Source organism: Hyaloscypha bicolor (genome assembly GCF_002865645.1).
Source record: "Hyaloscypha bicolor E unplaced genomic scaffold K444scaffold_190, whole genome shotgun sequence".
NCBI lineage: Eukaryota > Fungi > Ascomycota > Leotiomycetes > Helotiales > Hyaloscyphaceae > Hyaloscypha > Hyaloscypha bicolor.
Window position 1 is genome coordinate 397,745 of NW_020194692.1, and position 127,506 is coordinate 525,250.

The window sequence follows — 127,506 nt, forward strand, 5'->3', positions numbered from 1 at the left end:
TATAACTTATAAAGTATTAGAGCTATAGTAAGCTTTTCTTAAAGAATTCATATAGCTTGCTTTTATTTATTATCCCAGTTCTATATTATATTTTTCCTTATTAAGTAATAAATAGGTTTAGTAATAATTATAAAGCCTTTAATTCAAATATAGTAATAAATAATAATTCTAATAAATGCCTTACTTTTAGTTATACTATTATAATACTCTTATCTTAAGATCTTAGTAATTCCTAAGCTTAAAGGGCTTCTTTTAAATATTCTATAAATAAAGCTAATAATAGCTATACTATTATAATAGAACTATAATTTTTCTCTAATACTAGCTCCGGTTTATTTAATTCTCTCTAGGGTTATATCCAGGTTTTAAAGGTATTTAAATATAAAATACCGAATTCCGAATAAAATAAGCTACTTATTATACTCTATATAAGATCTCTTAACTCTAATATTATTAATAAATAATATAGTAATTTTGGGAAACAGATTCTCTAGAATAGTTATAATAATTTATATAAACTATATAACGGAATTAGTAGCTCCCTAAGGTAATATAATTATTCTTAATAGTCCTAAAAATATTATAAATATAGTTAAATCTCTACTATAAATATCTAATATAAGTTAATTATATCCAGAAAAGAAATTAATTAGAGAAATATAAATATATCTAGTAAATTCCTCTAAGATCTTATTAGTAAACGGGAATAAGTTAATATCTTATAGGATTACTAAATTCATCTTTATAGTAATATTAATTAGTCTATAAGTCCTAGTAATTTTCTTTATAACCAAGAACTATGGATTTCGGTAAGATCTATTATATTTCTTAAGAATTTTATAATTTAGATATTCTAATAGTATTTTTACTATTACTAGTACTAGAGCTTTAGAATATAGGAAATTCTTCTTTTACTAGGCTTTATATTTAATAGTCTTAATTAGAATAGATAGGCTAATATCCTTATAAACTTTTCCTATTTCTTTCTAATTAAATATAATTATATCTTTTTAATTAATTATTAATTCTTGAAATATAGCTAGTTTTTTTTCCTAGAGCTAGTTACTAATATTTAATTATTTAAGATATTCCGAAATAAGTTATAAATCTCTTAAAATAGCTAATATTTTTAGTAAAAAATAGTTCTTATATTTCCTAATATATTTCTATAAGTATTTTCTAGCTTTAGATCTCTTAAACTAGTCCGGATATTTATTAGGGCCTTTTCTAGTTCTATTATTAGTATTTACTAGTTAAATTTTCTTATTCTTTATTTTATATATTCTTATAACTAGGAATAGACTATAGTTATTATTCTTTTTTTTAAAAGCTATAGCTATTTTCTCTAGTACTTTTTTTATCTAATCTCCGGAATTTATAACCTTTCTACTTAGCTTTTTCCTAGTTAGGTATAAAGAGTATCTTTTCGTCCGGTATTTTAATATACTTTTCTTAAGCTCCTATATATTCCAGAATTCTTTCTAGTCTTAAGTTTAATATTCCTTAGCTTCGGGAATATATTTCTTTATTATTAGAAGATACTATTCTATTTTTTCTTTAGAAATATTTTTACTTAATACTCTTTTTACTTCTTTTTCTATTAATTCCGGAACTACTTTTAATAATACTCTAATTAGAGCCTTTTCTGCTTTAGTTTCTCTAAAAATATTATTAATTTCCTAAACTTCTAAACCCAAAATAAAAAAATTTATAAGAAATTCCGGTATTTTCCCGTTTTCCCTAATATTATTACTAGTTATAATACTAGGCTCTATTTTTTCTCTTTACCTTTAGTTTCCTGCTCCGTATTATTTAATTCCTTAACTCTAGGAACTTAGTACTCTTAAACTATTACTTTCTTCTATTTCCCGGTATTTTTTAAAAATAGAATAATTATAATAGTATAGATATTCTAATAGTCTTTAGGATTAGTAAACCTTCTATCCTATAAACTATTACTTTTATATATAATTTTTATTTTTATTTTTACTAAGAATAATTAATTAAATAGGATCTTTAGAGTTCTTTTAATTAGGAAAAATATATTTTTATATTCTACTTTATCTATAACCTTAGCTCTAAGCTTTACTATTTCTATAAATCCAAATTCTGCCCTAGTAATAGTAGATATTTAATAATCTATAGTATTATATATTATTCTATTAATATTTCTAGAGATCTTTTTAGGAAGAATATTAATTTTAGCTCTAGTATTAATTATTTCTTTATATTTAATATTTCCTTAAGGTCCTTAAAATATAAACCGGAGGTATAGAGCTCATATAATATATTTATAAGCTAGTAATATCCGAATATTAATACTATTACTTTTAAATCGAATAATTCTATTAGTATTAGATACCTAAGCTAGTATTTCTAATTCCTTAAATATTCTATTTATTATATAAACCGTAGCTACTAGTTCTGTAAATCTCCTAGTATATCTAACTATATTTAATATAATAGTATTTCCTATTTATAAAATAGTAAAATAGGAAGTATTATCCTTAATCTATTAGTTCTAAAGTATAATAGTTAGATCTAGCATTTTTAAGGTATTAATAAGTATTCTTATTTCCTTCTAAGTTTTCGGAAATAGGATAGTTATTTTCTTTAGTAATTTTATTAGAATATTATTAACTTTAGGAATTCTATACTTATTATAATTAAGAGTATATTAAGTCCCTAATTCGTTTTATTTATCTCCGGAAATATTAATATTTATATCCTTAGCTAGGCTATCTCTTTATTTATTATTTCTTAGAATAGTATTCTTCTGGCCTCTTATATAGGATAGCTTCTCTTCTACTCTAGCTTGTTTTTAGAAAACCTCTTTAGCTATTTCTACCTCTTTTTTCTTTCTCCTTAATAAGGAACCTATTATAGTATTAATAGAAATACTATTTATAGCCAAATCTTAGTACTATCTATTAATTCCAGAACCTGAAATATTAGTAATTCTAATATAATTTCTTTTAAGGCAAAGCGGCTATTTAGATTCTCTAGATATAACTTATTTACTCTTATATATAAATCCCGGTTAGCTAGTTCCTTTTTCTCTTTCTTACCTAGTAAACTAGATATTTCCTATTAATCTCTAGATATTTTTGGGTTAAATATTTAAGTTATAATTAAATTCTTCTCTTTAGATTTAGGAAATAATTTAGTTAAATTACCGGTATTTACTAGTAAGAAAAAAGGAAATACTTTCTTATTTAGGCTTAAATAGCCTTTTATACTATCTTCTATTAAATTAGTAAATATATCTATAATTTATAAGTTCTTTTATTAGTAAGTAATAGAACTAAGAAATATAAATATATTCTGGATTAATATTATTATTCTTATTCCTACTATAGTACTTATAGCAAATTTATTCTTTTAGTTCTGGGTTTATACTATAAGCTATATTAACTTAAGTAGTATTTTCTAACTATACTTAAGACTAACTTCCTCTAGAATATAGTTATCTAGACTCTTTATCTAATCTAGTTCGACTATTATAGCTACTATAGTATTTTCTATAATCTTTACTATAACTTCTAGTATATTTTTTCCGAAGACTCGAATTATATTTACTAGGCTATTAATATTATTATACTTACTATAGTTAGCTAGGCTATATAAGCAGGCTATAGATATCCTCCCGAATTATAATAGTAGTTATATTAAGTTATCTCTATAGGTTCTCTTGAGTTATAATAGTAATAAATAGTTTTTCCAGATTCCTTACTAGCTAGTTAATATTATTTCCTTTAGGTTTACTACTTTTAGTAAGTTTTATATAATTAGTTATAGGTTAGGTTCTCCTCTTACCTATATCCGTAATAGCTTTAGGAAATATAATAGGAGAAACTAGTAAGAAATATTTGTTTTCTGGTTTGGGAACTATATTATAGACTACTATATTTAAGTATTCTTATCTAAGTCTAGATATATCTGGGTTATTAGTAATATTAAAATAATATTTCTTCTTTTTATATTAATAGAATATTATTGCCTTCTTATATATCTTATTATATTTATAGATAGAAATATCTATAGGCTCGAAGTTTATATCTTTAAGAATATAATCTCTTATTAGAATAGATAATTCTCTTATAAATTCTCGGTACTAAGTAATTTTATCTATTTCTTTCTTCTTTAGTAATTTCTTTAATATTTTATTAAATATATTAATATAAGACTTAGATAAAATTCCTCTATTCTAGGCTTATATAATAATTTAATTAAGAAAGTTATAACTAATTTTAAGTATTTCCTAGTTATATTCTCGGAATTTCTTTAATAAGGCCTTAAAGAACTTGGTTTTCTAGTAATTTCCTAGATTATTAGTATAGTACTCTAGTATAGCCTTAATCTAATTCTTATAAATAAGAGAGATATAATAGATAATTCTCTCTCTTTTAGTATTATTAGGAATATAATAGTTCTTATATATATCTATATATTATTTCAAGAATATAGAGATATTACTTCCTTGAAACTATAGTATTTTAGGAGCTCTTATAAGTAGTAGATTTAAATCTGGTACTAGTATATACTTATTCTTAGCTATATTAATCTTAATAATTTCTTCTATAATTAATTATAGAGTTTCTATACCTGAAACTTCTACTAATAAGGTTTCTAAAGAACTAACTTCCTATTTAAATATATCTTTTGGTTTAGAAACTAGAATTAGGAAGAAACCGGTTAATAATAATAGATATAATTAAGATTCGAGTTTTGGTATTAATAGTAATAAAGTAGTAGCTTTTCTAGTCTTATTCCTATTACTTATATTTTCTTTCCTATTTCTTTGGCTTAATACCTATAGTATTTTCCTTTAATTTCGCCGAACTAGGTATATTTATTAATATTATTAAAAGTAATAATAAATATAATAAATATAATTTTGCTAATTTTTCTGATTTTTCTGAATTCTCTTTTCTTTCTTTCTTTAGTATCTATTTCTTTCTCTAGAAGCTTCTCTAGTTTATTTATATAATTTCTTATTTCTGATTTCTTTTTAATTCTTATTTCCGATTCTAGTTTACTATTTTACTTAAATTTGAAAGTATTTCCTCTTTTAGGTATCTTTTTCGGACTTAGAAATAAGCTTTATTACTAAGATTAAAGCTATTTTAATTCCGGCTTTTATTATAACTAAAAATAATATATAAATTAATAATATAACTTTATTTCCGAATACTAAAGTCTAATTCTAACTAAGGTCTAACTTATACTATCTTAGTATAATATTTCTTATTCTATTTCCTTTACTTCTTTTTCTTTTATAATTAGCCTCTATTTTTATTACCCCTATATACTATACTAGTAACTATATCTTATAGTTAACCCGTATCCAAGTTACTAGATATATTAGAAATTAATATAAGATACTAAGATTAATACTTATATATCCTTAATATTTTAGCCTTAGGCTTAAGATATTATAATAGTTCTTTTCTTTTCTAACTTGCTAAGCTAATAATTCGCCTTATAGATATCTCTTAGAACTTTATAAAAATATTACCTTAACTATAAAGTTTCTATTCTCCCTATATTACTTATTATAAAATATATAAGAGGGAAACTATAATAAGACAAAAACCTATATAAAGTATATCAGAATATAAAACGTAACTTAATAGTAAAATAATAAATTAAAAGTATAAATAGTAAAATATAAATAATATATAGTATATAAAAACTTAATTAATTAAATACTTATAAAGGATTATTTTCTAAATCTATAGAAAAACCAGCTTTCTTATATGATTTCCGTAAGTTATATATAAAAGGCTATAGCCTTTATTATATGACCTAAACCTTAAAACCGCCAAAATAATACGATTTTTAATGAGTATAGCCTGTTATACTATACTATACTATTCTAGAATCTCAAATAGGCCCTCTATTTAGTTCCCTAGCTTCTGGCTCGAATAATCGGATTTCTAGTACTTTATAGTAATCTATACTTTATTTCCTACTTTAAAATTAATTAGATAGTAGTATTTATTAGCTTATATTATATATTATTCCTATACTTATTTTATATAGCCTTAGGTAAGTTATTATAATTCATATAATTAATTTACTAATACTTTAGCTTTACTCCTATTTAGCTTCTCTTTAGGTAAGTTAGCTTTAATAAGAGAGTTCTAGTCTAGAGAAATATAAGGCTTATAGCCCTTTTTAGTTATAAATAGGAACTAGCTAATAGTTTTATACTAAAAAAAGGCTTATTAATAATTAATTATAGTAACCTATTTATTTTAGTTATTCTAGTAATAGTTAATATATAGGTATAATCTCTAATTAAAGTACTAATTAATAATCTCTATTTATTTATTTATTTAGAGGTAATTAGGTATAGAAAGCTTGAGCTTTATACTAATTCTTATATAGAATTCGCTCTAAAAATCAAATATAAATTAGAGTTCCTAATCTAATATAATTATTTCTGGAATACTTATTTAGTATATTATATAAAGTAAAAACAGAAGTACTAGTTACTTAGCTATAATTATATCTTATATAGAAATTATAATTAGGTACTTAAATAAGTAATTCATAAATATAATAACTATATTATAGCCCGATTTGCTTTCTAAATAGCTCTTAAAGTCTATAGTAATATATTATTAGAAATAATTAGAAACTAGAAAGAGATAAAATAAACTAGGCTTCTTATCTCTAGGTATATGTAATCTCCTATAAATATAGTAATTACTATAGTATTAATTAATATTCTTACCTATAAATAGCTAGTAATATTACTTCTTTAATAGCTAATAGAGCTTTATATATCCAGGATATCCAGAAAGAAGTTTATTATATACTTTATAGATTAGGGCAATTTATAAAAGTAGTTCGGGAATTATTTCGTTCTCTATAATATAGAATCTTTTATAATATAAAAGAAGGCCGTTTTATAATATCTAGATATTACTTTTGGCTTAGGCTATTATATATAGCTTCTCTAGATCTAGTAATATATAATTATTCTATAGGATCTTATCTATAAGTTATAAACTACTATACTCGGCGGGAGCCTCTAATAGTACTTCTATAGGGGCTACTATAATAAAGTTTACTAGTAAAGCTTCTAAGAAAATATCTTTTTCTAGGGAAATTATATCTTTAATAGGAATATTTTCCTCCGGAAAATCTTTAGTATATATTTGATTTTCAGGACCAAATTCCGGATTAAGTAAGCCGATTTTATAAAGTATTACTATAAGCTATAAGTTATAAATAATCTCCGGATTAATCTTATTTTTAGGAAGAAGTACTTAAGTTTATAGCTTTTCCTTAATCTGGCCCTAAGTATTTACTTTATCTTATTTTTATAATAAAGTATTTACTTACTTATTTAATTTTCTAGAATAATATATAAGCTTAAAATAATAATAGGATAAGAGCTTAGTTTATTTAGCTTATTAAGAAGAAAGCTTCTTAATAGTTATAAAGTACTTTAAAATACGATAATTAAAATAGACTTTAAAGAGAATATCCTAAAGGCCCTCTAGCTTAGCTTTCTATTTCTCTAGTATTTAAACTATAATAAGTATTTCTTTATTATATATATTATAATTAAGCTTTACTGGGAATATGGTTTTAGAAAAATAAGCTATAGGATACTAAAGGCCTGTTTCTAGGTCTTATTAAAAGAGTAGGCTAGTAATTACTTCTTTAGATATATTTATTTCTACTATTATAGGCAAATCTGGATTATAGTATTATAAAACTAGAATAGAAATTATAGCTTTCTTTAGGCAAGTAAAAGCCTTTTAATATTACTTGAATTACTTAAAAGAAATATTCTTTTTTATAAGTAAGATAAAAGATCTAGTAATTCGTTTATATTTTTTAATAAAGTATTTATAAAAGTTATAGAAGCCGAAAAAGAACTATATACCCTTAACTATTTTTTAGGAATTACTAGTTATATATTACTTTGACTTTATTAGGATTTACTTTAATACCAGATATAGAAATAATAAAGCCTAAGTATTTTATATATATAACTTTAAATTCTAATTTCTTAATATTTATTTAGAGGCCGGTAAGATATAAGTAGTTTAGTACTTTTTATATATACTATTTATACTTTACTAAATTCTCTAAATAAATAAGAATATTATTAGGATATATTATATAAAAGTTATTTAAATATTTAAAGAATATATTATTTATATAATATTAATATATAACCGGGCTATTTATAAGGCCTTTCTAAAGAATATTATATTTATATACTTTATAGTAAATACGAAATATTATTAGCTCCTAAGAGTTTGGGTCTATAGCTATATAATAAAAAGCTTAGTAAATATCTAATTTAGTATAAATCTTGGCCTTAGATAATTAATTTAAAGTCTTATTAATAAGAGAAAAAAGATATTAATTCTTCCGGGTAATATTATTTAGGTAATAGAAATTAATATAGAAATATAAACCTCTATTTATTTTCTTTATAAAAAGAACTAGTAAAGTAAAAGAAGCCTAACTAGCTTTAATAAAGCCCTTAGCCAGATTATTTTCTAAGAAATACTTGATTTCTAGAAGCTCTTAAGTAAACTATTACTAGAAAAATTAATATCTAATATTCTCGGTTCTTTTTAGGCCTTTAATCTAAATCTTATAATTATATAATTTATAGAAAGAAAAGATATTAGATTTCTTTTTAAAGAAAACAAAGATATATTTCTTGAGTTTCAGGAATAATATTCTTTATAGCTACTAAAACTCTATTTCTCTCGGTTATTAATTCTCTAGGCCAGGAATAGCTTCTTTTTTCCGAGCTTTAAGCTCTTTATTAATCTTATAAATAGAGATTTAACTAATAATATTATCTTTTTTCTTAGCTATATAATTAAATATTATAGAAATAAGAATAACTAAGTCTAATATTTATTTTTTATTAAGGACCTCTTCCTGCTTCTTTAGCTTTTACTTAAGTATTATATCTTAATTAGGTTATAAAAGCTTCTTTTCTATAGTTTTATATAATTTCTTCTAATTAGTCTAAAAGAAAAAAGATTACTTTAGAATAAAAGATTTTTAGAAATAGCTTATAATAGAATCTTATTAATTAGTATTCTTTTAATATTTCTTATTAAGTTATTTCTCTAGCTATTACTATAAAATACTAATAATATAACCGAATTATATAGATTTAGGCTTATTCTTTAGCTATATAAGCCTATATCTTCTATAATTAACTAGAATATTAATATATACTATTTATTTCCTATTGAGAATAATATTATAATCTCTAAGGTTTAGGATAATTATAGATATATTAATACTTTATTTATTAATTAGAAATAAGACTTCTATATATTTCTTAGTAAACTTAGCTAGTTTTCTATTAAAACCATATATAATATAGAATAAGAAAAGGAATTATAGTTCTATTCCTAAGAATTATTTTATAAGCTAAATAAGCTTTATATTAATAAAAGCATAATTATTAGCTCTAGTATTAATAAAAGAAAAAGACTTAATTCCTAATCTATTTATACTAATAATATAGGATATTATAAAAATATTTCTTTTTATTAAATAAATTAAGTTAATTTTTACTAAATTTATATTATAAGCCTCTAAAATAGAAACTTTTTTTAGAAATACTTATTTCCCGGTTTTATACTAGAATTAGAGCTTAAATTCTCTAAATACTTTACTAGAATAATATATTCTAGTAAAATAGGAACTAAGTCTAGCTTAATTCTAGAAAGAGCTATTTTGGTTTCCTTATTATATAGAACTGGATAGTATCTAATATAGTAGCCAAACCTATTATAGTTATAGTACTTAATAGTTAAGAGATTCTCGGTTTTTATAAGATATTACTTATATTTATAAGGGAATATATATTTAATAAAAGTAGTTAATATAGGCTCTTTAGGCTCTTTTTTAGAAATATATTTTTTAGGAATATATAAAGATATAATACTAGAAATAAACTTGGCTAGGATAGCTCTTACCTTTTTATATTTCTTAGTCTTCTTATATATAGCCTTAATTTACTAATTATTAGTAATATAGTACTAAGTAAAGCAAGTAGTATTAATAGAAGAATTATTATAGTATATATATACTAATTCCTAAAGCTTTAGTAAGAGCTTCTTATTTAGTTTATATTTAATATCTTAAAGACTAATACTGCCTTTTATAGATAGTTATAAGAAGAGAATATAGAATTCCTAAAATACTTAACTAGAATATATTTAAAGCTTACTAAAATTATAATAAGTATTTTATATCTTATTAGGGTTAGAGTATAGCTTCTTTAGATAGAAATAGAGCTCTAAGAGCTAATAGTACTAATTCGGACTATCTTTATTTATATAAGAATTAGTTAGGGTAAGAGTATTACTAGTAAGTTTACTAGAAATATAGATAATTTTGAGATTTTCTAAGAAATATAAATTAGTATTTTCTTATAGCTTATTCTTAATCTAAACTAGCCAGTTATTAAAGATAATATAATTTCTAGTAAAGAGAATTAGATCTGGGAACTTAGTAATTCTAGTATTTTTAAAGAAAGTATAAGATATAGGGAATCCTAAATAGGAATAAGTAAGAAATAATTCGGAATTCTTTTAAGAGAGGTTCGGAGTAGCTAGAGCGGGCAAAGTAGAAATAATTAGAGCTACTATAAGCTAATCTACTATAGCTATATAGTACTTAATATTATCCTCGAGCTTAGTATTATAGAGCTTAGTATTCTCGAGAATAGCTTTATTATAGCTATAGGTATTCTTATATAAAATAGCTTTTTGGATATTTTCCTAGTAATTCTTTATAATAATATTAATATCTAAGAATAAGGTATTGGGTTCCTTGGCCTATTTATATAACTCTCTAGTAGTAATATAGTCTTTAGTTTCTAGAAGCTTTATAATAAAAGCAGAGAATTCTATTTCTATAAACTTATTTATAAATTCTCTAGGAATATTAATAAGGTATTTAGTTCGGGAAGGGCTACTAACGGGATGACCTGAACTAGTAGGAGCTTTACTAGAAGCCTTAGTAGAAGTTAATATAATTCCTGGTTATATAATATCTTAGGAAATTGACTTATTATACTTTTTCTCTATTATATTCTCTCTAGTAGTCTTATTACTAGTATATATATAGGGCCTATAAGGTTATAGGATAGGGCTTAAGAGTAATAGTTAGGTTACTGGCCTGTAGGTACCTATTACTCTAGAACTTGATTAAAGAGTAGCCTTTATTCGAGGTTCTTTAATTTTCGGGTTTTCGGAAGGATTTCTAATATACTACTAGTATATATTTATAAAGATATAAATACCTGATTCTTCTAAGAATTCTAAAGCTTTTCGCTTTTATTATTCTGGAGTCAATTACTTGTATTTCTGAGGTTCCATTATCTTAGTAGTACTTATATTACTAATAGTTCTGAATTAGTTTATTTGAAATCCTCTATAGGATTAAAGGAAGTGAGTTTTAAATACTATTACAGGTATAATATTTAGGGCTTGGAAAGTAAGATAGAAAGTCCCTTATAAAGATAATTTAAAGCTAAGGAAGAGAAAACTAGAATACAGGAAGCTGCAAGGAAGTATATATACCCTATAGTATACTAGTTCCGAAGAGGCTAGCTTTCTAAATATCTCTAGTATATTCCAAGCATATTTCCCTAGTAAGGCGGCCATATTACATATACCTAGGAGGCATCTGGTATCTGGTAAGGCATCTCAGATACCGGGTATCTGGGAATTATAAGCTTCTATAAGAATAATTTTAATCTTAGTTTCTAAAGTATTTGCAAGTTAAATAAACTTCTTATTAGTAAACTACTTTCTGGTATTTATTATAATTTAATTAGAAGAGCCTAAATAAGTATTAATCTAATATTACTTTAGGGTATTTTAAGTATATAATATACTAATATTTTAAAGCTATTAGCTAGCTTAATATTAAGTGCCTTTATTAATAATATAAAGTATAAGCTTATTAGAAATATAAAAAATATTAATAATAATAAAGTAATTAAAGCTAAGATTATTTCTTAAATCAAACTTGAATTATTCCGGTAATTATTCGAATTTCTAGTATTACTTATAGTATTTTATAAGATACTTAAGGGCTTTTATATTAATATTATAGCCTATTTATTCTAGTATATTTCGGAGCTTACTAATAAATAAATAACTAAAATAGTAATATAAATACTATAATTTAATTTCTATAAAAAAGCAGGAATTATAAATAAAGAATTCGGAAATAAAGCTTTATAAAATAATATTCTAAAGTAAGAAAAAGTATTTAAAATATTATATTATAGGTATAAAGCATTTAGTAAAAGTAATAAAATAATTAGTAAGATTATTAAAATAAATTTCTAGCTTATTTATATTAGCTAAGCTAAATAGAAATAAAGTCTTTATAGGTATAATATAGAATTATACTTATCTAATTAGTATTCTTATTATTATAGATCTAATAAAGAATATAGATCTAATACTAAACTAGATATTAACTTGACTTTTAGTAGTTTTATTAAGTTTAATACTATTATTAGTTTACTATAAAGCTTGAAATTAGTTAGAACTAGTAGTTAAGAATCTAGAGGTTCTAGTATTAATTATAATTCTATAAAAGTAGTAAGTATTATATTTTAATATATTATTAATTATAAATATCTAAGTATTTTCTATTTATTTAGTAAGTTTTAAGATATAGTTTTTGCCTATTATCTAGTATATAAGAAAAAGAGAAATAAGGTTATTTATAAGGATATTAGTTATAAGAATAGTAGAAGTAGAAACTATAGAAATAGTTAAGAAGCTCTTAATAAAAATAAAATAGGAATTAAAGTAATATTTTTTTTCTTTATTTATTTCTACTAGTAAGACTTTAAAAATATTACTTACTAGTTTGTTTTTATTATTTTTATTATTCTTTTTTTTTTAAATTTAATAATATATTATATATAAATATTACTAAAGCATTTATTAAAGTTATAGGTATTTCGAGATCTAAATTAGTAAATATTTCTATTCTTAAATTAAGCCTTCTTAGTTTCTTATTTCTTAAATATATACTTTTATAAGTAGTATTTAGGTTTCTTATATATAAAATACGATTTCGGAATATAATTATTATAATTATAAGACTTAAAATAGTTATTATAAGTTCTAAAGTTATAGCTAGATCTATATTAATAATTTCCGAATAAATAATAGTTTAGAGAGTTTTGAAAATAGTATTATTAATTAGTAAAGAGAATCTGGATATTAATTTATTATTATTTTTTATAAGTAGTAATAGATAATTAGAGCTTATTAATAAGCTAGCCGAGATTATTAGAAGAATCCGAAATTATATATTAGTATACTAGTAAGCCTTAATAGAAAATAAAAATTTTATTATATAGGAATTTAGTATTTTATAAGATAAAAATAAGGCTATACTATAATTTATACAAATTATTAATTAGTATTTAGATAAGCTTAAATATTGTTTTTTTATAATTCTTTACTATTATAATTACTAAGATAATAGTATTTTATTTATCTAAATTTTAATAATAGAAACCGGAGCCTTTAAAGAAGCTATAAATATTTATATAAGCCTTTTTATATATAGCTCGAGAGCTAGTTATTATAGAAGTAGTCTTATACTAGTTTCTTTAATATAGTAGAAAAAGCTCTTACTAGTACCTTTTCTAAAAGCTTTATATATTAGTAGATATTAAGGAAAATAATAAGTTTATAATTAAAACTATTATTAGTTCTATTATATTTCTATATTTTAAAATATATTTTTACTATTTTTCTAATAAGCTTTCTAATAGAAATAATAGGTATTAATTAATAGTAGTTCGGGTTTAGTAATAATACTAGTAATAGTAAAAATAAAAGTAATAAATAGCCTTAATTTAGAAAAGGTAAATAAATAGTTTAATTTCTTAATTAAAATTATCTAGTTCTTTTATATCTAGTTTTATTTAGAATAAAATAAACTAATATAATAGGTTTCTAAAGAAAATCTATTCTAATTAAACTATTATTAATAATATTAGTTTTATTTTTTATATTTTTTATTTTCTTTTAAATAAGATTAATAAAGAATTATATAATAGTAAGGTTTCTATAGTTCTATTTAATATAGATACTATTATACTAAAGTTAGGCTTAAAGATTCTATATAAGTATATAGTTTATTAAACTATATATTATAGTATTAAAGTTTTTAAAGTTATTCTAGAATAGATCTTATAAATTATTATTACTTTTCTTATATAAGATATACTAATATATCTTAGTAATTATATATTTCTAAAATTTAGCCTTTATTATAATTATTAAATTAATACTATTTTCCTATTTCTTAATTAGCTTCTTTTCTTTATTAGTATTTATACTAAACTAAGTTTAGGTTCTCTCTAGTATATATATATAATTTATAGCAGAAAAGATTCAAAAAGAAAATAGTTTATAATAGATTTATAGAAAGAATTTAGTAATAAAGATATTTAGATACCTGGTTTAGATACTAGATATCTAGTTTAGATATTAAATACCTAGTTTAGATACTTAGTTAAGATACTAGATATCTAGTTATTAAGATATTAGATATCTGATTTAGATACTAGATATCTAGTTATTAAGATATTAGATATCTGATTTAGATACTAGATATCTAGTTATTAAGATATTAGATATCTGGTTTAGATACTAGATATTTAGTTATTAAAATACTAGATATCTAGAAATATTAAAGATATTAAAGTAAATATTTTATTCTTAAATATTTCGTCTATAATAAGAAATTTAGGAAATAAAATATTATAATTCCGGGAGAGTCTAAAGCTTAAAGAACTTAATTTAATAGTAAAATCAAAGTAATAATTAAAAAGCTTTAAAAGTATATATAAAATATATATTTTAGAAAAAGAGTCTTATAAATATAAGTATTATATAAATAGAAAAGATAATTTCCAAAAAAGTAATCTTAGGACTAAAAGAAGTTAGTTTTAAAGAATAATAGAAATTAAATAAATAGATAATTAAATAGCTAATTACTTATTAATTAGTAAAAGCTAGTATCTTTTTTATAGGCTACTAAATGCTTTTATAAAGTTAATAAGTAGTTCCTTTCTTTAATATAGAATAAACTAGATTTGTTTTAAGCTACTAAATACGAGTTTAGGGCCGCTTTACTAAAATTATTACTAGCGGCCCTATATAAGCTCCGGGACTAGTAATAATTTTGCCCTAAACTCGTCCCGAGTAGGTTTGGAATATAATAAAGACTTTTAGCTAAGTATATAAATCAGGTACAGACTTTTTATAGACTCTTTACGAATAGTATAAGAAGGAAAATAGCCCGTAAGTAAGTCAAAAGCTAAATAAGACCTTATAATATTTCTGGGTATATTATATTACTTATATAATCTATATTAGGGAGTAAAAGAATATAAAGCCCTGCCTATAAGGTTACCCGTAAGGCCGCTATATAGAACTGGCTATAAGAAAAGACCGGCAACTATAAATCCATTCCTACTGCCTCAAATAACTGGCCTTATAACTTATTAATAGTTATTATAAAGGATAAAGCAAGTAGAAACTACTTACAGGAAAGTATAAAAGATAGTTACTAATCCGTAGACTGGAGTTTAATCCGTGGAATTATCCGTAACTAGCCGTTAAAGTCGCTATCTAGTAGTTGTATCCGAATCGAGAACCTCCCAAAGCTATATATTAATATCTATCACCTGTTATAAAGCCCTTCCTATAGATAGAGATTCCGTAAGAGTATTACGGGTATACTAATCTTGAGTTATAGCTTGGAAAGAGATAGACCCGGTAAATAGATACTTTATAAGACCTCTAGAGGTAATTCTGTAATTTTAGGATCCGCCTTATTTATATTAGCCAAATCTACTATAAAATATATCCGTTCCTGGCCAGGAAGTATATCCAGAATTATTTAGTTAAGCTTATAGACTATATTATTCAGGGTTAATAGAATTACCTGTCTATTAAAGGCCCGGTAATTATATAGGGCCTATAAGAGTTATTCTTGCGGGTAGACGTAATTAATTAGGTCCGTAACTAACTAGATATATGGAATAAAAGGCAGGAGTATAATCTGCCTATTTAAGAACGGGTTATATGGCAGACGACTAATCTAGTCTATAAAATCTTACTCGGACGGGTTATTACGGACCTATATATTAATCCGTAATAATAACTAATAGAGCCATAGCCAGATCTATATTTGCTATAAGCAGGCCCGTATTATATTAGCCCGCAAACCGTATAGGACTACTAGTAAGATCTGGGCAAAGTCCCTTTTAAGAATTACGGGTACCTCTCTAAAGAGAACATCGTCCGTAACCGACCGTAAATCGACTATTAGCCGGTATATTACCTTAAAGTAGTACTTGTACTATATGGGTACCTTGTTCCAGATAATTAGGTCCGTAAATTATAAGAGAGCCCCGAGCCAGCTTGTCTTAGTAATTATACTTACGGATGACTTATTAAGCTCGAGTAAGATCCGGAACTAGAAGTAAGATATATATTTATCCGGGAAAAGGAGAGCCATAATACCCGTTAATACCATATATAGGACTATCTTACCTTAGCTATAGTAATAGTAGTAGAGGGTCTTATAAAGAAACGTCTTACTAGTCCCGCCCGGGCCTTATAAGTAGAAGTGGGCAGTTTGCAAATTATCTATAATTACTACTATAATTATCTGGAAATAAAAATACTAGTCTATATTTAGCTAGGCTTATATTACGATTACTAGTAATGTCTTATAAATATAATTAATTCATAGATTAGTTATATGGTAGCTTATAGTCTAGTTAAAGGTATTCTTAGGCAGGGTAATATCCGTAAGTATCCGCTAGAGATCCGTAAGGCCAAGACCAAGTAAAAAGAGGCCGTAATTATAATAAGGATTAACCAAGGATAGTAGGAAATTAATTAATGGGTTATAGGCTAGCTTACAGGCCAAGTTATTACAGAAATACTTCTTATACTAGTTCCAGATTACTTGTATATCCGTAATTAGCTATTAGCGGATACCTATAAGAAAGAGTATCTATAAACCATAGCTAGTTATTAATAAAATAGCCTTATTAAAGTACTAGAACTACTTCTGATTATTCTCTACTAAGCCGCAGGTAATACAGGTAGTATAATATATAGGATAACGGATACCCTTAACTAAGTAAAGTTTATTAAAGAACTACGGATCATATATAACCGTTAGTAAGAGCCATAAGTAGAACTGCTTGCCCGAAACTGGGCTATAGTAATAAATATGGCTAATACTATATCCTCGCTTATAGTACTTCTATATCCGGGTCTTAATAACCTATATAAAGTACTATAGGAACTTGTAATAAAGGTACTAGCTATAATAGACATATATAATAGTATATAAACAGGTATTAGATATTATAGATCTAGTTTCCTATTTTGGGTATAGCTTGCAATCGGAATTATATAGATTATATAGGATTTCCTAATTAAGTAAAAGGCTTTATATACCTGGCTAAGTACTAGGGAATATATAGGGAGATACTCCTAGCTTTGGAAGGGGTATTAATTAGTCTCTTATTAGAATTAATTCTTGGAATTAGTTATACTTATAAGCATTACTCTATAGCTTACTTACCTTAACTACTTATATATTACCCTGCTATTATATATCTTATATTCTAATTAATCTAACCTTCGGGGAGTAGTTTATTATAAGGTAGTTAAGCCGTTAATAGATAAAACCACTAATAGCTAGAGTATTAACTAGAAGAAGTACCTCTACTATTACTAGAGTAATCCAGTCGGGTACCCAGGGAAGCGCCCAGTTAGCTACTCTAGCTACTACCTAATCAGGAAAAGGAAGTAGAACTTAGATATCCCCAGAACTAGCTAGCAGGATAATAATAATAGAAAAGCTAGCAGCGGCTTATTATTATATTACTGAGTTAGAAGCAGAGATATAATAGAGGGAGGATCTAGAGGATCTGGAAGCTCAGATTTACTATCTTAAGGATATTCGAATACCTATTATAGAACCTGTTATACTACCAGTAGTATATTTGGTTTATAGAGCTCCAAAAACCCGAGAATTACTAACCTATAAAGAAAAGAGTATTAAGGAAGCCCAGGATTTCTTCTACTAGGCGGAGCTAAAATAGTATAAAGATAGCGGGATTATCTAGGCTATAGATATAGTAAAGGTTATATATTATATTTCCTATTTTAAGGATATAGCCAGGAATATCTGGAAGTATAGGGAGCAATTAGTAAGTATTAATACTACGGATTGAGAGATCTTTATTAAGTTTATAAAGGATTTTATTTTAGATCCGGAGAACCATAGTAATAATACTCTTACCAAGTTTAAGGATATAAAATAGCGGCCAGGTTAGAGTATCTAAAGCTTTATATTCTATTTAGATAGCCTATTAGATAACTTGGGATATACGGGTTTATTATAAGAGCGGAATAACTTATTTAATAGCTTAAGGTAAGAGATTCGGGATAAGATTAATTACTAAGGGAATACTTTACGAGAAAGAGAGAAGCTTATTTCTATAGCTATAAAGATCGAGAATAACTTAAACTAGTCTGTTTAATAGAAATATAATAATAAGCTAATAGGTTAATAAAAGAAAGGAAATTAGAAAAAGAAAAGAGGGAATAATAAAAAGAAACAGAAAAGAAGTATATTCCTATTACAAGGTTTATATAACCGGGGTAGTAAAAGTATAGTAACGGGGTCTAATATAGTATCCGTATTAGGATCTATAAGACCGGATATAACTTGCTTTACCTACTAGAAAGAGGATTACTATATTACTACCTGCCTAAATTAAGGAAAACTGACTTGTTATAACTATAATAAATCTGGCTATAAGATATATAAATACCTAGAACTAAAGAAGCCGGGAAACGGATATACCCTATAGTAGTTATATTTATTTATACTATAAAAAGCAAGGCCCCTAAAACGAGAATAGTAATTAAGGTTACTATTAAGACAAGGAAAAGTAAGTAAAGAATTAGAGTATTAGTTAACTCGGGTATAAAGGCTAATTATATAAAAAAGAGATTAGCTTTGGATATAGGTATTCCGTTAATATTAAGGGCAATTCTCTTATTCTTATTAAAGGGAAAAAGGATTTATTTATATAGAGATTATATTCTTAGGATTATTATTAAGGATATACTAGGGAACTAAAGGGAAACTAATATATATTTTATATTATATGATTTTAATCTAAATTATATTAATATAATACTTGAATTCCTATAGCTTTACTAGGTTAACCTCCTAATTTCCTTTAGGGAGGCAATATAGAAATACTAGATTTAATTATAGAAGATTAAAGTTCTAAATACCAGGAAGTTTACTAAAGTAATAAAGTATAAGGTATATGTTTTTCTATTAATTACCTATTTTATAATAGACGGCCAAAAGATTACTACTATTACTATAAACGGGATAGTTATATTTCTTAGGAAGTATTAGGACCTTTTCCGAATATTCTTTATAAAGGCTATAGATATATTACTTAATTACTATATAATAGAGTATTATATAGATCTGGAACCAGAATCCTAATTACTATATAGTCCTATATATACTTTATTAGAAAGGAAGCTTAAAGTTCTTTGGGAATATCTTAATACTAGCTTAGAGAAGAAGTAGATCCGTTATTCTACTAGCCTAGCTAGTACCCTAATTATATTTATTTCAAAGAAAGAAGGCGGCCTATATCTATATATTAATTACTAGGGTCTAAATAGGATTACTATTAAGAACCAAATACTATTACTATTTATTAGTAAAATAATAGATAGGCTTTATAAAGTAAAGATATATATAAAGCTAGATTTAAAGGATATTTATTATTAGTTACGAATACGGGAGGGTAATAAGTAAAAAATAGTATTCCGAATATATTATAGATATTTTAAATACTATATTATACTCTTTAGACTATCTAATATTCCGGTAACATTCCAGGTATATATTAACTATATACTAGTAGGCCTTATAAATATTATTTATATAGTCTATCTGGATAATATTTTAATTTATTTAGAGAACCTAGAATAGTATATAATAATAGTCTAATATATATTCGAGTAATTATAGTAATACTAGCTTTTTATAAACTTAGTAAAATACGAGTTTAATATAGAGAGAATAGAGTTCCTGGAATTTATAATTAGCCTAGATAGTATAGAAATAGAGGCTAGCCGGGTTATAGCTATTAGGAAATAGCTGGTCCTAAAGAATAATATCCGAGAAGTCTAAGTATTTCTGGATTTTACTAACTTTTACCGGAGGTTTATCTATAAATATTCCAGGGTAATAAAAGAATTAACTAATTTACTAAAAACTAGCAGAAAACTACTATATTAGTTTAACTAGACGGATAAGGCAGATAAGGCTTTTAGGAAACTATAAATTATATTTATAATAGTACTAATTCTTTATTATTTTAACCTAGCTTTAAAGATTTATATAGAAACGAATACTTCAGAATTCGCAGTTATAGGTATGATTTCCTAGCTCTTTAGTAAGGGAACAGAAGCTAGGTAATACTCTATTACTTTCTATTTAAAAAAGATAACTATAATTAAGAATAAGTATAAAATATATAACTCTAAACTCTTGGCTATTATTCTAGTATTCCGTACTTAGCGGTATTACCTAGTATATATCCGGTATACTATTATTATTAAGATAGATTATAATAACTTAAAATATTTCATAACTAAGAGAAAACTAAATAGTTAATAGATAAGATAAGTAGAGAAGCTAGCTATCTTTGACTTTGTCTTAGAGTATTAGCCGGGATATAATAATCCTATTAATAGGCTATTAAGGAGGCCAGACTTTATAGTAGATATAGATAAAGATACTTTATTACCTATACTTTATAATAAGCTATAGAATATAGAATAGAGAACCCTATAAGTAGTAGTAATAGGATACTATACTATTCTTATAATGCCGTAATATAAGGCCTAGAAGAAAGGAGATAAATACTCTTTAATTAGCGAGATACTAAGGAATTCCAAAGAGGAAATCTATTTTAGTAATAAAATAGTACTAGAGATACTATTACTTAAGCCTATTACTAGTATAACTAGTTATAAATAGTATATATTACGGATTCTAGCTATATAGGTAGCTAGATCCGAAATAGTATATAAGGAAAGCAGAGAAATATTACTTAAACTACTATTATAGTACCAAAGGCTTAATTCATTAGTATAATACCGGTAGTATAAATAGTTCTTAAAAGGGACCTCTATTAGAGCTATTAAGACTTGGGAACTTAATATATCTGGGTTATTAAGATATTAGGATACTATCTATATACTAAATAAGCCGGTTCTTAAAGAAGAATTACTATAAGCTAACTATAATAATCCTATAAATGGGTATTTTGGTACTAGTAAGATACTAGAGATCTTCTAGAGAAAGTACTTCTAGTAAAGTATAAGAAAGGATATAAAAGATTATATTAGAACTTGTCCTATATATTAATAGACTAAGGTAAAGAAATATCTGCTATATAATATACTTAGTTCATTTTCCCTCTTTTCTAAGCTATAGTAAGAAATTACTATAAACTTTATTATAGGACTGTCCCCTTTTAGGTTTTATAGTAAAGTATATAATTCTATACTTATTATTATTAATAAGTATATAAAAATAATATAATATATTCTAATTACTAAGGAGGTCTTGGCTCCTGAGCTAGTAAAGCTATTTATATATTATATTATTAAAGACTTTAGTATACCTATAGATATAATCTCTAATAGAGAATCTGTCTTTATAAATAAGTTCTAGTCAAGTCTATATTTCTATTTAAAGGTTTAATAATAGCTAAGTATAGTATTCTACCTATAAACTAATAGATAAACAGAGAATCTAAATCAAACTCTAGAATAATACTTGAGGTACTATACTAGCTACTAGTAGGATAACTAAATAGTAAAGCTTGTTTTTATAGAATTTATATATAATAACTCTATATATTTAATAATAGGAATATTCCTATTCTATATCTTATATAGATTCTATTCTAGTATTAAACTATATATTAAGAATAATATTCTAGAAAGAGAAGTATTAGTAGTATAAGAAAGAGTATAAAGAATTCAAGTAAAACAGGAAATACTAGAGAAATAATAGTAAGAAGTAATAGATATATAGAAAAAGTACTATAATAAGAAATATATTAATAAGAAGTTCAAGATATATAATAAAGTTATACTTTATATAAAGAATATTTAATAGCTATAATCTAGTATAAAGCTAGTAGACAGATATCTCGGCTTCTTTAAAGTTCTGGAAGTTATAAGAATATATAAATAGATATATTATTTGGAATTACTATTATTATATTAGATCTATAATATTTTCTATATTTTTCTCTTGGAACTATAGTACTTATAAGCTAGTACTATAGTAGAACTAGAGCCGGTTAAGATTAAAAGTAAAGAGGAATTCGAGATAGAATTTATTATAGCCTATAGGAAGAATAGAAAAGAAAGAGAGTATCTTATTTATTAAAAGGGCTACTTACTAGTAAATAATATATAGGAACTACTAAATAATCTAGAAAATATAGCTCAAGAATTATAAGAATATTTGAAAAAGAGTAATATTATAATACTATTAGCCAAACGGAGATATAAAAGATAAATGCTTTTATTAGGAAACTATTAAAAAACTATATATTTATTCTTGGAAAAATCATATAAAAATTATTAAAAACTCTAATTTCTATATTCTATAAATACCCTATTCTTATAATTATTTTATATTATCCTTATTATTATCCTTATTAGAATTCTCTTGAGAAATAGGTAGTAAATTAGCCTATAAAGCTATTAGCTATTAGCAAGAAATAAGGAAGAAATAAGCTTACTTAATACTAAAGAATATTAACTATATTATTAAGAGTATTTTATATTTATACTAAGCTAGTAAAAATTACTTAATCTATTCCTTGGATTATTAGAGGAATTCATTAGCCTCAAATAATAGCTTTAATATAAGAAGTATATATAATTTAGTATAGAAAAAAGATAGTAATAGCCTTTTCTCTTTTGGGTAAAGGATAGGGAAGATACTTATATATATTAATAGCTTAAAAAAGGCGGTTTAACTATACTATATATACTTAAGGAACCTTGGATAATATTAGAATAAGGAATAAAAGAAGAAATTTATAACTTATAGGATTATATTTCTTATTCTTGGAATAGTAGTAATTATATACCGAGTAATTATTACTTTTAATATAAGTAAGGTCAGGAAACTTAGTAATATTCTTGGAATATTAAAGATAGTAAGGGCAAATTAAGGATATGGAAGTATTAGCCGAATAAGTAATAATAGGCTAATAAGTACTAAGAGAAGTATTTATTTTAATAAATAAAGAAGTAAAAGAGGAAATTAGAAGAGGACTTAAATAAAGCTTAAATAAGGCTTAAAGGAGCTTAAAGGAGCTTAAAGAAGGCTTAAAGAAGGAAGGCAAAGGATAAGGAGGAGCTGGGTATAATATTATAATTAAAGAAAAGGAAGATTAGTTAGTAGGAAAAGGGAGGCCTTTTTATAATACCCTTTTCCCGAATAGTAATTATAAATTCGGAACCGGTTCTATACCAGGAATATCTAGAAAATTCTAAAGAAGGGATTTACAAATAAACTAGAAGATCGGATTAACTTTTCTAAGCTTTTGGGCCTATAAAGTAATAATTTATTTATAAATAGAGACTAAGTTAGGATTTATAAACTAATTAGAAGATCGGATAAGCTTTATATCTAATAATATATACTATATTCGTACTACCTTTATAAGGGGGAATTACTAAAGGCAATTTGCAAACTAGTTAGGAAGGATTAGTAAATTATATCCTTAATTCTATTACCTGGTATAATAATAGGGTAATTATAGGAAGTTTTTGGGGAAAGCTAATAGCTAGGAAAGTTTTAGGGAAATATTTATAAAGCTATTTATAGTTTTCCCAGGCCTTTTGGGAATAAGGGCCCAGAGGGGGGGTTAATATAATAGGTATATATAATAGTATATAAATAGGTATTAGATATTATAGATCTAGTTTTCTATTTTAGATATAGCTTATAATCGGAATTATATAAATCACATAGGATTTCCTAATTAAGTAAAGGGCTTTATATACCTGACTAAGTACTAGGGAATATATAGGGAGATGCTCCTAGCTTTGGAAGGAGTATTAATTAGTCTCTTATTAGAATTAATTCTTGAAATCAGTTATACTTACAAGTATTACTTTATAGCTTATTTACCTTAACTACTTGTATATTACCCTACTATTACGTGCCTTATATTAGCGTCTATTCTTATATATTATATTATACTTAAAGAAGGCTATTAAGGTCGAGCGGGCATTTGTAGCCCGGTCCGTAATCTGCTCGGGTAAGAGGTTAGCCGTAAAGTAGACCGTATACTGCCCAGGAAAGTAGATTACGAGGTATTAAACCGGGAGGAACTTCTGGTATATTAGGTATTCGAACAGGTACTAGAAAGCCTCTATAGGGCCCATATACCAAGCCTAAAGGTACTAGGTAATCTTATTATCTATTCCCGAAATAGTAATAATTATATAGTCCGTTCCCTTATAAATATACTTATAGATATATTTAATTACTTATACGGATATATAAACCTCGATATTAATATACGAGCGGAACTTCTAGAGGAGATACGGGTTATATAGAATAACCTAGCGGTTATTACGGATGACTTCCTGGTCTGGAAAGCCTGGTTTACGGACCGTAAATATACGGCCGTTATTCTAGTACTAGTATTCGGGATACCTATTCTTATAGATAATTATTATAGCTGCAAATGCCTTGGGGAACCTCTTCTAATATACGAGTAGGGCTATAGGTATCTTACGGACTATATACAGGGCTTTTGGATTATTATTAAGGCTATATGGCCTATAAGATATCTGGCTAGTAACTATGGCCATAAGTTTGCCTATAGGATCCCATAATAGGTCTAGGAGCTCGGTACAAATAACCTTATTAACTAAATCAGGGGTTAAGAAGATAATATCCCTTTTAAGAAATAAGAACAGGTATATATACGGAAGGCCATGTTTCTAGTACTTGATTATATAGATATAGCCTATATACCGTCCAAAAAGGTAATTCTTGAGGTCTATAAGAAGCTCTCTTATCTTTAGAATAAAGATCCGGTAGAGGAGATCCGGACGATTAATTACTTACTACCTATTTAAGAGGTAATCTGTAATCTTAAGCTAGTACGGGTTAGCTATAAAGGTAATAAAGAAGCTTGGCTTACTAAAGTACTATATAATAGCTATTGAGTCTTGAAAGAGCTACTATATAAAGTAATTACTACCTGTAAAGCTTAATAGAAAGATAAAGTAATAGCTAATATTATTTATACGGATATCCTTATAGATTAGAGCATCCGCAAGTCCCGTATAAACGTCCGTACGGATATTCTACTAGTATAAGCAGAGCTAGTCAAGCGAGGTAGTCTTATAAGTAATATATATATTAATAACATATTACTAAAAGAGGCGGCTAGTATAAAAGAGTAGAGAGAAGGCTAGACGGATATAGAGATAGTACTAGTAAAAGACCCGCTACTCGAGCCATATCCGCTAACGGGTCTTATTACGGTCCTATAACTGCAAACTATAGTACTAGTCCGGGTTATTATACGGGAAGAGCAAGATATAGTAGAGCGGTATATATACTATATATATAGTATTAATTATATATATTTACAGATACTTGTGGCCTGCCTTACGGACTATAAGTACCAGATTATAGTGGCTTATATCCGTATACTTGTCTAGAATAAGGGCTATAACCTCATTACTTATTAGGAGGTTCTTATAATAATAATTAGTACCCGACTCGAGAATTAAGTATATTTACGGGTTAAGTAAGATCCGGAAATCGGTTTACTAGCTCGCAAGATACTTACGGGCTATTTTATAGACTATAATAAACGGATTATAATCCGTAAACATATCCGTAAGCTATAAAAGAACCATATGGTCTAAGTAAGGAAAGTTAGTAGCCCGTATATTAGTTATAAAGAGCGGATTATAAAAGAAGAGCTATATAAAGGAGGGTTCGGTATATAAAGCGGGCTATAGCAGGCCTTGGAAGTAAAAGAGCTTACTATAGATCTAAAAATACTAGATCTTACGGGAGAAGTCAATTTATATATCTTTCTTATACTTAACTAATATAAAGGCAAAAGTATAATTATATACCCGGATATTTGTCCGGAAGGCCCGGTAGAGCGAATTATTACCCATAAAGAGGTAAGAGAGGTATAAAGGAGGCTTGCGGATTAGAGGAAGTACTATATTGCCCTTTTTATAATAGGCCTCAAAGTGATCGTCCATATAGCTAAAATAGAAGGCTCCGCAAGTTATATAGTAACCCGTAAGCGGACCAGTCATATATACGGGGGCTAGCCGGAAGCAGGAGAGAAAGGCAGGAGGCTATATAATAGGTAGGTCGGCAGGAGGGTTCTCCAAGATATTAACTAGGGCCGCAACGGACGGTTAACGGATCCGTCGCTGGCGCTATAGGGCTGGCTCGTCCGCAGAAACGTCTGTAATCGACCGTCGTTATTGCCGAGAGATAGGAAGGGTATTTGGATCGAGTTCTTATAAGGCAGGGCATTGCTGGATACGATTAGTAGCTGACCGGGCCTATTAACTAGTTAGTTAAGCCAGAAAAAGGGGGGAAATACAGACTCAATAGCGATTATAGCTCTTATATACCTTAGCCCGTTCTGTAATAAAGTCAGAAGCAGGCCGATTTTGCCTACAGGCAGTATAAAAGCGAGGAGGATCCATAATATATAAGTAAAAGGGAGAGTAGTAAAGGTGGGAGTAATAAAGAGAAGAGGAAAGTAAGGCCAGGTTTTTTTTTTAGCGCTTTCTACGGAATTGCTAGCTTAAGATTTTCCCCCAAGCTTTAAAAAATCGCAATAAAAGCCCCTCGTATTCCAGAACTACTAAAATATAGAGAAAGATACTTGAGCTTCTCCTCTCTTATCCTAAGCTTAGTACTAAGGATTTGAACGTAATCGTATTCCGATACGTGATTCCCTAGAAGGGGGCGATTCTGGCGTTCCGCACGTGACTAGTATTTTCTAAGGGGCCCCGAGAGCCAACCGCTTAGGGTAGTCCGACCGTAGGACAATATAGAAGAGGATTTATAAACTAATTAGAAAACAGGAAGAGCTTTATATCTAATAATATATATTATACCTGTATTACCTTTATAAGAAGAAATCGCTAGAGGCAATTTACGAGTTAACTAGATAGGGTTAGTAAACTATATTCTTAATTCCATTACCTAATATAATAATAAGATAATTATAGGAAATCTTTAGAGAGAACTAGTAGTCGGAAAAGTTTCAGGGAATTATTTATAAAGCTATTTATAGTTTTCTCAGGCCTTTTGGGAATAAGGGCCCAGAGAAGGAATTAATATAATAGATATATATAATAATATATAGGCAGGTATTAGATATTATAGATCTAGTTTCCTATTTTATATAAAGCTTATAATTAGAATTATATAGGTAATTAGAATTATACGGATTATATGAGATTATATTTCCTAGTTAAGTAAAGTACTTTATAGGCTTAGCTAAGTACTAGGGAATATATAGGGAGATACTCCTAGCTTTAGAAAGAGGTATTAATTAGTCTTTTATTAGAATTAATTCTTGGAATTAGTTATACTTGCAAGTATTACTCTATAGCTTACTTACCTTAACTACTTATATATTACTTTACTATTATATGCCTTATATAATTATTAATAACTCTATTATAACAGGCAAGTCTATATATCTAGAAGTAGTTTATATTACTAATAATACTATATTTAGATCTGGTAATAATATCTACTATAACCCAAATAAATAGCAGGACCGCTCTTATAAACCCAAGTATAAGAAGAATAAGGATAGAAAGAAAGCAAACTCTATAAAAGGCTCTAGCTAGTCTAGTATTAAATATAGTAGTACTTAATAGGGAATTAGAAAGGGAAAAGAGGCTATAGGAGCCGAGTTATTAAGAAAATATATCTAAAAGTTAATTACTATAGCTATAGGCAATTTAATTCCGTTCTATAAGTTTGCCTACTATAACCTCTAGTTTCCTAAGCCCTGTATCTAGTATTATTTCTCCTTCGAACCTCCTACCTGCCAGGTCAAGATTAAAGATCCCGGCAAAGCGTATAAGGCCGTTATTAGGTCCGTCGGTAATAAATTTGAAGTATTACTCAGTGATTTATTACGTAAGAAAATAAAAATCAATTTATTACACGTTATCCCTTCGTCCGGTGAGACATGTCCACACGCTAGCAAGGGGGTGTGCCGCACTGAACAGGGGGGGCTCGCCTGGCACAGGGAGCATAATAATTATATACCTTTGCATATAAATTTATTAGTAAGCTACATCGCATGGATGAAATCGCATCCAGTAATACCCCTCTAGTACGCACTCATAGCCAGTAATAGACCATTCTTCCAGCCCACCACCAGAGCCTAATGGGCTAAAAACCACCTAATCACTTGCAAATATACTTCACAAACTTGGACCAATCACAGACGTTTCCTACAAGCCTTTCCAACCCGAATCTAGACAGCCAGCAAGAGCAATTCTACCTCCTGATTTTCCACGAAAACCACGCCCGTTCGATTACTTTAGCCTATTCTTTACTCCCAAGCTTTTCCAGACAATTACTACAAATACTAATCGATATACGAGTATACAAAGGCTATATATAAAGGAGAAGAGGGTACGAGAATGGACAGATTTACTTCTAGAGGAATTATACGTATTTCTCGGTACTATTATATATATGGGAGTATACGATAAGCCTCAAATTGAGATATACTAGAATTCAGACTTTAATAAAGGTCCTCTATACTCAATTACAAGCCATATATCGCTCTGCCGCTTTAAATAAATCAAGCGGTATTGCTATATTTCGTATCCTATAAATAATAAGCAAAATGGGTATTACTTACCAAATAATAAGCTTTGGTGGTATAAGCTTGAACCTCTTGCTTCGTCTATACAAGCTTCTTGTCAAGTATATTACTCGCCTTTATCTAAAGTGAGTATTAACGAACTTATAGTACGGTGCTTTGGCAGGTGCGTTTCCTCCATTTTTATTACCCCGCTACCCCGCTAATTATTATTCTAGATCCTTATATATATACAAAATGCCCAAAAAGCCGATTAAACAAGGGTATAAAATCTACAGGCTTGCGGATTATGGATATATATATAATTAGACTTGGAGCTTGCGAGAGAAGGGGCTACAAAAAATAACTCTCCATCCAACCCTTACAAATACCGGTTCTCTGGTACGAAATCTGACACTTTCCCTTCTACGCTACTACCTTATAATATACCTCGATAATTACTTTACCTCTATACCCTTATTTTCAGAGCTACGAGCCTGTAAATTTGGTACAGTAGATACTACTCGCCCGTACAAGCTATTTCCACCAGAATTATCAGTAATCAAAAATCGGTTCGCTATAAAGCTAGAATGGAATACCTTGCTTGCAGCAGTGGTTTAGGATATACTTTGCTTAGCTTGGCAAGATAATAGTATTATCTTAGCTTTAAGTAATATCCATACCGTAAATAAAGCGAAGGACTGGCGAGTAAAGGAAAGAAAACGTCCTGTAAAGACGTCCACAAATAGGCAAATCGTACGGGAGGTTTTTGGCGAAATGCCAATAAAGGAGCTTCAGATTCCTAGCTTTATTAATGATTATAATCAATATATGGGAGGGGTGGATCTCGCAAACCAATTCAGGGAAGTATATGAGAGTCACAAGCCTACCTTTAGGAATTGGTGGCCCTTGTTTTACTGGCTAATCGAGGTAGCCTGTATAAATGGTTACAGGCTTTACCGATTAAGTACAGTAGAGGAACGTCCCCTTACGCACTTGCAATTCAGAATCGAGCTTTATTATAAGCTATTAGGGTATTCTGAGAAGGCAAAGCTAGAGAGCTTGCGAGTAGGGTTAGGGGGAAGGAGGGTATTTAATCCCGATGCCCCGCACTTGTATTACTGGGATAAGCGCCCTAGAGGCACTTGTACATGGTGTTTATATAAACAAAGATGCCAAAAGGTCCTTGGGAAAGCTATAGAAGGGAGGGCAAAGCGCTCTATTAGGGGTTGTGTGTTTTGTAAGGTAAACTTGTATAAGGTGGGGGAGTGCTGGACGCGATTTCATTCCACTAATATAGCTTACTAATAAATTTATATACAAAGGTACATAATTATTATGCTCCCTGTGCCAGGCGAGCCCCCCCTGTTCAGTGCGGCACACCCCCTTGCTAGCGTGTGGACATGTCTCACCGGACGAAGGGATAAAGAGGTCGCATTCCGGGTAGCTGGTACGTAACTTTTGTGGCTTGGACATAGCTTTAATATAAGGCTAAGATTATGACTTTCATTTTTTTATTACCTATTACAAAATTTGCAGGGACTCACCGACGCTTTGCTCTTTTAATCAGTATATTAAATGATTTAGTTTGATTTGATTATAGCCTCTGAATCAAATCAAATCAAGTCAAAATCTACTTAATCAAATCATAATTAACTATAATCAACTATAGTTAATTATAGTTAATTATTTAGTCACGTGAGCGTACACGTGCGCTCGGAGGTTTAAAGGCGAGATAAGGCTAAAATTAGGCTTAGGCTAGTCCGTATTCGGTATCGCTTAAGGCGCTCCTTACTAAATCGGGTATCGCACTGCTTGGTAAGCGAAGCGGCGCGAGCCGAAGGCGCTAAAACCTCCTCGATTTTCTAGTAATTCTTCGCTACCTTATAAATCTTATTATTATAAATAAATTAGCTAAAAATAGGCTCTCTTACAAATGGACGCTTTAAAATTAGAGGGTTATATCTAATTAGACGCTTATTAAATAATCTTCTATATTCTAGAGAATTTACATATAAATAAGTGATTTTCCTCAGGTTACTTTCTTCTTCCTTTACTTTATATATAAATATCTCAATAATTATAGCTCTAATTAAGAAGCTTTCGACTATAAACTTACTTGTTTTTACTCGATATATTCGAAAATATCTCAATATTCTTTAATTAACCTTAATATCCCTCAAATAGGGAGAAATAAAAAAGAATAAATAAGGATAAAAAAGATAAAGAAGAGGTTTCTAAGAAAGATATCCAGTTTTTTATACCCGATTTAGACTAGCTTTATACTCTTATATATATCCTATAAGTTTTGTTTATACCTTATTAATATAGCCGTTAGTTATTTAATAATCTTTTAAGTTACTTGAGAAATTTAAGTTTTCTTAGTATCACGTGATGATTTTAGCTAATTATAATTAATTATAATCATAATCAAATCAAATCAAGTCAAAATTTGCTGAATCAAATCATAATCAACTATAATTAACTCTAGTTAATTATAATTAATTAGCCTTGATTTTTTATTTTTTTTGATACACTGCTTCCAATCAAACAGCGACTGTCTTGCGAAAAGAAGGAGTCAAATCTAGAGGAAATGGCGGAAAAGGTATCTGGAATTTGAACAGTCTTTGACATCTTGATTACAGTAGGAGGCGAAAATAGTGTCTCACGGGACACTCTGTGTTTTTAATTTGGACCCATTTTTACCCAGCACTACTACCGTTACGGCCTAGCTGATCTTCAAACCCTGTATCCCTTGCTCTGTTTGCAATTCAGGGTAGCACCTTTTTTGCACAACGAAATAGATAACGTGAAAGGTCTTATTAAGGAAGAGTAGCACTAAAGTTGGGCAGTTACTAACTACGTCCCACTGATATCCCGATTCCAAGCAGTCAAGAATTTCTCCTTTAGGTCTGTTGCTGGAGCGTTGACGCCGTCTAAGGCACCTGTAAGAGCGGCCCCAACAGCTACACCTGCTCCAGCTAAGCCGGTGGCCAGAATCCCGCCTACTGCAGCTCCTCCCATTGCCGCACTTTGACACCAGGCGAAAAGACTACCGGCTTCTACTAGACCTATGCTTGATTGCCACGCAGCGGCAGCAGATCCAGCAGCTGGTCCTGCCGCTCCGAATCCCACCGCACCGAGAATAGGCAGTGCAATAATAGAGGCCAGAGAGGCAATGCCACCGGCGACTTGGAGACCAAAGAGGACGGGATGCTTTATAATGTAGCCCATGACCTTTGAACGTAGAGACTCTAGATAGAGAACTTAGCAAAATGAAGAAACTCATATATGCTGGCATAGAGAAGCATTGAGGACTAATATTTCTGGCGAGGATAAGAAGTAGATGGACAGTCAAACGTAAAAATTACTTATAACAGAAATCTAAAAAGACAACGTACCGTCCATACTGCGAGCAGCCAGTAAATCCTTGGCAAATCCAGGACACCAACATGCTAGGATCCTCACCGCTCTCGGTAATTCCCAAACATCTTCTGGAAACTCTCCTTTGGCAAGACAAGATTGAATATGCTCCCCCCCTTCTACACTACTAAACATCTCTTTGCCCGAAAGCACCTGGTATAAGAGACCACCTAGAGCAAACAGTTCTGCACGTCGAACTTTTTCTTCACTAGAGTCGAGTCGTTCAATTATCGCATTGGGGATCCTATAGCGTGCTGAATATACTCTGGTAGATAGTGAAGCTGGCGATGTATTGTCCGCGCAATTCTCTCCTGAGCCGTCGAGTCTGAGGATAAGATCCCAATCGCGAACTCCACCGTCTGAATTTTGTTGATCGAGGAATTGTTCTGAAATGAATCTTAACCATTGGAGACGAGTTTCGATAGGGACGTCGGAACTATTGGGAAGTAGAAGTAGAGGCGATGCGGATTGCTCTACGCGGACACGACAAATAGCTTCTTGAAATGACATATCTCTGTGTATTTGCTGATAAGGAAGTACGAGACAGTCGAGTTCACGGCCCAACAATAGCCTCGTGACATCACGTTACGACGCTACTGGGCGGCGCTACTTCGGTATAAAATCCTCGCTGTTGCTGCCAACCACATCCTTCTCCGTGACAACTCAAATGCAAGGTCCGTTAGTAAGAATTGGTCTTGCGTTGGCGCGCCTCACACCGGAGCCACACCCTGTAGCAAGCGGCAACACCCAGAGCCAGAGGCAGAGGAAGCGTAAGCAGGTTGACGCGTAGTGCCAAGGGCAAGGACGTGGTTCGGCAGAATTCAGAGTTGGCGACGGTGATGGCGGTGGCAGCACCATGCATCTAATCATCCAACAACCTTCGAATGGCAGTCGCACAAAAAACGCCCGGTTTAGCGATATGCGACGAAGCAGGGCGGCCACGACTAAAGTAAGTTGAGTCACTACACCAACTTTGGTGCGCTTTGTTTTGTGGCGCTTTCCCCGTAAAATAGTCAAGGGATTACAAGTGAGCTGCAAGAAAGTTTTTTTGTTGCACGTCGCAAAATTTGTAGGAGGCCTCCTCCTTACTGATACTATCTATGTTCTTCCAATCAATATCCTTTACCAACATATTTCAAAGTTTTGTTGCGATAGCAAGAGGGCGATTGTGTAGCCTATTGGATGGGGAAGTGCCGTCGTTGCTGTGAGCATCAGACCACTTTTCTCTGGTCTCAGTGCGACATGCAACAAAGTTCTTCAAGAATGGGGATAATGTTACGGTGGGGACTTGTCTGGGAGAAGCGTCTAAATTGCTGTTTTCTAGAAAGAGAAGTCTGCATTTTGACTGCGGTCAATGTATGGTAAATGCTTCTAACATCTGACGTTCTAAAAAAGCTATAATCCGCATCTTGATTTGGGCATCCCAAAATTACCCCTGACATGACAGCTATTTTTGGAAGTTGGTGGGTTGGGTCGCTTTCTTTATTTCGCTGGGAAGTCCCCCACAAGAGACGCGAGTCCACCGTCCACTGTCGCGAGGCATCACCTTCCTTTCTCTTCAACAACCTCCAGAATGCAGGAAGACGGCTTCGACACCCCTCCTTGGACCGCTCTTGATATGAACAGCCATCTGGTCTGGTCATTTGGCCGCAGTCACCTTCGTTTGGAACAGTGGCAACATCACCGAAAGCGTGGAGGTAGGGGATTGGCAGGAACAAGCCCCACCGTTCGTGATGTGCAACCTATCAAGACCAGCTGCCTTGAGGCAACAGTATGGAACTAAATGTGGCTTATGAGTTCGCGAGAAAGCGTGGGAATGCAGTATAAGTGGACGCCAGCCGGTCCATGTTGGCAGTTCTTCGCCCCGCTTCGGAAACGACTGCGGGGTAAATCTAAGCTGTGGCCAACCAACCTATGTAGTAAACTTCACTTTGGCGCCTGGCAGGCCTCTGGGCGGAAAGTCCTTGGAATTGGTTGACGTTCCCTGCACATACCGCTCGCCTTATACTTCTAGGTTTGATGCGGATGGGGCCACCGGTCCAGAACCGGAGGCAGCGCCTGGATTAAATTACAAAATAGCTCAAAAGACCGCTGAAATCGAGCCAAAATCCAATCAACTGAGGGGCCAAAAATGAAGTAACAAACCTCAAACCAGGGTGCCAGAATTGGAGCAAAATCCAAAATCAGAGTCAGATTTGTGACATCAGCGTGGGCGAGGGTGACGACGATAGGGCTATATTTAGCAGCGGAGCCCATTTTGAGCCCCCTCTGGTGGTTGAAATGGTGGTCAGCGCCAATTTTAGCCACACCCAAACCCACCCAAAGCTGGCTTCTAATGGCTAGATGGGAGCCACCAACGAATCCCGGTACGGAGGCCAAAAATGGATCCTGGGTTTGAGCAGAAACTTTAGTTGCTAGTGACATTTTATACGCCTAGGGAGCGTACTTCTGAGTACTTAAGTAGACCTCGTTCTGATGATTCTAGAACATTCTATATAATTTCAATCACATGATGAGGACATTACGTCTGAATCACATGATCCCCCAAATTTCCGAACATGAATGTGCACTGGGTATGTGGAGGTCTACTGTATGACCTATCGTGAGGGGTAGATCATGTGATAATTTATGGATAGGCACCACCTTGCTCGATGCCATTAAGCGCTGCTCGTCCAGGCTTGACCATCGGCTCGGGCAGCTTCCCAGTTCGAGATTCCGCAGAAATGGCTGATTGCATGAGATGTGGCTGACAGGAGTGGCTGGGCACTTCTGTAGTCGGACTGGCGCCACCGAAGGGCCGCCTCGTCGAGCAACGTGTCAGGACACTTATCTGCTCGTGAGAGCCGTATGGGCATCAATGGAAGAAAATTTAATTTTGAGCTCCGTTACTAGTTATCCCGACAACACCCAAAAAGGCAGAGAAGAATAAAATACAAACCGCACAAAGACCAGGTACCCACAAAGATCAGGTGAGATGAGAGTACCAGCTCAAAACTTTACACTCCATTCTCTGGCTGGTTATATTTCATGCATAAAGGACCTGGAGCTCGTTCTCGAAAAACTCGGGGATGATGTCAGCTCCTTACAAAACAGAGACGCTGCCGGCAGAACCCCGCTTTTGTTATCATGCATGTCTGGAAACTATCCAGCGATGAAGTTGTTTTTGGGACGTGGTGCTGATACAAGCGTGCAGAGTGATATTGGGCAGGGAGTTTTGCACTTCCTCCACGTCTTCGACCCTAGCGAGCAATACGATATTGCAGCGGAGGCAATGCGGGGTGGAGCGGATCCAAATGCCCTCATATCCGCAGGAGAAGACCTTAGTCTGCTACCGCGAACTCCCGCAACTACGGTCCTGTATGTGGCTAATGGTGCTCCTTTGCACCACGCAATTCTGCATAATGATCTTGCAGCAGTAAAGATTCTGTTATCGCATGGTGCCAACTGCCCGATCGAAAATTCCGAATTTGTATCGGCGTTAGGACTTTCAGCTAGTCTGCACTGTTCCGAAATTCTGGATCACCTCTTGGAAACAAATGATGTCGATGTCGCCAAATGGTACGACCATTACGGCAATAATCTTGTCCACGCTGCTCTGGACGACAAATGGGATGAGCTACGCATGTTTGTTCACATCTCGGACTACTTTACTCAAGCTGAGAAAACCCTGTCGGTGCTTCGCCAGAAGGGGGCGGATTGGGAGAAGCTCAGTCAAGCCTGGCAGATTCCAGCTCCGCATTTCGCCACCCTTAAGTCCTCAGTCAACATTCTTTCTCTACTACTCAAATCAGGACTGAAATACCAAATAGACATGCCATCATCGATATCATTGCCGTTACACACAGCTATCAAACGTGGAGACGAGCATAAGTTTATTCTTTTGCTTGAGAATGGAGCAAATGTACACCTCCAGGCTGAGTGAACTGGAGATTCTTGTCTCCACCTATGCATCAAAACTGCATTTGAGGACGCTTTCTTCGTTGAAACCCTCGTGAAGTACAACGCAGAAATGGATGCAGTCAATCATGCCGGCGAGACCCCGTTTTGTCTGGCTGTTGCGCAAAAGCAGTTTAAGACTGCAACTTTACTATTAAAGCTGGGTGCCGATGTGAATCATGTCGATTATGAGGTACGTAGAACTCGTTCTCCTTAAATTTGGGCTCATTAAGTGACTTACTATAAATCAGAACACCACAATTCTGGGAACTCTTTTGACGCGTTATGATAACGTTTTGCCTTGTCTCAAATACCTTCTTGAGCCCGGCCACCACTTAGATCCCGCGAATTTCATTGTGGAGAGCCGTGGACATAGCACCGCGCTTCACCTTGCCGCAGGAGCCAGGTACACCAAGCGTTTACCCAATGAGTTGGCAGAAATAATGAGCTATCTTCTCACTAAGTTTCCGTTCGAAGAACATCTAGAAGCTAAAGAGATCACATCCGGCTTCACGCCCTTGTTTTGCGCTGTCTTGGGAAACAATTTTGACGCAGTAAGAGCACTTCTTGCTACAGGAGCAAGCCTGGATACGCAGGCAAACGCTGGAGTATCGCTTCGGGGTGCCAAGTTCATTTGGCTTTATGGTCTGTCGCTGGGACTTTTCAAGGACGAAACTCATTCCACGGAGGACGAAGCATTCATTCAGAAATGGAAGAGGATGAGTAGGATACTTTTGCAGGCTTCAGAAGAGCCGGTAGTGCTTCCAAAGAAGAGGCAAAAGTCAGCGAAGGACGACCCTCTTTTTCGTTTTGATGCATTCATGCAGATTTCAACTTCTGCAGGACTGCATTCTCCTGAATCCGTTGGAGGGATGGATATTTATAAGTTGCCAGAAGAGGGGCTGTTGAAAGATGAGGAGAAACTCAAACTTGTAAGCATATTCTCCATCCCGCAATTTAATACAGAACGTTTGCTTACTTGCTGAATTGCTAGTTCGTGCCCAAAGATTATCTTGCCGAAGCGCTGGTGCTGACGAATGACAATATCAAGCGCTGCCCTTTTATTGTGGAGGCCATCGGATATTTTTTGACGCGTCAGAAAAACAGGGAGCGGTATGCGCTTACACTGTTAATGCCCCATGAGGGAGTTGTTAACTCACTCGGCGGTTTTCTGCAATCAAGTCCTTCGGTACCGTTCAGTCAAAGACTTCAAATTTGTTTGGATATTGTTACTGCAGTGCAGGTTGTTCATGAAAGTGGCTTCACTCATGGTTGTCTAAATCCCAAGTTCCCAACAATGTTTTCATCCTTAGTGTCGAAGGTCGACCAGAAAGTTCCTACTGTTCCCAGCTATGGAATTTTGAAAAATCTGTCAGTATAGAAGACGACCCTTTGGACAAAATCTACGTACGACAAGACAACGATTTTGATGCGACTGAATGCAGAGATCAGGAGCAAACGGCAATGACGTTCGAGGAATTGAAGAAATGCGACATTTTTTCCTTGGGAGCGCTGCTACTATTCATCTTTGGGAATGGCGAGATAAATTCACCAGGAAGCGTCGAGTCAAATCCAACATACTACAAAACTGCCATCACAAGGGCTATATATGAAACGGACGATGATAATGTCAAGAGAGCAATTGCAGATGTGTTGATTCCGTGCTTGGAAGGTATGGTAGAAGAATCACAGGGTTCTCGAGCGAAAGGTGTGCGATCTATAAGCTTTGCGCTAGGTGTGGTACTTGAGGCTTCGCGAGGTTGCGCAAGGTAGAAGTACTCGATCTAAATTTTGAAGAGAAAGATGAGAAGATACATGTTGAGGATTTCGACCATCATCTTCTCTCCTGTGGCTCTTGCTACTGGACGGGCTGATTCGATGTGCTGCTATTGAGTCCAATTAACATCTTCCCAATTAAAAACTCGTGAAAACTTACTCTCAGACAGCGTAGGCTTCCCTGCTCAAGTCTTCGTTCACCAAACCGCAAATGTCCAACATACAGACAAGCCCCCTTCCCCCTCGCTTAATTTCTTCCCGCGTCCCATCTTTTCTTCTCCAACAAAACAGTTAGGCTTGCTTTTGAGATTCATCATTTTACCCGCCCCACTTCTTACCTACAGTGAACAAAACGCCCGAAGTCCAAGTTTAGGTAATGCTTAAGATTTACAGATACCAGATTACTATGCTTACTCATTACTGTTGTATTTTCTCGGGGAAGGATAGGCTTTGGATGCCAGGTTCTTGGTAGTTTAGAGGATAGATGGGTAGACATTTCCTAGTTTGACATAGATTATATAGAGTACATTTATCCCCGCAGCCCTGAGTAACACAAACCTACCATCCACCGCCAGCCGAAGAGCCATATTCAGGATACCTTCTTGGCAATGGGGCAAATGGGCTATTGTATGAAGGCAATCTCTTGTACAATGTCCTCCTCAGCCTAGCAGCGCGTCCTGCATCAATGGGACGGTCCTCGCCTTGGACGGGTCCCCAATACCCCAAGTCGTCTTGATACCTAATGTTTGCGAACTGAACTGTTTTTTAATTTCCGCTCCGGGGTCGGTTCTAAAGATCTTTCTTCAGCCGAGCAATGCTGGGTTAGGTTCAGTTCTGTGACACTGAGGAGACTTGAATAGGAAGTTGATACAAGGAAATTGGCAATATTGCAAGCTCTCCCGAGCATGTCTATCCGCACCTTATTTTTCTTCACTACTAACAACATGGCTATCTCAACATGCGTTCCACGTACTACCCAGTACATTGAAACGATCGCAAGAACCCCACGAATACTCCACCCAATCGAAAACGCACTTTTACATCAAATTAGACCGTAGTAGTTTCCACAAGTCATTCCGCCAGCTCACGCAGCAATACGCGCCACCCATTACAGATGGAAGGATCCACGGACTCTTCTCGGGTCGCCATCTACCCAGTCACACTTGCTCACTGTTGCAATATCACCTGAGCATACGTATTTGGATCAACACCAGTCAAACCACTCACAACCGGCCATCCAGTCTGATTCTTCAACCAACAGGTCCCCTTGTGAGCGTCCACATATCTCAAATACGAGTTGAAGGGTCGCACATATGCATCTGTTTGATTGCAAGTTGGTGTTGTACGGTGCACAAGCTTTCGCGCAGTCGAGAAGACTATATGACACGATGGCAATAATGTCAGGGTCAGCGGAGTCTTGTCCACAGATTACGCGGTAGGTTTGTCCGAAGGCTTGGATGTTGGTTTTGTCGATTGAGAGACAGTCGAGGTAGAGGTATCCGTCTGTGGGGACAGAGGTTGCGGAGTCACTTGTACCTGTGGGGCTCGGGGTCATGGTTCGAGTACGAGTGGTTGTGATGTAGATAGTTTCTTGGCTAGAGCCGGAGCCGAACTCGGAATTGGACTTCGAACTAGAGCTACTCGAACGCTGGTTATTAACTATTGGATGGACGGGCATATTATTGGACTGGTTTACCATTTTGCGTTGTGAATTGCTAAGCCCCTTCCTACCCCACCTCCTATTCCCGCTGCTAGTATCACGAAGAGTAATACTAGCGTAAGCCAGAACGTTGGACTTCGTAAGCCACAGATTGTTTTTTCGTAGTGTCCCGCTCTTGTTTCAGGAGGGTAATATGGCTGAGTCGCTATGGGGTCCGGGGAAATATAGGGCTTTGGTTCTGGCGCCACTTCCGGCCCAGAATGGTAATTTTGCGATGCCATATGTCTAACTTGCAGCTCAAAATCGTGGCGACAGCATTCCTACATCTTCAGCCGGGCCTGCAGAACCCCTGACCCCTCTGGAACGATGGAGACAGGAAACTGCAAAAGAAGCTCCTTGGAATGATGTTGGTGGGGTTGCTACTTCCGCGCAAATAAGTAGCGATGAGGTAGTGGCAAGGAAGAAATGATTAGTGGCAGCACCGATGTTGGGATTTTGTCAACTTGAAATATTAACAATATACAGAAGCAGTGGCAGTTCAGAGTGGGGTGAGCGGTAGCAAGGTCTGTCTCTCAGCCATGCGGCGCACTTTTGTGTAATATTTATGATTAATTCCAAGAATCAATACTACTTTTGCTGCATCTACTATGTTCAAAGCCAGCAAGGTGGGCAATTGATCCGCCTCACACGTGACCATAGTTTTAATCTAGCCCAGCTTTTGTCGTTTACTCAGGAAGCTGATCTTTCGACAAACGTTGCAAGTTTCAAATAGCTATATTTCGATCTAAGACGCTTCCTTGAACATCAGAGCCAATTGGGAGAAATCTTGAGGAGAAACACTATTCGCAGCAACAAAGCCAACCAACCTCAGAGATACCAAAACCAACGGCAACATAATTGACTCTTTGGCCTTCGAATCCTCGTTCCCCACTCACTATGTCCGATTTGCTACTCGTGAGAGGATCCGCATTGCACGGACACTACCTTTCGACTATTTGCGCCCTAGCGAACGAAAAAGCGCTTCAGCTCTTCAAACGGAACTTCCCCCGAGCCTTGACTGCTACCATCGCGAACTTTATGGTTCCGTTCTCGCTTTCGTAGCCCGTTGACGATAGCAACCAACATCCCATGGGGATAGTGTTCCGGTGTTGCGATGTTGCTACGTTTTGGCTTTCTGACCATGACTTCTACCAGGTAGGCTCTCAGAAGGCTTTCTTCTGTCGTATTGTCCCATATGTGATGGAATATGGCGCTGGTAAAATGTTTCTTTGAGCCAGAACTCCGGTCGAATTCCAGGGACATAAGGGCTTAGTTTTGGAGGCTAGGCACGAGTATTTTGTCGGCTAGAATCCATAAATTGATGCAGTCTGAGCACGATGCTAATTGGCCATCTTCATCGGTAATCTTTTGGACATACAGCCAATTGACAAATATGCCGAAAATCCTAGGCTCAGTGTCTTCAAGTTCCAAGACCTGAGTTTCTCCTTCAATGAACCTTCCGTTGAACGCGGCTTCAAAGTATGGGGAGTAATGACATAGGTAGTTTTTGTGTATTCGAAAGGGATGGATCTTAGCTCCTGCGTGCTTCCTGACATTGACGGTGACGATTGTCTGCGGACCCCTGCTTTGTGATTAGCTTTGAATACATAGATGGGGTATCGAGAAAGTGCTGTACTCACACGAGGTTCGGTGTCTTTCTCGCCTTCTTCACCACATTCTGCACTTCCTCCTCTTGATCACCAGATTTCTTCCTCTTATCGGTCGTGGTAGGTGGAGATGACATCGCGTTCTGGGTGCAGAGTTGGGACGTTGAAGTTGCGACCGGGCGTTCCGACGCGTTCTTCGAACGCTCGTCGCGTGAAGTACCCGATTGATCGTTTGATCTCCAAGCGAAGTCGTGCGGTTCAGGAAGATAATGTATCGAGTTCGAAGATCTGGGTTTCCCTCAATTGGGCGTTGTCGATGTCGCAAGAGGCTTCACAGAGGGTTGTGGGGATTGTTCTTGCTGGTGAGGTTCTGCTTGAATTGAAGTGTTTCGTTCCAGCCTCGCCCTGGGGATAATCCGGGGTAGCTCCGCTCTAACTACAGTGAAACCTCGCTACAAGGATACTCAATATAAGGATATCCTCGACATAAGGATACTACCTCAGGACCCCAATAAAAATTGGCCCTGAGCTAAGGATAACTTCATTATAGGGATTATCCTTAGGATTTCCAGTCCCGGACTAAGAATTTGTATGGGATATCCTTATAATTATCTTAAATCTCGATAAGAACCTTTGAAATTTAGCTCAAATTTGGGTAAACCGGGAGAGCTTCCTTGTCGGGTAAGAAAAGTAAGACGTTCCCCCCTTAAGACTAACTTAAAAGAATAAGTTTAGGGCATAATCTTACTGAGCATAAAAGTCTCTAACCTAAAATAGTACTATCTCAGCTTAGCAACCCTGTCACGTGGTCCTCAATATAAGGATACCTCGCATTATCCTTAGTTTTTGGGGACAATTTTGGTATCCTTATATTGAGGTTTCACTGTATCATAAGCTTCGTGGCTCACTTCCCTTCCTGTTTGTCCATCCTTATCTACCATGGATGGGATCGTCAGTACTTCATTTATGACTTCGTTGCGAGATTCCAGATTATCTGCTGTATATAGTCAACAATTACGCTCATAGGGCAGCTGTCAGCTCTCAGCCAGAGGACCGACCCTTTAAACCACTGCTCAGGATCCATGGAAGAGGAGAACGTAGCCCTCACTGAGATGGAGGAAGATAAAATGGAGCCTTCCACTTATTCAGAAAAATCAGTCTTTGATATCCAGACTAAGCAGCCTAAGTGCCTCGCACATAAAGTTTTCCAAAACCATCGCCCATCTTCCTTCACATAACCACCAACACCCGAATACCTAAATCGCCCGACGGTACTTAAACCTTGGACATCACTTCTCAGTAACTACCAGGCAGAACAATATAATCCCCGCAAAAGAAAATGGATAAGGACAGAGCCAGGAACAGCACGACAGGGCCACCAGGACGGGCCAGCTTTTTGGTGAGTTCTTCACCTGCATAATCTAAAGCATGACTTGAATGCTGCTCCGAGTTTGATCTCCTGTCGAATTTGGACTTCTTGGCTCGTGTCTTTAAAGCTAACAAATATTTGACAGTGGCAAAAAGGAAATGGTAAGGTTCATCGTTGGTCCAAAGAAAGAAGTGTTCACCGCCAGCAAGAACTTTGTCACCTACCATTCGCCAGTGTTCGAGGCTGGATTTAGCAACTTTTTCACCGAGGGACAACAAAACACCTATATACTGGACAAAACAGAGCCAAAAATCTTCAACTGGACAAATGGGTAGCCCATTGCAGATTTCGTGGCAAAAGGGGGACTGCCTCATTCTCTTAATCCGTACCTTCAACTTTGAATCTTTGCAGGTTGATATCAGGTGCATCAGCTACAAAACAGCATGACGAAGTGGGGGGGCAGCTTCATTTCAAGACCAGCCGGACCCAAATACAGGTTCTCCGATGCGATGGCACAGGAAATCTATTGCGAGACGAGGGAGGGTCGTCCACTACGTAAGTGGGTGGTATTCCAATTTGCTGAAGGCATGCTTGCGAAGAGATAAGATTCCAGACAAGCAGTGGAAAGGGGCGTCATTTCGCAGGAAATGCTCCTTGACACCACAAAGGTAGCCCTGGCTCTAACCCCCCAGCACCTCAATCTTGCGACCAAATGAAGATGCACTCTTGGTTACTGAAAACACCCCCGACGTTAAGAGGGGCCAAATGCCGGCAGCGGATCACCCACTTGAATGTCCGAAGAGCCATGTGGACACCAAGGAAGTCCATAGAGGTTGCTGAAAATGCAGCGGCAAGGCAATTGCAGAATTCGATCACAGAGTCTCTTCGAAGGTATTTGTATCATGTATGATCCAAAATCGCCACAATTTCTGCAGAATTTGAACAAAAACTCCTCGATCACGATACTTTAGAAGTAGAGGAGATGAGCGGATGGAGTCCTACTAATACTTTCGAATAAAGCGAGCGTCTGAAGTTGCGTTGGGGCGGCTACGGCGGGCTAGCGGGGCTGGGGAAGGCAGAAACTACGGCAAGCGAAGCGACCAAATCACGCCAAGTTCGAGCTTGCCGCGTCAAAATGTCAACCTGAAGCTTGTAACTCCATCAAACCCATCCACACGACCACGCTTAGCCTATCCTTCCATTCTGTGGTCTCTAGTCTCTCATCATAACCATACTTCCACTCTTCTTCAATCTCACCGTCGCAATGTCCGAAGTACAGGTTCTGAAGCCCGACAAGGACTTCTCGAAAGAGGTTGACAAACAGATTCCTGAAGCTGAGCAGCTGGCACAGGTATACTACTGCGATTTTACGTCTCGAAAAGATGAAACTAATAGACTCCAGACTAATGTCACAGGTGCGATCGAGAAGCTCACAGCGTTGGAGAAGCAGACCAGACAAGTGCGCCTCCCTTTACTGTAGCCCTTCCATCGGTTAACCATCCCCAGGCCTCAGATCTTGCATCAACATCTCGAATTCTTGTCGCAATAGTCACACTCAGCAAGGATTCGGGGGATTGGAGTCTGCTGAACGAGCAAGTCCTGTTACTCTCCAAGAAGCATGGCCAACTCAAACAAGCAATCACGAAGATGGTACAGGTGGTGATGGGATTCCTGGATTCGGCGACGAAGCTGGAGACGAAATTATCGACTATCGAGACATTGCGGACAGTCACCGAAGGCAAGATTTTCGTCGAAGTCGAGCGAGCCCGTGTTACGAAGATTCTTTCAGACATCAGGAAGGAACAAGGCGATTTGAAGGCGGCGAAGGAGATTTTGTGCGAGCTGCAGGTTGAGACGTTTGGGTCTATGGAGCGGAGAGAAAAGACGGAGTTCATCTTGGCACAAGTCGCGCTTTGCATAGAGGAAGAGGACTGGACGCAAGCTGGTATTTTAAGCCGGAAGATCAGCACGAAATATCTGTCGAGAAAGCCAAAGAAGACCGGTGAACAACTAGAGAAGGAGAAGAAGGAGCGTGAGAAGAAGAGAGCAAAAGGAGAGGATATTCTGGAGCCGGTCGAGGATGATGTTACGGATTTGAAGCTCAGATATTACGAGCAACAAATCACCTTGGCGAAGCATGACGACAAGTATCTGGATGCATGCAAGCATTACAGACAAGTTCTGGACACTGAAGCTGTTGAGGAGGATCCTATGAAGCTTCACTCGGTAAGAATTTCGATCTGCTTCAAATGCTATCCTAACTTTCCCAGGTCCTCCAAAGAATCATCTACTATGTCATCCTCGCCCCATACGACAACGAACAATCTGACCTCCTCCACCGCATACAAAAAGACACTCGAATCAATCAGGTCCCTCTCGACGCCCAACTCCTCAAACTCTACACTGTCCACGAACTCATGCGATGGCCAGAAGTTGCCAAGCTTTTCGGCCCACACCTCTGCAGCACAGATGTGTTCGACGCCGCAAAGGGCCAGTCTGCGGACAAGAAGGCATATCAACGATGGGAGGATCTCCGCAAGCGTGTCATTGAGCACAATGTTCGTGTCGTCGCCAAATACTACACTCGCATCCAAATGCCCCGCTTAACCCAGCTGCTCGACTTGACCGAAGACGAGACGGAGAAGTACATCAGCGAGTTGGTAACAGCGAAGACCGTGTACGCCAAGATCGACCGACCTGCCCGAATCGTGAGCTTCGCCAAGCCCAGAGACGCAGATGATGTCCTTAATGAGTGGAGCGGAAACATGAAGAGCTTGCTCGGTCTGCTTGAAAGAATCGACCATTTGATCACAAAGGAAGAAATGATGGCTCGCATCCAACCTGCAAAATCGCCCAAGGCAACAAAGCCAGGAAAGGTGCATTAGAGGGAGAGAATGTTCTAATAGTCTTCTTTTCTTCCGACCATACCGGTGTACAGTAGTCTAGATTCTAGGTATCAAATGCATCTGCTGCCTTCTATGCCACATTTCCTCATGCTTATGTCTATCCTGAACGCCATGCCATGCCATGCCATGTAAATATATCTCCTCTGCCTCGCCATCAACATGTACATTAAAACGGCAAATCCATGTCTTCCACACTCGCTTCCTTCTCATCCTTCACCACACAGCATTCCCTCACAAACCCGACCACAACACTCGCCATATCCTTCCCAACAGGCACAAAATGTCCCCCAGGATGAAACACAACCCTCGCACCCTCTGTCCGCTCTACCAACCCTTTACTCCTGTGCTCCTCAACCACGCTATCCAAACTACCAATCACGCTCAAAAACTTCGTCCTTATCTTTGGCTCAAAGAAGCCCTTGTAAATTTCATCCGGAGCATAGAACCCGGAATACGAAACACCAAACTTAAGCTCCCCGTTGATTTTCTGCAACTCTTCCCAGCCCTCAGGATATCCGAATGCCGAAGAGTCTTTCGCCTTATATTGCTCAAAAGTATCTTGTCGGCCGGGTTCCAAAAGACTGGCAACAAAAGCAGCAGCACACCCGCCCTGACTAAACCCAACTACCCCATCCACGCCTCCTGCATCCTCGATCGTCGTCCTGATAGTCCTCAGTCCGTCTTCTAACCCAGAATACACAGCGCTCCCAGTCTCCCGCCTCCACCAGCCCCAGGCATCTGTCTCTTCCTTCATACCCCCATCTTCGGCACCTTCGACGTTGTAACCGGGGATATCGGCGGGCACGAGACGTAGGGGTGCGGTTGGATACAGGAGATGGATGCCGCCGGGGTAGGAGGAGAAGATGGGGGAGATGGGTTTCGGCGGGAAGGCTTTATGGAGGATCTTTTCGAGGGCGCGGGTTTTTGCGTGGAAGAGGGGGCCGGATTGAGTGTAGCCTTTTAAGAGTTAGTTCTTGTTACAATTAGAGAGAAGGGGTAGAGTAAGTGATTAAAGAAGAGCCGGAAAGAGAAGGAACTCACCATGCAACATCAAAATCTTCAACTTCCTCAGCCCAGACCCCACGCCATCTTCTGCAGGCGTCGCAACGCCACTCGTACTCGCAGACATCCCAGACTTCGATCCACGATTCCCGACCGTGCTGCGGGTCAGATATTTCGTGATTATCACTCGTTGAGGGGCCCTCGTGATGTTGAATCGCAAGGCGGGCGAGGCTGGAAATCCATTGGGCATGGTTGCGTCGGGGAATTCTTCGTTTCGTCACCGATGGTGCATCTGTCTCGCCTCACCCCCGCCACATCATCCTCTTCTTCTTCACTTGCACCACATACGGGTCTTTCCGAGCCGCAGGAACTCAATTGGGATAGAGATTGGTGATGAGTCCGATGAACGGAGTTCCAAGTGGCGCTTTGAGGATGAGGGGTCCGACAGCCCCGGGATTTACGCCCAATGGATGGCGGAAGGCGTGGGAGGTCAAGCGGTTACATCCCACACGCCGTGAGAGTGCATGTTCCCAAGGCGGACGTGTATTTTGTGACTGGAAAGAGTTTGATATAAATTCCTTGTCCCTCTAAATATCTCTCAAGCACATTGTTTCTCAAGTTGTAGCATTGCCTGAGACTTTCGACACCTACTTTCCTTAAAATAGTTAGACTTGTCTGACGGGAAGGAGGAAAGCAGCTCAATGGCTGCTCCGGGTCCCTATATGGCTGGACAGATCACAGGTCCTGTTCCTCCACTTCCACCAGGGCAGCTCCTCTATTATACACCTCAACCAGATCCCCACGCCCAAGTCACATGGATTTCAAATCCAACGTCTACCGCAGCCACTTGTCCCGAGACGAAACCATTCCATACCAACTTCCCTATCTTCTCTGAACTCCCAATCGAACTCCGTCTCCGCATCTGGCAATTCGCAGCCCACCCTCGAGTAATTGAGCTTCGCTCCTGGGGAGATACCCAGCGAAACCAATACACCCCAGTGAAATACACCGTCACGCCCCATAGCCCCCCCTCGATCCTCCATATCAACAGTGAGTCACGTCAAGAAGGCCTCCGCATCTATAAGCGTGTGAAAATAGGTGTCTCCACAGCAGTCATGGACCCCAACCGTACCTACGTTCCCTGGCGACACCACCCACACAACCCGTACACACCTTACAATCGCTGGCGACAAGACTCCTTCGCCTTCCCCCTCGCCTTCCCCCACCAACCGGTGGAAATCTACCTTGATTATTCCCGCGATACAATCTACCTCGGACCCGAATTTCACTCTCAACACCTTCAATCATTCTTAACAAGCTCTGGAGAGGGATTCGAGCTCGCTGAAGTTCAACATTTAGCACTGGACCGCAAACTCTGGATAGGATCCCAGCAAGGGCGGTGGGAATACCTGCGTAATTCGCTGTATTCCCTTCGTCTCCGGCCCTTAAAAGCACTGTACATCATTCCTGACGACGAAGTCAATTCCCTGAATGACAAATTCTACTACAAACCGCATTCAATATCTTTCCTTGAGCCGGCGATTACGTACAAATTCCGTCCAGAAGGCCAGGCCGAATTTGCGAAAACAGTGATGGAGAATCTTGGGGAGTGGTTCGAGAGGTTGTGGGTAGACAGTGGCAGGGAACTGCCGAAGGTACGAGTTAAGAGTGTGAGGAGGGAAGGGCGACGGATGGGCGATTTCAGGGAAGGTGCTTGGGTGGTGCAGAAGATGTTGGGGGATATGAGGGTTTGGAAAAATTGGGTGCCTGCTCAAAGTACCTGATGCTTGTAATGCTTAGAAAGTTGACATTGGTAGGAAAGCGAGATTTATTGTCCTTGCCGCCTGGGACATTGGATTGTAAGATCACCTTTCGTACCTGACTGAGAATGTCCAGCTGAACTGCCCTTTTCAGAGACGATGTATCCATGAGCTTCTTATATTATAGCTCTACAATGGATCCTTTCCGCCGCAGTCTGCTCTCGTTCCGATTTGCTATTGCTGTCAAATGTGCCATCGCCATCAAGCCGGTCGATGACAGACTTGAAGTTAAACGCCACCTATTCCACCCTTTGCCACTAATTTACAATCCTGTGGCCTGCGGCAATTCAAGCGTCCATGCGCATTACCTTGGTAGGAGTCTAGATATGTACACCTCATCTTAGCGGCAAGACGTAAGGCGTGGAAGATCGAGAGATTTGATCCGTAATGCGCCCTAACTGTAAACTTGTCAAGGTATTTATCGAGCGTCGATGACCGGCTCCTTCCTGGCCCGTAAGTTCATGTGAATTTTCGCATGTGTGAATCCATGACCCATTTTTGGCAGGGACAATACTGCAAGAGTCGACTGATGGCACCCCAATCGTCATTCACATTCAACAAAGCAGGAAGGTACGAATGTCCCTCCCTCCCCAGAACAACCCACGCCCAGATCACGTCATCTACCACCTTTGAAGCAAATCGCAAGTTCCAAACTTCTTCCTGTGCAGTATTGAAACACGTTATAAGCCACCCAATCCGGACGCAAGCTTTTGCTGTCCATGGTTGTTGAGACAACATGGTACACTACAATGCTGGATCATCCCTGCCCCTGCCCCATTATCCCGCCAGGATCTGTCTTTTCCTTTCCATTACTGAATAGCTCGATTTCAGCCCGGATGAGTCCCTGTCACTGGGATATAGCACCGAGATTTGGTGTCCTTGATCGTTGATGTTTGACAGCAGAAATTTCGTCCCTGAATGTTAGCGGACGATTTGATTTCTTGGGAGAGAAGGACTTTGGACGAACATTATTGTTCCCGTCTGAGGGTACGAAAGCGGGATGAAGGGGATTTTCGGCAAGGTTCGTGGCTGCTGTCAAGGTCTCTCAACCATTCGTTTGAAGTTGGATGTTTGAAGTCCACCACTTCAATGTGCTGTAGTGTTGAAACCTCTGATACAATATTGAAATGTACAAATTCCGTCAAAATACCTCCCTCCGTATGCTGCTTGACCACCCGTGGCACTCTATAGGACTTAGAGGCAAGTCTCACCCTCTTGAGCATTACCAACATCCCCAAGGTCATTTAATGACCTGCAGCTCCCCTCCAACCGGATACCTGCCAATGAATTTGACAATGTTCGGATGTGAGCTCTCCTTCAAGGCGATGACATCGTAGACGGAGGTTCCTTAGTCGATTCCGGCTCCAGATTTCATCTGCTTGAACGTAATGGGTCCGTTGGATCCTCTCTCGTCCTGTGAATATAGCACCAGATGCTCCTTGGCCAATCTTCGCGTGTAGTTATTTCCGAAAGTATTCGCCCCGGAGGATTGTACGGATGCTGCAATAGCGGAACGGAGGTCTTCTGGATATAACTCCTAGTTCTGCAATGTATAGTCAGAAAGCTTCATAGAAAGAGGTTACTGGAGGGGGCGTAGTGGGGTATTCTTCACCAAGGTCAAAGGCACGCACCGTATTAACAGACTTAGAGATGGTGACAACCACGAAGGATAGGATATTGAGCTTGAAGATCCGAGAAAAGTCTTCTGCTTCTCGCGAGTTTCCTTCGTTTCCGCCTGGACTCTCTTGCAAACCGCAAACCAAGAACAGTTGGCCGGCTTTGGTACATCTGAATCCCAAGAAGCTCCTGGTGTGCTTGCTGGGAGAGGGGCTGGGAGAAGGCCAGCATTGCGAAAGATTGACTGCTTACAGTACATACGTCCTACGCAAGCAGCAGGTTGCCCTTGCTCGAGAGATCTGGGTTGTGCTGTCCCATGAGACTCAAGAACGCAGCAATGCTGCTGGTCTCGTTTTCTCCCCATATCCTGTGATTGCTCTTGTACTCCCGTGGTCTCTTGCCAGCATCCAATCGACTTGCTGCCTCAAGGTAACTATCTCCCTTATATTCTTCATCGCCAACATTATGCCTGCATCTCAAACATAAGTCCTCCAACCGGGACACAAAATGGCTCATCTCCTCTCCTTTTTTGCCAATGTCGCCCCCTCCTTTCCATACTTCAGTTTATTCTCCCATTCCCTCTTTCCAACCCCCTTCGACCCCTTTTGCTCCTACCTCGCCCAACTCAACAGAGAAGCCAAGAGCCCATTCTTTGCCCTCAATGCAATAAGACAGGTCGCATGTGGCGACAGTTGCAGAAGTTCTTCAGGTAGAAACCTACGGGGCGGGGTTCAACGACTTGACGGGGGTGAGGATACGGAAAATTCGGATACCTGCCTTGTGTTAGTCTAATAAATTCAGAAAAGTGCGGCGGTAATATTAATAGTGTCTAATACAGGATTTGGCAAACGCGAGGAAAGTTACCGGAAAAAGAATTCTGGATGCTCAAGAGAGTGGTGAAAGAACTCGTTGGTCTTCGGGCGATCTCGATGCGATAATCTAGGTGTTTGGAGGGCCATGGCCGTATTTTCTACTGCTGACTTTGTCGCGGGGTTTGGCTTCGGCCTGCAGCAAAACTCGCTTCTTGTTCGCTGCTGGAGAATGGAGAGGCAAGAATTTCAAGGGGATATTTTTTTCTGCCACCCTGGAAGCATTCCTTGAACCTTGGAAGGCTACACCCTTGACATTTGCGCCGGGATTCCCGGATTTCCATTCTATCAGTTTATTGCTCTAGTCCTTGGAAGAACAAAATCATAGAAACAGCTATCGTTCTCAAGCAATATAGGGCCATTGAGGTCCCTCTAGCTTTGGTAGGTAGAAGTCTCTTGTATGCGTACCGACAAAGAATTCGTTTCTCCTAACAGAGGTACAGAACATCATCAAGACTCCGCATTCATTTGGCAACGGCTTCAATACCCCCTCAATCCTACGCCAAAACAATCCCACCCTCAATGAGTACTCGTTACTTTCTATCAGCAGCTAGGAGAAATAAATTCCATCCCCATCCTCTGACTTCGCCCAGGGGACAACCCTCTGCCTCCCTGCCCACTACACATTTGAGGTTCAGGTCGTTGATGTGGCTATAACAACAACTGCAAGGAGCAGTGTCCTTGGTATGGTGATCGATACACCCATTTGTTTTAGGGCATACCTGAGATTGTTAATGGCGATTGATGGGGGAGAGGAACCTGGAGAAGTACATACGCAGGATGGAAGGGCATTTCCAGTGGTGGAGCAGCCATGACGCTGAGGAAGCAGAGTGCTGCAATCAAGAGTTGGATCTTCATCGCGAGGGTATGGGCTGAACACGATGGGGTGGAATAGACAACAACCTGCAGAACTTCTGCACCAATGTAGTTTTCAAAAGTAATTTGAGTTGTCGTTCTTGGTATCTGGGGGTCTTTACTCCTCCAGCTCCACCTTGGCCAGCACAAAGCAGACGGCTTCCTGCTTTCACAAAATAGCCCGCCATTATATTTTTAAGAACTCTGCGATGTCATCCCATTCAAACAAAGGTTATCTGCAACATCGACTAGTCCCATCTTCCAGGCTTTTCACCGACTGGTTGGTCGCAATTAAGATTTATTGCCAGTCCTTTCTGAGCACTCAAGCCCTTTTTCAGCCCCTTTATCTTCCAGTCTTCCCATTCTGCACTAATGTAGCCCAAAATCAAGGGTAAAGCCAAACAAACTGCGCCGCAAATTTATGGTCTATATGTTGCGCTGCACGACTGGGATAGCGGGAAGTGTTGTGGGGTAATATATTGCTCCATTCAGCCTGTCATTGATCCGCGACGGAATGCGGCAACAGGGACCTAGGAGATGAACCTGGATCAGCAGATGTCAATAAAGCACTGGGTCAGAGAGAGGGTACCATGAATCAATGGCACAACCTTGGTGATTCGATGTCGAAGGGAGGAGCAATGCGGACAACGAGGCGCTCAGGGGGGCGGTCGATGCGGCCGCAGGGGTAACAACCGACTGTCGACGACAACCACCAAAGCAATATGGGAGCGCCTGGCCAGCTATAGGCACTTGGATGAATGAACTCAAGCTTTGCGTTTGCTTTGAAACATAGGTGCACTAGGTTCGAGCGCAGGAGCCTAGGTGCATTCGGCAATGAATCTTCGAAGCATGTCTTGCAAATTGAAATCGCAAAATTGTGAAGTCGAGCAATTGCAAAAACTCTGGAAAGACATGAAACTTAGTCAACCTTCTCTGCCAGTTCACAGAAGAAGAATTACAAATTTTTAACGGTTTGAGTGACTGTTGAATACCTGGGTCTTCATTGTTGGAAGCCATGATTTACACTTTCGGACTATGTAGTTCCTGCAGGAGTTGAACAACAAGATGAGGCCAACTCCCCAGGCAGTCTCTCTTTGCGCAGTTGTATTGTCTAGAATGGAATAAAAATACAGACCTCAAGACTTCCTTGTAATAACAGAAGGTGTGAGCGTACAATCAACAAACTCTAGCTGCAGAATATCCCGAGTTATGAAGGGACGATCGAGAAGTTCCGACTCTCACAGTTCGAGGTTGTTGACAGCCGATTAAAGGGCCATGCCTTATGGATGTTAAAAGTATCGAGAGACAAGTAAGGAGCTGAGCCTCCTTATTTTCTCAGGTGTGTGTGGGAAGAATTGGAAGCCCTGGCTCTTGAATCTTCGAGGTTATATTGGATAACGTAGGGTCGTAGCAGTTGAAAATCCCGCAGCCCGCAGTACAATCACAAAGCTCTGTCTCTGGAATGGTCAGACTTCTGAATAAACGATTGAAAAGGTGGGGTGTCTAAGTCCAACGTAGTTGACGTACAATTCAATATCCAAATACCGCGTAGTTCATACTCAGCGGAAGAATGAGAGCCTTTGTTGTTGGTTGTTCTGAGGCTTTGCGGGGCATTGAAGAGCTCGAGCTCCTGAGTCTTCAACGGTATGAAGGTGCAACTGGAATCTATAATCTATGGCTGTCAGTTATTCCGAGCTCCTGGGGGGCGTTGAAAGGCTCGAGTTCCTGAATATCCAAGGGAGGAGGATACATTTTGGTGTCTTGGCTATTCCTTGCTAGAGATGGAAGAGCGAAAACTCCTGAGTGTCCAGATTAATAAAGAGACAATTGAAGAGCTGGTATCTTTGCGTTTGAAGCCACGAACGAGCAATGTTTCGAACTACGTAGCTTCTCTGTAGCATCAGCAGCAGACAAAAAGCGAGACGAGCCTCAGCTCTCTCCGCAAGAAGGCACCCTCGAGCTGCTCCTTCTTCGGGCTTCGTCTGATGTTTTAAATCAAAGATAAGGCGGTAGCGACGCCTCCGGCCTCGCTTGGGGAGTATAAATACTAGGCCTGGCTCACCGAGTCTCGATCTTGTTCCTCCCCACAACAACTTTTTTTCTCACCACAAACAGCACTCTCGAGCTCAAGCTCAACCACATCGGTATGTACTGCGACAGGTATCTTCTACATTACATTTCCTGTTCCATTGAACCGCGTTACTAACATGTTACACTCACTTTCAAGCACCGAGAAGATGTCGAACATCAAACCCTCCAAGGCCGCGGCTGACGAGGAACCTCTACAACAGAAGATCACAGCAGCAATGCTAGACCAAGGTGAACAATCAGTCAAGGCAGAGATGAACAATGAGCCCGAGACTTTTGAGGACGTTCTCAAGAAGTTGGTCGGCGCCGAGATCGCGGCTACGGATGCTATCACTAGTCGCGAAGGCCTGGCTAAGTTGAAGGGCGGCGCGAAGGCGATTGGCATAACTCTTAGGTTAAGAAAGAAGAGTATGACAGATTTGGCGGAGACAGAAGATCGGGTTCGATTGGATAAGTTTCTTTGGGGAGTCGGTCACATGGTTGCTGTCACGCCGGACTACAAGTATGTACTCCTCCTTTCAACCAGAGACTAATCCAGCTGCTAACAAAACCGGAGTCAACTGGAGTCTTTCCACTTGAAGGGCACACTTAATATGATACAAAACCCCAACAACCACTTCCCTGTCGAATACCAGCAAGTTGCGAAACACTTGTTTGATAAATTTGAACTCCAGAAGTGGGGTGCTGAGGACCAAGGAATGGCCGACTCAAAGGGCAAGAAGAGATCCAACGACTCGGAGCAAAAGTCCAAATCCACCAAGCGTCCAAAGGGTGATTCAACACAAATCAAAGTCACGCGCCCAGCCCCCACATCCCACCCTATCTATGGAACGAACGGTCCCCTACATCATATTTTCCGATATCTTGCTGAGAACGGACCATCCTATAAAGTTGCGGATGGATACAACAGCAGAGAGTTCAGAATTTACGGTGATAATGGTCTGTCCGTTGGAGATTTCTGGATCCTTCGAATTGCGGCCCACCGGGACGGCGTTCATGGTTAGTATTCAACCTCCTTTTCTCTAAGAAGACGCTGACTGAGGTGTTTGCAATAGGAGAGCGAATCGCAGGTATTTCGGGAGATTCAATCAACGGTGCCTTCTCGGTAGTGGCTTCAGGCTGTAGCATGGACAAGGATCAAGGAAATGTGTTGTTGTACACGGAGTCAGGAGCTGAGGAAACAACATCAAAGGCGCCAGAGATGGAGAAGAAAGGCACCAAGGCGTTGCTCAGAAGTGTTGAGACGAAGCAACCCATCAGAGTCATTCGAGGCGCTGGTCAATGGCACGGTGCTCCTTCTTGCGGTTTCCGTTACGACGGACTGTATAAAGCTGCCGAGAGCACTGTGAGAGAGAACACTAAGGGAGGTAAATACTTCGAGTTTAAGTTGGTTCGGCTTTCGGGTCAGGATGTCATCAACACAAAAGTTCCTGATCGGAAGCAGAGAAAACAATGCGAGGACGCGAAGCTGGGATATTGATGGCACGCAGACAAGATGTACCTAGGGATACTCAGTAGCCTAGATATGGAGAGCAACGGGGGCGGGGCAAAATGTACGTAGGTCTGCAAAACAAGGTCTGCGTTAGGCCTAAAGGATGATGATCCACAATGCATAATGCTGACTCAGAGCAATGATGGCAACCCTTCTCCTCTTGTAGTCCTCCCCTCTTCCATTACCCACAGATATAATCCTGGCCCACCCCGGTAATTGCAGCTATCACCGCCTCTAGGTAATGCCTCTGAGCGTGCGTTGTTGATTGGCGACCCTTCTGATGGAAATCCCTGCCAAGAAATGCCTTGTGGGGAAACCCAAAGTTCGAACCGGCTGCTGGTCTGCAAGTAGGCCTTGTTTGTTGAAACAGGTCGCTTTTTGTCCTAGCCGTCTTGCCAGGACTCGAAAATTTCAAGAACGATGAGAACGAACCAGAGTGTAATCGATCCAAGAGGCTGGACACTGGTAGTCAATATACCTCGCAAGGCCGAACCTCCGTCTCCATATCCAATCCCCTCTGCGCCTCCTTTATCCCTATAAAACATCGACTCTCAAAACTAAGTACCAGTCGCACTCCTTCTCCCATCCCTGGCGTCGAGTCCGAGAAGCACTACTTTCAATTGTTTCGAGAGAAGCTTTCCTATGATCCGTGCGAGTATTTGGAGACGCCTTTTCGGTGAGTTTCGTATTTTACTAAGCTTGTCTTCTCCTCCATGGGAGATGGGAGCGTAGGAACTGTCTGGAGACTACTGAAGAACATCTACTCTCTGTGTTCAGGAGCGAAGACCGTAGAAAGCAGCCGGCTGCTTCAGGAAATGCTCGATTTTGCAATGCTAATTTGTTGCGTAGGACACACCCAATTCCACAGGAATATCGCAACGAACCATTCGTCAGACATGCAATCTTTACTCTCACTGCGCTATGTGGGGCTGCGAGAAACGGTACGATACGACCACCCTACGAACATCTCGACTTCGCGTTGGTGCAACACAGCAAGGCGACTGCCTCTGTCCGGAAGAGACTTTCCGTAGAACCCAGAGTGCGACTCGCTCTAATGGCAAGCCTGACCTTGGCTACTTCGGACACTTTCTTGGCCGCTGGGAAACGGTGGCACAGCAGATGAACAGTGGACTGAGCCTTTTGGAACAATGGGAGAGGAGCAAGCTCAAGGGGAAGCAGACTCCGACCGTAGCAAACATCGACCCAGAGCTGAGTGTAGCTTTGGCACGCCTACAACCACAATTGGAGTTCCGGCTAGCCGTGAACCCAAAGACCGATCACCCACTTACGAAACTGCAAGATGTGGAAATTAGAAATGATCTCCCGATTCGGTTTGCACCCTCGCCGAAGCATTTCCATTTGGGCTGACTCTAGCAGGGTGCGATATTCGCCATTCTAGACAAGCATCTCTTGCCTTGAACCTCAAATCCCATCAAGAAGATCTTGGAATGCAACAAGAATACCTTTGTGATTATGTCCATCAATGGAAAAAAGCGTTCCAGCCTTTTCTCCTGGAAACGGAAACTGGTCAACATAATTGAGACTACCTTGGTATCCTCCAACTCCATACTTGCGCCGTCGGCTTTAAAATCCTCTTGTCTACAAACTTATCGAGGTAAGAAAATATCTTTGATCACTATAACGAGCAATTTCGAAGAATCATGGTTTTAGGCAGACGACTGTTTTGAGATCGATGAAGAAAGCAACCAAGTCGACTAACTGAAGTCACAATTTGGATGGGGTTTGGCAATGGCACTATACTGCAAGGCAACAAGGTGCAGAGGTCCTTCCATACGCCGAGAAGCGGCTGTTATCCTCAGGTAGCGGCCGAGCTAGAACGGAGTCTGGGATAGTCTACAAGCAGCACAAGTGGCGGAGTGGATCATTGGGATCGAGAACGAGAAGGCTTCTGGGAATAAGCATATACCACAGGACGCGTGGGAGAGAGGACTTGAGGTGAAGTGCATAAAAGGACGTACAGATGGAATTTTGAGAGTAAGAGCGAATCTGGTATTTACATGATCAGGTGGCAGCATCTCGGGATATAGTGTGCTAATTTAGCCTCTGTACACTGTTTTTCGCGAGTGAAATGGTTGAGCCTGAGCAGCAACTGTTCCCTGCACTTCATGCAAAGTGGAAAGGCTCCAGAACTACATTTCAAGCTTTCAATCGGATCAAATACTACAAAGCTGCATTTCTGCATTTTGACATAGACAAAGGGGGAATTCTCTCCCAAGTTCCATCTCCCTTGAGAAGAGAGTAATGCTAATTCGCCGAGGTCCGGCTGATAGACACGCCAGTCAATTCTCTACGACAACACAGGTTCAAGGTTCTCAACACCATGGGCTCTAAATACAAATTTCCAACCACCGACAAAAAATTATGTCAAGACTTAAACGACATTCCTGGCCCTTGGCTGGCTTCATGCACAAATCCACGGAGCTCTTCGTCACCTTGGGGAGACATCCTGAAGTCGTACACAAGAGGCTGCACAAGAAATACGGAGGCGTGGTTCGGATGGGATCGAATTTCGTGTCCACACAGACTTGGAGACAGTCAAGAAGATCTTCTTCCCCAACTTTAGCAACTTCAAGGTAATCTTGCTATCAAGTTAAGATTGCAATGCTGACTGACTGTGAAATCAGGCAGCACCCGGTGCAACAACCCATTTCCCATGGGAAGAGGCTCCTGAACGTTTTCAGCACCGCCGACAGAGTTTACCCACGCCCAGCGACGACGAGCTGGAGCTAGCATACACTTGATGAGCACTTTGGTGAACTTCGAGCTTTTCATACGCTCAACAATCATGGCATTCTTCGACACCCTCTAACATCAGTTCGCAGACAAGACTGATCCTGGGGGTATCTGCCGCTTCGGAGAATGGATACACTTCTTCACTTTTGATGTCATAAGTGAACTTACCTTGTCAAAAAGACTTGGCTTCGTGGGAAAAGGCGTTGATATTGAGGGAATTATACAGAAGTTAGAAGAAGCTTTTGCGTATTTTGTTGTGGTAGGAATTCTTCAACTACTCTGATTTGGAACATGACTAACATAATTAAGTTGGCCAAATATCGTTGCTTGACCTCCTCTGGAAGAAGAACACTCTGCTGCTATGGCTTCGTGATCACAGTCTAATTTCCAATTCCACGTCTCCAGTCGCTATATTTGCCAGTAACGAGTAAACCCACGAGACCTTTCCGAGAAGCAAGAAGCTCCCCTCACACATACCAACCACTAGACTTTCTCGCTCGCTTCCAGCAAGAGGCAAAGAAAGACAGGCCCCATCTTCATGAACGATCGCCAAATCCTCGCTGTCACAATCTCAAGCGGGCTCGGACAGCACCGCAATCGATATCTGCGCTATCTTCTCATACCTCTTAGGGAAACTACACACAATGACCCTCTTGAGGGAAGAACTTGGCCCCCTCCCTCCCAAAGGATTGGAAAAATGGAGTTGCATCTTAGGCCACAGCCCGCGAGCTACAGCATCTCACTACTGTTGTCAACCAAGCACTCTGCCTCCTTCCTGCGGTCGGTATCTATCTGGAGGACACGGTGCCGGCTTCCGGTTTAGAAGTCAACGAGTATCTCACACTAGGAAGGACGATAATTGGTGCTTCGGCTTGGGCGCTTCACGCGAAGGGAGTAATGTTTGAACAGAGGGCGGAGGAATTTCGACCTGAGAGGTAGTTAGGTGGAGCGGGAAAGGATGGACAATGCACTCTTTTCGTTTGGTTATGAGAGTAGAAATTACATTGGGAAGAGTATCCGCTAGTTGGAGATTTATAAGGTCGTTACTGCGATTCTGCTGAAGTTCGAGGCGAGTCTTCGACTGCTGCTTCTGAGTGGTGAAGAGAGATGTGCTAATTGAATCAGTTGCGTCTTGCGCATCCCGAGATGGAGTGGAAGCTTTTTAATAGCTTTTTTTCTTCAAATAGTTTGGGTTCGAGGTTTCGCTTCTTAGGCGATCTTACATAAAAGCACTTCATGGATGGTTGATCCATTGCCCCTTTTCCTCCAGGAAGGAGGAAACATAAATTATATGTAATGCTACCTTTGGGCGTACTCCTTTGTGTCAGACTCAAAAACTCCTTCTTCTTGTGTTACTGTGTTACACAGAATCCTCCCATCGAGGGAGCTGCAAGCCATATCCAACTTGGCGATTCCTTGGTCACGAGGCAGCCACTCACAACGCAACTCCTTCCCTCTTCCCCCCATTCTCTTGTGGGCAGTCATTGGGCAGTTTGATGACAAGAAACGAAGTGATCGAGAATTCCCATTGCTGCAGCGGATGCACAATCACGGCCGGTCTGTTCATCTCCTGCTCCAAAACCTCTTGAGCAGTGTCGAAAGCACCGTCAATATGTACTGTATAGGTCTCAAGAACTCAATGAAAAAGGGCGTGAGAAATTTTTGAGCTTTCCCAAGTCCAGAGAATGTGGTGCTAGAAGATTTGATGTTGTGGAGCCCATGATGGAGGTTTGCACCTCACCAAGAACCCTTGAAAGCTCTGACTATAGAATGCCATGATAACATTTCTCTAATATCTGTGAGCTCGGAATGACAAGAATGTCATTTGAGGTTCGACATTAGTTATATTTGAATTGTACTTCTCACGTATACTAGTGGCTTGAACTGCAATAGTTAAATGTTGTATTTTGAATTTTACCTCCCAAAACCATGTTAAACTCCGACGTAATGCTAATCTGACAAATTTTTCAGTCTTCTCTTTGGTCATATGCCTTCACGCTAGACCTTGAATGCTCTAGAACCCAGCGACAATGACCGTGGTGTTAAACTGTGTCACAGTTGGTGCATAGCCTGCACCAAACAAACTATAAACAGCAGCCGTGAGCATATGCTCTCCATTCCCTGTGCCTGCCGGGAGTGTGACATCAAATGCGATCGGAGTCAATATGTTGGACTTGGAAGGACCAAGAAAGGCGGATGACATGACATTGCCCAGAGAATCGGGGAAGCCAGCTCCTGGCGCAACACCAAATGCTACGGCAACATCGTAGACAGATTGTATATAATTGGCGGTGGTGAGGGTGACGGTGAAGGGATTGTAGGCGTAGACGGTTGAGGGTGCGGTGACGCCTGTGATGATGGCGGCGGCGGAGGAAATAAGCGTCGAGAGGAAAAGGGCAGATGATGAGGATGAGAAACGCATTCTGATTATTGGAGTGGGTTTGGTTGACTTGCTGTGTGGTTTGATTGACACTCTCTCAGATTGTACTTACTTTACATCTTTATACCATCTTCTGCGAGATGGATCAGTAAACATTGAACGTTGAACACGAGATTTGTGCGCCGCAGTGATGTTGATCAAGGCTATTTTGGTGCATCGTGAATGTCGCCACTGAACACGAGGCATGTAAGCCGCAAAGCATGCCTTCCTTCGCCAATCATGCTTGTAGGCGGGCATCTCCGAATTTTGTTCAGTCATGAGACATAGGGCTGACATGGAATTTTATAACGGGTTTGTCCGGATTGTGACTCTGGGTGCGAGGTGGATGACAGAGCAGTCGCATCGGTTTTCTCGGGTTCTCTCCTTGGGGGCAAGTGGGCACAAATCCATAAGATTTAGAAGCTGACCAACCACTACAGTGCTGGGTGGCCAACAAAACGATACCCTCTATGTGTACTACGCAACACTACGCAACATCTTCTGTGTAATAGCACTCAGATTGTAATTGCGTATGTTACAGCTTACAATAATTCTGACAAGGCTTTATCGAGAAATGGATGGCGAGGATTTATCGTGGAGTTGGGAGCAGTCCGGGAAGTAATTACAGGCAGTCCCAAACAACCGACAAAACAGTCTGCCTTTTACGCGCATAATAACTTTTTAACTATGACCTAAATTGTTTTTATTCTAAGTAATGCAATTATAAAGTATAATCATACGAATAAAATATATTAACCTGATTTTTAATAAGAGTTGTAAGTAATTAGTATTCAAATTTTAAAGTTTATAAATAATTTATACTTTTTTAATTTTTAATTATATAAAACACGAAAATATTTTGGGAATATTATATATCCCTAAATAAATAATATATTAAAACTTAGACTTATAAGGCCCTTTAAGCTTTTATAAGCTTATTATATATAGTAAATGCTCAAATTTTTAGAGTATTACTAAAGAGAATATATGTTGCATTAAATGCTGTTGTATTGTAATATATTTAGATGTCGAAGGAAGTGGGTAGCCGGAGCTAAATATAGTGTGTGTAGTCACGTGATCCAAGCACATGTGACTAGCCTGAAGTTGCTATGTAACAATATAGAGTATTAAAAATTTATAATTTTAATTATATATAACCTCGTATATTATGCAATGTGTGATTTTACACTATATGAAATACGAAAATTTCTAAATGAGCTTATATAAAAATAATTACGTGCTTTATAATGCTCCTAATGTCACGAGTCGCTTAGACGAATGGACGCGCACGCAGGGAAATAGCTTTACCGCGTGGGTGAACAGACCAAAAGGTACAATAATAAGGTTGGAAGCCTTATTAGCTATTCTACTATATGAGAGCACAGTGCGCATCACGTGACTAACCGCGCACGTGATACACAACTGTGACACCTAATATTAAATATATTAAAAATCGGAGGACTGAGCATTAATTACTATAAGAATATATACTAGTTCCGAATAATACTATTTATATTAATTAGTATTATAGTAAGCATTCTTTCATTTTGCCGTTATTGTATCGGACCGATTATATAGTACAAGTATAACGGATAGCTGCAGGGGGCAGCGCCCGAGGCACGGATGTAGCGAGAGGAAACGTGCGGTGAGAGTGGTTAAACTCTATCAGTATGTGCAGTATAGCTTTAAGAGATGAGAAGGAACTCTGATCTTGAAGTTTGCGTAATGTCACGCGTTCGTTGGCTCAAAGGTGTCTTCACAACCATGGTTCACGACGCCTATCGCATTAAAAACAATGCAATAAAGGCCTGCTCAACAGTTCTATTAGCCTTGAGAAATAACATCTCGGTCCTCTGGTAAGCAGTATTTATAGTTTGGGTAAGAGTTCTTGAATTTTGAGCCTAACATTCATTTGCAAAGAGTATACAGTGGGTGCTTAGTGAAGCAAACTAGGAGAGCAACACTGTGGGTGGCTAGCTAGTCACTTACTCTACCACAAGAACTTCAAATATTCAACAGCTTCCTAGGCATTGACATCTCCTTATATACAAGATAAGTTGCATAATTATTCTGTATTGCTTTTCTTTTCCTGTTTGTGAGGATACATAATAGTATAATACCGTTTCTAGAATGTCTCAGAGTATTCCGAATGAGTTCTCGATGTCGCATGGATGGAGGGCAGACAGTCCATGTTGGCAATGGCAAATTGGGAGACACTTGCTGTCAAGAATAGAAGTTGATTCAATAAAATCGCGGTTGTCTCCCTGATGAGAGATGAATGTGGTGTAAGTTGGAGAACGTTTCGAGTAGATTTACTCTACCCCTTCTCCTCAAGTGGGGAAGTGTTTTGATGAATGATAATCTGAGGAGATATGTTGTCAAATAACCCTCCGGAGATCAAACAAAACTCGGAAACAAGTCGAGGATTTCGTTGTTCGTATCCCCAAACACGCAATCGAAGTTTGAATCGTACTGTCCTTCCAGTAAACAAAATCCAATATACTTTCCGGCAGTTAATATTACACAAAAGCTATCTGGACTCCTTAAGTAGCTCTTTCAACTAGTACAAGATCGTCTCGCAAAACACTTCGTGATAACTTAATGTCCATTGCTGATTGCCCAACGAAGCCTCCTCGCGCGTGACCACACATCTAATGTATACTATGGGCAATCTTCTCTCTCTTGCTGAATGCAGTATCTCTAGTTTACTTGGCATTTGGCGTTGAAAAGGGCGGTCGCACAAGTTTGTTGCTTCATTATTCGGAACGGCCGAAGGTACAACCTCCGTGTCACACTTTATTGCGCTACCATGCGGTGAGGCTGTTGAACTTGAAGTGTCACGAAGATCTCTAGTATTGTGCACATTAGCTTGTACAAAGCCTGTCTTACAGGCAACACGGTTTTGTATTAGCTAGCCACTCTCCAACCACATGGTTACTTGGACCTTGCGTGGAAATTCTAGAACCGAGTGCATCAACATTAGAAGTTGCGACACCTTAGTCCTACGTAGTAGTAGATGGTTCTTTTCAATAATTTCGCGTTATTACGCTCATTCAAGAATTTATTTGTCATCTGATATGCCTTCAGTAACGCGAAATAACTCGAGGCTTTTCGATGTGTAAAAGTTCTCTCCGCTCCGATATCTCCCCATCCATCCAATATCAATCCACTTCATTGTTGTTGCATTCTGGATTTCTGATCGACAATCTAAGTTTTCTGCAAGATGATTTTCACCTCAAAGACCCCTTCATGCATGGGATGCCTGTCGCTTCTCGCCTCTCCCCTTTTTGCTGCCGTCTTGCATCCCAAGGAGCTCAGCGTTCGTGCAACTCCGTATATGACAAGAATCCTTGATACTGGTACTACATTTGGTGAGGAGAACAATGGAGTGTGGCAATTGATTGAGTGTGTGGGGTTTACTTGAATTCTTGCAATTTAAATCTGTTCCTAAGTATCTTGTCACAGACTACTACTTTTTAACCCTCCGTTCCTGACTTTCGATTGACAATGCGTTGCAGCGCCGATGGAGACGGCTATCCAGGCCTTGCGTACATCAAGACGAGTAACACTGGAACCGGAACAGTTGAAGTTCATATCGCCTCCAGAAAGTCCAACTTTCAGACTCGCATCTGGGAATCTGGCACCACATTTGACCTCGAAAACGACGGCACTTGGCTTCTCGCTCCAGCTAAGAGCGGCACCCTCCCCGATCTAGCATTCATCAGGACTTCTAACGCAGCCACTCACTCGGTCGAAGTCCACATCGCCTCAGGTGCTTCGGGTTACAAGCTGCGAACCCAAGAGACTGGCACCGTGTTCGGGGAGGAGGATAACGGCATCTGGAAGCTGTACGATTACAATGCTGATGGAGTCCTTGATCTGGTATACATCAAGACTTCCGCAACTGGCACAAACTCCGTCGAGGTGCATGTCGCTGCAGGGCCATCATACAGAAACTGGGTCTTGCACACCGGCACAACATTCGCGCCCGAGACCGATGGTTTCTGGCAATTGGCGCCCTATTCGGGATGGAATACCGCCGATCTGGTGTTTATCAAAGATGCGAATACGGGAACTGGGCAGACGGAGGTTCATGTTGCCAGCCAGGCGAGTGGCTATCATAATAAAATCTTTGCGAGTGGAAGCACGTTTGTGCAGGAGACCAATGGGGTTTGGAGCTTGATCGATTTCAATAAGGATGGAGTGTTGGATCTGACGTATATCAAGTACCAAAATACGGGGACTGGCAAAGTGGAGGTGCACGTCGCTAGTGGGAAATAAAAGTTTGAGTGGCTGCACATGGAGCTGTTCTGGATTGGGGGCCGTTTTCTGCATCTGTTCGCTAATTTCGAGGTTCTGACTGGGACTGAAGGCCTTTCCATTCATTCTCCTACAAGCTCTACCCCATCAATGAATCCAGGCTGTCGTCTTCCGATGGCCGTGGGAGAGCGATGGTATTCATCAACAAAACCCTCCCGGAGTTCTGATGAACCTTGTTCGGCGGGGTAACTGTTCTCAACCTCATCCATGTCCAACGTGTTAAATATTCTTCTATGGCTTAATATTATGCTGTTCGCGTGTGTATTCAAGGGGGCCTGCTTCTGTTTCCGACGAGATTTTGCTCCAGCAATTTAAATCTAAGTCATGTTTTGATAAATCCAAAGATCTGAGTCAACCGAATAGGAGTATGACTGACTAGACGCTTCACTCATAATATTGTTATGCGCAAGCCTTTAAGAAAGAGAGGGAGTTTTGGATAGCTAGCGTAGCGGACCAGAGAGTGTAGGTAGCCATTAACTCCTCCTGGAGTTTGTGAGGTGTGAACGTAACGAAGGGGCAGGATGGCCTCGGATTTTGGGGGGTGGATGACTAAGGCCGCAATCCTTGGACCTGAGTACTGTCTGGTTGGTCAGTAATTCCGAAAAGCGGGTGCTTTAAGTAGACTTCGACCTAAGTTTATCAAAAACATGACTGAGATTTAAATTTCCCCATTTTATTCTCTTCCCATTATTCGTTCGCCTCCCCGAGTATGCGCCCTTATTTCCACTCGTTGAAACATCCAACGCCTCCTGAGATCCCGTGCCGCACGCTATTGGCATTTTCAGCTCGGTGTTCACGCTACCTTCGTACTCAAAATTGCAAGAATTCGGCATGAAGCGAAAAGACTCAATCAACAACCTCTCCATATCGTGCTTGATTCCGTATTCCAAGTGGCATGATTGAACTGGGGCCGCGAAGTCAGCGATCCCCTAGGGGCTGGAAGCTGAGGGAGTAGGAGTCCTTGTTGTGACTTGTTTTCGCGGACAGCCGCCAACAAACATCCTGCAGATGGCAGCCCAGTTGGGTTAAGCGTTGACGGCTGGGCGGGGCTGAGCGATCAAGTGGCTGGGCGGAAGTGTGACCGCGGGCTGGGTGGCGAGGCTGTTGTCTCACATCAGAACGACACACTAATACTGTACGAAGCCCTGCGGACAACAATTCAGATCCTCGTGCCTTCTTCTTGTCCAACAAGTTTTGATTTGAACACTCGTTTGCACAGCAGTCACTGATGTTTCTTCCGTCGCTTGTAATCCTGGGGGTGGTTCAGGCGGTCTTTGGGAAGACACAACTCTATGTTCGTAGGGTCGATTCCAAGTATTTTCACGTGAGCTGACAAACTTCCGTGCAGGGCATGAACATTGCAGGATTCGAATTTGGCTGTGAAATTACTGTAAGTTTCCACGGGTTTTCCATATTGGGATGATCCAGCTGACTAAACTTAGGGAACCTGCCCACTCGACACTATCCAACCACCGTTGAAGAGTTTGGGCTTCGGAGATGGAGCTGGTCAAATGGATCATTTTGTTAAGGACGACGGGATGAACGTTTTTCGTCTACGTACGTGTCGCTCTCTGGACTCCCACCTGATCTGACTTGAGTATAGCTGTCTCATGGCAATATCTTACTAATAATGTCATCGGACCTCTCGACAAAACGAACTTTGGCAATTATGATCTACTTATGCAAGCTTGTCTTAAGACGGGGGCGTACTGTGTCATCGATATCCATAACTTTGCGCGGTGGAACGGAGGTATTATAGGGCAAGGTGGACCGACGGACGAACAATTTGCAGATCTCTGGACCCAATTGGCCACCAATTACGCCAGTAACCCATTCGTTATATTCGAATTAATGAATGAGCCTCACGATATCGATCTCACCGCTTGGGTTGCTAGCTGCCAAGCAGCTGTGGCAGCAATTCGCAAAGCTGAAAAAGTTTTGCACATAGTTCTCTTGCCTGGAGAGAACTTCTCTAGCGCCGGTACTTTTCTTACCAGTGGATGGGGGGCAGCTCTAGCTACTGTCACGAATCCAGACGCATCTACGACGAATTTAGTCCTCGACCTACACAAGTATGAAGACGTTGATAACTCGGGCGATCACCCCGACTGTGTGATGGATAATGTAGCGGATACCTTCGAACCAGTCGCCGCTTGGCTCCGAAAGAACAAACGGCAAGCGATCCTCAGTGAGACCGGTGTTGGTGTGACTTCTGAATCTGTAAGAAAGTCCGTCTTTATTCACACGCAAGTACTAAGTTATATTCTAGTGCTTCGTGGACTTCTGTGCCCAAAACACAGCCATAAACGCCAACTCTGACGTCTATCTTGGATATATCGCATGGACGGCAGGCAGCGTTACCTCTGACTATATTCTAGACCTTGCGCCAACTCTGACAGGCACAAAATGGGTGGACCAGAAGATGACAATTCAATGTGTGATTGATTTGTGGGTTAATGCTCCTGCTGGTCCTGCGGCGCCTGATTGGGGCTTGGCACTTGGCACGGCGCTGGCAGCAATCCCGAGCTCGACAGGGGGATCGGCCAAGCGATCGAGCTCGGTGGTAGTGTCAACTTCCAGCTCGGGGGCGGTGTCAACTCCAACAGCAATCGTGACAGGTACCGGGAAAAGCGGATCCGCATCTGGAACGCAAACGAGCGCATCACCCAGTGATACGCAGACAAAAACGCCGAATTCGGCAAACGGGGTGAAGTTCGCGAGTGGATTGATGGCATGTTCTTTAATATTAGCTGTTATCCTTTTGTAAATATCAATGAAAAGGAGTCTGGGTTGACTTTGGGATCTGAGGGCTTGCCTTTGGTTGCATTAGAGCATTAATTTGGCGTACTCAAATATAATAGGTAGTTGAAATAAATTGACATGACATATACAGATATTCATTTCCACAGTACCAGAAGCTTTGTTAGGTGGCTATTTTTGTTTTCCCTATCTACTTTTCACACATGGTCAAAGTCTTCGTTCGGCATTTGCAAACCCAGAAATAGAATGCAACCTCCCCAGCTGTCAACTTATGTCATGAAATGATGGATTTCGGAGGGAGCAGTGTGTCAAAGAATTAATCACATTAATCAGATTAATCAGATTAATCATGATTAGATTAGATTAGAATATGATTAACGTAATTCAGATTTTTTTTGATTAGATTAGAATAATTAATCAGATTAATCTGTCACGTGACTATAGTAAATTAACGTTTACTTAATAATTATTGAACAACTAAGGTATCTATTAAGTAGCCCCAGTTAAACTAAGCTAGGGCTTATATAATAGTAGCTAAATACTAACTTTTAATAATAATAAACTAGTTATTCTCCTCGGAATCTCTATATTCCCTCTTTTATTATTTGGCTTCGGCTCGCTTACTAAGCGTTACTGCCCCAAATTAGCGTAGCGCTAGAGCCAGAGCGGGCAGGAGCGTTACCAGATTCGGCTAGTGCCATCACGTGTTAGGGTCACGTGCAGACTAATCAGATTAATCAGATTAATTATGATTAATCTAATTAATACTTGAATAGAATATGATTAATGTGACGGCAGGAACAAAGCAATGGAACGATGCTCAAAGATCAATGATTTCCAATGTCCTACAGAATCTAAAGCTAAGGAGAGAAGGAGTGAGGTGTGGCAGTGGATAAGTAGGTATGGCCAAGACCACTGAAACGCCGAGCTTTGGAAGCGAGCTTGGTTTGAACCATAGCTTGGAACCTTAGCTGAAACCAACCCCTTTGGCTGAAACCAACCATGTGACACCAGCCGTCACAATTAATGAGTTTTTTTCGTGAATAGATTAGATTAATGGCCATTAATCTAATCTAATCTAATCATTTGACACACTGGGAGGGAGAAATCCATGGCAATTGAACTATACAGTCCCTCTCATCTAAAGTTCGAGCGAAGATCATAAAACATCACGAAACCCGTGTTGGCGAAAGATGAAGGAAGGAAAGCAGTGTGAGGTCCAGAGGGCCTCCTGGTCACGTGCAGAAGCCAACACCAAAATCGCGTCGACCAAAGTAATGACATTGCAGCCAACGCGACAACACAACAAAAACATCCTTCACAACCCCAATCCCATCGCAGCACCACGCTGCACACACAGTCAACCAAAATGACAACCTCGCAATCCCTCGCCTCCCTCCGTGCATCCGTCACCTCCCTCCGCAGCTCACTCTCCCTCCTCGACTCCTCAATCTCAATCCTCGACTCTGGGATCTCTGATTTTCCGCGTCTGAAGAAAGTGCTATCTTCGACACGGGTACGTCTCTCCCGTCACAAACCCCCATCCAACCTCCAATCTGCCTTATCCCCAAGGCAGAGCGAGCTGGGCTAATAACCCGCCCATAGCATTTCGAACTCACGCCCTCCTCCACCCTCTCCTCCGCACAAGCAAGCCTCGCATCCGAGCTCGCCCCCGCAATAACCACTCTCTTGCAGCGCAGTGAGCAATACATCGCGAAGCTAGAGCGGAAACAAAATAACCTCGCTGCGCGATCAGAGTTGTTAGAAGGAAGGTTAGAGGGCAAGGATAAAGGTGGCGGGGTGAGGAGACAGAGGAGTCTGGAGCGGTTGGTCAGGAGGGCGGGGACGCCGAATGGAACGGGTGGAGGACGGGAGCAGGAGGAGAGGGCACTGAGGTTGAAATCGCTGAGGCAGAAGAAGGAGAGGCTGGGGTATGCGGTTGAGCGGTTAACGTTGCAGAGTCAGCAGAGGCAGAGGCAGTTGAGGATGAGTGTTGCTGCTACATGAGGTGATCATTAGAAGGGTTCTTGGGGTGAGATGGGATCAGCGTATGGGAATAAGGGACGGATGCATGGATAGGGAGTTGGGAAGGATGAATGTTTGTCTATACCCAGCTATGCAACGCTACCGGAAATGCAACAATTCGTACACAACATCACACTTCTAACTCCTGTCCGTGACTACCACCCCTTACAATCACACCCGATCTCTCTCCTCCTTCCCTCCCAGAACAAACTCCAATCCCATCCCCTCGAAATCACCAAACCCCTTAAACCCCTCCTCAACAACCCACTTCCTCCCCTTATCAGGCTTATTCAAAACCTCGCACGCATTACCAAGGACGAGTAATCCCGGCGGTCTACTTCCCTCCTCCTCAATCGCAGCCCCCACAAACTCCAACGTCGTCCTAATCACCCTCTGATCAGGACAACTCGCCCTCTCAACAACCGCACACGGCGTCTTTTTCGGCCAAAGTCTCCTACTCCTATCAACCTCCACACTTCCATCCAGGACTTTTGCATCCTCCGACTCCCAACTTGTCAAATCTGCTACCAGCCCCGTTATACGATGCAAAGCCATCAAGAAAACCACCGTCCTCGTATCCACATACTCAGGCGGCACAGTAGGCTTCCCTTTCCTCCCCGTCCCAGTACAGATCAACACTTGATCACTGACCCCCCTCTGCGTAGCCGGAATACCCGCAAACAGCGGCGCGCTCAACGCACTGGTAATCCCCGGCAGCACGCTAACCACGTCTCCGTATCCCTCCCTCCTAAAGAACTCAAACTCCTCTCCTCCTCGGCCGTAGATGTAGGGATCGCCTTGCTTTAGGCGGAGCACGGTTTTCCCTGCCTTGAGACCGGCGAGGCCGAGCGAGAGCAGCTCTTCTTGTGCTAGCTCTGCGTTACCTGGGAACTTTCGCGCGATGTGCACGGGAGTGCGGCGGGGGATGAGGTCCAGGACACCGGAGGGAACGAGTTTATCTGCCAATATTATATCCGCTGTCAATATCGCTTTGTGTGTTGCTCGTGTTAGGAGATCGGGGTGGCCTGGCCCGCTGCCTGCTAGTATTATCCTGCCTTTCTTTTCTGTTCTGCTATCGAGGTTGGTGGTATCAGGTGTGGCAGATGTGGAAGGATTCGAAGCGGATAATTTCAGCACTGATTCTACGTCTGCGTCTGTTATATTCGCGAGACGGCGGAGGGGCCAGTATTCGCAGATCTGGGAGAGCCAGCGGATTCGTCGGTTCTTGGCTGCGTCGAGGTCGGCCTCTGTTACCAGCTTATTAAAGGTGGAGGTTTGGTCTATGGAGTCTTCATCGTCAAGATCCCCAGACAGTGCCATGTGTGTCAGATGGTCTTCTTCTTGTATGCGTTGGCGGATAGTGCCAAGTCTGGCACAAGCTGCGCCTAGGTTTGGAGGGAGACACGAGGCAATTTCTCGTCGTATTCGGGAGGAGAGTTTGCAGCCTCGGCCGTTGGTTGTTACGCCAATCTGGAGGGGTCCATCGGTATGTGTGGAGAGGAGGCTGAAGGTGCAGAGGGAGGAAGCATCGGATACGTTGACTGGTATTCGGTTTCGTCTACAGAGCAGGGAGATATGTGCGCCTTCATCATGTTAGCTAAGGTCCAAGATATTAGGGAGCTCCCTACTCAATGGATCTCGCGGTCCAGATGTGACGAAAACAGCATCCACGACGCCATTAATCTCCTCCCTTCCCAGGCGCAGCACATCTTCATCTTCAAACGGTTTCTTCAACCACACCACCTCCCCATTATCTATCCTCTTTTGGAGTGCATAGTGTAGCTCTACTGTGTCGGGGGCGATGAGCAGGGGCTTCGCGCCGACTTCGAGGGATTTGGCACATCTTGCAGCTGCCAATGGATTCGATCCAATGATTAAGTGAATATGTCCTGTGGAGTCGATAGATGTGAGGAGTGATATATGTGACATGGTTGGTATCGTGGAGCTGTTCCTGCTACGAGGACGTTCAAGATTTGAGTGGCAATGCGCCGGAAGAGAGCCGTCGAGCGATTTCGAGCAAAAGTGTTCAATAGAAGAGATGAAAGAAAGGGCATAGATATTTCCGATCAATCAATCAATCAATCCCCTAGATTCCCCGCCCGCAGCTGATGGTGTTGATGGTTTTCCATGGAGATGTCTCGGTGGTGGATGAAATCCGATAACACCACAAAATATTTTCGTTTAGGCCTTATCGGCTCATCGGGCCAATAAGCTCTGGCGCATTTACAGGCCACTTCCGCGCCATCTCTCGCTAAAGACGACCCCGCGGAAATCGATCTGCACCGAAACTCTCACCGTTCATTTGCCAGCAGGCGAACGCGCGACCTCCCCCCTATTCCGTCCACCCCCTTTCATTGTACCACACGTGATGGTACAATCTCCTGCGATGACGACCGTAACAACGCCGAGGAACGAGGGACTGATGGAACTTTCCCTTTTTCCCAAGCTTCCCATTGAGATTCGACACAAGATCTTCTGCTACATCCCGACGCCCTACACAAAAACCCATGCCCACGATATTTGCGGCTTCCCTAACATATCTTGAAAGACAAAGTTTCTGCGCGCGATCCTCCCAAGGGCAGGTCTCGATTCTGCGAGAGTTATCTTGACATACTGACTCAATAGAACGCGTCGAACCTCCCTCTCCAAGCTAACTCTAATGGCCCAATGCCAATTACGTCTGGCCCGAACGCACCCCCATCGCATAAAATATATAAAACTATTTTAATTAAAGGCTAATATATTATATAATAAGTATAAGCTAAAAGATTAGGGCTTTTAAGAACTTTTATTTAGCTAATATTAAAATATTATACTTCGTATCAATGGATTTGAGAGTTTCAATAATGCCTAATTAGTTACTTGTACTTACTTAAGTTCTTCTCTCGAATCAGCTTTCCTAATAGTGGAACAGGCGAGGCGATAATTGCGCACGAGGTAAATTAGTTTCAGGCGTTTGATCGCTAAGTTTTCAGGCTCTCATAGTGCCCTAAAAATTCTGACTTTCCTTACCTTCTTTAAATTTTCTTAAACCTACTAATTACTATATATAAAACTTTATATCCTATTAGCTTATAATCTGGCTTTCTATAATATAAAAAAGTAATTAAATTATAATAATTCTTTATATAGTAAATTAAACTTAAAGGAAAACTAGATTTTTTGGTGTTCCTCTCTACTTTAGGTTAGTCCGGCCCCCAATCAACACCCGGGGGGGGGCTCGTTTTACATTTTCCCGATAATTCGAGCCCAAGTTAAACATGGTATAAATCCTTCTGCTCTCACTTATATGTATAAAACCTATCAGGCCGTGATGTTAAAAAAAATCCTTCTAAGACACGCGTGACTTTGATCTCCAAGGAATTAGTGCAATTCAAAGCAAGCTACCTCTAATGCATTATCGTCGCAGACGGATCGTGTAAAAGTCTTTGACATGAGACCCTCCCATAAATAAAAAACTAACGTTCACTCAAAAATCCCAATTCAAAAAGACAAAAACGAAGAGGAAAGGAAGGAGAATAAAGATGCGACATGTGTCGGCCATCTCTGAAGAGCGAGTATGGAATATGAGTAATGATGAGGTGTGCACCAGTTTGAAATTGCGAAACAAGAGGACGATGAGAAAAATGAGAAGAGCAAGTGCCTTGACATTACCTAACCCAGCATCCGTGTCGTTCTGTTCCAGAGCCGCAAAGTCTTCCTATCAATACCGAGTCTATCCTTTCTTTGTCGTTCGTGCCATCTCAAGTCCCCCTTCCACACATCTTCGTGTAAACTCTCGATACATCTTATATCCAAACGCCAAAGGCGCATCGTCATAGCAAGTTCCCACGGAGCTTCGCACCACCACTGTCACTGTAGCCAGAGCCGACTTTGCGGTCCTTGCCGCGGCCCTTGATGCCCTTATTGCTGTTCTTGTACGGATCGGCAAAGTACTCCCACAACTCCTTGTCCACAGGTCGGAATCCCTCAGTAGATGTAATCGACGAGATCTCCTCTCACTACCAGCAAGAGCGGCAGGGCGAAGTCAAGCCGGTATGGGATAATGGTTACTCCATGATTCGCCAAGTGACACCAGATTCGTAGTTATCTTGGTTATGGGACTGATACGTCTTGCCGTGGGTACATATGGAAAATTTCATGAAGGGCATCATTCCCTCTTTGTTCTTGATCAGGCATGGGAACATCTTGTTGTACGTTCCCTTCGTTGGTGAGCAAGGGTCGATCGCTTGGTTGCGCCGGCCAATTGCCAAGTAGTAGGTAGGTCTGACGCGCACCGGAATTTCCAAGTTAGATAGAGCAATGAGCGATGCGAGATAGGAATTGAAAACACCATACCCTCATGTTCTATTTGATGCCTTGAATGGCTTGGAGTGGATCCAAAAATCAACGTGATGACGTCCGACGCAGCATTCGTGGGATACTGTACTCACAGTATTGGGAGAGCGCGCGCAGAGCTGCGACCAAGCATTTTGCAACCGGCTACTGTAATGAATGTCCGACACCCTGTCGAACAGTCAGCTTACTGTAGCCCTCGCACGCCGCAAATGTTTTCTGTGTTCAGCCGCCACAATGCGACAGGCTCTCGGAGCGCGTGGAGTTAAGTAGACAGAGGCTTTTTCCGTGGTTACACAGTCTCGCGCGTCATGATAGGGTTACATGCAGCGTAGCGGACTTAGCGTAACGGACTTAGCATAGCGAAGAAGCAAAGAAGTCTTCGTTGCAGCACTGTAGTGACTTAGCATAAAACCCATTGACATCTCCCAAGTACGGCTGTCATCTTCAAGCAATCAAATTTCCACCAAACCACCAACACGGTCTTCCAAGAATCGAAATCAATCAAAACTCTGCCATAACAGAAACCCAACCGCCCTCCACAATGTCTCGATTGACCCCCCCTAAGACTATCGCTGGGAAGCCTGTGGGCCCCGTAGGCTATGGCCTGATGAGTAGGTCGACAAAAAAGCAGCGAAGCATAGCTCCAACTTGCTAACGGATCATTTGCACCAGCCCTCACCCTTTTCGGCGGCATTCCCTACGACGAAGCGATCAAGCCAATGAAGGCAGCCCTAGAAAATGGTGCTACATTCTGGAATGCCGTAAGGAAGGCGCAAGAGACATAGCCAAACATTGTCTGCTGACACCCTCGATAGGGAACATTCTACGGTCCTCCAAACGCCAACTCTCTCCAACTCCTCAAGCACTACTTTACCAAGTACCCGGAGGATGCCTCTCGCGTCGTGCTTAGCATCAAGGGGGCCTATGATGGCGCCACACAGATGCCACAGGCCAGTCCGGAACACATCCGGGCCTCCGTAGACGAATGTCTGGCTGTACTCGACGGCGTTAAGTCCATTGATCTCTTCGAGCCCGCGCGTATCGACCCCAAAGTGCCCGTTGAGACTAGCGTCAAGGCGCTCGTAGAACTGGTCAAGGCGGGCAAGATCGGATCCTACGGCCTCAGTGAGGTGAACGCTCAGACAATCCGTCGTGCCCACGCCCTGTACCCCCCCGCTGCCGTCGAGGTCGAGTTTAGTCTGTTCTCACGGCACGCATTGGATAAGGGCGGCATCGTCGACACATGCCGCGAACTCAGCATCCCGCTCGTTGGCTACAGTCCCCTGGATCGCGGCTGGCTGACCGGCCAGTTCAAGACTCTCGATGACATCCCCAAGGACGACTTCCGCCACTTCTACCCGCGCTTCCAGCCCGGCAACTTCGAAAATAACGTTAAACTGGCTGAGGCTGTCGAGCAGGTCGCCAAGAAGAAAGGCAATACCAGCGCCCAAGTCGCCATTGCTTGGGTCCAGCAGCAGGGCGTGCTACCTATTCCCGGATCCACTAAGGTACCACGCGTTCTGGAGAACACGAAGAGCGTTGAGCTTACCGAAGCCGAGTCCGCGGAGCTGGAGAATGCTCTTAGCAAAGCGACGGTCTCAGGTGCTCGGTACCCTGAGATGTTCCAGGCGCACTTGAACCAGTAATGGCCAGCGGGAGCTCCATTGCTCGATTCGGCTTTGATACTAGTTGTGCCATCACTTCCATAGGCCAAATAGAAAACTTCAATACCAATTAAGCTTTCTACCCTAAACTACTAGGCATCTAGACGTGCGAAGACCCAGTCAATATTGAAGCATATTGAGCTGTACTGCTGCAGGCCACGGCAGGTAAGCTTTGAATGGTTGAGAGCCATGACCTTATGTCCGAACTCCCAGAGAAATGGCGATGGACATGTGCCAGTTGCATAGTTGCTTATTTGTTGATGCAACATGCTCTTCCAAATGTCCTTTCGTTTGACCGACAGTCTGAGGGACAAATGTGCAAAAATTATCTGACAAATAATAAGAACAACACTCAGTATTCAACAAGTTAATACCTTGCATTATCCTTTTTTAAAAGCGAGGTATAAAAGAACCACTTAAGTTAAGTCCGACCCCGTGTTCCTAGCATGTTGCAACAATCAAAAACTTGCTGGGTATTATTCCAGCACAGACTTCAAATACTGCAACAGTGTCAGTTGTGTTGAGTGGCACACGATGTCAAAGCATACCTGTAGTGTTCCTAAGTCAATACCATCCTCTGACAAGGGACCTTGAGCAAATGTCACTTGCACCAGCATCTTCTTTTTCTTCTGGATATTAACAATTTGCTTCAACGTTGTCAGTATTATAATAAAAGCCTTATTATATAATTAGAGTATAAATTTACTAATAATATTACCATTATTTAATTATTTAATACTTTTTTAAAAGCTACGACATTAATTAAAAGTTAAGCCCTAAATAAATTAAGTTGTTTTATTAATAGCTTAAGATTTATATAAATATATAAAGAAGTATCTTTATTTAAAAATAATTTTTACTAATAGTAAACTTTTATAATAAGTTAATAATATTCTTAAGACTTTTTTTAATAAAAAAATATAAAACTTTATTATTTTATAAAGATTATATAATAAGAGTTATCTTATTATAAACTTAATTTTAAGAAATATAGAGAAGAATAATATTTATCTATTAGAAAATAAAGATTATTTAAAGATATACTTAAATTTAATAAAATATATATGACTAATAAAAAAGAAATTATTATTTAAAACTTTAAGATTATTAATTATTTCTTAAAAGAAAAAAATCTATATTATAATATTCTTTAATTTTTTTCCTTTCTTAAAAGCAAACTATATTATATTTAATAATTCGTTTTTACTTTTAGTAAACTATATATAGCCTTAAAGTAATTATTTTTATATTTTATTACTAAGAGTAAAATTAGTTAATAAGTGCAGAAGCCCTTCTCTGAAGCATAAATTGGGTGCTCCGGAGGAGCTTATATAGGAGTGAAAGATGCCCAAGAGCTAAGCCCTTGAACAGGTGAGATCGGCACGCAGAGGGCACTGTGGGGGGGGGGGGGGGGGGGGGGGGGGGGGGCGCATATGCCATGCAACATATTTTTTATAATAATCAAAAGCTGGTATTCTAATACTGACAAATACCGGTATTCAATGGTTGCGAAACGGGGCTTAATGTGTCGGACCCGATTAGTACCTGAGTAGCGAGTAAGGGACCAGGCTTGGACAAACAAATTATTTCCTGCTTCCCACGTCTCATTACTTTTGTATTCATTCTCCTACGCTTATGATAAGATACGCAGTATTATATCTTCCAATATTCTCACTCACTCACAGCGCAATGGTAAACACTCCAAACAATACGAGCAGCCCCAGACCAATATTTTCCCTCCCACCTTCTGATTTCGTTACAGTAGCAGCCGGCGCTGTTCTAGTTGCCGTTGCATTGGTACTCCCATTGACCAAAGTACTAGGAGGTACTACAAACATTGCGTTGCAGGTACTGTCATACATCTGAGACGGAGCCAAGTTTGGCCCCGTCAAATTCTGATACGCCAGTCGTACGAGTGTATTTCCTCCCGGCACGTAGGTTGGCCACCCCGTTCCATTACCAGCACCATATGTCCTGAGCCCATTCGCTGGATCTTTCGCGAAGGTAGCCCAGGCACCACGAAAATAGTTACCAATCGCTATCTCCTCCAGCGTGCTTACAGGGATTCCGAGATCCGAGGGAGGGCTGTAATTGAAGAGGACTGGCAGCTCGCTTGCATGCCAGGCCCCTGAATCGGGAACTGTGGTGATGATTGTGTTTGGAAATTCCCCAAACCATCGATATCTCCATGTGGGGACTCCGTTAGCGACGGAAATATTCGCTCTGGCAGCAGCAGGGCAGACGAAATCAAGGAGGTTGAAAGAATCCCAATATGCATCTGAAAATTTGGAAGAATTGCCTTGGATTGCAGCCACTGCACGAAAGAGCCCGGCTTCATTATCGGCATTGCCTACCAGCATCGGTCTCTTGATGAAGTTTCCTGCCGCTGAGCGGTTGAGGTAGTCAGAGAAGACAACCACGTTGTCGATGGTAGGGCCGAAGCCAGTTCCTCCAGTGATACCTCCAGAAGGCAAGGCTTGGAGAATGGAGGTGTAGTTCTTCGTTCGCATGCATGATAGTACAGTTGCTCCACCCGAGGACGCACCTCCACACCCGAGTTTCGCGGACACGGTGTACCACGAGGCCGCGCTCTGCTCGGGAGTTCTTTGGCCGAGTCCAAGGGCGGTGCCAGACTCGGGTATAAAGCCTGCAACAATTGGGTCTGATGTCCACGCATACGAGTAATAATCCACGGATGCACCGCCTGCGGACTGTCCAAAAAGGGTTATGCGAGTAGGGTCGCCTCCGAATTTGGCGATATTGTTGCGTACCCATTCTGTAGCCAATCTTTGATCGAGGAGACCTAGGTTGTTCGTTGCATTGGGGCTTCCCGGAAACCCAAAAATATTGAGGCGGTAGCTATTCGAGGTCAGTAGTCCATTTCTGCACGAAGAGATGAACCCGCGATGAAAGCTCACTTGATAGACACAACAATGACATCTTCCTGATCAGCAATGAATTGACCATTATATGCAGGATTGTCGCTGTTTCCTGTGGTAAAACCACCACCGTAGATCCAAAGCAGGACAGCCTTCCTAGCGTCTCCAGTCTGTGGTTTGGTCCACACATTCAGTGTCAGACAATCCTCGCTGAATTTATCACCGAACTGTGCAAGAGCTTCCAGGACTATGAGCCCTGAAGCTGTGATGTTTGCGCTTGCCAGATTCGCCGTCGATACCCCTGACGCGATAGTGGCGGCAGGGCAAGAAAATCCCTAGGTTTTGATTCAGTGATCGCACTTCGAATATGTTTCTGACGGAAGACAGTGACTCACGAAGGATGTACCATTGACAGTCGAGTTACCAGAGTATTTCTGCGGTGCAGCAAAACGAAGATCTCCCACTGGAGGCACAGCAAATGGAATGCCGAGATATTCGGACACTTGCGATGCATTCAATGCTGCATGACCGCTGACTGGTCCACTATCTGTCTGGACTGTTTGGCCGACTGTCCAATCAGATTGTCTCTGCTTCAGAGTGTCCGCAATTGCAAAGGCAGGTAATGCTAGAAAATAGAGAAGAGAGGCTTTCATGACTGACTTTTGAAGACCGCTGTGGATCTGCTACTCTTGACAGAACTCGCTTTTACGTTGACCGAGGATCTACGTCTTTAAGTAAACTTCGTATGGCTAGCACTAACGTTTCGATGGTTCCGCACTGGTTACGGACCTGCATGAAACTCAAATACATTCGAGGAAATACTACCTAGGCGCTCTCATTCACAGACCATCAAGAGTTGTGAGAGCCACGATTGGCCTAGGCGTCATAAATACTGGTACGCTCCCAGTTGAGATGGCGTAGAAACATCGCAACGATTCCCCAAAAGGGAAGGCTCTCCATATGATTGGAGGCCTGAGTTCAATTCTTCCACATGGTCGATCAATTGCGGGGCTGGAGCTTGCAATCTTAACCGAAATGCGGGGGATCGCTTTGGCTGCTGCATGTTTTGGGCCGAGGTTTTTCACTTCAAGTAAAGGTTCGTTGCAACCGAGGTCACTTTTCTTTTCAAATTGTTTCGATAGTTGGCTCAGGCCTTGGTTCTAATTTGGCTATCGAGAGAGGGTTTCTCCGCTGTCTGGCTTAACTGATTCAGGGGGACAGAAGTCCCGGCAACGAAGGAATCTCCGCTCCTGGTCCTTTAAAGAAATTTGATTGACTGTTACGACTACCCGGAGTGACTTTGGTTGGAGTCTCTTTTCCCTTCTTCGCTAGTAATAATGTATCGGGAGAACCGGTCAAGTTACTCACACGGGTCGCGACTTGGGTATCAGGGATGTCATTGCGGTTGGGTTTACTGTTCTTTCCAATGCGGGTGTCATTGTTGTTGAGAACATGGAGGGTAGTTGGACGGACCTTGGCAGACGGTGCTTCAGAGTTTTGTTTGCCGTATTGAAGATTACTGAAACCAGAAATAAGCAGTCCAACAGCTAGGGGGGTATGGAGGGCAGCGATTAGTACGAAGATTGCGGCATAAAGTGACGGGATTACAGGGCATTCGTACTGCAAGTCCATTTTCAGGCCACTTTCTACCACACTCACCCACTGAAGCCCCCTATATTTCCAGGCTACTCTCCTGTAAGCACGCTATAAACTATAAACAAGGGGTACCACACCTTTAGAAGGCATGTCCCCTGTGCTTACAGGGGCAGAGTCGCTAAAGGGTCCTATAATAGCTCTCTCACAGCGTCCGAGCGCTATAGTTGCTCCGCCAGCAACACCATAACCCCTGAAGATCTTCAAACCCCTTGCAAATGTCTCACAGCCCTTGTTTTAGGGGTTCAGGCCTGGAGTTACAATGCTTATAGCGGGTGTAGTCCCTTAAACCACACCCTGGAGTCCGCTAAGACCCCTACGCGAGCGTAAATGCCCTGTAATCCCGTCACTTTATGCCGCAATCTTCGTAGTCAATACGAAGACAATGGCATAAAGTATCGAGAATACAGGGCATCGAGAAATTTTTAGGCTCTCTAGCGTATAGATTAAGGTAGTGAACTCGCTACAAGGCCCTATATTTCCAGGCCCTTCCACTAGAAGCAGCATTTACGCCATCGACAAGGGCTACCACACCTTTTCAGGGCTTCTCCCCTGTACTTACAAAGGAGTCTTCGCTAAGGAGGCCAATACTAGTTACTTGTTTAGCGTCCGAGCGCTATAGTTACTCTACTAATAGGCTATAACCCTAGAAGATCTACGTATCCCATGAGAAGATCTTATAGCGCCTCTTTACGTCGATTCAGGGAGCACTGCCTGGAGTTATAAGGCTTATAGTGAACTCTTGCCCCAAATTCGTGCCCTGTAGAGCACCAAGGTCAAAATGCCCTGTATTCCCGATACTTTATGCCGCGATCTCCGTACTCTATGAAGTCATTAGTTCGAGAATGAGTTCATAATATAGTTCGCGAAACTTACTATCGAAGTATTGTAGACAATATCGGCTTCCTTCGCAGAAAAGTGAAGTGGTGTATTTGCCGGGGTAACGATGAAAGAGCAAGCCGGGCCTATGCGGCCATAACAGTACCGCGGGGTCAAGAAACCTGGAACAGTTAAGTCTCTTTTTTAAGGCGTAAGCAACCGATTTCGGCGATGAGGCTGCTGTAGGTTGGGCTAACGGGGGGCTTTTAGCGGATACCATGGTGCTCATGCCCATGCCGGGCATTCCCATGTCCATATGAGAGCTCTACAGTTGCGTCAGTTCATCATGGCAAAGTCCGTGCCTTGAATTCCGCTTACATAGACGCTTTCAGGGAAACAGCGGGAGCACAGAAATTTCGATTGTTGTTATCGCGAGTGTGAATTTACTGTCGATACTTGCGTCCGTAAGCATGTGATTCTTTTGTATATAGCTTCAGCTTGCTTGGCTTATTAGCTCTTTAATCGATCCTTCCTGAACTGCATCTGACTCAAAGAGGCTGAAATGCTTCATTGTAATCATGCTGGCAGTTTGGCCCGAAAATAAATAACGAATGCGGTAGGTTTTCAAGGACAGGGCAACCTGGATTTCCTTCTATAAAGCGAGAGCCTGGCTGAACAATGGCCCTGTTCGGAGCAGAAATCAATCCTTTTGTACCGAGATGCGGAATTCCCATTTTGCTTAACAAGATGCTATTCTTGGAATTGCAAGTTACTATTTTCTCACCCGATAATATTGCGAAAGCATCTTGAAATAGACTCCTGATTGCATTGCGCACGACCCAGTACCCACTTGCCGCATACCGAAAGCTCGTGGCTATTCGAGGTATCCTCTTTTTTAGGTAGGCTGGCCAGATGGAATCTTGCAGAGAATGCTAGGACGAAAGTCTTGGCAGTCATGGGAAATGAAGATATATAGCCCCAATGACGAACATGTGGACGAAAAGCTCGCACAGCTGGCCACTGAAATACGAGGAACTATATTTGCCCTGCTCACATCATTAATTTAGCAAGTAGACAGCTCGCGGTTCTCAAAACGGCCAAGCAATTGGGGATTGGCGTTGATGAGATGCGGATGAGTCTGTGTAGTCACGAAGTCTATGTTGATGTGTATCGAAGTTGTCACGACAAATGACCGTGCTGATTATCCAAACATTCGAGAGCCGGAATCCTCGTGGAGCTGTGGGAGAGGTTTTGGTACACATGATACTCAATCGTATTGATCAACTCTCACCTGTAACTTGTTGATTGCTTCTTGAATCCTGAGATACAATTAAAAAAGTTGACTACATGCAAAAAATAGATCTCCAATATCCTCACTTCTATATCGTTCCGGACTGACTTTTGATGTCCTAAATTGGTTGTATTTCCCCAAAGTAATCTACTGCTGAGGCCATTGGAATACCTCGTCAGGAACTGGCCCAATCAGTATATTGAAAAATTCCGTCACGACTCTTGTCCTCAGGCCTGGTGAAAAGTAGTCATACCCAACAACTGTATCAAACGCATTCACAAAAATGGTTACCGGGATTGCATTCTGATACAGTATTGACCACTGCGCACAATTAGCGTCTTGTCTTTCTTCCCTTGCAAAACTCCAAACAAAAAAATCGCATACCGAAGCAACAACCCCGTTCATATCTCTCCTCACCAAGCCTGTAAAAACAGCACTGTTTTGGACCAGTATGTCTTCCGTGAACAGCGGGAAACTGGGGTTTACGTAATCGTTGAATACCGTAGGAGATGAAGCGATTGAAGGGGTGAATGAATACATGATATTAGATACCAAGCCTGATGATGAGATGTTGTTATAATCGAATATGGAGGAAGCTAGGTTTAGGGCATAGGCTTCGTCTGCGCGGACTTTGAGAGCGCGAGGTGAGGAGTAGATATAACCAGCGGTGATGTGAGAGAGGTTGAGGTTCCTAGTTAGGGGGTGGTTTTTTTTTAGCTAAAGTTAAGAAGTATGTGGATGGGATTGGGAGAAGCTATACCATTTGTGCTGGAGGAAGCTGGCAGTGTATTCGGTGCTCACCGATGGAGGGAGAGGTTATTCAAATGTAGAAGAAAATTCGATCATACTGGATGGGAAGGCAGGAGAAGGGATAGTAGTAGTTGCAAAACACCTGGAAGTAAACATCGTCGACAAGGCGACATATGAGTAGGTCCAGAGTTTCATGATGATCTTGTAAAATGTTTGGAGGCGAGAAGAGGAAATATCGGCGTTCAGGAGGGCGAGGATCATCGTCTTATAGAATTATTTCCTCTGTTCGTCTCCCGTCCCGTTTATGATGGCGACTAGGGAGAGAAAGGAGATGAGATGGGAAATAAAAATCCTGAAGGCTAATTTTTTGCAGAGGAAGGAAAATATTCTTCCGAGTCAAAGCGGGACGTTATCCCAAACTTTAAGCAGAACTACTCGATGAAGAACAAGAGATGAGTGAAGTTGAATTGGTGCCTAGAAATAGCTGAGGCTTGACCAATCAGTCCAGCCGAAGATGGTTCCCGACCACGCGGCCACATGTCTCTTGGTCAATGGGAAGTCCGAAATGGCTGGGCATCGTTTTGTCGTTCTCCGAGTGGCAAATGATAAAGTGTCGAAATCCTAGGAATAGGTAAAATGAGGTACGGGAAGGGATCAACGTAGGCTGCTCCGAGCTGCGGATGGGTGCTGCAATCGAGTTAGCATTCCCGGCCCCTGATTGGCTCCTTCGTCAATTTCGGGGACGAGCGTGGCCTGCGGACTCAACCTCACGGAAGGCCCCTAAAGTCGCAGCAGCTGGCAGTGAAGCATCGAAAGATTGCTTCTTGCAGTTTCAAATGTTCGGGGGGGGGTTGGGGGTGCGCAATGTTGTGGGGGGGTCACGCAGTTCAATGTCAGCGATGCTATAACATCCCGAACCATTCCGTTCGAAGGAAGTGATACTAACTAGCTACAGGATAGGAAGCTTTAAAAGAGGAGTAAAAAGGTAGAGCTGGAGGGTGTTAACTAAAATGCAGCTGACTTTCAGTGATTTGTATACCATTCATCTGAGCCGCGAGTGAAGGCTGAGAATACCGTTTGATGTAAGATATGTACTCTTAGCGTAAACACAAATCTTTGCCCCTTCCATATAAGTGCAAGTGCAAAACGACATTGAAATAGCTGCAACTGATACCTGGCGTTGAAGAAAAAAAGTCATTTGCCAAGCCCCTTGCTCATAGCGTGCATGAAACTGAGAACGGGTCGTTGGACCAGGGCTAATTGAACCAAATCACATCTTCCCCAACCCCTTTCACTCTTCCCAAAGTATTTGCATTATTATAAAGCGACCTCGAGACCTTCATTTCTGCTCGAGCTCCTCTTTGTAGTTACCAAATTCGTCCTCATTCTCTATGCTCCTTCTATGATGGATCCATTTTCCCTCTGAGTACTCCCAGACATTCCGTCAAGACAAATCTCAAGGCCGTGAAGTGTGATCTATTCATTTATATGCTCTCTGTTCTTAGTAATCTTTGATAGAGAATTTGTTAGAATGCATCTGACCTGCGTTGATAACCTTTCGGATGTTCTCCTTTATTCTTCTGGCACGGATAAAACCCTTATTTAGTCACATTAAGGTCGGAAACGGAAGAATGTGAACAAGTGCCAAGAGCCACGGTAGTTGCTAAATACACCAGTGGCACTTTTCAACGCGAAATGTAACCTGCACATATTGTGAGAGTGCACAATTCTGATAAGTTAATAGAGATGTACGCAAACAATTTAACTAAATGCTTTAAGAGGTGGTTTAAAATACCCGAGAACACGATTATGTCAACTACTCATTTTCATTTCTTCTAGTCCCTTGTTCCCTCATATAATGAATCAATGAGCTGATCGACACCTTTCATAACGCCCTCTCACTGCTAAGTGCAAGAATACTATTTTGAACCATGGACGGCAATCAACTGAGCGTATTGAAAGTAAGAGTCTAAAGTTACAAGAGAGCATATAGCCCCGTCTATTTTCACAGTTGTAAATAGGTATATATAAGCCTCAGAGTCATAATGTATCTAAAGCATCAGGTTGTCACTGGACCAAAAGTGGTTGGTTGCCTGACGAGCCAATCAACGTACAGTTCTCGCATTCAATCCGAGCTTGGCACGCCACTTGTCTGAACTAATAAATTTTCTGCTGCTGAGGTAATAAGCATACCCCGCTCCCACGTGCTTCCCTCTCACTCCCGATATTCCTCTCGTCTTCATTTCACTTTGGAATCCCGCAACCTTTCTTCTAAGAAGTTTCGCTGGCTTTGCCCCGGAGACCATTCAACTTGGAAAGGATATTCGAGGAACTCGTCCGCTTCAAAATAACACCCCTTTAGTTATCCCGGACTGTTTGTTAATTACCGTACCCTTTGGAGATTTTTTGTTTCCTCCATAAATGGGGAATTCCCACGAAACAAGTTGCAATCCAGGTTCCGCCGTTTGTCTCAGAAGAAGGCCCAGAAAAGGCCACAAGAAGTCAAGACAAGGATGTCTAGAATGCAAACGACGCAAGATCAAAGTACATCTCTATTCCAACCAAAGTCTTCTCTTATTGACGGGAGGCAGTGCCAAGAGAAACATCCCAGGTGCGATAACTGTGCCCGGCTATCTCTTCGCTGCCGGTATCTTCCTGAAGCAGCGGCTATAGCAACCAAACTACCAGTGCAGCGAATCTCCTCTTTACACATCGGCAATATCTTTAGTCTGACCGACATGCGGCTGTTTCATCATTTTCTTGTCGCTGCATTTCCACATTTCCCTGTCAGATCTGACAATATATGGCTTTCATATATCACCCCTCTTGGCCATCAAGCAAGTTTTCCTTTCATAATCAGATTTGCATTTCTGATGACCAATACAGTGTGAATATTTGATGCATGCCATGCTCGCTCTCTCCGCTTCACATCTCGGGAAGATTTCTCCAGCTCCAAGTTGTTTATCAATTCCCGCTCAGACCCACCGTTTAGCTGCTATGAAAGGGCTCAACGAAGCACTCTCTCGACCGATATGCAATAGTGAAGAAGCTGATGCTGCAATAGCAGCTTGTTATGCCCTCCTGCTCCAATCATGGTATATGGACGATGGACTCCAGGCTTCTTTGGTGTTAACAAGGAGCTGTGAATGGACCACCAGATGGGTAAGAGAGCAGAAGGTCAAGAGTGTTCTGGGGGACGAGAATGAGTATACCAAGCTTGCCATTATGAGGGGAAGGTTCAAGGATGCACCGATATTCGATGTAGCATTTTCTCAGAAGGCGGTAGCGTCTGTCCAAACTCTACAGCCTCTTTGCATAGAAGACTTTCAGGTTAAGGTCTTTTATGGGTTGAAAAAGACTTTTGAATTACTTCACATCTCACCTATTGCCGGTAAGACTCTGCCATACTACGTGGTTCCTCGCATTGAACTAAAATAAAAAACCAGCGTATGATGCATGCATAAAAATGGACGCTTTAATAACTCAACTCGACCACACCGCCTTCCTCCAACTTCTCGAACCCAGTAACGAGACAAGCCAACTTCTGCTTGCTCACCTCGTGGCGCTGCACCTCGTCATGCGGCCAATTTCATGTCGAGAGAGGAAGCATTACACCGTCACCATGTATGGCATCCGCATGAATACATGGATCCCGGGGATTCACAACTCAATTTCAGAGGACAGCAGGAATTTGTTAGAGTGGCCAATGTGGATCGCGCGCCTGCACGTTGAGGGAATACTAGAGAAGTGGTCCTTGGCGAGTTCTTGAGCTTGTCAATAAATGGAGGAGGCTTCCCGTTTCAGTGAACTATAATTGATACCACGATTGGGTAAATCAGCCACGTTGCAAGCAACCATCTATTTGCTGGGCCGTCTATCGCAGCGCTGGAGCGCCGCACTTGATATTATATATTTTGTTGAAAAACAGTTGTATATATTATTTGCCTTTAATATAAACTAAAGGCAAAAAAATTTCGATTTATTTTCGATTTATTTTTCATATTATTATACCTGCAACCTTCTGCATGCAAACTCGGACAGCATTTATCTCCGGGCGTTTATGAACATGGGGTGGGGGGACACTTCACATAACAATTATTTTAGAATTCCCATTTGCGACACCTTTTCCTTGATCTGTTCTTAGCAATTGTTCACATAGGCCGTGAACATGGTGTCTTGTTTGCTGTCGTTTCTGGCCCTCGCCTTAACTACCTCCTTTGCCGCGCAAAATGTCAGCAATATCCATGCCTTTCCCTGCAACAGAGCGACGAAAAACGGGGACGTCCTCACCGTCAACTTCAAACTTGGAGCTCATGAAGTGATTATAGGGTGAATTTTTGTCAACTGCCTGACAATACTTAGAGTAATGGGAGTTATAGTTTTGGCCTGGGAATGCTGAATATGTGTATCGGCGATCAAAGGTATATCATGAGTTATGAAGCCTTCTTATAAACTGGGCTGGAAGCTCCCACCCCTCTTGGGAAGCATCTACTAACGAACCGACACAAAGCTAATTCTTCCCCCTGAGTTTGCATATGGGAATCGCACTGTGGGCTCCATTCTCGCGAACTCAACTCTGGGTCAGTTGCCTCTGTTTCGCCGTTGCCTCATACTAACAAAGCTGTTATGCTAGTCTTTTGGGCCGAATTAGAGAGCATCCAGTACGCTTCGTACCTCCACATTTGAAATATCGATGATTGGGCAAGACTCAACTCTCCCGAGTACATTTGGCCGCCAGCAATGAATCTCTCATCCAAATTCCGAAGCTTCCAGACAACGTTTCTGAGCCGCAGATTCTCAACAGGTTTCTCTTGAGTGAAGCCGCCGTATGGACTTCCTAAGAATTCTGGGTATCTCACGAACTCCCGTTCTCTGCTCCCACTTGTTTCTGAAAGCTTGTTTGCTCAACTTCATACACTCTGTATATTCCCCCTTGTTGCTCTAACGCATCGGAGATGCAGTAAGCCAGCTTGCATACTTATCTTTCGTAAGATGTTGCTTCTCGCGTTCGTGCATTATGGTTGATCTGCCTCAAACCCTTCGGGTCCGCAGAGCTGCCCTTCGGCGTTGCGCCCACAGCATCACCCCTCCAAGGCTCTTCCCAAAATTCATATGTGATCTCGAGATACTCGTGTGCAATGTTGTACCGCTTATCATGCTCGACTTTGTGTACTGAGGCCGCAATTCCGCGCCGCTGAGTCGAGGTATGTTGTAACGATGTTCCAAGTCACCCTTCCGTTGCTCGATTGGTTGACGGCCGAGAATTTGCATGCCATGGCGGAGGGATGTTCGTAAGAAGTCGACACGGTGACGCCGAAGCCTATACTTTCTGTCACTCCGGCAATGGCAGGAATGATGTACAAAGGGTCGTTGACGGGGAATTGAGCAGTGGCAGGAATAGCTGGTTCGAGGCTCGTAGGCCCTTTGTAGACATCGTAGCCTCCCGGGACATCGGCGAAGAAGATGGCCTGAAACTTCGCTGCTTCGAGCTTTTGGGCGAGAACTTGCCGATGCTTGATGTTGTTGTATTTTAAGACTTTTCTGCGGGGCATTTGAAAAGGTCAGGATTAAGATGTCCTGGCAATTGCATAGCAAATGCATTGAGAATGAGCTACTTCTTGGCAGGAGCCATGATGGGGGAGGATTGACGATGCTGCTTCATAGTTGACGCCACGTTTTGGGTCCCTCTGATACAATTGATGCTCTGGAAAAGGGAACAATGAAAAATCTAGAGGTACACCTACCTCGAAGATACCTACCTCTACCTCTCATTCGCACGCCGCACTATGCGATCGTCGGGATGGGGTCCATCTGGTGTATGCTAAGAGGGAGAGTTGCAGGTTGATAGGAGGAGGTTGAAAAATTGCCCGCTAAACGAAGACGCTGCGTAAGGTTACGAAGGCGCACCGAATTGAAATCCGTCCATTTTCGCCTAAGGCAAAGAACACCAAAATATTTAGTTTTTGAAAATTGCGCATCATAGCACTACCAAGTCCGAATACTTTAAATTAAGCTTTACATAGAAAAGAAGTCAAAGTATCTTTTATTATGGTTTCGTGGTTCTGAGCTTTTAGGTAGTTTTATTACGAATTTTTCAAGGTGAGGGAATGATTTTCCAAATTCTCGCTTAGCAAACGGACGGTTTTCAATTCGGCGCGCCTTCGTACAGTAGAACTAGAAGGGATCACCCACCAACCGCCCAAACCCCCGTAGCCCCCTTCCCGCCCACGCCTACCCCACCAAAATTTTCTCGATTTTTCAAAGTCTTTGGAAAATTCTAAAATAAGAATACAAATTATAGAGAATACTCGAAACATCGCGAATACTGTATTAACTTTTCGAATTTGTGGCGTTAAGGTCTCCAAAATCCAAGTTGAGCGGGAAGGGGGTGTGGGTGGTTGGTTGGTGGGTGATGGTGCCTCTAACTCGTAAGGTTGTTGGCGACACCATTTTCTTTCCACCATCTTCAACAACAAGTCCCTTTCTCTCCACCTCGTCGTATCCCGCTCTCTTCACGCGTCGCTATCATCGCAACGTATAGTTACTAATTGCAGCAATGATTTGACGGGGGATAGAAGCTTTGCGCAAGTGCTGCTGTTTCCTCAGTAATGTTTCTAAGACGCGTCTGTAGCGGAGCACCAGAGCTCCCGAGCGGAGGGGTTATAAAAGCAAGTTATTTGTTCAATGTTCGCCTTCATAAACTCCAATTGCCGCTATCTCCCCCTGATCTCGCAGAGACCCGAACGCGACTCTCGAAACCGTTTCTCCTCGTCGCGGCCGAAATACCTGCAAAAGGTAGTCCGTCACCGCTGAGAACCCAGATACGACAACTGGCGAAGAGAAGTGTGTATTCGTATCTAGACTTTTACCAGATTGCTATACTTTTACTTGTTATCTTTGCTTCTAGGGCTAGTAATTGTCTTGGATATTTCTGGTATTGCTAAATATTTAAGGTCGAGCTCATCAAGCAAGTTTATTCTGGGTAATTAAACCCTATTCTCAATCAATCTATGCTCAAATCAAGCAACAAACGCCCTTGCTCCTTTCTGTCCCTTCTTCCCAGCCTTAGCCTTCGCAGTTGCCGTACTCTTCGCACTGGTCGTTGCAGTAGTGGCAGCCACCGCAGCAACTCCAGTTGCTTGCCCTAGGTTGTTAATAGCCAGCAGAGCATTTGCCTCAAGAAGTCCCTGTTCCGCCTCCGTAGAAGCGTCCTGGTTCGCCTTCACCGCAGCTGGCAGATCAACCTGATTTACAGCGATCTGGGCCGCGACTCCCTCAAGGGACTGCTCTGTCTTAATGGTTGCCGGTGAGTTGGCATTCGGGGTCACATCTGTTTGCTGGACGGCGAAGCAGCCACCGAAAGGGCCAGCTGCAGCGCTGTTAAAGCAGCGAACTGTGCAGACGTTTCCGGTTGAGGCTGAGTTTAGTGTCAGAGATCATGCTCAATTCAAGTTGATAGCAGGGCAGAAGGGACCTACCTCCAACGCAAGCCATGTTCGAAGGCATCTTGACGGCAAGAGTGATGTTCCCATCTGCCGAGTCCGTCTCTTTCACAGTGAGCTTTGTTTGTCCCGAGACACCATCCGCATTGCTCGTCAGGTCCATATCACAGGTATACGGTCCCGCGCCATCAGCACTTCCTTGACGAATCGTCACAGCGACTGTGCTGCCCTTTGTGACAGAGGTGACGGTATTGTTCGCCAACTGGTCTTCGGTGTTCTGGCCGATGTCGATGTTGCCTGCGAGCAGAGTCCGTCCGCACTCGTTGACGACATTGGCGTTGATCTCGGCCTCATTGATGATGTTTGCGTCGGTTTGGGTGGGGTCAACTTGGAGGCCTGGGCTGGCTGGTGTGCCTTTCGTTCCTTGGGCGCTGAGGAGGACGCCTTGGCCGTTGGCTACTGCCAGAATGGCCCAGCCGCGTAGAGAATCTGTTTTAGAGATGGCATTTTGGAGGATGTAAATGAAGCCGAAATGTGCACAGCACCGCTTTAGACAGAAAATAATATGATCACAGGTCAAAAGGAGAGTCAGGCCTGCTGGCAAAAGGGGAAGGAATAGTGAAGGCGAAGCGGAAACTGCAGCCTGCCACACCGGACAGCGGCCACTGACACCTTATAGAGGCGCATACATCATCCGATTCTTGACGTATCTCAATCCAAAATCCAAACCACAAAATTGGGTCGAAGATCGTACGATAAGATAACTGCAAACGGCTGCGGTTGCATGGGTGGGGGCCGGTGGATACTGAAGTGGGATGGTGGATCCTCGCCAAGATGTTTGGTTGTTTGACGGGTATTGTGAAACATCGTCAAAATCTCGAGAAGAGGCTTTCGCGTGTACGCTGCTCGATCATTAATAGACACTGAATCTCTAATCAGATATTATTTCTGCAGTCTGGTTTTCAAGTGTTTGTGAAAGGAGCAAAGTTCAAATCGAACTTATTTTTCAGCGAATGTCCCTGTGATGGGGCTGAAGAAATCACCGTACCCGGCAAAGAGTTTCAAACTCTCGAGGAAACAGAGGTGCAGTCGTGAGGCTCCAAATCAGCCCAGGTACATCCTGGCATGCCGAACATGAAGTGAGAAAGCATACTTCCAGTAAGCACCGGACGATGGGAATCATGAGATGATTCTGTAACAGGCGTTCAGACAATGTTTTTGCACTTCTTGAAAGTTACGGGAAAATAAAGCCTAAACTAATCACCAACGCAGCCACGAATTCTCATTCTCAGTATCTCGTGCTCTGTTTTTTTTAGGGCAATCAAATGGACGCTAAAGGTCTTTGTAGAATGTGTATATGCTATCAAATGCAGCTTGGCCTTCGATTATCCTCTGTCTATTCTCGACGTCATCGCCCCTTTGTTCTGATTCGCTTACGGCCATGCCCCTATTCACCCATCTCTACCTCTCAACTCACGCTTAACTCCCCGGCACTACTATCTAAGGTTATCTATTCTTCTTTCGCCCAGCTGTCACGTGTTTTTGTTGCATATCGCACGGAGAGTGTATATGGGCTCTACGCAAGTAAAGGGCAGGCGACGAGGAACGAATAACGAATAACGAATTGACCAATATATCGAAAAAATCAACTCAACAGGCCCCCCATGTCTAACCCCTCTAAACCTCTACTTTTCTCTCTATTTAATATTTATGACAGAAAAACCATGTTCTTTTATTATATATCCCATGTCGATGGCAGACTCTTAAAGGAATTTAACTTCGGTTACAAGCGAATCGACTTGATAAACTTGCTCAAATCCTCGCCACCCACCACACAACTTTCCGCTTAATTTCATCTAGCTTTAGAAAACATATAGTATTTTCCTCCCTTTATATCTCTTTATTAAATTTCTAAAATAATATTTCAATCTTGACTATCTCACTTTCCTTTATCTATAACTTCTTTGTCCTCGAAGCCTTTTCGCTCCAAACGCCAATTCGTCGATTCAGTCGAGGAATCACTCGGTACAGTAGTATGCATAGCCACAGTTGCAGGTTCTATCCTAATATTCGCAATGATAGCGTTCCTAATCTATCTCCAAGAGGAAACGGACCATTTCCAGGTGGTGAAAAGGACCTGATGTTGAATAGCCGGATTATACAAGAAATAACTCTCCCATCCTCATCATACACATCAGCACTGTCAGGTGCGAAATAAATATTGGACAAGGCGAATGGGCTTACTGATAAAGAGAAGTGTCGAATTTTCTGGTTGGGAAGATCCGAAGATCTGTTCCATCCCATCTGTCAATACGAGCGGTTTAGGAATCGGGCGCTACGATTGATCAATCGTAGCGCCGATTAATCAATCGGGACTCCCATTAATCAATCGTAAATGGAATACGATTCGCAAGCCACAGTGGGTCCCGATTAATTAATCGGGGGGCCGATTGATCAATTGTATAATATTGGGGTTTCGGGCCTAAGGAGGCTGAAACCCTTCAGTTCTCAGTATGTAATAATATATCCTCAAGACTAATGGCTGAAACCTTTTAGTTCTCAGTATGTAATAATATATCCTCAAGACTAATGGCTGAAACCTTTTAGTTCTCAGTATGTAATAATATATCCTCAAGACTAATGGCTGAAACCCTTTAGTTCTCAGTATATAATAGGGGTAAAGACACTTCTCTAGAGCCTCTAGATATGTATAGGGCCTCTGCTCCCTTTTTACTACCTAGACACAGTTCACAGCATATAGTTCACAGTACACAGTTCACAGTACACAGTTCATAGTACAAGCACTAGCTTTCTAAGCAAAACCACTGATTCTATATACTTCTTAATTATTACCTCACTTCTACTATGTCTCTTTTAACCCTTCGTTTATCTCCAGCCCCTCGTACGCCTCGCGAACGCACCTATGGCCGTGCAGATTAATATTTTGATATTACTGCACCAGGAGCACGTTCCTCTGGCACTCAGTTCTTACCCTCCCCTATTGCTGAAGAGCCTACTGATAATTGGTCCGCTGAAGACGAAGCTGCGTGGGATCAAAGGCTTGCTACAGGTGGTAGTAAGAAAATTCTTACTGCTAGGAAACGTATGGATATTAGATGGTGGTTGCAAAATCCTGATGCTTCGCTCCCTAGTGGAACAAAAGCAGAGAAACGCTACCAGGCTAATATCAAGCACGAATCCCAATTATACGAGCTTCAGGATAATCAGGTATATCGTAAGGAATACCATGATAGTCGCCGCGATGAGATCCTTCCAGCTCGCTATGCTCTTTGCTATAACAATGCCTTTGAGATTTTGACTACTATTCATGAGAAATTAATGTATGCAGGTAAGTATCCCTGAAATATACTAATTTTTATACTAATTACCTATATAATAGCCCCTAATATTGCATTTGAGCATGCAAGACGAATTTGGCATGGCCCGTCCCGTGACGACCACGCTTGGATAAGTGCTCGCTGTTCTCACTGTAATAAGGAAAAGACTCAGAAGAATAATAAGGAGATTATACCTATCCAATCTCATTATCCTGGCGAGCGTATGGTTCTGGATTTAATGGATTTTCGTGTAAGTGTCCCTTAAGTCATGTGATTTACCCCTATATTCCTGCATTTCGTGCATTTCGTGCGTTTTTAAGCTTTTCCTATAATTTTCGCGATTCCTGTGATTTTCATAAATTCCGAACCTTTTTATCCACACTTCATTAATACTATAGTATTATTATTACTAATACTATTATAGCATGATCCGGACGGAGAATATACGTGGATCTGGCAATTGAAATGCCACTTTTCCAAGTTCGTCTGGATCCGTGGGCTTAAGGCTAAGACTGCGGACAAAGCTGCGGACGAGCTTGTCAAATGGCTAAATAATAATGGATATATTTCCATTCTAGCCTGTGATAATGGGGGGGAGTTTAAGGGGAAAGTGATTGAGATTTGCAAGAAGAGAGGGATAAAGATTATTCGCGGACGAGCTTATCACCCCCAATCTCAGGGCTCTATTGAGGTGGCTAATCGAATCTTTAAGAAACGGCTACGGGCCGCACGAGCGGATACTGGTATCCAATCGTGGATACAGTTACTTCCTTTAATCGCATGGGTAATTAATACCACAGCTACAGGGGCCCTTCCTAAGGGAAATACACCATACGAGGTCTGGTTTGGACGAAAGCCACCTACTGATTTCCTGGATCACAAGGAGAGCGCTCGCCGTGCATATATAGCCCTGGGAGGTATAGAGGGAGGGGAAGAGGTTGAGAGTGATGAGAATAGTAGTTCTGAGGGTGGAGAGGATAGCTTATTCGTTGACGAGGAAGCAGATCAAGAAGAAGCAGCTGAGGAGATGATTTTATCTGAACTAACTAAGAGGGTTGCGGAGCATATGAGAAAACAGAGGGAGAATATGGTAAAGAGAGCGAATTCTAAAGCTCTTGAGTATGATATTCAAGAGATTGCAACCCTCGGGATCCCAAAGCAATACAGATTCAGTACAGAAATGGCTAGGATTCTAGTGAGAGTTCTGGAAAAGACTTCAAAGGTATGTGATTTATGAGCCTTACTTTTAATAAAAGCTAATTAAAATAGGGCTACTGTCTAGCTACTAAGTATGGCGAGCTTACTACTCTCTGGCCGCATAGTGCCCTCAACAAAATCACCTCCCAATTAACTTATCCTGATTTACCTACTACTGGTGCAATCCACAAGAGGGATAAAATTACCCTTCCCAAAGCGGTAGCAAAGGAGAATAATCGTGGTTCAATTGCGTCAGTTCAGAAGGCTGGAAGAGTATCTGAGAGAGCAAAGAAGAGAGTAGCTAAGGAGCAAGCACGTGAGAATGGAGCTAGAGAAGGAGGAGAATCAGGTGATCAAGTAGAGGGGAGGGCACCAAAAAGGGCTAGGGTGGCTATAGGAGCGCCTAGACGTAGTGGGAGGCATGTATAGTAAAGCTTTTACTATTCCCGAAACCTCAATATTACCCGATTAGGCAATCGGCTCTCCGATTGATCAATCGGCCCCCCGATTGATTAATCGGGACCCACTGTGGCTTGCGAATCGTATTCCATTTACGATTGATTAATGGGAGTCCCGATTGATTAATCGGCGCTACGATTGATTAATCGTAGCGCCCGATTCCTAAACCGCTCGTATTGACAGATGGGATGGAACAGATCAAGGTTGGGTGGTCGGCGAAGACTAGGCGATTGGGATTTTTGAGGGGGCCGACTTGCTAGGACACACTCCAATAGTCGGGGGACGAATAGCATGGCAAAGTTTCAGGAAAGAAGCCACTGGACGGAAAAGGTTAGGACGCTCCAAGTCGACTTCATACACTTATGAACAAGATTAGTTTTCAAATAGAAAGAATTATATACCGACCATGCTCTGCCCTCCAATAGGAAGGTGTCACCCTCTACATCATTGCAGGAGAATTCAAAACCTCCCCAACAGTCATCTCCGGCTTTAACCCCGCATCCACAAGTGTCAAAAATACCCTCTTCATTTCCCGTAACAGCCTCTCCACCACCTCACTCCCAACGAATCTCTCATCATAATAAACCACCCACTCCATCCTCCCATCATATAGGTCAACGTTAACACCAAACGGGTCATCGCACCCAGCATGCGAGCTCATATATTCAAGCCCCCAACCCTTCCCCAAACTCGCCAGTGGATGCGGATTGATATTGATATTCAACGAATTCTTCAACCGGTCTTTCAAGTGGCTCATCTCTCTCAGCTCCAGCCAGCCGAGATGTTCGAATGGTATGCTGGTACTGTTGAACTGCTGGGACTCACAGAGTAGATCTTTGACTTTTTGATTCGGATTGATGTGTGTTCGCACGGGGATGAAAAGTGTTGTAGGACCGATGAGATCTTGGATACCATCCACAGGTAGGTTTCGTCCTGAGCGATCGGAATAGAGGATCACGTCCTCGCAGTCGAGATGACGGGCGATCGTCAGGCTGCAGGCTATTTCGATCATGGTTGGCAGGGTACATTCTGCTCGCTGAATCTCGGGGCTCCCTATCGACATGGACTTTTCAGTGATGTTGAAGACAATCCGACCAGGTGGAATGAGAAATAATGGCTTCGTGTTGGCGCCTGCTAGATGCGAAGTCCAAAAGTCGGTGGCGGATTGCTTATCAGCTTCCGTGATGTACTTGACGAACTGGTTCATTGTTGGCAGAGGCGTGTCTGGCAGGTCTTGGAAATAAGCCGCTTCCAGTTCCTTGAACAGCATACTTCGAGCAAAGGCATCGTAAATCATATGATGTGCTGTCATGACGAAAAATCGCTCATCGCTGCCTTTAGGCGCCACAATTGCAAGCCGTAAAAGTCGATCCCCAAATGTCATGGGTGCTGTTTTATCTTCTTCGACGTATCGATCCAGATCATTTGCTTCGGCCCATCGGAAAGGCTGGGGCTCCTTGAGCACCACCTGAAATATCCCATGGCCAGTGTTTATGACACGAGTCCGAAGACTTTGGTGACGATGAATTGCCGATATCCAGATACCCTTGAATTTCTCGAAATCGATAGCATGCGGAAGAGAATACACCGCTTGCGATTGCCAATCCCACGGGCCGTTGATATCTTTCTCGGCTTCAGGGTACCCAGTAACGTAATGTAGCTGCATCGCAGTAATAGGATACATGTCCTCAATTTCTTCAAGACTGACCCTACACTGCTGAGTTGCTTGGTTGCATAATTTTGCTTTACTTGGACCGGATAGTAGAGAAAATGGAGTGACTTCGTCAGCCCTCACATTTTCCCGCGCTGTCAAAGCCAGTTGCATCAGATTAGGAGTTTTGAAAATCCCTGCAACTGTCATAGTCATGCCCTCTCTTCGCGCCATCGACACCAGACGCATGGCAAGCACGCTGCCACCTCCAAGCTCGAAGAAGTTGTCATCAAGTCCAACCTGATCAACACCGAGAAGGGTTTTCCAAATACCAGAAATTCTCTTCTCCATGTCTGTTAAAGGAGGCTTGTAGCTTTTCCTGGGCGGCGCCGACGAATGAGCGGTTCCATTTGCCTGGTGCGTCGCCATCACATCGATTTGAAGTTCTTTCTGCAGTTCTGCCACTGTCGTTGAAGGGCCGCAGACAGATATCCTGAGAAGGAGCTGCTCCATTTGTTGGAACATTTTCCGCACTTGAGCTTCGGAGAGGACTTGATTATCGAATGTTGCTCTGAAGTCAATGTTATTATCTTTGTGAAGTTCGCATTCCATCACAATTGCGAAGTCCATGACCGGGAAACTGTAGCTCCTCCCCTGCAGTATTGTCTTCGAATCTGGAGCCCTGTGTGCGGATTGCACGACCAGGAGGCTGCGGAATTTGCAAGCTGGTACGGCGTCTTCGCTCACCCGTCGGATGTTGTCGAGTCCAAACTGAGCGAATGGGAGGATTTTGAGGTACTGCTTCTGAATTATTTGAAGAAAGTCTTGAACTCTTTGGTCTGGTGTGAATCGTGCCCTGAATGGGATTGTTGTCACTGTCGGTCCTGGGATTCGGTCGATTCCTGGAAGTTGTGCAGTGCGGCCATTCAAGGTGACGCCTGTGATAATGTCTGTGGAATTCGAGTAACTGGCAAGAAGAAGGAACCAAGCTGCTTGTATCATAGTAGCCGCCGTAGTAGATCCTCGTTTGATAGAGACTACCTTGTGCTCCAGCTCTGCATCGGCGTGTGAATTAAGATGATGGAGGATGCGATTGGACCTTTGCACCTTCGGGATGTAATTTGGGTTCGGAAGCGGTGGGAAGACAGGAGCGGATGTACCAGTCAATTGTTCCTTCCAAAGCTCCTTCGCCGAAGACTTGTCTTGCTTCATAATATGCTTGACAAAGGTGTTGAACTTTGGATTGGCTGGCATTGCTGGTGTGACTCCCAAATATTCCTGTTCGACGGAGGTAATAATATCTGATTCAGACCATCCATCTATCTATTGATATACGCAAGTTAGCTAGTATTGGGGCATCCAAGCTTAATATCTTTCTCGTTTAAAATAGGTCTAAAGGGCTTACCAGAGCATGGTGGATAGTCCACACAAGGAAGTATTGCCGAGGGTCATCCTGCCTTACTGCCGACAGACGAGACATGGTCTTCTCCAAATGAAGACCCCGCTGCTTCTCCGTTCTAAGGAAAGAAGCCAAATCTCCGTCGACCACGTCCCAATTGAGAGGCTCATCGACTACGACCTGTAACAACTCTGAATTGTAGTCGAAGAACCTCGTCCGCAGAACTTCCGTATGCTTCGAGATATTTTCCCATGCATTTCTCAACTTATCTAGGTCTATAGTCTCTGGCATTTGATACACGAACTGCAGAATATATGTGCCATCATCCTTCATTGACAGAGCCAGGAGACCCTCTTGCATGGGTGTGACAGGATAGATATCTCGAATATTGTGCGGGGCGATAGAACAACGTTTGCGAGCTTCCTGAAGCACAAGCTTGATATCCCAACTCTTATCCAGGAGGGAAAATGGAGCAATGTCGACCGGGGTTTCATCGCCGTGAGTGAGACCTTTTGTGATATTCGCCATGTCGGATAGGACAGGATGATCGAAAATGGCCTCGAGGCTTAAGTCTAAACCACCAGTTCGGGCTGCAGCAACAAGCTTTATCGCCAAGACAGAATCTCCTCCCAGGGAGAAGAAATTGTCATCCAGATCGATATCTGAAGGCGGGACACAAAACACATCTGCCCAAAGCCGTCGAAATTGCGACTCGTTCTCAGTTAAGTGTGAGAGCGACTTCACCCCGGAAGATCGGCTACTCGCATGAGTGAAAATAGCAAGTTGCTTAGCAGATAGTGGAGTGACGCCGTCCCGGAGGAGTTTTCGGTCAAGCTTCCGAGAGACAGTAAGAGGAACGTGTCTAACAGGAATCCAGATTGATGGCACAGCGTAAGTCGGGAGTATCAGCCTCAACTTTGCCTCGATCCGCGAAATCAGAGACGAGAAGGCTTCTTGCTCCTGGGGCGATGTCCTGAGAGAGGGGCCGTCATCTTCGTTCTTTCTATCCCAATCTAGACAACCAATTGGAGCAGAAGTGGTAAGGCATAAGAATGCCACCAACTGCTTGGTGACCAAGCCAGACAAAATCACTGCCTCGACCAATACGTGCTTCGTTTCCACATCTTCCAACTCGCTTAAGCAGCTACGGAGATTCTTCTCCACCTCTTCTAATTCAAGCCGTACTCCCCGAATTTTGACCTGATTGTCGATCCTTCCCATGTAACAAACCCTCCCATCCTCAAGGTACCTTGCCAAATCACCAGTTCGATACAATCGGATCGGTTTATGGGCCGTGGACCCATTAATATGTGGCGTCCAATCCGGATTGCGGATGAATTTCTCGTCGGTCTTGGACTGATCATTCAAATATCCTCGTCCAACAAGTGGCCCTTCGATCAGAAGCTCTCCAACCTCTCCAATCTCAGCCAGTTCATTCCAATTACCCTGCTTTGAGATCCAGGCTCGAGAGCTGACTGGTCTCCCTATTTCTCCAAGCGCTGTCTGGTGATCGCTGGCGTCCGAAGTGAAGCAAATGACACAACATTCAGTGGGGCCTATAGCGAAAGCTAAGCCAATTTTTAGCCGAAAATATAGCAAGAAATTTCTCACCGTAAACCAAAATCAGTCTTAATTTCGAAGCCCACTTCTCAATGAATGAGGGAGAAGCACTCTCTCCACCCAATATTAACGTCTTCAAGGTCGGCACATTTTCGAAAGTGAGATTAGTAGCGAGTGAAGGTGTAAACTTGGCGTTCGTGACTTCCATTCTGTTCATCGCATCAACTATGGCATTATTTCTCTCCCACTCTGAAGGAATACACACGGTTCCTCCATGAACGAGAGTTGCAAAGATGTCCGTGATGCAAGCATCAAAAGCGTATGAGGCAAACTGGAAGACGCGAGATTTCTTGCCATAACCCATACGCTGCCCGCAGTAGGTAGCTGTGGTGGAGAGTTGCGAATGCTCAACTAGATGATTTGTGAGACATTCGGATCAAAAGCTCTCCTCAGATAAGTACCTACTGATGACAGCTTTTGGAACACCAGTACTCCCTGAAGTGAAGATGATGTAAGCCGCGTTGATGAGCTTGGCGGAAGAGTGGACTGGGGCTTTTTTCAGTTTGAGGAACGCCTCGGCATCCACGACAAATGACCGTTCTACGAGATTCTGACAGGTACCCAAACATGCTGAAGATGAGAGAGCGAAAGTGGCTCCTGCTTGCTTGACAAAGTACTCCAGCCGAGCAACAGGTTGAGAGGGATCCAGAAGAGCGAAGGCGCCTCCTGCCTTGAGAATCGCAAGCAGCCCGACAATTGCCCATTTAGACTTCTCGAAGCACAAGGGAACGATGACTTCGGGTCCAACACCTTGTGTAACGAGATGGGTCGCTAGTTGTGAAGAGAGATCCTCGAGCTCGCCGTAGCTGAGGTTGCCATCCGAAGAGCATATTGCTTGTAAATCGGGATCTTGCTCTGCATGAGCTCGAATGAGATTGTGGACAAAGGCGTCCATGGCTGGAGGAATGATTCGATTCGATTCCAACATTCGATCGAAAATCGAAGCGCCGCCAAAGCTCCCGTTGAGCGTCATTGGATCTATTCAGAACGTTTCCTCTGGTCGCAGAGAATTCTTTGTACTGAAGGAACCTTAGAAGAGCGCGGAGATCGTCTCGATAATGAGTGTTGCGTAACTGGCGAGAGGCTTCAAATATGAGACATCATATCTGCAAAAATTCCATACTCCAGGAGCAAAGAAATATATCCCAAAGACGCGACAACTGGGACTGGTTGCATGGGACGGCGATTCGTGTAAGCTGACGGTGGAGGAACGTATGATCAAGGAAGAAACGTGCTGTAATTTCCCCGATAAATGCCCGGCACTCGTGTGCCTCGCTCGTGCCGTGCCGCGTGCCCCTGCTGCATGATGCAAGTGAGTGCCTTTGGACGCCATTCACGGTTCTGCGCCCACTATTCGCTGCACATTCGGGGCTTGAAATCTCACTAATGCTCGCGGTGTCACATACCTTCCTAGTTCTCGCTCTTGCTTTGGTGGCAGTTCAGCCTAAAAGCCCTTGTGGCTCTAGACCTTGATCTTGGCTCGCTGTGTCGTACATTAAAGCTGGCGATGAATAAAAGAAGCGTTTTGAGAGGATACCGCAAATCAGTACTGTAGCTGCTGCTCCCCCGGAAGCAATCCTCCACTTCCACCAGTAGAAAGTTAAGAAGAGCAATTCAACATCGAAATATGTGATTGGGACGATGTTCTCCTATGGGACTTGTTGTAGCGGACCAAGTCAACCTAAGACAATAGTCAGCTCGAGACGATCTCAAAGAATGAAATTTACAACCTCCTCGCCTCAGGCGCCCATTCCCAAATGGCCTCAATTGCTGTCACAATGTTGTCGCAGCCATCATGACCAGAATTCCAAATGCATCGCCGCTCACCATCCATGCATTCAAATCTTTCATTCTCTCCCCTCCGCATCCCTTCCCAAGCCCAAGTAAATCTCCGTACCTCAAATAACCTCTACCCTCTCTGCCCTTCAACATTTCATCATACGCTTGTTTCCACTCCTCCTCGTCGCTAGCCTGCCAAAGTTGTTTATGCGCCGGTAGCGGGAGAACTGAAAGCCCGACCTTGGACTTGGCTCTTTGCTCAGGCTTGATGTCGAACAAAAGGTGCAGAATGAAGAGTAATGTCACAGTCCTAGGCTCTGGTCAATAGAAATTTTTTAGCAAAGGGGAAATGAAGAAGCAACCTTCGTTTTGACTCGAATAACACCCATTCCTTCCACTCCGGCCGCCACCCTTCTACCTCGGCGCGACAAAGAAACTTAGCTTGCTCAGAGATAATCGCAATTTCCTTGGGAGACTATTAGTACATTGTCTCTTGGTCGAGGCAGGCATCTTACCGTCATGGCACTGACAAGCTCGCGGTCGAAATCAACGGAAAACGAGTCCTGATCGAAGATCCTGAGGAGAATATACACGGTAATTGCCTGTAGCATTGCAAGCATAGTCCACTTATCCGCCTCCTCAAATTCGTTCATGAAGCGATCCTTCTCCATTGTGATGGAGCGCCAGATGAACGGGCTTGTTGAAGGTGTTTTGGTCTTGTATAGAGAGACAATGGATTTGCAGATTTCTAAGGGCGCAGAAGAAGGGAGTGAAGGGCCGTGGGTTGGCAGAGAGATTGAGTGGATGAAAGGGGGTAGATTGGAAGTTGCGAGAATTGTAGCGTAGGATTGTATGCTTTGCAGGAGGAACGTTCGTCCGATTTGTGAGCTGGATGAGACATAGGTCTGAATGAAGGGACTCCGATGTGAGATGAGGGGAGAGGATGGTGGCTGGTAGTCGCGGTCCATGGGCCGGAGGACTAGGTAGGGAGTATGGAACATGCAGTCTGGCGGGGTTGAGAATATTGCATCCAGCGGTAAGCTTCGTGAAGGACCTGACGAGAACCAGTCGAAAGATGATTCATTGTTTGAGGAGCCAATGGAAAATGAGACTGTGGCAAGGTCGGAAAATTCTAAGTCTTCCACAAACCCGGCATCCGGTTCCCAGGCATGAGATGGGCCATTTTGGCAGGAAAGGTCTGGTCCAATGGCAGGCCAGATACCAGAAGGATCGACGTCAGAGCCAATCAGAGTTCCGTTGTAATGTCCTAGAGTGGTATCCCAAGAGATCTCGTTTTGAGTCGCCAGTTCCGAGGAGTCGACAAGTAATGTAGCATCAGAGCTTGGCTGAGGTCGCGGAGTGAACGCAGGTTGCTGAGGCAGGTTCCCACTCCGCCGAGTCAATTCGTACATACAAACGAGATCCTTCTCTGTACAGCGATGACAGCGTGGGAATTCCGAGCTGCATTTCACTTTGGCCTTTCGACATGCCCCACAAGACTTTCTCAACACAGGGAGATTATCTCCCAACTTCTTTCGGCAATACAGCACGTGCCGGTTTCGTGATGGGCCTTGAAGATTGTCAGCAGTGGATTCACAATGGAGAATGACGGGGGTTCGGGGTAAAGAGAGGTGCGGCGAACGCTTTGCGAATGCCTTAGAGCAGATCTTGCAGAGAAATGGCCCTGAATCCGTGTCGATTTGCCGGCTTGGCATCACCTGAGCCATCTCGGGCTCTCGATCCATTTTCGACACAGAGTGTGTTTTCGGATATTGGGGCGACAGATGCCCCAGCCCGGGCCCCTCTGGTCATCGAGTATGCTTGGACTAGTAAAAGCCGTTGCGGATTTAGATGGAGAGAAGTCGGAGTTGACGGGGATGGACGTGTGGACGCGATGCAACGCCTTCCTTCTTTCGGTTAGATTGATTAGTAAAGACTCCCTTCCGCCGCCAAGTCTTCGTCTGCGCTGAGCTCCGCCCATCTTCATTTTTATCAGCAAGGTCATAAATCGGTTCAAAACAACTCCAGTCCAATTTCATCTGGCCTAAAAAGGATCTATTCGTTATTTGCTCTATTTCTCAGTCCAATATAACCAGCGTTACATTGTGAAAAGCAGCCCCAAGGCATCTTTTGAGGCCGCTGCCTTATCTCCGGCCATCCCCTGTGACATTTTGTCGATTTTCCGTGTGGCTTTTTCGACGACAATGGTCTCCGACGGTGAAGTTGTCGAATACTACCATTCCGATCGCAATTGAAGTTTCATTGCATCATCATTGTTCAATGTCCGGATAGTTCGTCCGGTTCAGATGTCGTCGCAAGTATATTTAAGATGGGATTCAATTCCATTCTCTCATTCACTTCATTGTTCATCGCACCTTCTTCATCCACCAAGATCCCAGTGCTCTCAATTCCCAAGCCTCATCTCAACCTTCGATTTTTAAACAAAAACACCCCGGCAGCCTCTCTTCATCCCAATCCACCATGGCAGGAGATCTCATTCTCGTAAGTGTGGCTCCCTCCCGCAACGAAACGCGATCGCTGACCCGTTCAAGATCACTGGTGTCTCGGGTTACATCGGATTTAAGACTCTCATTCTCGCACTCGAAGCGGGATTTCAAGTACGAGCTGTCATCCGCAAAGCTGAACAGGCGAAGAAACTCGAGTCCCACATACGCGTCGCACCTTATGTGGCCCAGCTCCAATGGTCCATTATCCCCGACCTCTCGGACACCAATTCCTTCGATTCTCACTTAAAGGGAGTGGTGGGTATCCTCCATTTGGCCTCGCCACTGGCAAACGAGGTAAGATTCTCTCATCCACCCCATGGAATCAGAGTTAATCCACCTCTAGACCGATGACTACGACCGTGACATCATCGCCCCTGCCATCAAAGTCACCCTCGCGGTGCTCAGCGCCGCTCAGCGCACACCCTCAATAAAACGGGTAGTCATCACCTCCTCAGCCGTCACCCTTGTCCCCTTCACCTGGATGTTTGGTCCTGCCCCTCCCACCCCTGACCTCACGCTCTTCACATCCGCCGACATCGACTCTAAGCCAGCCAAACCGTATTCCTCAGCTATGGAAGCTTATTTCGCCTCAAAAACGCTCTCACGCATTACCACAAAACAATTCATGGAGAAGGAGAGGCCAAATTTCGAGTTCGTAAATCTCCTGCCGACAGTGGTTTTCGGGCCGGACGAACTGGCTACGAATGTGACCGAGCTGATGACGAGCTCCCGCGCTATGGTGCTGGGGATGCTCATGGATATGACAATGCCTGAGATGATCGGGGCGTCGGTGCATGTCGATGACGTCGCGAAGGCTCATATCGATGGCTTGAAACCGTCTGTTCCTGGAAATAAAGACTACATCCTGAGCTCAGATGCTCCGGAGGGAATCTGCTGGGACGATGCGAAGAGAGTTGTTCAGAAGAACTTTCCCGGGGCTGTAGAGAAAGGAGTTTTGAAGTTAGAGGGAAGAATGAGGACGAGAACTTGGAGGTTGGATACAAGAGAGACTCGGGAGGCGTTTGGCTGGGGACACGTCTCATTTGAAGAGACAGTGAAAGAGCTAGTCAGGCAGTACTTGGGGTTTATCGAGGCGGAGAAGAAGTAATGATGTTCACTTTTCTTATATTTGTCCCTCCTAGAGCGTTTCATCCAACCAACACTGTTTCCTTCATTCGTCTCGTCTCGTCCTGGGTTGAGAAGCCCTTCCAAGTATTCCGATCCACTCAAGCGGAATCAGCTTATCCATCCAAAAAGTCAAAGATCGAGGTGTTCCTTCGTGAACAGATGAGAAATCACTGAAGCTTGGAAGGTTCATAATAATGCATGGAGCGTATTACAATTAATTTCTTTGATTACAGATATCATCTCCGCGTTGTTAGGTTTCTCTTTGGCCCCGGTCCTGAAGGTAAACCAGACCTCGGACCACCCGGCAAACCAATATTTCCCAGACTTCCACCTGGTGCCCTAGGAGGCTTCTGCAAAACTCCAGGCTTCTTCGCTGGCCCAGGCTTTGCTCCAAAGGCCGCAACTGTGTTATTCCTACCCAAAACCCTATCTGCGTTTTGTTGCTCTGGCTCCCCTTTGTTTACCCTCGATTCTCCCCCAGCTGGTATTATGCCTCTGGAATAATTCTTGACAGGCGCAATTGGTCTCGGCATCTGGATTGCAACGGTATTTGATCTCTGGACTGGTTGGGCATTTTGGTCCTTCTCCTTGGCAAGGCCAGCGAAAGCTTGACGGATCTTTTCTTCGGCTTTCTCCATCTCTTGCTCCTTGGTGAGCGGTCTGTCGTCATCAGACTCTTCTCCCTGTTGATCGAATCTTCGATCTACATTCTCTTGATCGCGGCGCCTAGACTCATTCTCCTCAAACTGAGCTCGTTGTACTCTCTCCTCCGCCACTCGTCTCTGTGTTTCAATTCTCTCATCTCTCGCACGTTGACGCTCCATTTCGGCCTCTTGTTGCTCGAATCTCTCTTGTTCTTCTCGTTCTTGCTCCAATCTCTCGCGCTCTGCTCGCTCGGCTATAAATCGACGTTGGCGTTGCCTCTCAAATTCCTCGTCATTGGCTCTGCGTCGCTCCTCTTCCTCTTGTTCCACCTCGAATCTCCGTCGATCCGCTTCCATTTCCTCCTCATATTCGTTTCTTCGGCGGTCTTCTTCCTTAGCTTCCCGAAGCGCCAAAGCAGTCAAACGATCAGCTTCCTCTTGAGCTAATCGCTCATCTTTCAGCAGCAGTTTTCGCTCCTTCTCTTCGGCTTCTCTTTGGCGCTGTGCAAGCCTCGCTTCTTGCTCTCTCAACTCCCTCTCTTCGGCTTCAATCTTAGCCTGCTCTCGCTCCTGGGCCTCAAGAGCTCTCAGCTTGTCTCGTTCAGCCTCCTCAGCAACCCTACGCTTCCTCTCTTCATTCTCCCTATCCCTCTCCATCTCCACTTTTAAACTCTTCATAAATTGCTCCATCTGCTTCTCCTCCTGAGCAATCCTCGCCGCTTCTTGCTCGAATTTTCTCTGCTCCTCCATCATCTCCTCCCTCTCAATCTCCATCTTCTCCCTTTCATACCGCATCTGATCCTGCATCCTCTCATACTTAAGAATCTGCTCCCTCTCCTCGTCCCGTCTTTTCTGCTCACGTTTCAATTCCTCTGATTGCCGCTCAAATTCCTCCATACGGCTTCGGAAATCCTCAGATGGCTCAAGTGAGGCGTTCTTGGCAACCACTAGTTTTGGACGTGAGAGCAAGGGAGAAAGCTGGCTTTGGAAAGGGTTTTTTCTGAACGAGTTAGATGAGAGTGGCGAAGCAGGAGTTTCGGTTTGGCTCATTTGGCTTTGGAATGACCCTTTTCTGGAGGAGCGGTAGGAGGCTGGACTTTCTGTTTCGCTCCAGAAGGAATCTTTCCTCGCAGGCGCTGGTCGGTAATCCTCCCTCGTGTTCTGAGTAACAATATTTTTCGTTTCCAGTCTGAGCTCTGCGACGACTGGCTTCTTCGCCGGTAGGTCGGGCAAGATTTGGATGGCGTCTGGGTTATCTGCGAAGCTTGCGAAGTCATCGAGCATGGCAAAGACATCTTGTTTGGACTTTGATTTTACCGGAGCCGTTGGAAGTGCTTTTGCGTTTTTCTTGGCCGCTGGAGCCGCCGGGAGAGGTTTACTTTCAACTTCCTTCGGCGCTGGCGGTGCTATCACGGGTGTCGCTGTGCTTTCGAATCTTTCCATGAAGGAAGGGAGCACCGCAGCCGGCGCCGGTGCTAGTGCCGGCGTGGTATCGATCTTTGTGAACGACAGCGGAGCAACTGGTTCAATCTTCGTCCATGTCGCCATCGGCGCAACAGGTTCAACCTTCACCTCCGCCTCTGGTGCTGGTGTGCCATACCCGAACATCTTCGCAACCCTCGCAGCGTTCGAAGCTGACCTTTTTGGCTGATGACTCTGCGGCTCCTCTGCAAGATCATAAAGCTTTTTTACACTTTTCTGGGAGCTGCCTGACTCAATACGCTTCGGTCCGTTGCTTGATTGAGATAACAATTCCTTCTCATTAAGCTCCTCCAGTTCGACTTGCTTTGGATTGCTCGTCTTCTTCACGTAGGAGCTGAAGTATGCGCCCCATGTTGCCATGATGTGGTTTGATAAAGGTGGCTTTGATTCGAAATTGTGTGTTCCCCCTGATCGCCCAGGAGACACACATGCAATGCAATGCCTTGATTATCGCAACACATCCTAGCGAACCATTTCCGTCAGCTCTCCAAACGCATCACAGACATTGCGCAAGTGAGGCAGCAAGGAGCAAAAATGCAAATAACTAAACTCGATTCGAACCAAAGTATGGGAGAAAACTTCGCCGCAGTGCATAAAACTTACAGAAATAAAGTTAAACTTTGTTCGTTGCCTCCCTTACACACCTCTTCTCTCACCTCTAACCTTTCGTTGAAGTTTTTGACTTTGACCCCTGAAACAGCTTCGCTTGCAATCCAAAAATCCAAAAACGGCCTTCCTTGATCAGAAGGGTGTAATGAGGTAAATATAAGTATAACCCGCTGCCAGTGAAAGAGACGAAGTCAGAAATAGATTGTCCTCTGCTTCTCGAGGTACGAGGGGTAAAGAGACGGATTCCTGTCATTTCTGGGCCGTGGGGTGGGGGAGCTTGAGACTCGATTGAGACTTGCACGAAACGGCGATTCGCGAGCCGAAACCCGAAACCCCCTGTCTTGGCTGGGCGACTTGCACGACCCCGTTTCACAGGCAGAAGTGAGTTTGTTTATTGGTGGAGACAGGGCGTTTTGGGCGGGTAGGGAAATCTTTAAAACTATTTTGGGTGGGAATGATGTTGGTTGGAGGGAGGTGGTGGGGAGTTTCGGTGTGACACGTGACTTTGTAGCGGTTTAAGGTTCGAAGTGGGAAGGTGGATGTGTTGATCGGTGACTGCATGTTTCCATTGCTCGGTGGAAACCCAATTGCGGTCAAGTGGAGAGAAAGATGTTTCAATAGGAACGACACTGTAGTGCGTCATGTAGACGAACTCAGTCACTCAATCCCGAAGGAAGCGAAGCTGGCGGCAGTGGGCTCGATAATCGATCGATGGAGAATCGCGCTAATTGGTTGATAATCCCCCTCCACCTCTCAGGCTCCTCATAACGTTCGCCTAGTTATCCTTCCTCCTAAACAACTCCAAAATCCCAGTACAGCCACTCGCAGTCGCGACATCAAGCGCGCTCCTACTCTCTATATCCTCCGCCAGGGGATCCAAGTCTTGAACCTCCATCAACCACTTAAATAAGCCCGCCTTCCCATTCACACCCTTGTATCCTTTTACCCCGGCCCCTTCTTGTAACATGCCTTTAGCCTCATCCCAATACTCAAAAACTTGGCTAATCCTATCCGCACCGTATGTCCGAGCAGGAGACTCCCCCCCTTTGGCACACGCATGCAACAAGCCTTCTCCTTTCGCGTTCACGATTGTGAAGTCCGAGCCGTTTTCTTCGAAGAACTTGATATGGAACACTCCAATCTCTTTGATGCATACAAAACCGAAAAGGCACGTCTCCCCCGGCTTATTTCTTGCGTTGATATCAACCCCAAGCTTAACGAATTTAGTGAATAGGGAGGTAATAAGGGAAGGTTTGGAGAAATCCCGACCACTTGAATCCGTGGCTTGGCTAGATTGGTCTTCGAATAGGCGTGAGAGAAAAGCAAGATTTAAGAAGTCTTCTCCCTGAGCTTGGGCAGCTAGGTAATGCAGCGCTGTGTTCCCTTCTCCATCTGCCTCCAGATGATCAGCGCCTTTTGCTAACAGTGCATCCACGGCTCCGAACTGTCCTATTTCCAGCGCGTGTTGAAGCGACGTTGTTCCGTCGTTGTCCTTTTGTATCACGAGTTGGGAAGCCAAGGGGTGAGCAAGGATGGTGTCAAGGTCGGAGGAGTGATGGGCTTGCGCGTGTTTGTTACCCGCACGACTTCTATATAACATTGTCGTACGGTCGGACCACCAGTTAAAATTCCTGGTTACGCATTCTCACCTAAGCAGGAACACCAAAACTTCCAGCCCACGCTTCGCTCTAGCCTCCTTTTCTCCTTTTATCCGGCCAGTAAGCTTTCTTTTATAATAAATTCCTCTTCCCGTAATTTTTATACAAGTTATATATAATATCGTTCCTTCTCTCAATTTCCTTATAATCCTAATAGCATAGTATATAAGATATATCTATATTACAGGGTTTCTCTCTCTTCTCTCTTCTTCTCCTATAGCTAATCTCTTTTTAGGCCCGCCAGAGAATACGCTAGCCTGCTCTTGCTAAGCTCGATCCTAATATGCCCCGGCAGACCCGTAGCGGTCTATGGCAGCTAGTTACGGACGGGGATAAGAACCCACGGTCCCGCAAGCGTATTCGGCGGACTAATATATAAATCGAATAAGACCATATTCTGGCTATAGCAAATCCTCCTGCTTCTCCTGCTTCTCCTAGCCCTTCTTCTTTACTACCCGGCTTCTATTTACTTTTTCGGTTTTCACTAGCCTATAATCTTGGCCTAATAAATATTTAGTATAAGGATTATAGGGCAAGGTACTAGGGATTAGAGGTAATTACGGGTATATATTAGAGATTTGAGCTCTATTATAAGAGAAGAAATATAATATTAGACAAGTTATGGGTATTACTACTCTTTTTATAGGCACTTTTCGAGAAAGATAATTTGTAAGCCTATAGCTTTTATTAGAATATAAAGGTATATAATTTAGTATTTGCTTTTATATTTATAAGCTATATTAAAAATACTTATACTAATCTTTCTTATAGTCTTTATTATTTTTAGATCTATAAGAAGCTATTTTATTACTAGAAACTCTTAAAACCAGGTTTATAATAGGTTCTAGCCTTTATCTAATTATTTTTTTATAATCTAGATTATATAACTAATCTCTAATTATAGTACTATTTATAACTTAATTAAACTATTCTTTATAACCTTTATAAAATACTTATAAATTATAGTAATTTCTTTATATAGATTTATAAAATAGCCCGGAAATAATTAGCTAGCTAAATAAATTACTTTCGGATTCTTTTTAGCCTATAAATATATCTAATTCTCTAGTCTAAAGCAAATTATTATTACGAGAATCTTCTTATAATTATAGAACTAATAAGAATTTTTCTAAATAAGTTTATAAATAAAAGTTAATATAATATTTTTCTTATAGTCTATAAGCCTAATTATTAAGGTCTATAACTTTACTAGATAACTATTATTTATATAATATATATATTATTTTATTATATAATAAATATAAATAATATTATAAAATAATTTTATAAAATACTTATTATATTTATTAATAGTTTTATTTAAAATAGTAGCCTTTTTATTAATTCTATTTATATATTTGTAATTATTATAAATATAAGATCTAGGGCCTAGAAAATATAATTAGACTATCTCTATTTTAATAATTTAAAGCTAAAAAAAGAAGAGAATCTTAAAGGAGCCTCGGATCTAAATAATTATAAGCTATATATGGGCCCATATACTAGCTTAAGCTCGGGGTCACGTGTAATAATTAGGTAATTATAGATGCCTTACTTAGATACCAGATGCCTCTTTTAGATACTAGATATTTCTCTAGCTCTAGTCTAATTCCTACTAATACTATATATTATAATAATTATAATATTATCTCTCTCTTTAAAATAAGCTTATTCCCGAGCTTTAAAAATCCCTATTAAATTTCCAAGTTATAGGTCATATATTAAAGGCCAGGGCCTTTTATATATAACTTTAAAGAATTTCCGTCCGTATTATATAGTTCTAGTAATATATTATTCTTGGTATAATCTAACTAATAAGAGAGATTCTAGGGTAGTCCTGGCTATTTGAAGTTCTTATTATAGAAACTCTAAAGAGCTAGGGTACTATTATTTAATAAGAAAGCAGGATATTATTCCGGATCTGGATTATTACGGGTACGGTATTCAGGGCTTAGAAAGCAAGGTAGAAGGTCTCTTATAAAGACGATTTAAAGCTAAGGAAGGGAAAACTAGAATACAGGAGGCTGCGAGGGAGTATATACACCCTATAGTATACTAGTCCTGAAGGAGCTAGCCTTCTAAATATCTCCAGTATATTCCAAGCATATTTCCCTAGTAAGGCGGCCGCATTACGTGCGCCTAGGAGGCATCTGGTATCTGGCGAGGCATTTCAGATACCGGATATCTGGGAATTATAACATTACTTCCTCCCTTTGTAATAAGCTTATCCCCGAGCTTTATATAAGCCATTAATCTATCCAATTTCGTACTATACTCCTTCCCAAAGTAAAACTAGTATCTCGGATATAGATATTATATATAAAAGGCTAGTGCCTTTGCCATATGACCTAGGAAGGTTTATTATTATTTCCGTATAGTTCTGGACTAGTATTGTTTTTTGTATAGTCTAGCTAGTATTACAGGTTTTATAAAAGTCCTGGTATATTAATATTATTATTATAGAAACTCTATAAAACCAGGGGGCTATTACTTAGTACTAAAGCTAGATATTATACTAGATCTTTATCCTAACTAATCTACTAAATTCTATACTTTAGCCTATTTCTTACTAGCTTAACTATAATAACCCGTTTAATGCCGTACTCTTATTTACTATTCTCTAGTATTAATAAGGGCGGTTCCGGATTCACTTAATCTAGTAGAGAATTCTAGGGGTCTTTTTATAGCTTCTCTATATAGAAAACTGGATATATCTTTATGGTTTCCAGCAGTTTTAGGAGAAACGAATAGCCATACTATTCTAGAATCTCAAATAGGCCCTCTATTTAGTTCCCTAGCTTCTGGCTCGGATAATTGAATTTCTAGTACTTTATAGTAACCTATACTTTATTTCCTACTTTAAAATTAATCGGATAGTAGTATTTATTAGCTTATACCACATATTATTCCTGTACTTACTTTATATAGCTTTAGGCAAGTTACTATAATTTATATAATCGATTTACTAATACTTTAGCTTTATCCCTATTTAGTTTCTCTTTAGGTAAGTTAGCTTTAATAGGGGAGTTCTAGTCCAGAGAGGTATAAGGCTCGTAGTTCTTTTTAGTTATAAATAGGGACTAGCTAATAGTTTTATACTAAAGAGAGGCTTATTAATAATTAATTATAGTAACCTATTAGTTCCAGTTATCCTGGTAGTAATTAATATATAGGTATAATTTCTAATTAAAATACTAATTAATAATCTCCGTTTATCTATCTATTTAGGAGTAATTAGCTATAAAGAGCTTGAGCTTTATACTAATTCTTATATAGAATTCGCTCTAAAAATCGGATATAAATTAGGGTCCCTAATCTAATATAATTATTTCTGGAATACTTACTTAGTATATTATATAAAGTAAAAACAGAGGTACTAGCTACTTGGCTATAATTATATCTTATACGGGAATTATAATTAGGTATTTAAATAAGTAATCTATAAATATAGTAATTATATTATAGCCTGATTTACTTTCTGGATAGCTTTTAAAGTCTATAGTAATATATTACTAGGGGTAATTAGGAACTAGAAGGAAATAAAGCAAACTAGGCTTCTTATTTCTAGATATATATAATCTCCTATAAGTATAGTAATTACTATAGTATTAATTAATATTCTTGCCTATAGATAGCTAGTAATATTACTTCTTTAATAGCTATTAAAGCTTTATATATCCAGGATATCTAAAAAGGGATTTATTATATACTTTATAGATTAGGGCAGTCCGTAAAAATAATCCGGGAATTATTTTATTCTCTGTAATATAGAGTTTTTTATAATATAAAAGAAGGCCGTCTTATAATATTTAGATATTACTTTTGGCTTGGGCTATTATATATAGCTTCTTTAGATCCGGTAATATATAATTATTCTATAGGATCTTATTTACAAGTTATAAACTACTATACTTGGCAAGAGCCTCTAATAGTACTTCTATAGGAGCTACTATAGCAGAGTTTACTAGTAAAGCTTTTAAGAGAATATCTTCTTTTAGGGGAATTATACCTCTAATAGGAATATTTTTCTCCGGAAAATCTTTAGTATATACTTGGTTTTTAGGGCCAAATTCCGGATTAAGTAAGCCGACCTTATAAAGTATTACTATAAGCTATAAGTTATAGATAATCTCTGGATTAATCTTATTTTTAGAGAGAAGTACTTGAGTTTATAGCTTCTTCTTAATCTGGCCCTAAGTATTTACTTTATCTTATTTTTATAATAAAGTATTTATTTATTTATTTAATTTTCTAGAATAATATATAAGCTTGAAATAATAGCGGGATAAGAGCTTAGCCTATCTAGCTTATTAAGAAAAGAGCTTCTTAGTAATTATAAAGTACTCCAAAATATAATAATTAGAATAGATCTTAAAGAGAGTATCCTAAAAGCCCTCTAGCTTAGCTCTCTATTTCTCTAGTACTCGAACTATAGCAAGTATCTCCTTATTATATATATTATAATTAAGTTTTACCGGAAATATAGTTTTGGAAAAATAAGCTATAGAATACTAAAGGCCTATTTCTGGGTCTTATTAAGAGAATAGGCCAGTAACTACTTCTTTAGATATATCTATTTCTATTATTATAGGCAGATCTGGATTATAGTATTATAAAACTAAAATAGAAATTATAGCTTTCTTTAGATAAGTAAAAGCCTTTTGGTATTACTCGGACTACTTAAAAGAAATATCCTTTTTTATAATTAAGGTAAGAGGTCTAGTAATTCATTTATACTTTCTAATAAAGTATTTATAAAAGTTATAGAAGCCGAAAAAGAACTATATATCCTTGACTATCTTTAGGGATTACTAGTTATATATTACTTTGACTTTATTAGGATCTACTTTAATACTAGATATAGAGATAATAAAGCCCAAATACTTTATATATATGACTTTGAATTCCGATTTCTTAATATTTATTTAAAGGCTAGTAAGATATAAGTAGTCTAGTATTTTTCATATATACTATTTATACTTTACTAGGTTCTCTAAATAAATAAGAATATTATTAAGGTATACTATATAAAAATTATCCAGATATTTAAAAAGTATATTATTTATATAGTATTAATATATAGCCGGGCCATTTATAAAGCCTTTCTAGAGAATATTACATTTATATATTCTATAGTAAGTATGAAATATTATTAGTTCCTAAAAGTCCGGGTTTATAGCTATATAATAGAAAGCTTAGTAAATATTTAATTTGATATAGATCTTGGCCTTAGATAATTAACTTAAAGTCTTATTAATAAGGGAAAGGAAATATTAATTTTTCCGGATAATATTATTTAGGTAGCGGAAATTAATATAGAAGTATAAACCTCTGTTTGCTTTTTTTATAAAAAGAACTAGTAAAGTAAAGGGAGCCTAACTAGCTTTAATAAAGCCCTTAGCCAGATTATCTTATAAGAAATGCTTGATTTCTAGAAACTCTTAAATAAACTACTACTAGAGGAATTAATATCTAATACTTTTGGTTTTCTTTAGGCCTTTAATCTAAATCTTATAATTATATAGTCTATAGGGAGAAAGAGTATTAGATTCCTTCTTAGAAAAAACAGAGGCATATTTCTTGAGTTCCGGAAATAATATTCTCTATAGTTACTAAAGCTCTATTTCTCCCGGTTATTAATTCTCTAGACTAGGGATAGCTTCTTTTTTCCGAGCTTTAAGCTCCTTATTAATCTTATAGATAGAGATTTGACTAATAATATTATCTTCTTTCTTAGCTATATAATTAAATACTATAGAGATAAGAATAGCTAGATCTAATATTTACTCTTTATTAAGAACTTCTTTTTGCTTTTTTAGCTTTTACTTAAGTATTATATTTTAATTAGGCTATAAAAGCTCCTTTTCTATAGTCTTATATAATTTCCTCTAATTAGTCCGGAAAAAGAAAGACTATTCTAGAATAGAAAATTTCCAGGAATAGCTTATAATAGAATCTTATTAATTAGTATCTTTTTAATACTTCTTATTAGATTACTTCTCTAGCTATTACTATAAAGTACTAATAATATAATCGAATTATATAGATTTAGGCTTATTCTTTGGCTATATAAGCCTATATCTTCTATAATTAACCAGAATATTAATATATATTACCTATTTTCTACTAAAAATAATATTATAATTTTTAAAATTCAGGATAATTATAGATATATTAATACTTTATCTATTAATTAGAAGTAAGACTTCTATATATTTCTTAATAAACTTAGCTAGCTTTTTATTAAAACCGTATATAGTATAGGATAAGAAAAGGAGTTATAGTTTTATTCCTAAAAATCGCTCTATAAGCTAAATAAGCTTTATATTAATAAAAGCGTAACTATTAGCTCTAGTATTAATAAGGGAAGAAGACTTAATTCCTAATCTATTTATATTAATAGTATAGAGTATTATAAGAGTATTTCCTCTTATTAGATAAGTTAAGTTAATCTCTACTAAATCCATACTATAAGTCCCTAAAGTAGAGACTTTTTTTAGAAGTACTTATTTCCCGGTTCTATACCAGAATTAGAGCTCGAATTCTCTAAATACTTTATTTAAATAATATACTCTAGTAGAATGAAAACTAAGCCTGGCTTAATTCTAGAGAGAGCTATCTTGGTTTCCTTACTATATAGAAGCAGATAGTATCTAATATAGTAGCCAAACTCGTTATAATTATAGTACTTAATAGTCGAGAGATCCTCGGTTTTTATAGGATATTACTTATACTTATAAGGGAATATATACTTAATAAAAGTAGTTAATATAGGCTCTTTGGGCTCCTCCTTAGAAGTATATTTCTTAGGAGTATATGAGGGTATAATACTAGAAGTGAACTTGGCTAGGATAGCTCCTGCCTTCTTATACTTCTTAGTTTTCTTATATATAGCCTTAATCTACTAATTATTAGTAGTATAGTATTAAGCAAAGCAAGTAGTATTAATAAATGAATTATTATAATATATATATACTAACTTCTAGAGCTTTGGTAGGAGCTTCTTATTTAGTTTATACTTAATATCTTAAAGACTAATACTGCCTTCTATAAATAGTTATAAGAAGAGAATATAGAACTCCTAAAATACTTAATTAGAATATATTTAAAGCTTACTAAAGTTATAACGAGTATTCTATATCTTATTAGGATTAGAGTATAGCTTCTTTAGGTAAGAGTAGAACTCTAAAAGCTAATAGTACTAATTCAGACTATTTTTATCTATATGAGGATTAGTTAGGGCAAGAGTATTACTAGTAAGCCTACTAGAAATATAGATAATCTTGAGATTCTCTAAGGAATATAAGTTAGTATTTCCTTATAGCTTATTCTTAATCTGAACTAGCTAGTTATTAAAGATAGTATAATCTCTAGTAAAAAGAGTTAGATCTGGGAGCTTAGTAATTCTAGTATCTCTAAAGAAAGCGTGAGATATAGGGGATTCTAGACGAGAATAAGCGAGAGATAATTCGAAATTCTTTTAAAAGAGATTCGAAGTAATTAGAGCTACTATAAGCCAATCTATTATAGCCATATAGTATTTGATTTTGTCTTTAAGCTTAGTATTATAGAGCTTGGTATTCTCGAGAATAGCTTTATTATAACTATAGGCATTCTTATATGAAATAGCTCTTTAGATATTCTCCTAATAGTTCTTTATAATAATATTAATATCTGAGAGCAAAATATTAGGTTCTTTGGCCTATTTATATAACTCTCTAGTAGTAATATAGTTATTAGTCTCTAGAAGCTTTATAATAAAAGCAGAGGATTCTATTTCTATAGACTTATTTATAAATTCTTTAGAAATATTAACGGGATGTTTAATTCGGGAAGGGCTACTAACGGGATGACCTGAACTAGCAGGAGCTTTACCGGAAGCCTTAGCAGAAGTTAATATAGTTCCTGGTTATATAATATCCTGAAAAATCGATCTATTATACTTTTCTTTTACTATATCCTTCCTGGTAATCTTATTACTAGTATATATATAGGGCCTATAAGATTATAGGATAGGGCTTGGAGATAGTAGTCAGGTTACTAGCCTATAGGTACCTATTACTCTAGGACTTGGTTAAAGAATAGCCTTTATTCGAGGTTCTTTAATTTTTCGGGTTTTCGGAAGGGTTTCTAATATATTACTAGTATATATTTATAAAGGTATAAATACCTAATTCTTCTAAGAATTTTAAAGCTTTTTGCTTTTATTATTCTGGAGTCTATTACTCGAGTTTCTAAGGTTTTATTATCTTGGTAGTACCTATATTTCTAATAGTTCTGAATTAGTTTATTTAAAATCCTCTATAGGATTAAAGGAAGTAAGCTTTGAATACTATTACGGGTATAGTATTTAGGGCTTAGAAAGCAAGATAAAAGGTCCCTTATAAAAATAATTCAAAGCTAAGGAAGAGAAAACTAGAATATAGGAGGCTGTAAAAGAGTATATATATCCTATAGTATACTAGTCCTAAAGGGGCTAGCCTTCTAAATATCTCTAGTATATTTCAAGTATATTTCCCTAATAAGGCGGCTGTATTATATATGCCTAGGAGGTATCTAGTATCTAGTAAGGCATCTCAGATACCGGATATCTAGAAATTATAATATGGATCTTATTCTTTTTACTAGACTTAATACTTTAGCTTCCTATAAAGTAGTTTTACTACTTATATTTCTTGAACTTTATATTTTGTTTTCTTATCTTATAGTTCTAATAATAAAGGCTCCGGATTTACTTATCCGGAAAGAAAGTTACCTGGATCTTTATATAGCTTTTTTATATAAAATACCGGATATATTCTTATTAATTCCGGAAGCTTAAGCCTAAAGAAATATCCTATTTATTTCAGGATTTCATATAGTTCTTCTATTTAGTAAGCTAGCTTATAGCTCGGATAATTATTCTTCTAGTATTTAGTAATAATTCATATCTTATTTCCTACTTTAAAGTCTATTAGTTAGTAGTACTTATTAGCTTAAGTAATATAATATTCTTATACTTATATTATATTTTCCTATATCTTTTACTATAATTTATAAAGCCGTATTACTAGAGCCTTTACCTCCTATTTATTTAACTCTTTTTTTAGGATACCTAATTATACTTGGGTTTTCTAATTAAATAATATTTATAGTTTATAGTTTTTCTCTATAAGAAACAGGGATTAGCCTATAGTTTTATAGACTAGAGCTACTTACTAGTAGTTAATTATTATTATCTATTTGTCCTAATTATCCTAGTAATAATTCATATAGAAATATAGCTATTAGTTAAAATACTAGTTAATAATCTCTATCTAGTTATTAGTTTGGAAATAATTAGTAGTTAATAACTTGAGCTTTATACTAATATATTTATAGAACTCGCTTTAGAAATCCGATATAAACTAGGGGCCTTAATTAGATATTATAGTCTCCGGAATACTAATTTAGTAAACTATATAAATAAGAAATAGAAGTACTAACTCTTTAGCTATTATTATATCTCGAACAGGAATTATAATAAGATACTTATCTAGGTAATTAATAAAAATTACTATTATATTTTACTTATTTCTATTCTCTAGGTATTTCTTAAAATCTACTAATATATACTATTAGGAGTAGTTAGGAACTAGTAATAAATATAAGAGCTCTGGCTTTTTATTTCTAGAAATATAGGATTATTAATAAGTATAATAATTATTTCTATATTAATTAATATTTATATCTTGGCCTAGCTAGTAATAGCAGGCCTAAAGAAGCTATTAAAGCTTGGCTTATCCTAGATATCTTATTAGAGGCTATATATATATTTTCTAAATAAGAGTAATATATAAGAATATCTCGGATATTATTATATTATTAGATATAAATAGTTTACTATATTATAAGAAAAGGCTATCTTATAATATCTAAATATCTTTCTTTTTATTTCTTGCCTTATTTTATAGCTCTTCTAGCTCTAGTAATTCTTAATTCTTACTTAATAGCTTATTTACTAGCTAGATACTATTATATTAGGTTTTTTCCTAAGCTAGGCTTACTAAGGCCTTAATTAGGGCTAACTAGAGATCCCGTATAATATTATTATTAATCTTTTATTATAAGAAGAGAATTTGGGTCTAATAGGCTACTATTATCTTATTCTAGATAGTTATATCCTTATATTTCCTATTTAGGATATTTACTTATTTATTTAACTTATTTACTTAATATATAAGCTTAAAATAGTAATAAGAAAGATATTTTACCTAGTAAGCTTATCTTATTAAAAGCTTTTTTATAGTTATAAAGTACTTAAAAGCTTAGTAATCTAAGTAAATTATAAAGAATACCTCTTATAGGCCTTCTAGTTCTACTTATTATTTAATTAAGGAAATAATAATAATAAATATCTCTTTATTATAGATATTATAGTTTAGTTCTATTAATTATATAATCTTAGAAAAGAATACTACCGGATACTAAAGTCTTATCTAGGGGTCTTATTATAAAAAAATACCGGCTATAACTTTATTTAATATATTTATCTTAATTATAGTAGGAAAATTCGGATTATAGTAATATAGAATTAGTACCGAGAATATAGCTTATTTTAGCTTAGTAAAATTTTCTTAATACTAATCTATTTACTTAAATAGAACTCTTTTATATATTAGAGCTATTAAGGGCTTTACTATATGGCTATATTTCGTAATAAAATACTAATAAAAGTTATAAAAACCTAGAAAGCCTTATATTTCTTTAATTATTTTTAGTAGTTATTAGTTCTTAATAACTATTATTTTATCTGGGTCTACTTTAATACCTCTAATAAAAATAATAAAGCCTAGATATTTCATATAAGTAATTTTAAACTTTAATTTCTTAATATTTACTTAGAGGCTAGTATCCCGCAATTACTAAAGGACCTTTTATATATAGTTTTTATATTCTAGGGAATTATTCGAGTAAATTAGAATATTATCTAAATAAGCTATATAAAAAATATTAAGGTAATTAAAGAAAATATTATTTATATATCTCTAATATATAATAGGGCTATTAGTTAGGCCTTTCTAAAGAACTTTATACTTATAGGCCCTATATTTCATATAGAATATTATAAGTTCTTCTAATTCTGGGTTTATTTAGATCTAATAGAATACTTACTAAATATTTAGCTTTATATAGATCTTGGCTTAAGCTAGCTATATAAGGGTTTTATAAATAAGAGAAAGAAAATAATAATTCTTTTATATTAAGTTATTTAGCTTATAATAATTAATATAGAATTAGAGAGCTCTATTAGCCTTTTTTATAAAGAGAATTAGAAATATAAAAGAAAACTAACTTAGCTTAATAAAGCCTTATTAGAGGTTTTTTTTAAGGAAATACTTAATTTCCTATAGCTCGTAAATTAATTATTAATAAAGCGGGAAATACCTTAGGCTTTCTAGGTCTTTAGAATTATTAATCTAAATCTTATAGTTATATAATTAATATAGGAATAAGATATTTAATACTTTTTTTAAGAAAATATCTATAAAATTCTTAAATTCCTCTAATAAGATTCTTACTAACTACTATAGCTTTATCTCTTCTAGCTATTATTTGTCCGGAATAAACTTATTCTCTTATTATAATTCTAGCTCTTTATTAATCTCGAAAAATAATATTATAAAAAAAAGATTCTTTTTCTTCTATAGGTTTATCTAGAAAGCGGCCGGCAAGATATCTATAATATTAATTATAGGCCTTAACTAGCTTTTATAGCTTTCCTTTAAATAATATAGTTTTAATATTTCTATTTCTAGCTTAAGAGAAACCTTTATATTTCCTAAGGCTACCTGTATTTCTTTATAGTATTAAGCTTAATTCTTTTATTATATATAGCTTTCTGAGTCCGGATTAGGAAAAAAATAAGAGAATTTCCTTTTTATAAGCTAAGATTTCTAGGACTTATTTATAGCTATAGCTTTATTTCTTTTATTTATATTTTCTTAGTATTAGTTACTTTTTCTAGGTTCTAAGTTCTTATATATAGTAATTAGGACCTTATTCTAATTCTTTTTTCTAGGCTAATTATCTGGCTAGATTAATTTTCTGTTTTTATAATTAATTAGGATACTAGTATTTATAAATTATTATTATCCTAAAATTATATTATACTTTCCTAGTCTTATAACTAGTATAAGTACTAGAATCTTTTATTTATTAATTAAGAGTATAAGCTTAATATAATAAGTAATAGATATGGCCTACTTATTATTAAATTCTTTTATATTATAGGGTAATATTAATTAAATAGGCTTAATATCTAGAAATTATTTAATTATTCTTATAAACTTGGAATTAATAAAAGTATATTTATTTATTCCGGTATTAATAAGAGAAGAAGTCTTAATACCTAATTTATTATTACTAATTATATAAAAGAATATAAATACTTTACTTCCTAGTAGCTAGCTTAAATTAACTTCTACTATATCTATATAATATGGCCCTAAAAAAGAAACTTTCTTTAGAGATTCTCGTTTCCTTATTTTATATTCTTAAATAGTTTATTTATAATAAGTACTACTAGCTTAGCTACTAAAACTTGCTTTATATATTTAGTCTTGGGCTCTAGATAGCTTCTAGATATATAACTAAATTTATTATAGTTATAGTACTTGAGGTTTAAGAATCCGGGCTTTAAAATAATAAGCTTATTTATTACTAGGGTCTTAGGAGCAGGCTTTATATAAGGAGCGCTTTCTGAATTTGGTTTATCTATATCTTTATTAGCTTTCTTAAATACCTGGTTTTTCTTTTTATAATAAGCTCGGATCTACTAGTTATTTATAATATAGTATTATATAAACTTTATAATATAAATAGCCGGATTATTATAATATATAGCTATAGCCTTTTAGAGCTTCTAGATAAGCTTATTATTTAGGTTATCCTTAAGGCCCTATAGATTAATATTTCTATCTATTATATATTTTAGGAATAAGATATAGAATTCCTAAAAAATCTGGCCCTTTTTTATAAATAGCTTTTTAAAGGCTTGCCAAATATTATATTCCTTATTTGGGTTACTATATAGCTTTTTCAGGTAAGTATATAGTTCTCTAATAGTCTTATATATATATTAATTATCCTGGTTTAGATAAAAAGAAATTAGTATAAAAGTATAATTATCTATATAGCCAGAAATATAAATAATCTTAAGGTTCTTTATCTAGTAAGTATTAGAGTTATTATAAAGCTTATTCTTAATCTAAACTAACTAATTATTAAAGGTAATATTATTCTTAGTTATATTTTTAAAAATAGGAAAGTTAGGGAATTTAACTAAATATCTATTTTCTAAAGTAAAAGAACTAGTTATTTCTATAGGCTATATAATAAGCTTCTTAATAATAGCTTTATTTTTTTTATAAGGCTTACTTGGTTTCTCTTAGCTAATTATAATAATTCTTATTATAGGTAAGGATATTATATGTTTTTAGAATTAGCTTAATAATCTCCTTATATAAAGCCTCTAGGCTTTAGAATAACTTTTAGAAGTTTGCCTTTAATAGAGCAGGTTTCTCTTTTTTCTTGGCTTTTTAAAAGAAAGTATTTCTCTTATTATAAATATTAATAGGATATTTAGACTCTTTAGAAGACTTAATAAGAGGCTCTGGTTTATTTTCTAGTAATATACTAGTAATATCTCGTATTATAGCTTCTTTTAACTTGCCTAGTTATTCTAGAACTTGTTTTCTTATAGGTTTTTATTTAGTAATAAGGTTACTAGCCTATTTATTTACCTGGCTAATCCAGGGCTTTCTTATCTAGTTATTCTAGGGCTTTCTTTTATTCTAATATTAGTTAACTAGTATAAGAATAGCTATAATATATTATATTTATACTTATTAAAAACTAATTAAATAGATATTATTTAAATTCTTTATAGAATAAAGAAGTAAATAAGCTTTAAATTATATTATAAGTATAAGATCTAGGGCCTAAAAGATATAATTAGACTATCTTTATTTTAATAATTTAAAGCTAAAGAAAGAAAAGAATCTTAAAAGAGCCTTGGATCTAAATAATTACAAGCTATATATAAGCCTATATACTAGCTTAAGCTCGGGATTATATATAATAATTAGGTAATTATAGATATCTTATTTAGATATTAGATATCTCTCTCAGATATTAGATGCCTCTCTAGCTCTAGTTTAACTCTTACTAGTATTATATATTATAATAATTATAATAGTAATTATAAGAAATCTTTTTTTTTTTTAGATTTACTAGCTTTTTTAGTAATATATTATAAATACTTTTATTATTTATAAGATTATATTCCTTAATTAGCTCTATTTATATTAAGATAGGATTTATATAAATATATATAATAGTTTAGTAAATACCTTAATTTATAAAAATATCTTATTAGCTAATCTAGGCTATTAATTTATTTTCTTTTTTTTTATAAATAGGAATTAGTTTATATAATAGCTTTTCTAGAACTTAATAGCTATTATTTATTATTTTAAAAAGCCTATTTTTTTATTACTTTTATAATAAATCCGTAATAACTAAAAATTATCTAGAAACTAGGTAATTTATAACCTATAGGCTAGCTAGATCTAATTACTTATATATTTTAATTCAAGATTTAGGAGCTTTTTATAAATCTAAAAAATTATATTTTTAAATAATATATAAATTATATTTATATTTACTTTTATTTTTATAAGTATTTAAAAAATTTAATATATATTAGTATAGCTATTTCTTTAGGAATTATATATATAGTTATAAGATACGGGAAATAAGATACAAGTAATGAAATATAAGTAATAAGATATGAAATATAAGATATAGTTATATAATCTCGTATTTTATTAGTAATTTAACTAGTAAACTAGATTCTTTTAGGCTTAGTAAATTTAGGGATTATATATTAATACTATAATACTATAATTCCTATTTCTAAAAAATAACTTTACTAATCTTATATAAATAGTACTTTTATACCTATATAATAATATTATATATTACTAGTAAACTAATACTAATTAGTTAGTACTTATAAATTAGGAAGAATTAAGCTATACTTACCTAAAATTTGGTTATTTAGAGACAAAGCTATTATTCTAGTTAAAGAAAAAATAACTATTAATTCTATTACCTATAATTTGGTTATATAAATAGGAAAGATATTTAATCTTACTAAGACCTAATTATACTATATTAAAGAAAGAAATATTTATTAGTTCTATTACCTATAATTTAGTTATATAGATAGAAAAAGTACTTAATCTTACTAAGTACTAAAATAGTTAGCTATTTAACTTTTATAAAACCCTCTTAAAAATTACTTTTTTTTTAAATTCCTGGGGCTTTTAAGCTTTAGAACTATTAAGTTCTCCCGGAATCTTAATATTTTACTCCTTAAATTTCATTTCCTAAATTTCTTATTATAAACGAAATTTTTACCTCGAATATAATACCTATTATAAATTACTTTCTTTTTTATAAATCTATTTTTCTTATAAACTACTATACCTTAAACTAGATATAAGCCTATAGAATATATAATAGTAAAATATATTATAGTAAATAATTTCTTTATTAGATTTATCTAATTCGATTATTCTATAAATAATAATAATTTTAAGAAATTAGTAAAAAAGTAAAGATATAAAATTAATCTAAACTTTATTAAGGTAAATAAGATAACTAAGTTTTTAAATACTAAGCTATTTTAATATATTTTCTATAAAATAGTTAATAATAATCTTTAGAAGCTATTTAGGTATAATTTTAAGAATTTTACTTATTAAGAAAACTTTAATAAATTCGAACTATCGGAAATACTATATTTATATAAGATCTTTTAGTATAGTAATATATTTATATAATAGAATACTAATACTAATACTATTATAAATACCCTATATATTATTATAAAGGAAAATAAATAGTATATATAATTAAATAAGGATATATTAGTAGCTAGACTAGATCTTATTAAGGAACTAATTCTATTAGGCTTTATTACTTTTATAAAGAATAAGTATCTAGAACCTATTATTTTTAATATTTTTATATTATTACTTTTTTTACTATTTTCTCTATTACTATATCCTATATCTTTACTAGATTTATATACTAGTATAGAAACTCTAAAAATAAATAATATATTTCTATTATTATTATTACTATAATTATATCTAAATAATTTCTAATTTCCTTTAATTATAAAACTTATTAGAGAAATTATTAAGATTTATACTAAAGAATAAAAGTATAATAGATCTAATAATAATTTTAATTATAAATTTACTATTTTCCTTAATATTTATTAATATATAAAGCTTTTATAAAAGGTACTAATACGAGCTTTTCCTATTATATTAAAGAAACTAGCTTAAGATTATTTCTATAATAACTAGCTTTCTTAATATATATATAAAAAGGCTTATATTAATATTTATAGCTTTTTTAAAAGCCCTAAATTAAAATATCGAAATTTAAATAAGTAAAATATTATTATATTAGTTTCTATAATAGCTAAATTTCTAGAAAAAACAATATTTAAGACTATTTAACTACTAATTAATAAACTATATTAACTATAGTATAGTCTTATATCTAACTTATAAAATACCGAATTCCTTTATAATAAAATTATTATTTCTTACTAAGGCTCTCGGATATATAAATATATAATCTCAGACTCTCTTATAAATCTCGACTAGCTTATTAATAAGCTCTAGTTATTTATTACTATATATAAAAGCAAATAATGAACTAATCCCGAAACCTTTTTTACTAATTAATAATATTATTCTTAGAACTCTCTAAGCTATTATTTCTCCGGAAATTATTAATATAGACCTAGTTATAACTTCAGAACCCGTAATAACTACTTTAAGCCCTGTAATTATAATAATTATATCCCGAAGTTGTGTTTTATATATAAGAAACCCGAATACCGCTTATAGAAATATATATCGGAAAAATAAAAGACTAAGAAGACTTAATTTAGAAATAGAAATATCTATTAGTTCAGATCCCGAAATACTTATAACTTTAATAAATGCTTTAGTAATACTTATATATAATATATTACTAAAACTAAAGGCAAAGAAAATAATAAAAGTAATAAGAATAAACTAGTAAATAATACTTTTAAAGCTTTATTAGCAGAAATAAATAAAGAAGAATACTATTTAGATTCCTACTTTATTTTAGTTAAGAGCTTTTTAGCCACTTCTATTACTCCTACTTTACTAATAACTATAGCTAATACTCTTATAAATAACCTTACTTTCCTTTTTCTTATATATTAGATAATAGGCAAAAATTATATCTTAAAGCTTATTAAATCCTTAATAAAAAATGCCTAGACTTTTATAATTAATAGTATATTAAGATATAATACTTATTACTTTTATA

General features: G+C 39.1%; 29 protein-coding genes across 29 annotated transcripts; 12 read left to right on the forward strand and 17 right to left on the reverse strand.

Moving 5' to 3' along the window:
• Positions 1-26,273: 26,273 nt before the first annotated feature.
• K444DRAFT_548861 (uncharacterized protein) lies at positions 26,274-26,462 on the reverse strand (the record flags this gene model as incomplete). Its single annotated transcript, XM_024876404.1, has 1 exon — positions 26,274-26,462. The coding sequence occupies one exon, from the start codon at positions 26,460-26,462 to the stop codon at positions 26,274-26,276; it is 189 nt and encodes a 62-aa protein (XP_024726528.1).
• A 5,400-nt stretch (positions 26,463-31,862) lies between these two features.
• Positions 31,863-33,026, reverse strand: K444DRAFT_577379 (uncharacterized protein). Its single transcript, XM_024877571.1, has 2 exons — positions 32,455-33,026; positions 31,863-32,307 (listed from the first exon to the last, which is right to left on the reverse strand). Exons 1-2 carry the CDS (start codon positions 32,984-32,986, stop codon positions 31,913-31,915), a joined length of 927 nt encoding a protein of 308 aa, XP_024726529.1. The 5' UTR covers positions 32,987-33,026; the 3' UTR covers positions 31,863-31,912.
• Positions 33,027-33,077: 51 nt separating this feature from the next.
• On the reverse strand, positions 33,078-33,367 carry K444DRAFT_622696 (uncharacterized protein). Its single transcript, XM_024882149.1, has one exon. The coding sequence runs from the start codon at positions 33,336-33,338 to the stop codon at positions 33,156-33,158; it is 183 nt and encodes a 60-aa protein (XP_024726530.1). The 5' UTR covers positions 33,339-33,367; the 3' UTR covers positions 33,078-33,155.
• A 3,012-nt stretch (positions 33,368-36,379) lies between these two features.
• K444DRAFT_291787 (ankyrin) lies at positions 36,380-38,032 on the forward strand. Its single transcript, XM_024871669.1, has 3 exons — positions 36,380-36,605; positions 36,664-37,344; positions 37,407-38,032. The coding sequence occupies exons 1-3, from the start codon at positions 36,486-36,488 to the stop codon at positions 37,791-37,793; spliced, it is 1,188 nt and encodes a 395-aa protein (XP_024726531.1). The 5' UTR covers positions 36,380-36,485; the 3' UTR covers positions 37,794-38,032.
• A 1,264-nt stretch (positions 38,033-39,296) lies between these two features.
• On the reverse strand, positions 39,297-39,887 carry K444DRAFT_670837 (uncharacterized protein; the record flags this gene model as incomplete). The annotated part of the gene is made up of 2 exons (XM_024887678.1): positions 39,297-39,373; positions 39,416-39,887. The coding sequence occupies 2 exons, from the start codon at positions 39,885-39,887 to the stop codon at positions 39,297-39,299; spliced, it is 549 nt and encodes a 182-aa protein (XP_024726532.1).
• A 963-nt stretch (positions 39,888-40,850) lies between these two features.
• On the reverse strand, positions 40,851-41,867 carry K444DRAFT_670838 (uncharacterized protein; the record flags this gene model as incomplete). The annotated part of the gene is made up of 3 exons (XM_024887679.1): positions 41,528-41,867; positions 41,266-41,469; positions 40,851-41,100 (listed from the first exon to the last, which is right to left on the reverse strand). Exons 1-3 carry the CDS (start codon positions 41,629-41,631, stop codon positions 40,851-40,853), a joined length of 558 nt encoding a protein of 185 aa, XP_024726533.1. The 5' UTR covers positions 41,632-41,867.
• Positions 41,868-44,127: 2,260 nt separating this feature from the next.
• On the forward strand, positions 44,128-45,748 carry K444DRAFT_548842 (PCI-domain-containing protein; the record flags this gene model as incomplete). Its single annotated transcript, XM_024876402.1, has 4 exons — positions 44,128-44,214; positions 44,266-44,322; positions 44,370-45,089; positions 45,134-45,748. 4 exons carry the CDS (start codon positions 44,128-44,130, stop codon positions 45,746-45,748), a joined length of 1,479 nt encoding a protein of 492 aa, XP_024726534.1.
• A 187-nt stretch (positions 45,749-45,935) lies between these two features.
• Positions 45,936-46,898, reverse strand: K444DRAFT_549008 (uncharacterized protein; the record flags this gene model as incomplete). The annotated part of the gene is made up of 2 exons (XM_024876415.1): positions 45,936-46,726; positions 46,811-46,898. The coding sequence occupies 2 exons, from the start codon at positions 46,896-46,898 to the stop codon at positions 45,936-45,938; spliced, it is 879 nt and encodes a 292-aa protein (XP_024726535.1).
• Positions 46,899-47,368: 470 nt separating this feature from the next.
• Positions 47,369-48,698, forward strand: K444DRAFT_577387 (uncharacterized protein). The gene is made up of 2 exons (XM_024877572.1): positions 47,369-48,630; positions 48,686-48,698. The coding sequence occupies exon 1, from the start codon at positions 47,473-47,475 to the stop codon at positions 48,553-48,555; it is 1,083 nt and encodes a 360-aa protein (XP_024726536.1). The 5' UTR covers positions 47,369-47,472; the 3' UTR covers positions 48,556-48,630; positions 48,686-48,698.
• A 5,870-nt stretch (positions 48,699-54,568) lies between these two features.
• On the forward strand, positions 54,569-55,500 carry K444DRAFT_548988 (uncharacterized protein; the record flags this gene model as incomplete). Its single annotated transcript, XM_024876412.1, has 2 exons — positions 54,569-55,019; positions 55,076-55,500. Coding segments are annotated over 2 exons (876 nt in total), but the record flags the coding sequence as incomplete, so codon positions are not given.
• Positions 55,501-56,225: 725 nt separating this feature from the next.
• On the forward strand, positions 56,226-56,880 carry K444DRAFT_670842 (uncharacterized protein; the record flags this gene model as incomplete). The annotated part of the gene is made up of 2 exons (XM_024887680.1): positions 56,226-56,240; positions 56,362-56,880. 2 exons carry the CDS (start codon positions 56,226-56,228, stop codon positions 56,878-56,880), a joined length of 534 nt encoding a protein of 177 aa, XP_024726538.1.
• A 360-nt stretch (positions 56,881-57,240) lies between these two features.
• K444DRAFT_548970 (uncharacterized protein) lies at positions 57,241-57,534 on the forward strand (the record flags this gene model as incomplete). The annotated part of the gene is made up of 2 exons (XM_024876410.1): positions 57,241-57,321; positions 57,349-57,534. Coding segments are annotated over 2 exons (267 nt in total), but the record flags the coding sequence as incomplete, so codon positions are not given.
• Positions 57,535-60,184: 2,650 nt separating this feature from the next.
• K444DRAFT_622704 (uncharacterized protein) lies at positions 60,185-60,800 on the reverse strand. Its single transcript, XM_024882150.1, has 2 exons — positions 60,759-60,800; positions 60,185-60,689 (listed from the first exon to the last, which is right to left on the reverse strand). Exon 2 carries the CDS (start codon positions 60,686-60,688, stop codon positions 60,281-60,283), a length of 408 nt encoding a protein of 135 aa, XP_024726540.1. The 5' UTR covers position 60,689; positions 60,759-60,800; the 3' UTR covers positions 60,185-60,280.
• Positions 60,801-64,095: 3,295 nt separating this feature from the next.
• On the forward strand, positions 64,096-65,000 carry K444DRAFT_622705 (putative FG-GAP repeat protein). The gene has a single exon (XM_024882151.1). The coding sequence runs from the start codon at positions 64,193-64,195 to the stop codon at positions 64,964-64,966; it is 774 nt and encodes a 257-aa protein (XP_024726541.1). The 5' UTR covers positions 64,096-64,192; the 3' UTR covers positions 64,967-65,000.
• Positions 65,001-65,756: 756 nt separating this feature from the next.
• Positions 65,757-67,910, forward strand: K444DRAFT_657863 (glycoside hydrolase family 5 protein). Its single transcript, XM_024886197.1, has 5 exons — positions 65,757-66,299; positions 66,354-66,395; positions 66,448-66,562; positions 66,609-67,225; positions 67,275-67,910. The coding sequence occupies exons 1-5, from the start codon at positions 66,234-66,236 to the stop codon at positions 67,770-67,772; spliced, it is 1,338 nt and encodes a 445-aa protein (XP_024726542.1). The 5' UTR covers positions 65,757-66,233; the 3' UTR covers positions 67,773-67,910.
• Positions 67,911-69,161: 1,251 nt separating this feature from the next.
• K444DRAFT_493222 (uncharacterized protein) lies at positions 69,162-69,763 on the forward strand (the record flags this gene model as incomplete). Its single annotated transcript, XM_024873234.1, has 2 exons — positions 69,162-69,281; positions 69,371-69,763. Coding segments are annotated over 2 exons (513 nt in total), but the record flags the coding sequence as incomplete, so codon positions are not given.
• Positions 69,764-69,961: 198 nt separating this feature from the next.
• K444DRAFT_548933 (uroporphyrin-III C-methyltransferase) lies at positions 69,962-71,719 on the reverse strand (the record flags this gene model as incomplete). Its single annotated transcript, XM_024876407.1, has 2 exons — positions 69,962-71,373; positions 71,419-71,719. The coding sequence occupies 2 exons, from the start codon at positions 71,717-71,719 to the stop codon at positions 69,962-69,964; spliced, it is 1,713 nt and encodes a 570-aa protein (XP_024726544.1).
• A 2,950-nt stretch (positions 71,720-74,669) lies between these two features.
• On the forward strand, positions 74,670-75,774 carry K444DRAFT_648868 (Aldo/keto reductase; the record flags this gene model as incomplete). The annotated part of the gene is made up of 3 exons (XM_024885515.1): positions 74,670-74,739; positions 74,801-74,889; positions 74,944-75,774. 3 exons carry the CDS (start codon positions 74,670-74,672, stop codon positions 75,772-75,774), a joined length of 990 nt encoding a protein of 329 aa, XP_024726545.1.
• Positions 75,775-77,471: 1,697 nt separating this feature from the next.
• K444DRAFT_605142 (alpha/beta-hydrolase) lies at positions 77,472-79,324 on the reverse strand (the record flags this gene model as incomplete). The annotated part of the gene is made up of 3 exons (XM_024878843.1): positions 77,472-78,651; positions 78,711-79,006; positions 79,067-79,324. 3 exons carry the CDS (start codon positions 79,322-79,324, stop codon positions 77,472-77,474), a joined length of 1,734 nt encoding a protein of 577 aa, XP_024726546.1.
• A 3,257-nt stretch (positions 79,325-82,581) lies between these two features.
• K444DRAFT_712649 (uncharacterized protein) lies at positions 82,582-83,217 on the reverse strand (the record flags this gene model as incomplete). Its single annotated transcript, XM_024888282.1, has 3 exons — positions 82,582-82,755; positions 82,819-83,125; positions 83,195-83,217. Coding segments are annotated over 3 exons (504 nt in total), but the record flags the coding sequence as incomplete, so codon positions are not given.
• Positions 83,218-85,433: 2,216 nt separating this feature from the next.
• Positions 85,434-87,093, forward strand: K444DRAFT_291989 (uncharacterized protein). The gene is made up of 3 exons (XM_024871670.1): positions 85,434-86,021; positions 86,071-86,575; positions 86,631-87,093. Exons 1-3 carry the CDS (start codon positions 85,698-85,700, stop codon positions 86,951-86,953), a joined length of 1,152 nt encoding a protein of 383 aa, XP_024726548.1. The 5' UTR covers positions 85,434-85,697; the 3' UTR covers positions 86,954-87,093.
• Positions 87,094-88,162: 1,069 nt separating this feature from the next.
• Positions 88,163-88,736, reverse strand: K444DRAFT_638676 (bacterial luciferase-like protein; the record flags this gene model as incomplete). The annotated part of the gene is made up of 2 exons (XM_024884291.1): positions 88,163-88,378; positions 88,416-88,736. The coding sequence occupies 2 exons, from the start codon at positions 88,734-88,736 to the stop codon at positions 88,163-88,165; spliced, it is 537 nt and encodes a 178-aa protein (XP_024726549.1).
• A 1,368-nt stretch (positions 88,737-90,104) lies between these two features.
• On the reverse strand, positions 90,105-92,085 carry K444DRAFT_657866 (uncharacterized protein; the record flags this gene model as incomplete). Its single annotated transcript, XM_024886198.1, has 3 exons — positions 90,105-90,601; positions 90,663-91,115; positions 92,082-92,085. The coding sequence occupies 3 exons, from the start codon at positions 92,083-92,085 to the stop codon at positions 90,204-90,206; spliced, it is 855 nt and encodes a 284-aa protein (XP_024726550.1). The 3' UTR covers positions 90,105-90,203.
• A 3,856-nt stretch (positions 92,086-95,941) lies between these two features.
• On the reverse strand, positions 95,942-100,106 carry K444DRAFT_292052 (condensation-domain-containing protein). Its single transcript, XM_024871671.1, has 2 exons — positions 98,677-100,106; positions 95,942-98,594 (listed from the first exon to the last, which is right to left on the reverse strand). Exons 1-2 carry the CDS (start codon positions 99,889-99,891, stop codon positions 96,060-96,062), a joined length of 3,750 nt encoding a protein of 1,249 aa, XP_024726551.1. The 5' UTR covers positions 99,892-100,106; the 3' UTR covers positions 95,942-96,059.
• Positions 100,107-100,216: 110 nt separating this feature from the next.
• On the reverse strand, positions 100,217-101,263 carry K444DRAFT_548955 (acetyl-CoA synthetase-like protein; the record flags this gene model as incomplete). The annotated part of the gene is made up of 2 exons (XM_024876409.1): positions 100,217-100,641; positions 100,696-101,263. 2 exons carry the CDS (start codon positions 101,261-101,263, stop codon positions 100,217-100,219), a joined length of 993 nt encoding a protein of 330 aa, XP_024726552.1.
• An 800-nt stretch (positions 101,264-102,063) lies between these two features.
• On the reverse strand, positions 102,064-103,814 carry K444DRAFT_549007 (uncharacterized protein; the record flags this gene model as incomplete). The annotated part of the gene is made up of 4 exons (XM_024876414.1): positions 102,064-102,379; positions 102,432-102,535; positions 102,585-103,639; positions 103,712-103,814. 4 exons carry the CDS (start codon positions 103,812-103,814, stop codon positions 102,064-102,066), a joined length of 1,578 nt encoding a protein of 525 aa, XP_024726553.1.
• Positions 103,815-104,297: 483 nt separating this feature from the next.
• Positions 104,298-105,822, forward strand: K444DRAFT_577423 (putative 3-beta hydroxysteroid dehydrogenase/isomerase). The gene is made up of 3 exons (XM_024877573.1): positions 104,298-104,571; positions 104,622-104,870; positions 104,920-105,822. Exons 1-3 carry the CDS (start codon positions 104,551-104,553, stop codon positions 105,682-105,684), a joined length of 1,035 nt encoding a protein of 344 aa, XP_024726554.1. The 5' UTR covers positions 104,298-104,550; the 3' UTR covers positions 105,685-105,822.
• Positions 105,823-105,940: 118 nt separating this feature from the next.
• On the reverse strand, positions 105,941-108,190 carry K444DRAFT_638681 (uncharacterized protein; the record flags this gene model as incomplete). The annotated part of the gene is made up of 1 exon (XM_024884292.1): positions 105,941-108,190. The coding sequence occupies one exon, from the start codon at positions 108,188-108,190 to the stop codon at positions 105,941-105,943; it is 2,250 nt and encodes a 749-aa protein (XP_024726555.1).
• Positions 108,191-109,226: 1,036 nt separating this feature from the next.
• K444DRAFT_481502 (uncharacterized protein) lies at positions 109,227-109,559 on the reverse strand (the record flags this gene model as incomplete). The annotated part of the gene is made up of 2 exons (XM_024873005.1): positions 109,227-109,340; positions 109,437-109,559. Coding segments are annotated over 2 exons (237 nt in total), but the record flags the coding sequence as incomplete, so codon positions are not given.
• Positions 109,560-127,506: the final 17,947 nt, after the last annotated feature.

Excerpts from the sequence above, each read along its gene's own strand:
- K444DRAFT_577379 (XM_024877571.1), bottom strand. The coding sequence starts at position 32,986 with ATGTCATTTCAAGAAGCTATTTGTCGTGTCCGCGTAGAGCAATCCGCA. Across the intron at positions 32,308-32,454 it reads GGCTGCTCGCAGTATGGACG|AGTCTCTACGTTCAAAGGTC; the intron begins GTACGTTGTCTT and ends TTCTCTATCTAG.
- K444DRAFT_622696 (XM_024882149.1), bottom strand. The coding sequence starts at position 33,338 with ATGCATGGTGCTGCCACCGCCATCACCGTCGCCAACTCTGAATTCTGC.
- K444DRAFT_291787 (XM_024871669.1), top strand. The coding sequence starts at position 36,486 with ATGGATGCAGTCAATCATGCCGGCGAGACCCCGTTTTGTCTGGCTGTT. Across the intron at positions 36,606-36,663 it reads TGAATCATGTCGATTATGAG|AACACCACAATTCTGGGAAC; the intron begins GTACGTAGAACT and ends ACTATAAATCAG. Across the intron at positions 37,345-37,406 it reads ATGAGGAGAAACTCAAACTT|TTCGTGCCCAAAGATTATCT; the intron begins GTAAGCATATTC and ends CTGAATTGCTAG.
- K444DRAFT_577387 (XM_024877572.1), top strand. The coding sequence starts at position 47,473 with ATGGCTGCTCCGGGTCCCTATATGGCTGGACAGATCACAGGTCCTGTT.
- K444DRAFT_622704 (XM_024882150.1), bottom strand. The coding sequence starts at position 60,688 with ATGCGTTTCTCATCCTCATCATCTGCCCTTTTCCTCTCGACGCTTATT.
- K444DRAFT_622705 (XM_024882151.1), top strand. The coding sequence starts at position 64,193 with ATGCGTTGCAGCGCCGATGGAGACGGCTATCCAGGCCTTGCGTACATC.
- K444DRAFT_657863 (XM_024886197.1), top strand. The coding sequence starts at position 66,234 with ATGTTTCTTCCGTCGCTTGTAATCCTGGGGGTGGTTCAGGCGGTCTTT. Across the intron at positions 66,396-66,447 it reads AATTTGGCTGTGAAATTACT|GGAACCTGCCCACTCGACAC; the intron begins GTAAGTTTCCAC and ends GACTAAACTTAG. Across the intron at positions 67,226-67,274 it reads TTGGTGTGACTTCTGAATCT|TGCTTCGTGGACTTCTGTGC; the intron begins GTAAGAAAGTCC and ends GTTATATTCTAG.
- K444DRAFT_291989 (XM_024871670.1), top strand. The coding sequence starts at position 85,698 with ATGTCTAGAATGCAAACGACGCAAGATCAAAGTACATCTCTATTCCAA. Across the intron at positions 86,022-86,070 it reads TCACCCCTCTTGGCCATCAA|TGTGAATATTTGATGCATGC; the intron begins GCAAGTTTTCCT and ends TGACCAATACAG. Across the intron at positions 86,576-86,630 it reads TCACATCTCACCTATTGCCG|CGTATGATGCATGCATAAAA; the intron begins GTAAGACTCTGC and ends ATAAAAAACCAG.
- K444DRAFT_292052 (XM_024871671.1), bottom strand. The coding sequence starts at position 99,891 with ATGGGAAGGATCGACAATCAGGTCAAAATTCGGGGAGTACGGCTTGAA. Across the intron at positions 98,595-98,676 it reads GGACTATCCACCATGCTCTG|ATAGATGGATGGTCTGAATC; the intron begins GTAAGCCCTTTA and ends GTATATCAATAG.
- K444DRAFT_577423 (XM_024877573.1), top strand. The coding sequence starts at position 104,551 with ATGGCAGGAGATCTCATTCTC. Across the intron at positions 104,572-104,621 it reads TGGCAGGAGATCTCATTCTC|ATCACTGGTGTCTCGGGTTA; the intron begins GTAAGTGTGGCT and ends GACCCGTTCAAG. Across the intron at positions 104,871-104,919 it reads CCTCGCCACTGGCAAACGAG|ACCGATGACTACGACCGTGA; the intron begins GTAAGATTCTCT and ends ATCCACCTCTAG.